Genomic DNA, 144,179 nt, shown 5'->3' with positions numbered 1-144,179 from the left:
AGTGATGTCGGCCAGTCACCAACAGCGGGGAAAAAAATCCAGGTGAACACTCTTAGCAACCGGTTCAAGCAGAAACCATCCTGAACAATTGTGATTTAAAGGGGTATCCCGCTCAAATTAAATTTTTACTATGTTGCTGCCCATGGGGAGAACATAACAAACAGGCCATTCTTATCTTCCTGTGCTTCCCTGGTGTCCTACTACATCATCTGATTGGCGACAGCCCGCTCAGCCAATCACTGACAGAGACAGGACAGCACTGTGGCCAGTGATTGGCTGAGTGGGCTGTCACTCGGACATATTAAAACTTTTATTTGAGCGGAATACCCCTTTAAAGAAAAATTGCGTAAATTTTGTTACGATTTCGGATAAAACGTGGAAAAACATTGTGCACAAATTTCTCCAGGAATGTTAAATTCACTGTAAAATAGACGGAAAGTCGCAGCAAAAACACATTAAAAGTCAACAAAAAATGCCATGTGTGAGCACAGCCACAAAGGCCCTTAAAGGGGCTGTCTGGTCTTTATTGATAGTTTAACATGCTGCTGCAGGGAACATAACATGTACCCCGCTCCCCCGCTGCTGAAAACTAGCTGCAGGCCGCCCAGTGTCTACTGCTGTCTTCTTAAAGGGGTACTCCAGTGAAAATGTTGTCTTTTTAATACAACTGGTGTCAGAGAGTTAGGGTCCTATTCCACGGGCCGAGGAGGGCCCGATCAACGATGTAAATGAGCGGCGATCTGCTAGATCGCCGCTCGTTTACTGGGCCTATTCCACGGCCCGATGATCGTTGAGCGAGGGCTGCAGGGACATAGTTACCGATGCCTTGCAGCCTTTGCAGCATCATACATTACCTGGCTGCAGGGCTTGTCCTCCGCTCCGTCTCCTCCCCGGGTCCCCAGCGCTCTATCTTCTGAATGGCCGGTCAGCTGACAGGCCACACTCAGCCAATCACAGGCCGCGGCGGTCCCGGCCTGTGATTGGCTGAGCGCTCCGTCAGCTGACCGGCCATTCAGAAGATAGAGCGCGCGGGACCCGGGGAGGAGACGGAGCGGAGGACAAGCCCTGCAGCCAGGTAATGTATGCTGCTGCTGTTTCTTCTCAAATCGTCGGTCGCCCGCCGCGCACCGCTATTCAACCGTAGCGATGTGCGGTGGGGGAACGATGATTTTAGGTCTGGCCCAAAATGAACGATCAGCCGATGACACGATCATCGGCTGATCGTTCTCTCTATTTCACCGAACGATAATCGGCCGAATCGGGCCAAATGGGGCCCATCTGGACAATTATCGTTACTGTGGAATAGGGCCCTTAGATAGATTTGTAAGATTAAGTAAGTAATTTGTAGATTACTTCTATTTAATAATCTCCAGTACTTATCAGCTGCTGTATGTCCTGCAGGAAGTGATGTATTCTTCCTAGTCTGACACAGTGCTCTCTGCTGCCACCTCTGTCCATGTCAGGAACTGTCCAGAGCAGAAGAGGTTTTCTATGGGGCTTTGCTGCTGCTCTGGACAGTTCCTGACATGGACAGAGGTGGCAGCAGAGAGTACTGTGTCATACTGGAAAGAAGAAATCATCACTTCCTGCAGGACATACAGCAGCCGATAAGTACTGGGAGACTTGAGATTTTTAAATAAAAATAAATTACAAATCTATATAACTTTCTGATACCAGTTGATTTGAAAAGAAAAAAAAAATCACTGAAGTCCCCTTTTAAATTTTCCACTGACATGGAAAAAGAATAGATCTTTCTATGCCATGAATGTTTTGTCTGCATGGCATCAGCAGAAGCTTTAAAGAGGACAGCGGCAAAAATAAGGTGGCAGCGGTGGGGGAGCGGCATGTGTACGGATATAACTTAGGTATGTTCCCCTCAAATCTAGTTAAAGGGCAACTCCAGCGGGAAAAAAAATTCTTTAGAACCAACTGGTGTCAGAAAGTGCCAGAGATTTGTAACTTACTGAATGCTGTATGTCATAGACATAGACATGTAGGACATACAGCAGCTGATAAGTACTGGAAGACTTTTTTTTAATAGAAGTAAATTACAAATCTCTGTCACCAGCTGATTTGAAAGAATTTTTTTTCCGCTGGAGTTGCCCTTTAAGTTATCAATAATGACCAGATAACTCCTTTAAGTGACGCCTCAGAATTGTAAATACTATATTGCAAAATCTTATGCACACAGCAGGGTTGTGTCTATGGGGCCCCTATCAAGGCAAACAGAACCTGTATGGAATCCAGCATTAGATTAGAGGCGTCCGTGAGTACAAAGATCTACGCTCCCTGATTTACGGCTGCGTACAATTTTCTGACCATCGGAAATGCTGGCAGGTAGACAAACACGTACGTGGTGTTACAGATAATATAAGCAACTCGTAGGTTTCTGACGGTTTGTATACATAAAATTACAGGCTTCAGGATAAACTAATGGGAACTTCCTTCAAGCTTCCTGAGTATTAGGAGACATTGCGGCCACGGAAACCGGCTGGAAGCAGCTGACTACCATGTAGCCATCTAGTAGTCTGGAATCTAGAATCTTCCAAGCCCAATGCTGGACGGCAGAGTTAGTGGAAGGAAGAGGAAGGCACTTGTTATAAGGCAGCTACTGATGGGAGGATTAGATGGTGTGTCTGTCTGCGGAGATCCTCTTTACATCTCCTTCTTCACATGGTTGTAGTTACGGTCACAAGGTGACTCTTTAGGATTTCCTCCTTTCGGCTCAAGTTTTTTTCTATCAGGCAGAATGAGAAGAATCAGTGCAGGGAGGATGTGTAAGCAGAAACCCAGGGACCTGCCGAGAGAGAGAGAGGATTCCTACACATGAGCTAAGCTGTAAGGTTAGAGTGTCATATTATAAGGCTAGTTTCATACGAGCGCATTTAAAGGCCTGATTCACATGTCCGGAAATTTATCCAGAATTCTTATACATATATACAGACATTAGGGTTCAATTGGGCAGGGACACCCTTCAGGATTCTTCCTGAAGGGTGTCCCTGTCAGAAAACACGTCCCATATTTGTCCGGAATTCCGGCACTGATGCCCCCATAGAACTCTATAGGGTCATCCAGAATTGTGGATAGATCCGGATGCGTATGTTCCGGTTTGTTAACCCCGATCGCTTGAAGAGCGCTCTGGAATTCAAGGGCGTTTATAAATAAATAATAATGCACTGCATGGCAGCCCTGGCCAGCACCAGACAAATGCCTTCGGGTCCTGACGCTGGCCCTTTAACTGTACACATTCCTAATCCGGAGCCCATATAGTTAAACGGATACTTAGGCGAAAATATTTTTCTTTCGAATCAACTAGTTTCATAAAGTTATATAGACATGTAATTAACTTCTATTTAAAAATCTCCAATCATCCAGTACTTATCAGCTGCTGTATGTTTTGCAGGAAGTGGTGTATTCTTTCCAGTCTGACACAGTGCTCTCTGCTGCCACCTCTGTCCAGTAGAAAATCCCCATAGAAAAACCTTTCCTGCTCTGGACAGTTCCTGACATGGACAGAAGTGGCAGCAGAGAGCACTGTGTCTGACTGGAAAGAATACACCACTTCCTGCAGGACATACAGTGGCTGATAAGTACTGGAAGACTGGAGATTTTTTAAATAGAAGTAAGTTACAAATCTTAATAATTAATAATCTTTATCCCCATTCTCTCTTACCTGTATAATTGTAGTGATGGCCCGAGTCCTAGTATTATGAAGGGTGCCACAGTGTAGCTCATTGCTATTTGGGTGCAGAACCAGGTGACCAAGCTGTAAACCAGTCTACTCCACAGCGTATGCTGGAACCACGGACGTACTGTCTGCCTAACCTGGATAAATAAAATGAAAAAGTAACACATTTATGCTTCTTCTCTGATGTACAGTAATATACAGTGTACTGTACTGGAGAATGTAAAAAATAGAAAAACCTCTCCTGCTCTAGACAGTTCCTGACATGGACAGAGGTGGCAGCAGAGAGAACCGTGTCAGACTGGAAAGAATACACCACTTCCTGCAGGGCATACAGCAGCTGATAAGTACTGGAGGGCTTAAGATTTTTAAATAGAAGTTATTTATTTACAAATTATCTATATAGCTTACTGGTACCACCATAATTAACTCACAGGAGTACCCCTTTAAATGTGGCGGCTGTATAAAAAAAATATAGCCTTACACCACACCCATACAGAGAAGCCTGCTTGCTTTCTCATAATCCAGGGATGGGGAACCTTCGGCCCTCCAGCTGTTTCAAAATTACGATTCCCATCATGCATGGACAGCCAAAGCTAAAGCATGATGGAAATTATAGTTTTGCAACAGCTAGAGGGCTGAAGGTTCCCTACCCCTGTCCTAAGACACCTGGCGTAAGACACTGGTCGTTCTGTGACCCAAACGGCCGGTGTCAGAGAAGATCATCCCGATGATCTTCACTTCTGATGAACTGGGATGCGGGCACATCTGTGCGCGGCCACATCCCAATTCGTCGCTGCACACAATGGAGCGTGCGGCCGGAGCCGCACCCTCCATTGTGTGCCCTGACAGGTTTTCTGACGTCATTTTTTTGCGGCGCCGGTAGCAATCCCAGCCATAAGATTCCATATAGGGCAGCACTATGTAAGTTCCGTAGTAATCACGGCCATTGTTGCAAATCGGCAACAACAGCCGTGATTACTACGGAACTTACAAAATTGTTACGAAACTTACGTAGTGTGAACATAGCCTTACCTTGCGAGCAGCGAGTGTAATTGGCACAGCAGTCAGAAAGGTGAAGTAATATCCAGGATGCACACCGTGCCAAGCTGCTGACAATAGGAAGGTGGAAAGCAGCGGATTAAATGGGCTTCGGTCATAACACACCCTGCAGAGAGAACAGAAAAAAGTTACACAACCTGTATAGTTTGGGGCTCAATGAGAAATCCTGGATGAGGTGTATACAGTAACAGCCATGACTTGATTGCATATGCAGGTGATGTAGTCCGACAAACCTTAGAGACTCGCTGGGGGTTGCTTTCTTTCCCCAGAGAATGCATTCCACAAGGAAACTTCTTAAAGGGGTTATCCGGTACAAGAAAATTATATTTAAAGGGGAACTCTATCTACAACATTCTGTTAAATCAACTGGTATCAGAAATATATATAAATTGTAAATTTACTTATATTTAAAAATTTCAAGTCTTCCAGTACTTATCAGCTGCTGTTTGTCCTGCAGGAAGTGCTGTATTCTCTCCAGTGCTATCTGCCGCTCTGTCTATGTCAGCAACTGTCTAAATTTCCATCGAAAACCTCTGCCGCTCTGAGCTCTATATATATTAGGGATACTAGTTCTCCATAAAGAGAGTCAGTGTCAAGTGTCGTTTTAAAGGAACTTTGTAATTGGGTTTATTAGCCGAAAAATGCATTTTTATCATGAAAAAGCAGTTTGAAGCTCTCCCTCCGGTCTTCATGATTTTCTATGGAGAGCGGAGGGATGGAGGGAGATGAGGCACCAAAACAGGACAACAAAGAGTTAATTTACATCACCGGGCTATTACCTCTGACAGTCAGCAGTGACCTCTCTGACCTCTGAATACCGGCTTTCACACAGGTCCTGCTGTGTGATCCTTTGTTCTCTGCTGCCGACTAATCTCCCTCCATAGGTTACACAGGGCACGACTGATGTAAAAGAGTCGAGATTTCCTGATAATGAGCAGTGCATAGGAGGGAGAGGGGGGGGCTGGGGAAAGACTTTTTGAATGCAGGTAATGCCATATTTGCCTAATAAACCCAATTACAACGTTTCTCAAAATCGCCTGGACTATTGATTTCTGCAAAAAAATTAAATAAAACAGTGACACTTCAAAGGCCATTTCTGCTCCACTGGGAATTCCGTGAAGAACGAACATGCAAATAGCTCTCACACCACTTAGGCAAAGTGGTGTCCCTTCAAGCCAGTGTTTCACTCACTCTAAGAGTCTTGGAACAGTGACTGTGGATATATGCCAAGCCTAAAATCTTACCTTTTGGAGAAATTTTTGGCTTGGCATATATCCCCAGTCAATGTTCTAAGACTCCTAGATGGAGTGAAACACTGACTTAAAGGTAGACCACTTTGCCTAAGTGGTGTGAGAGCTATTTGCATATTCTTCCCATATATATTTGTTGATTTTTAATAATGAAAAGGTAATAAATGCAAATTCAATAGTGGAATAAAGAAGCAGATTCATAGAACACAAGACTGTCCGGTCCTCGTGTCCTTATATCCATGTCATATAGGTCATGTGGTGATATGTGCAAAAAACGGCAGTAATTCTACACAAGAAAACCAGTACTTAACTCTTTCAACCACACGGCTGTCTGTATATTCCAGTTATCGATGTACATCTTGAAGCTGGTAGCTGTCTAAAAGAAACACAATGTTGAAAGAAGAACAAAGGAAAGGAAATGATTCATTATTACTACGCAACCATCCGAGTCAATAGAGTGCGGCCACACAGCGACTAAAAGGAAACGGCGTACAGTACACTGCACAGGCACAAGGGGAAACTCTACATCTGTTATATGTGTGTGGCTTATGTGTACATATCTATTTATGTGGCTTATGTGTATATGTATGTGTGTGTGTGGCTTATGTATATATATATTTCTTATCGTTAGATTTTCTTAGACCAGTTCATTTGAAAGAAAAACATTTTCACCGGAGTTCCCCTTTAATTTATACAGTTATCTGGATTTCTGGTGTATATTTTGCACTTACCTCAATCCTTAGTATATTCAGGTTGGATAGCAGGTCCCACCTCTCCTCTCCATCATCTGAGATTCCATTGTAGCCAAAGCCGGCAGCGTTATTGATTGCGTCAGCTGAACAATGAAACACAAAGAGTTAATGTGTATTGTGTGACTGCGATAACCATCTCTAGTGAAGTGAGATGGGTTATACTAGGACAGCACCTCCAGCCCAGAAATCACTAAAGTCCAGCAATAACTCTATATGACGTCTATGCACACAGCAATTCATTATTGGTATCATGCTGCAAGGACAAAAAACAGACAAAGACACGATTGTGCAAGCAAGTGTGACACAAGGTTTGATGGCTGCTACGTTAAAAAGGAGCACAATATCACTGACCAGGAATGGAAAAATTTCCCAAAAAACTTCTGTCCACACGTACCAGATGTGCAGCAAAAAAAATAAATCTGCAGCAAAGGTTCTGGTGATCAGTGGCGTAGCTACCATAGAGGCAGGGTAGGCAGTTGCTATGGGGCCCGTGCAGGAGGGGGGCCTGGGGGAGAAGGTAAAAGCGTGTGTCCTTCTGCTTAACCCTTTATGTACTGCAGTGTGTAAGTGACCCAGTGTTTACTTACATGCTGCAACACAAAAAATGTGCAGTGCTTTGTGTTGCTCCCACATCTGGAGCTGTCTGGAATTCTGAATGCCCTAACAGAGTTCTATAGGGCACCCACGCCAGCATTCCAGACAATTTTAGAACAGGTCCTATAATTTCTGAGCCTATTTACTGTATCTGGAGAAATCCTAAGGATGGTCCATGCCTAATAGAACCCTATGGGTCAGGAAATCTAAAGTGTGAACAGTTGGCACAAGTGTGAGAGCGGGACATACAGCAGCTCATAAGTATTGGAAGGCTCAAGATTTTTGAATAGAAATAAATTACGAATATATAGAACTTTCTGAAACCAGTTAATTTGAAAAACGTTTTTTTGCTGTAGTACCCCCTTTAACTGTAGAACTATTTTTGTAATACACCAAGAAGGGAAGCTGCACTTACACGTAACAAAAAGTTATTGTGTTCAGTAGTAAAAACCTCACAAAAGCCATATAGATGTGTGATCTGCCGAACAATCCTTCCTTTTGTCCGTGGCCAGTAGACATGTGATGTCGGCCATATGATGCACATTCCTAGTAATAGACGACTTGTAAGGTTATGGTGTGGAAAGCCTTGTCACAGCTCAGACGCATCCATCCAATCCTGATCAGTATTAGGCTATGTTCCCACTATGCAAAAATAAGGGCAAATAACGGCCATTGTTGATCAAGATCATTAATAATGGACGTTCTTTTGCAACAGTGGCCGTTATTTGCCCTTATTTTTGCATCGTTGGGAACGTCATTTCAAAGGAATTATTATATCAATCAAAACGATGAGTCCTCCGGCTGTATAAAGCTCATGGGAAGTCTATGGCTATGCTCCCACTGCGTGATATTATCAGGGAAGGCGGCCGTCTTGCAACATAGAGGGCCGCTAATAATGATCAGTAGTGATTATTACTAGCAGCCGTCTAATTAACGAGACGACCGCCTACCCCGATATTATGCAGTGGGAACATACCCTATATCAGTCACTGAAACCCATCCTCCATATACATTATGTTTGGGGCATACAGTATACATTTTTGTTGCCCATGTTTTTATGAGGGTAAGGCTATGTTCACACACAGTATTTTTGCTCAGTATTTTGCAACCAAAACCAGGAGTGGATTGAAAACACAGAAAGGCTATGTTCTCACACTGTTGAAATTGAGTGAATGGCCGTCATTTAATGGCAAATAATTGCAGTTATTTTAAAACAACGGACGTTATTTGCCATTGAATGACGGCCATCCACTAAATTTCAACAGTGTGTGAACAGATCCTTTCTGTGTTTAAAACAACGGCCGTTAGGTCACCCAATGTATAGATTAACGTCTGTTGTTGTGAATGAATGTTCAGGACATTTATTGGCGGCCGTTATTTAGCAAACAGCGTCTGTTATTTTAAATTGAACAAAAATATGAACAGTATTTTTTTTTCTAAATAATATTTAATTATTTTTGTGCCCCCGTTTATATATATTTATGTTTTTCTGTATGGGTTTGTGTCGATTTTTTTCAAAAGAGTTGGCGCGAGCCCAGAACTTCCCGGAATGCAGAGCGACGGGAAGTGATTTTGCAATATCCAGCGCAAGAGCAATGTATGTTATTATTAAGTGTCCCTGTCCCTTATTCTATTTATAAAGATACAGGCTACCTTTGCAGTGTGCATCTAATACTTTACCTAATCCTGTGTCCCGCTGCTGTTCCGTCAGGCGTCGCCATCTTGGTGACGTCACTTGCGTTCCAGTGGTGCGTTCCAGTGCTGAAAGGCAAGTGACGTAACCAAGATGGCGGCGCCCGATGGAACAGCAGCTGGACACAGGATTAGGTAAAGTATTAGATACAGTCTGAGGGAGATTTATCAAACATAGTGTAAAGTGAAACTGGCCCAGTTGCCCCTAGCAACCAATCAGATTCCACCTTTCATTTTATAAAGAGTCTGTGAGGAATGAAAGGTGGAATCTGATTGGTTGCTAGGGGCAACTGAGCCAGTTTCACTTTACACCATGTTTGATAAATCTCCCCCTATATCTTAATAAATAGACGTAGGGACAGGTGCACTTTTAGAATAGGGGCAGTTAGTATGACATGATAGGTTCTCTTTAAGTTGTTCACACTGATTTTTTTGGCCGTCCTTTCACCGTCTTTTCAAAAAAATTCAAAAAATAAAAATAGACGCATCCAAAAGGGTGTTGAAACTGGCCGTCATTTAACCTAAACTTAAATAATGTACCAACGGCCGTCAATGACGGCCGTCGAAGTATATTAATTAAATCGTTGTGTTAACATGGCCTAAAAGTGAAGAAAGCTCAATGGCTGATAAAAGCTCACCTAGAGTCCAAGCAAAATAATACTTTGGCCTTCTAGAAGCTCCAGTCAAGTAGAGTTCAAAAAACAGGTAGAGCACAGGGGTATTTGGATCACTGGAGATGGAGAATTGGTCCGACATCGTAATATGAGCAGCTAATAGGAAACAGCAAAGCCACAGCTTCTTGAATACGGCCACCTAAAAAAACAAAAGAGCAATAAACAGGGAATAATAATAATCATAATACGGCCACTGAAGGTAAAAAAAGAGCAATAAACGAATTCAGGACAGGTTCACACTATGTATAACACCGGTCATTAAAATTATTAAAATATTGTATTGTCCCCCAAAAGTTATACAAATCCCCAATATACACTTATTACGGGAAATGCTTATAAAGTGCTTTTGATGGTGATGTCACTTCCTGGATAACATGGTGATGTCACGACCTGACTCCCAGAGCTGTGCGGGCTGTGGCTGCTGGAGAGGATGATGGCAGGGGGACACAGGGCACCGGGGGGACACTGAGCATCCCTCTGCTATCATCCTCTCCAGATAGCTTAATAACACACGTTACAGAGTTATATAACTTTGTAACGCGTGTTAAGCTTAAAAAACAAATCGCCGGAGTACTACTTTAACCCTGCATGATGTACTGGTATGTTATGGTGCCACTAAGGGTGTATGGAGATGGGTCTGCTCCATACCTGGTGTCTCCCTGCTGCATTTTGCAGAAGCTGCCACTAATAGCCTATGTGGAGTCATCCATCCTGGCTATTAACTGGTAAAATGCTGCTGTAAAAAGTGACAGGGCCATTTAAAGACTGTAAATGGTAAATGTAAAATATACACACACTGATGGATCGACTCCCTGCAATATAATCCATTGTCATTGCAGCAGGAACGTTCCTTGTGGTGCACAGCTCTATGATATGCTGTCCATGGTGCTAAACACAGAGCTGAAGGCGCTAGGACCCGCATGAGAACTTTCTCTGTTGGTCCAATATGGCGTCTTTCAAGATGGCGGTCATATTCCATAGATAGCCTAAAAGACAGATCCTTGTTGGGTATCAGATGTATATCTGGATTACAGGAATGGCTATGCATCCGAAACATGGATGTCCTCTGCAGGGGCCGTGGCTATCCCTGGCCAAAGCACTCTGTAATGTCAGAAGGGTTAGTGAACTTGCCAGTAACTTAACCTTCCCGGCATTACAGAGTGCAGAAACAGCCGGCCAGGGACACTGTTTACATCAGCCGTCTTAAAAGGGAGGGGTGAGAAAAGCTAATATGAAGTTTTCTGTGTTTTCAGCAAAAAAGCAGCAGCTCAGAACTGGGGGGAGGAGACTGAAACGATAATAATAAATATTATATAAGGAGGGGGATGATTCAACATGTATTTTACCTTAGCGGAATACCCCTTTAAAAACTTCTGCAGAAGCATCTTTAGTCAATATAATGATGATAAGATATGTTTGGAAATGGCCGTAACATACAGGATATAAGGCAACAGAGTCACTACTACACTGCTGTAATACTCATGCTGGCATGACCTGACATTACTTACATTTGGGTTCCTCTTCTTCTCTTCTCCGCCTATAAATATCTGGTAGTCATTAAAAGAACATAAAGGACCAGCAAGAAGTCCTAGAAATCCCACAGTATAACTCAGATACGGGAGAATTCCGGGGAGAGACCTAAACAGAAGGGATGTACAGATCAGCAATGTGTTATAAAACACAAACGTATAAACATATCTGTAAAAAAAAGAAATATGACATCTATAATAAAGTATATGAGAGTATCATTCTGCTTCCAATGTAACAAAGATGGGGGTGCCGCCTTGGCTGTGGTGGATAAGATTCCTGTCTCGGCCATGGTGGATGGGGGTCCTGTCTCAGCTGTGGTGGATGGGGGTCCTGCCTCGGCCGTGGTGGATGGGGGTCCTGTCTCGGCTGTGGTGGCTGGGGGTCCTGTCTCGGCTGTGGTGGCTGGGGGTCCTGTCTCGGCCATGGTGGATGGGGGTACTGCCTCGGCTGTGGTGGATGGGGGTCCTGCTTCAGCCGTGGTGGATGGGGGTCCTGCCTCGGCCGTGGTGGATGGGGGTCAAGCTGTGGCTGTGGTGGATGGGGGCCCGTCTCAGCCGTGGTGGATGGGGGTCCTGCCTCAGCTGTGGTGGATGGGGGTCAAGCTGTGGCTGTGGTGGATGGGGGCCCCGCCTCAGCCGTGGTGGATGCGGGTCCTGCTTCAGCCATGGTGGATGGCGTCCCCGCCTCAGCCGTGGTGGATGGGGGTCCCGCCTCGGCTGTGGTGGATGGGGATCCCACCTCGGCTTTGGTGGATGGGGGTCCTGCCTCGGCCGTGGTGGATGAGGGTCCCGCCTCGGCTGTGGTGGATGGGGGTCCTGTCTCGGCTGTGGTGGATGGGGGTCAAGCTGTGGCTGTGGTGGATGGGGGCCCCGCCTCAGCCGTGGTGGATGCGGGTCCTGCTTCAGCCATGGTGGATGGGGGTCAAGCTGTGGCTGCGGTGGATGGGGTCCCCGCCTCAGCCGTGGTGGATGGGGATCCCACCTCGGCTTTGGTGGATGGGGGTCCTGCCTCGGCCGTGGTGGATGAGGGTCCTGTCTCGGCTGTGGTGGATTGGGGTCAAGCTGTGGCTGTGGTGGATGGGGGCCCCGCCTCGGCTGTGGTGGATGGGGGTCAAGCTGTGGCTGTGGTGGATGGGGGTCCCGTCTCGGCTGTGGTGGATGGGGGTCAAGCTGTGGCTGTGGTGGATGGAGGTCAAGCTGTGGCTGCGGTGGATGGGGTCCCCGCCTCAGCCGTGGTGGATGGGGGTCCTGCCTCGGCTGTGGTGGATGGGGATCCCACCTCGGCTTTGGTGGATGGGGGTCCTGCCTCGGCCGTGGTGGATGAGGGTCCCGCCTCGGCTGTGGTGGATGGGGGTCCTGTCTCGGCTGTGGTGGATGGGGGTCAAGCTGTGGCTGTGGTGGATGGGGGCCCCGCCTCGGCTGTGGTGGATGGGGGTCAAGCTGTGGCTGTGGTGGATGGGGGTCAAGCTGTGGCTGTGGTGGATGGGGGTCCCGTCTTGGCTGTGGTGGATGGGGGTCCCGCCTAAGCCGTGGTGGATGGGGTCCCACCTAGGCCGCTGACTAACTGAACTGGCCTGTAACGTCACAGCCCGGGTTCTCTCTCTAACTATGTAGCAGGTGGGGACTGGGGCTACAGTCAGGGCCGGCTTCAGGTTTTAAAAGGCTCTTGGGCGATAAAGGATGAGGGCCCCTCATCCATCCACTATGCAGCCATCATCCACACATTATGCACAATCGCTTGAGACACCACTAACATACACCAACACACATTATTGACACAGATACTGACTGACACTGACAGAATGATTGACACACAGCACTTAAAGCTCAGACTTCTCCCTCTTCCTCTCTATGGGGCTGCTCTCCACACAAAGGTTGAGGACCTTTGGGTCATGTGATCCGGTCCTTTACCCCTCTCTCTCTCTCTATTTGTGCATTACATTGACAGGTCCAGCTATTTTCTCTTGTGTCTTCTGATGTTCAGCCAGCTCACCCTTCACTACAGTGAGCCGGCTGAACATTAGAATTCTGGGCCCCTAGAAGCGCTGTGGGCCCTAGCACTTGCCCTGTGCTGACTCTGGCCCTGGCTACGGTATGCGGACATCAGCGCTGGAGCTGGGGGAGGTAAGTACACGTTCTTTCCTTCATCCTTCCCCCTGGCACTTTGGCAAAAGAGCCCCCTGCCCAGAATTTTTCTTTAACATCACATTCATTCATGGACTGATTCATGGATACCTCATCCATGGAAAACACGGATTCCATTAGTTACTTTTTTTTTTTTTTTTTACAGAACAGATTGCGGAAACATGAAGAAACAACGGAACGCATGAATAACCCAATAAAATGCAACGGGCTATAAAATTGTCTGTGATCATGGACAACTTCATGGGATGTGTGAATAAGGCCTTAAAGCGGAACTCCAGCAAAAAAATGTTTTCTCTTTCAAATCAACTGGTGCCAAAAAGTGCCAGAGATTTGTAACTATTAACAAAAAAAAAAAAATCTCAAATCTTCCAGTACTTATCAGCTGCTGCATGTTCTACATATCTATGTCTAGGACATACAGCAGCTGATAAGTACTGGAAGACTTGAATTTTTTTTTTTATAGAAGTAAATTACAAATTTCTGCCACTTTCTGACACCAAGATTTTTCGCTGGACAACCCCTTTAAGGGTTAACTCATCTTTACACTATAAAGACTATAAACACAAATTACCAACTTTTTATACTTTAGACGGTAGTTTAGATGCAGAACGGCAATGGTGACTGAGAACCCGTCCATTTGTGCTGTGTACGGAGCGGGAGTAATTGATTTGCCCCATGCTTCCCCTCATTTGTAGTGTTTATCTGTTGCATACATTCACATCACGCAGGATTATGAAGCTGCCGAGTGGAAGTGAAGAAACAAGCTATTGTGTGCTTGTCGTGGCCGCAGCAAGATGCCAGTTCCTCCCTGTCCTGTTCTTCCTGCCATTCTAACAACCCTGAAAGACGAGTTAGGCAGCTTGGCAGTAAGTATATACATACTAGAAGAAGGGCTGCAATTCAAGAGAAACTGGAAGCATATGAGAACTGCATGCACTGTATGATACACTCAGGCTATGTTCACACTGAGGAATAGGCAAGGCTGAATATCCGCATTTAAAGGGGTACTCCGGGCTGGGGTCATTTTTATTGTACAGCCGGGGAGGGGTGGATATAGAAGCCGCCGGTCACTTACCTCCCCGGTTCCAGTGCCGGGTCCCGGATTGCGCCACCCTGCTCACCCGTCCGGCTGTCGCTTCCTGGTCTAAGCTGCGGCTTGAGACGTGACGTGAGCCGAGGCGGGACTCCGCTACAACCGCTGAATGGCTGAGCTGCCTTGAGACGTCACGTCTCAAGCCGCAGCTCAGACCAGGAAGCGGCAGCCGGATGGGAGAACGGGGCGACGTGATCCAGGACCTGGCGCTGGAACCATATAATAAAAATGACCCCAGCCCGGAGTACTCCTTTAATTTCACATATATTCAACTTAAAATTCTTGATTCAAGTTTCCTTGGGCGGATCCGCATTCCGCCCCAGGAATTTACATGTTCATTTTTTTGGGCGGGTGCTCTAGGCCCCACCTCATTGACTCCTAGGGATGTTTGTTAACACAGAGCTGTACTTCTAATATGTGTCTAAGCAGCTTAATAACTCTGAGGCCCCGTGCCTCTATTTATAACACTCTACAGCAGGGATGGGGAACCTTCGGCCTTCCAGCTGTTGCAAAACTACAATTCACATCATGCCATGATGGGAATTGTAGTTTTGCAACAGCTGGAGGGCCTAAAGTTCCCCATCCCTGCTCTAGAATAATAATAATAATAATAATAATAATAATAAGTATATGTATTTAGCGCTAGGGCCACTATAGATTGGACTTTGGTGTGACTTTTATGTGTTATGGCGACTGTAGATACTGTAACAGTTGTCAACAAACAAAACCAGTAGCATATTCGTCACTCTACCCAATGGAGAATGATATCTACAAAGCTGTTACAACTATATTATCAGTTTTTTTGTTGACAACTGTTACAGTATCTACAGTCGCCATAACACTTTATTAGTCACATCATAGTCCAATCCATAGTGGTCATAGCGCTAAAAACATAATTATTATTATTATTATTACTCAAGACTTGTTTTTCACCAAAATACTGAACTGTATTGATGAACTGTACAAAACAGTCTTAGGGTATGTGCACACTGAGAAAAAGGCGAGGAATTAGGTGAGGAATTGAAGAGGAATTTTAGCTTGAAATTCCTCCCGTAAAATATGTACAGAGCAAAGTCCTATTGTGTTTAATGGGTTTTCTGCTCCGTTGTTCACAGTGCAGAATTTCAGAGCAGAATTTTCTGCTGTAGATCTGCTAGAGGAATCCTATAGAAGTCAATGGGGGGGGGGGGGGGCCTGAATTCTGCCTGAAAACTTTCTGCTTCAATTCCTCGAGAATTGCTCAATGTGCATATACCCTTAAGTAGAAAAAAGTTGTGTTCAAAACAGTACCAGCAGTTTGGGGATGGGTACCGGTACAGATTAGCTTTAAAGTGTCACTGTCATTTATTTATTTTTTATTTTTTTGCAGAAATCAATAGTACAGGCGATTTTAATAAACTTTGTATTCGGGGGGTTTATTAGCTGAAAAATGAATTTTTATCATGAAAAAGCAGTTTGTAGCTCTCCCCCCTGTCTTCATGGTTTTCTATTGAGAGGGGAGGGGTTGGAGGGAGATGAGGCACCAAAACAGGTCAACAAAGAGTTAATTTACAGCTACCTCACCAGGCTATCTCCTCTGAAGTCAGTACTGACCTCTCTAACCTCTGAATACCGTCTTTCATACAGCTCCCACTGTGTAATCCTTTGTTCTCTGCTCCCTGCTGGCGACTAATCCCCCTCCTCCCCTCTCCCCTCTCCATAGGTTACACAGAGCCCGACTGATGTGAAAGAGTCGAGATTTCCTGATATTGAGCAGTGAACGGGAGAGAGGGGGAGGGGGGGCTGGAGAAAGTCTTTTTGAATGCAGATAATGGTATATTTGCCTTATAAACCCAATTACAAAGTTTCTTAAAATCGCCTGGACTGTTGATTTCTGCAAAAAAAACAACAACACTTTAAGATATATATATTTTAATCGCTACAATTGACTCCCGCTACCAGTTCTTCATCCAGACAATGCCAATGCTTTCTAGCTTATGCGTTCTCACTATGGCTAAGGGGCCTTTTACATGTGCCAAAATGCTCTTTTGGCCGGTGTAAAAGTGTCAGCAATCGGTTGAGGAGCAGGAAAACGCCCAATCCTCGGCTGATCACATATGGCGTACCGCGCTAAAATATATGGCTATCGGCTGCAGATCTCCCTGCAGTGTGATGGATCATGCCCTCTGAAGGCGCCGCTAATCTCCAGGATTGGCGATCGCTTGATTCTGTAGACAGCCTCATATAGGAAACATCTAAAAGGACCTCAACTTATTCATTGTGGGAAGATCGTCAACATATCCCAAAATACAAATAAAGGGTGTAGGGACCATACGATAGAGCATACAAAGAACTGAGCCACCATCATGTTGAGACGATCCGCCATGTGGATGTCCCTGACTAATTCTATGTAAGAAAACCGAAGTGCGCACGTTTATACGCTTACCTGATAGCAAGGCGTCTCTGTGTGGAAGTCAAAGACTGATCAGTGCGGACAGTCCCTAGAAGCAAAGAAGGTAAAATCAAATGTGTACCAGGGGTATAAATAAAGACAAATGATTAGGATAGCAGCGATATGCTGCTGTCACTCCGCGAAATAGGAGCCACTGCCACCTTCTACAGGCTGCCTAGATGATCTAGTGATCACTCGGGCAGCCCCCGCCGCACCTCTTTGCAGCCCCCTCGGCTCTCACTCGCTTGCTGTTGACGCGTGTAATAGCACCGCCAGCGAGCAGGGAAGGAGGAGCAAACGAGCGCTGACAGTGTAATAGGGGCTTAAAGTGTCACTGAAGTTTAATTTTTATTTGCAGAAATCAATAGTACAGGTGATTTTAAAAAACTTTGTAATTGGGTTCACTAGCTGAGAAATGCATTTTTATCATGAAAAAGCAGTATGAAGCTCTCCCCCTGTCTTCATGGTTCTCCTATGGAGAGAGGAGGGGTGGAGGGAGATGAGGCACCAAAACAGGACAACAAAGTTAATTTACAGCTACATCACCGGGCTATCTCCTCTGAAGTCAGCATTGACCTCTCTGACCTCTGAATACCGGCTTTCACACAGCTCCCACTGTGTAATCCTTTGCTCTCTGCTGCTGACTGCACTGATCAGTACCCCCCCCCCCCCCCCCCAGTGCACCGAAATGCCTCACTAGCATATTAAATAAACTGCTAATACTCCAACAACGGGGCAGAGGATAAAGAGAACAAACTTACCTTCATCCTCAGTGCCCTATAGGGACATATCAGCAGGTTACATGCTTCTAACCTGTTGATAGGTCCCCTTTAAGGGAAAGCTCTGGACATTAACTGTTTTATGATCAGGCCGGGGCATAAGGGGCAGTGACCAATGCAAGGATTCTCTCTTTCTTTTCTATGATTTCATCATACACCATTCTCTCAGATTCTGCACTAAGCATAACACAGCTTAGGTTTTGTCTGGTGTCTCTTTAAAGGGGAACTCCAGCAAAAATCTTTTTCGTTCAAATCAACTGTTGTCAGAAAGTTATACAGATATGTAATTTACTTCTATGTAAATATCTAAACTCTCCCAGGACTTATCAGCTTCTGTATTCTTTCCAGTCTGACACAATGCTCTCTGCTGCCACCTCTGTCCATGTCAGGAACTGTCCACAGCAGCAGCAAATCTCCATAGAAAACCTCTCCTGCTCTGGACAGTTCCTGACATGGACAGAGGGGGCAGCAGAGAGCACTGCGTCAGACTGGAAAGAATACACCACTTCCTGCAGGACATACATCAGCTGATAAGTACTGGAAGACTTGAGATTTTTAAATAAAAGTAAAATACAAATCTATATAACTTTTTGACACCAGTTGATATAAAAAAAAACTTAAAAGTATAAAAATAATAGAAGCATACGAAGTTCATGATTATTACTCATAAACGGTGTCCATAAGCAGCAATAACATTAGTGCATCAGTTACTTGTGTTTTCACTTACCATCATGATATTCAAATGCAAACCGACTCAGTTTTTGGGTTAGTGTCATTAAAGCCCTGAAAGACAGAAATATACATGCTGGTCTTGTCATGCATAAGAGACTCTGTATACTGTAATACGTAAGGGATGGAGGCTTACACTGTAAAGTCCAGCTCATCTACTAAAGGGTTTGCATATCTTCTAATGTGAAAGTATGTGAGATAAACCATGGTTATCAGCAACGTGTACCTGGAGACGGAAACAAAAATCAACATTGTTATATAAACTCATATAGAGGTCACGGTATAATATTCAGTCAGAACAGAGCTCTCTGCAACTAACATTATGTGATATGTACATACTTACCAGTGTAGAATCAAACCCTTAAAGGGGTTGTCCAGCGAAAATCTTTTTCTTTCAAATCAACTGATATCAGAAAGTTATATAGATTTCTAATTTACTTCTATTAAAAAAATCTCAAGTCTTCCCATACTTATCAGCTGCTGTATGTCCTGCAGGAAGTGGTGTTTTATTTCCAGTCTAACACAGTGCTCTCTGCTGACATCTCTGGCCGAGACAGGAACTGTCCAGAGCAGGAGAAGTTTTCTATGGGGATTAATATAAAACCGAGACAGAGTTCCTGTCTCGCCCAGAGATGTCAGCAGAGAGCACTGTGTCAGGCTGAAAATAAAACAAGATTTACTGCAAGACATACAGCAGCTGATAAGTATGGGAATACTTGAGATTTTTTAATAAAAGGAAATTACAAATCTATATAACTTTCTGATATCAGGGTGGGTGGTGGGTGAAAACAATGACATCTACTTACCTCCCCGGCTCCAGCACTGCTGCCCGTATCAAGCTACTCCAGTCCCCGGTCTCCTCCTAGTCTGAGCCGGGACTTGAGACTTGACATATCAGGCCTGCTTAGCCATTCAGCAGCACAGACGCTGAATGGCTGAGCATGCCTGAGACGTCAGGCTGTGCCTCAAATGTCCGGAGACCAGAGTAGCTTGATACGGGCGGCATCGCTGGAGCAGGGGAGGTAAGTAGATGTCATTATTTTTATCCCCCCCTCCCAGGTGATTGTAAAGAAAAAAAAAAAGGGGGGGGGGTCCTGGCCGGCGTACCCCTTTAAGAACACTAGGCCTATACTAATGCTTTAAGTGAAATTAAACATATTTGAGGTGTACAAGCAAACTACAAAGTATTTATCAGCTGCTGTCTGTCCTGCAGGAAGTGGTGTAGTCTTTCCAGTCTGACACAGTGCTCCATGAGGATTTACTCCTACTCTGGACATTTCCTGACATGGACAGAGGTGGCAGCAGAGAGCACTGTGTCATACTGGAAAGAATACACCACTTCCTGCAGGACATACAGCAGCTGATAAGTACTGGAAGGCTTAGAAGTAAAATACAAATCTATATAATGTTCTGCTACCAGTTGATTTGAAATAAAAAATTTTTTTGCTGGAGTAATCATTAAAATAATAATAATAATGATAATTTATCATCATCTAAAAATACATTGATCTTTTAGAAGTTACGGTAAATACCCACAAACTCTTCTGTATTGTCTTTTTGTACTTACATTTGAATTTTTCTAGGATTAACCATAAGCAGCATGAGATAACAGAAGATAACTTCTCCTAGAAGACAAACTGTGAGCCTGTAAAGATAGGAGAAACAGCCTTAGAACTTCTGGTTTGGGCTTATTAAACAAGTTGGGAAAATGATGATTATAAACATTAACTCTGAAATAGTTTTTCTTCCAAATCAGCAGGTATAAGAAAATTATATAGATTTGCAATTTACTTTATTTCAAAAATCTTAATCCTTTTAGTACTTATTAGCTGCTGTATGTTCTGCAGGAAGTAATGTATTCTTTCCAGTCTGATAAAATGCTTTCTGCTGCCACCTGTGTCCATGTCAGGAACTGTCCAGAGCAGTAGCAAATCCCCATAAAAAAACCTGGACAGAGGAGGCAGCAGGGAGCACTGTGTCAGACTGGAAAGAATTCACCACTTCCTGCAGAACATATAGCAGCTGATAGGTACTGGAAGACTGGAGATTTTTAAATAGAAGTAAGTTACAAATCTTTATATCTTTTTTTACAAGTTCTGGTGGATTATGTCGCTTGTACCCGCTCACGGCTGCACGTGTCGCCGCCCGTGCCATAGACACCGTTCTTTGGCCGGGCCGATTCCACTGTCCGCCAAAAGAATTGAGATGTCAGTTCTTTCGGCGGAAGGCGGAATCTGCCCGGTCAAAGAATAGTGTCTATGGCATCGGTGGAGATAAGCGCCACCATGAGCGGGTACAAGCGACGCAATCAGCCGAAACTAGAAGGCCAGTGGCAGTCGTAGTGAGAAGGTAAGAGGCAGGGCAACACCGGGGAGTCTGCAGAGGCGAGTATGAGTTTATTTTTTTCTATATACAGCAAGGGCTGCACGAACATCAAGCCGTATAACAAATGTAATGCGGCCCTAAGGCTTCATTCACACGGATCAAAACAGGCGGAATTCCGCAGCAAAATTCTCTGCCCCGCAATGCCGCCAGCCTCCCTGTCATAATGACATGCTATAGGAGGCTCGCGCGCCTCCTCTCTCCGGGCTAAAGAATGGGCATGTCTATTCTTCAGCGTGGAGATAGGAGGCGCACAAGCGGAGAATTCCGCCTGTTTTGCTCCGTGAGAACGGAGCCTAAGGGTCTTCAAAGGACACTTCCTCAGAAGGACTATCCTAAGATCTGTGCAGAAGTTATCCCCTATAAGGGTGCTACTTGCTACATCCTACTATTGTGCTGCTCAGAGGACACAAGGAGAATTTACAATTTAGAATGAAAATCTGTTTTCCCTTAGTCCATCAGCAGCAGCACAAGACTCCTCCTCTATATTCTAGACAGTTTGAATAAAATAAAATACACAAGGGGACAGAGTATAGGGGTTCTGTTATTATGTATATTATTCGTCGCTATCATACTATTTACTAAGAGCAATGGATTTCCATTTACTTATCAGGTTTACAGGTAGGAAACTGATATCTCACCATCCAAAGCAATAGGTTGAAAGACAGATTCCAAGCAAGGTGGCAATGCCATGTCTGACTTTTGGTCCACAATGAGAAGGAGGCAGGCAGTACCGGAACAAGAACGCCAAAATAAGGGCAGAGATCTGCCCAGTGAGGAAAAGGCGCTATAAAAACAAAACAACAACAAAACAACAATAAGTTTCAGGCTGGTCTTAGCCGGAATGTATCACCATTTTTTTTTTCAATCCAGAGAAGAAATACATTATTATGAATATTTTTGGTAATGTTTTATCAAGAGTCAGTAATTATCATTTTGTATACTTAAAGGAGAGGTCCGGCAAAATCTTTTATTAAAGTATTGTATTGCCCCCCAAAAGTTATACAAATTACCAACATACACTTATTACGGGAAATGCACATAAAGTGTTTTTCCCTGCACTTACTACTGCAGCAAGGCTTCACTTCCTAGATAACATGGTGATGTCACTTCCTGGATAACATGGTGATGTCACTTCCTGGATAACATGGTGATGTCACTTCCTGGATAACATGGTGATGTCACGACCCGACTCCCAGAGCTGTGCGGGCTGTGGCTGCTGGAGAGGATGATGGCAGGGGGGAAGCTCAGTGTCCCTCCGGCGCCCTGTGTCCCCCTGCCATCATCCTCTCCAGCAGCCACAGCCCGCATAGCTCTGGGAGTCGGGTCGTGACATCACCAGGTTATCCAGGGAGTGACATCACCATGTTATCCAGGAAGTGACATTGCCATGTTATCCAGGAAGTGACATCGCCATGTTATCCAGGAAGTGACATCGCCATGTTATCCAGGAAGTGACATCACCATGTTATCCAGGAAGTGACATCACCATGTTATCCAGGAAGTGACATCACCATGTTTATCCAGGAAGTGAAGCCTTGATGCAGTAGTAAGTGCAGGGAAAAAGCACTTTATAAGCATTTCCCGTAATAAGTGTATATTGGGGATTTGTATAACTTTTGGGGGGCAATACAATACTTTAATAAAAATATTCTCCTTTAACCAGCAGGGGGAGCTAACCTGAGAATGTGGTGAAGGCAAGCAACTTGTAACTACTGCAAATCTGGCCTGGCTAGATTACAGTAATGGCAAAGTAGTTGACAGAAAGAAAATTAACTGTTTTTTAGAGAATTATATATTGATTTGTAATTTACTTCTTTTGTTGAAAATCTCCAGTCTTCCAATACTTATCAGCTGCTGTATGTCCTGCAGGAAGTGGTGCATTCTTTCCAGTCTGACACAGTTCCCAAGTGCAGGAATAACTGGGTAGGTTCAGCTTAAAACTCCAGTACGTACGCCCAGCTTGTGCAAAAGTTTATGACATTTCTATGCTAAAGCCTGGCGTACGAGTAAATTCCCCTCGTTGTGCTCAAAAAAAGTGAAAGCTGTGCTGTGATTGGTTGCAAGTGCAACAAAGACAGCTTTTATTTATTCCCCACTAGAGTTCTAGGGGGGAGAGGCTTCAGAGCTGTTATTTCAGAAGGAATACAAGTGTTTACTATAATACACATATATAGTATATACAAATACAAATATATATATATATATATATATATATATATATATGTGTGTGTGTGTGTGTGTGTGTGTGTGTGGGGGGGGTTACCAGATCATTCTGCTCACTTTACACCACATATGTATTTCATTACTTTAAATGCTGACGCTGCAATAATCCAACATCTTGAAGTGATAAAATTGGATACGGAGAATGGAATTCTATATTTATAAAGCTATGTTCACACTACGTATATTTGAGGCTGTATATTTGAGGCTGTATAGCAACCAAAACAAGGACTGGATTGAAAACACAGAAAGGCTATGTTCACATAATGTTGTAATTGAGTGGATGGCCGTCATTTAATGGCAAATATTTGCTGTTATTTTAAAACAACGGCTGTTATATTGAAATAATGGCAGTTATTTACCGTTATATGACGGCCATCCACTCAATTTCAACATTGTGTGAACAGAGCCTTTCTGTGTTTCCAATCCACTCCTGGTTTTGGCTGCTATGAGGACCTGACTTGCAGACCAAATACTGCCTGAAATGTACGTAGTGTGAACCCAGACTTAATATGTAAACATTTCGCTCACTGGTCATTATCGGGATTTACTGCTTAAAGCCACCAACATTACATGCCTCTTAAAGTGTCACTGTCGTTTACATTTTTTTTTGCAGAAATCAATAGTACAGGCGATTTTAAGAAACTTTGTAATTGGGTTTATAAGCCGAAAAATGCATTTTTATCATGAAAAAGCAGTTTGAAACTCTCCCTCCTGTCTTCATGGTTTTCTTATGGAGATGGGAGGGGTGGAGGGAGATGAGGACAACAAAGTTAATTTACAGCTACATCACCGGGCTATCTCCTTTGAAGTCAGCACTGACCTCTCTGACCTCCGAATACCGGCTTACACACAGCTCCCACTGTGTAATCCTTTGTTCTCTGCTCTCTGCTGGTGACTAATCTCCCCCTCCCCCCTCCATAGGTTACACAGGGCTCGACTGATGTAAAAGAGTCGAGATTTCCTGAAATTGAGCAGTGAAAGAGGGGGGGGGGGGGGGCTGGGGAAAGTTTTGGAACTGCAAAACTTGCAGACGTGTGAATGATGCCTTAAAGCGAATGTACTGTTAGGTACATTCACTTTAAGTCTAGGATATCCTTTTTTTGAACCGCGGGCCGGTTTTCACGCACGTTGCCGCTCTGGTACTGGGCACCGGAAACCCCCACCCTTCTGTGACGCGGCTCCATTTGAATCCCCGCGTCGGTGCCAATCAATTGATAACTACACTTAAAGGGAATGTACATTCGCTTTAAGGGCCTTTTACACAGGCTGATTATTGGTCAAAAGGGTTGCAAAAACGCAATAATTGACCCGTGTTAAAGGGACAGCGATAAGCTGAGGACAGGGAACACGGTTGATCTTCGGCTGATCCAATCTTAAGAGCAGGGTTTAAAATTCATCATTGCCGGCCACACATTGTTCTGTGTAAACAGGGTTCTGTGCAGCCGACAGTCATAGCAGGAAACTGATAGCACAAATATATATATATATATATATTGGGGTCTGGAATATGTATATATATTTGCTGTCAGTTTAAACATCACAAGCAGTGTATACTTACCATCCACGCTGCTTGTGATCCAGCACATCTCCTCCAGTCCAGCTGCATCTTCAGGCCCTGGGAGGAGGCGAGGCTGATTTGAGGCCTAAAGATACAGCTGGCAGCTGGACTGGAGGAGACGCGCTGGACCACAAGTAGTGTGGTGGGTAAGTATACCCTGACAGCACAGATATATAATTATCCCAGACCCCAATATATACATATGTGTTGAAAAAGTCACAGTACCAACACAGCAGAAACACTTTTTAGGAGAACGTATTCCATGCCAAGAGTAAACACTTGCACGTAAGTGGGAACAGATGAAGATCATGTGGGGTGCTCAGCTGATAAAACAAGAATCTCCAACTTCATAACGTATAAGCATAGAAATATTGCGGTACTTACCACGTTTGTTGCAAATCCACAGTTCCTTTATTAATAAAAACGAACCATAATAACAGCAGGTAAGACGCCAGTGAAAAAACAAGGTGTGTAGCTGGTGTAAGAGAGGCATGGTTTGGGAGCACAGATATCTGCCACTGAAGTGGTTAAACTGTGTCTGGTAAGCCCTGGGTGTGTCTCTGGTAACCAAGGGGTTAACCCAGACACAGGTAAAGCAGGATTGATAGCCTGGTTGTCTGTGTTGGCCATAGCTAACATAGACTGATTGTTAAAATACGTACTAGGACCTGCTTTTTCTGGAGTGAGTGAGGTTGGCAGTGGGACGCTCACTCCACCCGGGCTTCGGTCCTGGGCTTCCATAGCCCACAGCTGGGGGTCATCAGGGCCTTAAAAAGAAGCTCACTGCAGTGCTGAGTGTGGCCATACCTGGAGAACTGTCTGCTGGAATACTGAAGGTATTGCATGGGCCACACCATACTTTGTTATTTGTACCCGTGGGCTGGATAGCTGGTCCCACGTATAGTCAGGGATTGGTTATGTACTAGTAAGTGCTCAGCCGAGCCGGGTTTGTTTGTGTTTAAGCCTTTGTTAAGGTTTGCTTTGTGTTTTGTCGCTAAGTGTGAAATAAAAACACTTAAATTGGCTGTTATCCTGTCTGTGTCCCTGCTTACTGCACTGCTACCTAGGATCGACCAGAGCTATTCCCCACATATGGTGGCTCGGAGCGGGCATGGTGCAGTGAAGCATACACTTGTTGCATGTCCTGGCTTTCAACAGCGCTGAAGCAAAAAGCCACAACCATGGAGGAGCTGATTAAGCAGCTGGTTCAGTCCAACTTACAGCAGCAAGAAACTAACAGACTGCTAGCACAGCAGATGACAGCACTAGCGGCTGCACAACAAAAGCTGGGTGCAGCGATGCCGGAACATGACGCCAGGAGCGAAGTCCGGAAAGCCATGACAAAGATGACGTCCGAGGATGACGTAGAGGCATTCCTGATGGGCTTCGAAAGATTAGCCACCCGCGAAAGGCTGCCGCAGCAATACTGGGCTGAGGTGTTGGCACCTTTTCTCATCGCAGAGCCACAGCAGGCCTACTTTGACCTAAGCGAGCAGGAAGCCCGGGATTATGCCACAGTGAAAGCAGAGATCTTAGCCCGCTTAGGAGTTGATCTACACCTTCGGGCTCAAAGAGTCCATAGCTGGAGGTACCAAGAGGCATTACCACCCAGGGCCGAGATGCACCACCTCATCCACCTGGTCCGCAAGTGGCTTCAGCCGGAGACATCAACCCCGGCCCAGATGGTGGAGAAGGTTGTCTTGGACCGCTTTCTGAGGGCCTTGCCGGGGGAGATACAGCAGTGGGTGGGGCATGGGGACCCAACTGATGCTAATGCTCTGGTGGGGATGGTGGAGAGGTACTGGGCTACCCAAGCTCTGACAAAGTCCCCGGCCAACCCTAAGCCCCGAAGGCCCATGGTATCTGCCAGTTCCCGGGCCAGATCAAATCGCTATGTTCGGGAGATACCCCAGGGGAGGAGGAGGGGGGAGGCTCCCATCTGTTGGTCCTGCCAGGAGCCTGGCCATATTGCAGCCAATTGCCCCCACGTAACTGAGCCTATGGACTGCAGCTCTGCACGGAGGGTGTCCCTTTATGCAGCCCCGGTTTATACGGCTGCCATTCCAGGCTCTGTCGATGAGTGCCACCTATGCCAGGTGACGGTAGCAGGGCGCCAGGTCCTGGCCCTGCTGGACTCTGGAAGTCGGGTGACACAAATTAATGGGTCCCATATCGACCCTGGGTCTGTAACGGGCCACACAGTAGGGGTCCTGTGTATTCATGGAGATGTAAAGGTCTATCCCACCGTGACTGTTGCCATCCAGACCTCCTGTGGAGAGAGACAACATGAGGTAGGGGTTGTCATGAACTTGCCCCATGACCTTATTTTGGGACGGGACTTCCCCTTGTTCTGGACTCTGTGGCGGAGAAATCAAAGGTCGGGGAGCCCACCGCCTAGAGTACCCCCCAAACAGAAAGGACAAGACCTAGACCCTGAGCCCAATGACCCAGACTCTGGGGTACCTGCCGTAGGGGTGACCTGTGAAGAAAATAATGTTAATTCTGTATTTCCCCTAGAGGTAATGGCAGGTGAGTCTGAGAAGTCTGTGACCGGGCCACAGTTGTCGGATTTGGAGGTATCCCGTGACAACTTTGGCACCGCACAGCTCCAGGACCCCACACTGGTCCGGGCCAGGGAAAATGTTGTGGTAGTGAATGGGGTGCCACAGCACGCCAATGCTGATCAAATATTTCCCCACTTTATGGTTGACCAAGACCTACTATACCGAGTTGATAAGTTGCGGGGTGAGATCTGTGAGCAATTACTGGTTCCGCAGCCTTATCGCCAAACGGTTCTGATGTTGGCTCATAAACATGTGCTTGGTGGACACCTAGGGACCACAAAAACGCTGGATCGTATCTTGCAGCGATTCTATTGGCCAGGGGTATACGGTGAGGTTAAACGTTATTGTGAGTCGTGCCCCGAATGTCAATTGCATGCACCCATGGGACATTTTCGAAGTCCGCTGGTACCTCTACCCATCATCGAGGTCCCATTTGAAAGGATCGCCATGGACTTGATAGGTCCATTGGTTAGGTCTGCTCGGGGGCACCAGCATATACTGGTAGTAATGGACTATGCTACCCGTTATCCTGAGGCCATCCCACTGCGGCACATATCGGCAAAGCTGATAGCCAAGGAGCTATTTGCCATGTTTTGCCGAGTGGGACTACCCAAGGAAATCCTTACGGATCAGGGTACCCCTTTCATGTCCAAAGTCATCAAGGAACTGAGTAAAATCTTTAACATAAAACAGCTACGCACGTCTGTATACCATCCTCAGACAGACGGACTAGTAGAAAGGTTTAATAAAACCTTGAAGAGTATGCTGAAAAAGGTGGTGGACAAGGATGGGAGGGACTGGGATGTAATGTTACCCAATTTAATGTTTTCCATTCGGGAGGTACCACAGGCCTCTACTGGGTTTTCTCCCTTTGAGTTGATCTATGGCAGACATCCCAGAGGCCTGCTGGATATTGCAAAAGAGACTTGGGAGCAGGAACCCACCCCCCACAAAAGTATTATAGACCACATTGCTGGTATGCAAGACAGGATGGCGGCTATTATGCCCATTGTTAAGGAGCACATGGAGGCTGCTCAAAGGGCCCAAAGCCGGGTCTACAACAGGTCCGCCACAGTAAGGACCTTTAACCTGGGCGACCGGGTTTTGGTTCTAATTCCCACCGTGGAAAGCAAATTTTTTGCCAAGTGGCAGGGACCCTATGAGATAATCGAGAAGGTGGGGGAAGTTAACTACAGGGTACGTCAGCCTGGTAGGAGGAAGCCCAAGCAGGTGTACCATGTCAATTTGCTGAAAGCTTGGAAGGACAGGGAGAGTCTGCTTACAGAAAGGTCTCCAGCTAATCTCCCTTCTGTACTACCCCCTAAGGCTACAGTTAAGCCTGCGGTGGCCGGTGCAGAGGTGACAATTTCGGAAACCCTCACAAAAGGACAACGCCAAGAGGCTAGGGAATTTGTAGCCAGGAATACAGACGTGTTTTCGGAATTACCTGGGCACACGTCTGTAATCAAGCATGACTGTCACAGAGCCAGGGGTAAAAATTCGTCTAAGACCATACCGAGTCCCTGAGGCACGTCGGCAGGCCATTGCAGAGGAGGTACGGAACATGCTACAGTTAGGCGTCATAGAAGAGTCCAAAAGTGAGTGGGCCAGTCCCATTGTTCTGATTCCCAAACCAGATGGGACTCTTCGTTTTTGTAACGATTTCAGAAAGTTAAACGAAGTTTCCAAATTTGACTCCTATCCCATGCCACGTGTAGACGAGCTTACTGAAAGACTGGGAAGCACTCGGTATTTCACTACGCTCGATCTCACCAAGGGATACTGGCAAGTACCCCTGACGGAGAGCGCTAAAGAAAAGACAGCCTTCATCACCCCTGAGGGTCTTTTCCACTATGTCGTGTTACCGTTCGGACTTCACGGGGCTCCCGCGACGTTCCAACGCCTAATGGACATAGTGCTGAAGCCTCACAGGAGATACGCATCAGCATATCTGGATGATATTATCATCTTCAGCTATGGCTGGGAGAGTCACTTGGCCAAAGTACAGGCCGTAGTGGACTCTCTAAGGGCAGCTGGCCTCACTGCAAACCCCAAGAAGTGTGCTGTTGGGATGGAGGAGACACGCTACCTGGGGTATGTGATCGGACGAGGTGTAATTAAGCCCCAGGTCAACAAGGTTGATGCTATCCAGGGATGGCCTCAACCTGTGAGCACCAAACAGGTCAGGGCATTCTTGGGCATTGTTGGGTATTACAGGCGGTTTATACCCAACTTCGCCACAGTGTCCGCTCCCCTGACCGACATTTTGAAAGGAAAAGAGTCAGTCATGGTGCGGTGGAATGCAGAAGCAGAAAGCGCTTTTCAGGCCTTGAAGTTGGCGTTGTGTGGATCCCCTGTCCTCATTACGCCAAGCTTCAAGAAAGAATTTATTGTGCAGACGGATGCGTCAGAGGTAGGGCTGGGAGCTGTTCTGTCACAGGAGGTGAACGGAGAGGAGCATCCCGTTACCTAAGGCCTAGTGGGCCTTAGAGGCACTAAGATATTACTTGTTGGGGCGACGGTTCCGTCTGATAACTGACCACTCACCCCTCACTTGGATGAGTAGGTCCAAAGAGAGAAATGCAAGAGTCACAAGGTGGTTCTTGTCTCTGCAAAATTTTAGTTTTTCAGTGGAGCATCGAGCCGGGAGACTGCAAGGCAACGCGGATGCCTTGTCCCGGACCCATTGTTTGATGTCAGGAGTTTGCCCCAGTGGGTCTAAACTGAGGGGGAGGGAATGTAAGAGAGGCATGGTTTGGGAGCACAGATATCTGCCACTGAAGTGGTTAAACTGTGTCTGGTAAGCCCTGGGTGTGTCTCTGGTAACCAAGGGGTTAACCCAGACACAGGTAAAGCAGGATTGATAGCCTGGTTGTCTGTGTTGGCCATAGCTAACATAGACTGATTGTTAAAATACGTACTGGGACCTTCTTTTTCTGGAGTGAGTGAGGTTGGCAGTGGGATGCTCACTCCACCTGTGCTTCGGTCCTGGGCTTCCATAGCCCACAGCTGGGGGTCATCAGGGCCTTAAAAAGAAGCTCACTGCAGTGCTGAGTGTGGCCATACCTGGAGAACTGTCTGCTGGAATACTGAAGGTATTGCATGGGCCACACCATACTTTGTTATTAGTACCCGTGGGCTGGATAGCTGGTCCCACGTATAGTCAGGGATTGGTTATGTACTAGTAAGTGCTCAGCCGAGCAGGGTTTGTTTGTGTTTAAGCCTTTGTTAAAGGAGAAGTCCGGCCAAAATTAATTTTTGATATGTTGTTACTTATGAAAAGTTATACAAATTTCTAATGTACATTAATTATGGGAAATGCACATATACTGCTATTTCCCTTAATTTAGTAGATCAGGAAGTGTTAGAATTCTCTCTGAAGAAGTGACGTCACGACCCAGGGTGTAATTCCTATGGAGTGTCCAGCAGGGGGCGCTCTCTATATAGAAGTCTATGGGACTTTATTTATTGTTTCTATGTAATGTAATGTAATGTTATGTACAGTGTGCTTTATTGAATGAATACATCTATGGAATACTTTGGGGAGCAAGTGTCCCTGCTCCCCAAAGTATTGCATAAATGTATTAATTCAATACATTCAATACACAGTAAGCCCGCCGATCCGCCGCATTTCCGCCGATCCGCCGCACGCCGATCCGCCGCATTCCCGCCGATCCGGACCATATACATTGAACTACAGCTCCCATCATCTGCTTATAGTATGAATAGGTGATGGGAGCTGTAGCTGGGTAATGGATATGACATGCCGCCGGGCGCAGGGGGGAGCCGCTCAGTACACAGCAGCTCTCCCCCCTCCTCCTTCCGGGATAACTTCTGCCTATACCAATGCTGAGTCCCTGCCTGGCCGCCGCTCTCCGCTTTCCCCCCATACATATCGGCTCCCGATGCATCCTGGTGTCCGCGCTGATGCCGGGAGCCGGTATATGAGAGCGGAGAGCGGCGGCCAGGCAGGGACTCAGCAGTGCTATAGGCGGAAGTTATCCCGGAAGGAGGAGGAGGAGGGGGGAGAGCTGCAGGGGGGAGAGCTGCTGTGTACTGAGCAGCTCCCCCCTGCGCCCGGCGGCATGTCATATCCATTACCCAGCTACAGCTCCCATCACCTATTCATACTATAAGCAGATGATGGGAGCTGTAGTTCAATGTATATGGTCCGGATCGGCGGGAATGCGGCGGATCGGCGTGCGGCGGATCGGCGGAAATGCGGCGGATCGGCGGGCTTACTGTGATATCCGAATGTATTGAATTAATACATTTATGCAATACTTTGGGGAGCAGGGACACTTGCTCCCCAAAGTATTCCATAGATGTATTCATTCAATAAAGCACACTGTACATAACATTACATTACATAGAAACCCATAGAAACAATAAATAAAGTCCCATAGACTTCTATATAGAGAGCGCCCCCTGCTGGACACTCCATAGGAATTACACCCTGGGTCGTGACGTCACTTCTTCAGAGAGAATTCTAACACTTCCTGATCTACTAAATTAAGGGAAATAGCAGTATATGTGCATTTCCCATAATTAATGTACATTAGAAATTTGTATAACTTTTCATAAGTAACAACATATCAAAAATTAATTTTGGCCGGACTTCTCCTTTAAGGTTTGCTTTGTGTTTTGACGCTAAGTGTGAAATAAAAACACTTAAATTGGACGTTATCCTGTCTGTGTCCCTGCTTACTGCACTGCTACCTAGGATCGACCAGAGCTATTCCCCACACTGGTTACAGCTGTTTCACGCTATCTCCGCGCTTCTACAGACCTACAAGTCTGTAGAAGCGCTGAGATGGCGTGAAACAGCTGTAACCCGCAACACACTTTGCTTTTTCACTGGCGTCTTACCTGCTGTTATTATGGTTCGTATTTATCAATAAAGGAACTGTGGATTTGCAAAAAACGTGGTGAGTGGCGCAATATGTCTACGCTTATACAATATACATATGTGTGCTGTCAGTTTCCCATGCTGCACAATCGAAACAAGAATCGCTCGTTCCGCCCGGGCTCCTCGATTTGTTGTGCCAACTAGAGGCTAACGAGCACCGATCTCACTGATCATGGCGTGTAAAAGGACCCTTACTCTTATCTTAACAACTTTGTGCACACCTTCTGTAATAGTCTTGGGTACTTTCTCGGAGCTCTTATCACACACTACTTTCCACTCTTATGAGTGACCTCTGGGTTAAATTACATTGATAAGACATTTCTTCATGCGGCAGCATTTTTGTATCTCTTCTTAGGGTACTATTACATGGCCCGATGGACGCTTGATAATAACTGTAAACAAGAGCTGATCTGCTAGATCGGCGTTCGTTTACTGGGCCTATTACACGGCCCGATAATCGTTTAACAAGGGCTGCATGGACATCGTTACTGATGTCCTTGCATCCCTTGCTTTAAACGGCATACATTACCTATCCATGGTCCAGGGCTCCTCTTGCGGTCCACTTCTCCCCAGGTCCCGCACGCTGCAGCTTCAGGACGGCCTGTCTTAGCCGACAGGCCGCTCAGATAATCACTGTCCGTGGCGTTCTCGGAGAGTGATTGGCTGAGCAGCCTGTCAGCTAAGACAGGCCGCTCTGAAGCTGTAGCACGCTGAACCCGGGGACGAGCAGAGCGCAGGCGGAGCCCTGGACCATGGATAGGTAATGTATGCACTTTGCAAAACGTCACCGACCGCGCATTACTAAGTGTAATAGCAGTGCGCATCCGGTGCCCGACAATTATAGGTCCAAACCTGTATCAACAATCAGCCGATGATCGTTGTGTTTATTACACAAAACGATAATCGGCTGGATAGGGCCGATTTGGCCGATTATCGTTCCGTGTAACAGTACCCTTTGTAGTACTAATAGTAAACCTCAGTTATCTTTGCGTTAATTCACAGTGATAATGCGTTTCCTATTGCGGCAGCTACTCTCTATCAGGGACACAGGTCTCAGTCAGGTACGCTCTTGTGGTCCAAAAATATCAGACATTTCTCCAAACTACCAGAAACATGTAAAAAAAAAATATACATTCTCCTATCCATACGGCATCTGGTCTACATCTGGCCTATGTATACGCTATAACTGGAGGTAGCCAAGGAGGCCTAGTGATATATGGGCTGTTTTTTGTTTTAGTTTCATACAGTTTGAGAAAATGCAAAATTCCATAGAATTAGAATTTATACCTTTTAAAAAAAAAAAAAAAAAAAAAAAAAAGTGCGGGAAAACAATGGAGCCCGAGGTTGAGCCATGATGATAGCGCGGTGTATCCTAATAAAACAATGTCTATGTGTCAGATAAAAAGCCACAAAATGGAGTGATGATGCAGAATACTTGGTCACTTTATCACCGTCCGGAAACAGGCCGTCATATCACGTCCATCTGACAGAGAACACTGATCGTGCTGCGAGTTTAGAGGCAAAGCAGACACAGTCATCATTGCTGGCTTCTTACTGTTACTGTCACGTGACCTTAGTCGTGACCTTTCCAGACAGTGGGTTTATAATAATAAACAATGTATCCAATAGTTACAGCAACTGTTAGATACAGCGCCTAGAGTGTAAACATAGTATCTGCAAGTAATAGGAATGAATGGGGCTGCCCACAATCTCATCTGGTTTAAAGGGGTTGTTCACCCAAAACATATTTTCTTTGAGATCAACTGGTGCCAGAAAGGGCCAGAGATTTGTAATTTACTTCTATTTAAAAATCTTAACTCTTCCTGGACTTATCAGCTGCTGTATGTCCTGCGGGAAGGGGTGTATTCTTCCCAGTCTGACACAGTGCTCTCTGCTGCCACTTCTGTCCATGTCAGGAACTGTCCAGAGCAGCAGCAAATCCCCATAGAAAACCTCTCCTGCTCTGGACAGTTCCTGACATGGACAGAGGTGGCAGCAGAGAGCGGCCAGATATAAGCTGAGAGTCAATGTGAAAAAATAAAACGTAATGCCCACATGAGGTTTTTTTGCTATGCTGGTTTTCAGTGCATTTGCAGATTTGTGAAATTACAGCATGGCCTGCAGACTTCTATAAGGGGTCAAAATGGCAAAAAAACATGGGGAGGATTTATCAAACATGGTGTAAAGTGAAACTGGCTCAGGTGCCCCTAGCAACCAATCAGATTCCACCTTTCATTTTCCAAAGAGTTATAACAGCTTCTACTCTTAGGGTACGTTCACACTTACCGGATCCGCAGCGTATTTTCTGCTGCAGATCCGCTGCGGATCCGCAGCAGATTTCATTTAAATAACTGAACACAGCATCAAATCTGCACCATCAAATCTGCTGCGGATCTGCAGGTGTGAACGCACCCTCAGGGTCCTTTTACACGGAGCGATTTTTAACAACTAACGATGAATGATCGGAAACAAGATTGTTTATTGTTCACCATATTACACAGAACGATGGTCGTTATTGCGATCGTTACTATGATCGTTTATTCCTTCGGATCCCAGCAAAACAATCACCAATTTGCAATTACACTGAACGATTAGTGAACAAATGCGGAACCTGAGCGAACGAATGTGGAATTACAGCGAACGATTAACGATAATTTTAGGTTCAGATCTAAATCAACGATCAACGACACACATACGATTTTTCGATCGTTGCCTGCAATTACACAGAACGATTATCCTTTAAATTCGAACCGTGTCTTTGTATTCTTTCAACATACATATTAAACCCACAGCAAAAACGCAGTGTTAGGCCATGTTCCCACGTAGTAAGACACCGGCCGTTCCGTAAACCAGCCAGGTCACGGAACGGCCAGTGGAAGATCATCCAGGATGATCTTCACTGCCGCTGATTTCGCCCGCATCTGAATTCCCTGCTACACACAATGGAGTGTGCGGCCAGAGCCGCACGCTCCACTGTGTGCACTGACAGGTTCTCTGTGGCTGCTATTCAGTGAATAGTGGCTATAGAAAACTGACTCCCGGTCGGAGCGTATACTGTGTGTATACACTCTGGCCGGGACTCCCTCAGCTGCAGCACTACGTGAGTTCCGTAGTAATCACGGCCATTGTTGCAAATAGGCAGCAACGGCCACGATTACTACGGAACTTACATAGTGTGAACATAGCCTGAACCTGGCCTTACCTATAGCTGTATAGTCACACATGCAGAGAAGCTGCACAAGAGCAAAAGAGGGGGGATTTCAAGCAGAGCGCGTTCTGCAGGCTCCACTTGAAATTCCACCTCTTTAGCTCTGTGTGAACAGGCCCTACTATGGCGTACAACACCCGGCCTGGTTCATTTTAATGGTCACCTGCTGGTAGACAGTAATGTAACAGGACTCTATATAGTAGTGATGTCACGATACCAGAATTTTGAGTTCGATACCGATACTAACTTTTTTATTTCGATACTCAATACCAGTTCGATACTTAGTAAAGTATAAAAAAACAAAACAAAATACAGTGGTAGAAATATAATACCCCTGCACTATTACAGTGATACCAATTTTTGGACTATTTTTATTTTATTGTGTTAAAAATAAAGTTAGTGATATCTGTCTAAGACAGCTCTGCTACATCAGCTATCACTAAGACAGCTCTGCTACATCAGCTATCACTAAGACAGCTCTGCTACATCAGCTATCACTAAGACAGCTCTGCTACATCAGCTATCACTAAGACAGCTCTGCTACATCAGCTATCACTAAGACAGCTCTGCTGCATCAGCTATCACTAAGACAGCTCTGCTACATCAGCTATCACTAAGACAGCTCTGCTGCACCACCCATCACTAAGACAGCTCTGCTACATCAGCTATCACTAAGACAGCTCTACTACATCAGCTATCACTAAGACAGCTCTGCTACATCAGCTATCACTAAGACAGCTCTGGTACATCAGCTATCACTAAGACAGCTCTGCTACATCAGCTATCACTAAGACAGCTCTGCTGCATCAGCTATCACTAAGACAGCTCTGCTACATCAGCTATCACTAAGACAGCTCTGCTACATCAGCTATCACTAAGACAGCTCTGCTGCATCAGCTATCACTAAGACAGCTCTGCTGCATCAGCTATCACTAAGACAGCTCTGCTACATCAGCTATCACTAAGACAGCTCTGCTGCATCAGCTATCACTAAGACAGCTCTGCTACATCAGCTATCACTAAGACAGCTCTGCTGCATCAGCTATCACTAAGACAGCTCTGATACATCCGATATCACTAAGACAGCTCTGCGGCATCAGCTATCACGAAGACAGCTCTGCTGCATCAGCTATCACTAAGACAGCTCTGCTACATCCGATATCACTAAGACAGCTCTGCTACATCAGCTATCACTAAGACAGCTCTGCTAGATCAGCTATCACTAAGACAGCTCTGCTACATCAGCTATCACTAAGACAGCTCTGCTGCATCAGCTATCACTAAGACAGCTCTGCTACATCAGCTATCACTAAGACAGCTCTGCTGCATCAGCTATCACTAAGACAGCTCTGCTACATCAGCTATCACTAAGACAGCTCTGCTACATCAGCTATCACTAAGACAGCTCTGCTACATCAGCTATCACTAAGGCAGCTCTGCTGCATCAGCTATCACGAAGACAGCTATGCTGCATCAGCTATCACTAAGACAGCTCTGCTACATCCGATATCACTAAGACAGCTCTGCTACATCAGCTATCACTAAGACAGCTCTGCTGCACCACCCATCACTAAGACAGCTCTGCTACATCAGCTATCACTAAGACAGCTCTGCTACATCAGCTATCACTAAGACAGCTCTGCTGCACCACCCATCACTAAGACAGCTCTGCTGCACCACCCATCACTAAGACAGCTCTGCTGCACCACCCATCACTAAGACAGCATTGCTGCACCACCCATCACTAAGACAGCTCTGCTGCACCACCTATCACTAAGACAGCTCTGCTGCACCACCTATCACTAAGACAGCTCTGCTACATCAGCTATCACTAAGACAGCTCTGCTGCACCACCCATCACTAAGACAGCTCAGCTGCACCACCCATCACTAAGACAGCTCAGCTGCACCACCCATCACTGAGACAGCTCAGCTGCACCACCCATCACTGAGACAGCTCTGCTGCATCAGCTATCACTAAGACAGCTCTGCTACATCCGATATCACTAAGACAGCTCTGCTGCATCAGCTATCACTAAGACAGCTCTGCTGCATCAGCTATCACTAAGGCAGCTCTGCTACATCAGCTATCACTAAGATAGCTGATGGGACTGCACTGCGGGACAGGTGAGTATACTGCACTGCAGGACAGGTTAGTATTCTGCACTGCGGGCCAGGTGAGTATTCTGCTCTGCGGGCCAGGTGAGTATTCTGCACTGCAGGACAGGTGAGTATTCTGCACTGCGGGACAGGTGAGTATTCTGCACTGCGGGACAGGTGAGTATTCTGCACTGCGGGACAGGTGAGTATTCTGCACTGCGGGACAGGTGAGTATTCTGCTCTGCGGGACAGGTGAGTATTCTGCACTGCGGGACAGGTGAGTATTCTGCACTGCGGGACAGGTGAGTATTCTGCACTGCGGGACAGGTGAGTATTCTGCACTGCGGGACAGGTGAGTATTCTGCACTGCGGGACAGGTGAGTATTCTGCACTGCGGGACAGGTGAGTATTCTGCACTGCGGGACAGGTGAGTATTCTGCACTGCGGGACAGGTGAGTATTCTGCACTGCGGGACAGGTGAGTATTCTGCACTGCGGGACAGGTGAGTATTCTGCACTGCGGGACAGGTGAGTATTCTGCACTGCGGGACAGGTGAGTATTCTGCACTGCGGGACAGGTGAGTATTCTGCACTGCGGGACAGGTGAGTATTCTGCACTGCGGGACAGGTGAGTATTCTGCACTGCGGGACAGGTGAGTATTCTGCACTGCGGGACAGGTGAGTATTCTGCACTGCGGGACAGGTGAGTATTCTGCACTGCGGGACAGGTGAGTATTCTGCACTGCGGGACAGGTGAGTATTCTGCACTGCAGGACAGGTGAGTATTCTGCACTGACAGGCACCCAGCAGGATGCCCAATTATCATATTATTCTGGACAACCCCTATAAGTCTCTGTGGAAATCGGCCCAATTGGAGTCACATAGTAAATAAGTAGAGGCTGGATCCACTCCTGGCCCAGAAACTGAATGGAAACTGTATTGTGGAAGATTTCCAGAAAACGCAGCATGTGAACCTTGCCACAGACCGGTACCTCACAGACCCTTCTTGTGGCAGCAGTCACCGGATGGAGATGACGGAGAAGACAGAGCAATCCTTCCAATAGGATCCGAAACTGGGCCAGAAACTTCTCCCCCCTTTATTCGGCCGCATCCCTGTTCCCAGAGAACTAGTATAACCGCCCCGGTGAGTATGGCACCCCGAGCGGCCCCCGTGTAGTCAGGGAGCCCCCCTCCCGGGGCAGCAGTGACGTCACCGGAGCCTCCGCAGCCCCATCTCCCCGGCGGGCGCCTCCCTTCTATAACGTTCCATTAGTTTCCCTCTTCTCTATAACGTTCCATTAGTTTCCCTCTTCTCTATAACGTTCCATCACTCCCCGTATAACGTCCCATCCGCTGATAGTGACAGGTCCCGTGACCCGGCCGCCCCTCACACCCCACCGCCCGCGGCCTCTCACCCTCCACAGCCATTCATTCATCAGTGACAGCCGCACACGTCCCGTCAGCCCGTAGCCATCACTCCCGTGCACTCACACTCACTGTCACTCACACTCAGTCAGTCAGTCTCGCTGTTGTGGTGTCACTCACCTGCTCTATGGGAAGGTCCCGGAGCAGCTGCCTGACGAGCTGCAGGGGCGCCCCGCCGGAGCCCGCCGCCTCCCTCATACTCGCTCCCCTCAGATCCGGCGCTCGGCCTCTTCCTGACTGATGTGCAGCTCCACACCCGCTTCTTCACTGACTTCACTGACACTTTACCTAGTACGACAGCCGCCCACATACCACACCCGAAAGGCTTCCCGTGACTGACAGCCGAGGCTGCCAGGGCTGCACCTTGCGCTGTGAATGGAGGGAGTGCACCCCGGGGTAGTGAGCAAACAGGTGGGGCAACTACTGCAGTACAGGCTGTGGGGTAGGCAGGCACCGGGGGCACCAGGGATTACTGCCCCCACCCAGGAGATGACTACCCCCCTCCCCCATCCAGAATGACTACCCCTATCAAGGAGCTGACTACCCCCCACCACACCCCATCCAGAATGACTACCCTCCCAGGAGCTGACTACCCCTCACCCTGTATAGAATGACTACCCCTATCAAGGAGCTGACTACCCCTCACCCCATCCAGAATGACTACCCCCCACCAGGATTACTGCCCCAATCCAAATGCTGACTAACCATCCAGGATTACTGCCCCCACCCAGGAGCTGACTCCCCCCCCCCCATCAAGGAGCTGACTACCCCTCACCCCATCCAGAATGACTACCCTCCCAGGAGCTGACTACCCTCCACCACACCCCATCCAGAATGACTACCCCCCACCAGGATTACTGCCCCAATCCAAATGCTGACTAACCATCCAGGATTACTGCTACCCCCCCATCCCTTATCCAGGAGCTGACTACCCACCCCCCCAACCGCCCAGGAGCTGACTACCCACCCCATCCAGAATGACTACCCCTATCAAGGAGCTGACTACCCCTCACCCTGTCCAGAATGACTACCCTCCCAAGAGCTGACTACCCCCAACCACACCCCATCCAGAATGACTACCCCCCCCACCACACCCCATCCAGAATGACTACCCTCCCAGGAGCCAACTACCCCCCACCAGCATTACTGCCCCCATCCAAATGCTGACTAACCATCCAGGATTACTGCCTTATCCAGGAGCTGACTACCCCTTACCCCGTCCAGAATGACTATCCCCCACCCTATCCAGAATGACTACCCTTCCTACACGCCCAGGAGCTGACTACCCCCACCCCATCCAGAATGACTACCCTCCCATCAAGGAGCTGAGTACCCCCCACCCTATGCAGAATGACTACCCCCTATCCAGTAGCTGACTACCCCCATCTAGGAATACTGCCCCCATTCAAATGCTGACTACCCCCCCAATCCGGGATTACTACTTCCCCACATCCCTCATCCAGGAGCTGACTACCCCCCATCCATATATACTACCCCCCCCCATCCATGATTACCCTCCCCCTCCAGGAGCTGACTACCCCCACTCAAGAACTGACTACCCCTCCCCCTCCATCCATACAGAACTTTTAGGGTGCCTTCACATTTACCGAATCCGCAGTGTTTTTCACGCTGCAAATTATCAGCGAAATCTGTGGATCTGTGGATCCAGCGCCAGTTCATCCCTATGAGAATACATACTGGGATTGACATCCAGCTGCTAGTATGTAAGTTAACCCCCGGCGGCCAGAGCATATGTTGTCTCCCACCATGGGTGTTACTAGTCTGAACACCCCTTGCAAAAGCCTGTAACTCAAAGTGAAGTGGTAATGAAGTCATGTATAGGTTTTGCCACTAGATGTCAGTAGTATGTATATTCATGTATATGTATGTTGCACAGCTTTAGTGAACTAAGGGTTATTGTTTGTTTGTGATCTGCACACCAACGAGAGCTACTCTTCTCTTCCACCTATCTCTATTCTTCTTTCTTCTCACACCCTCTTCTCCAGCACTCACAGGAGCTGTTGCACACCCTGTAGGAAGTTGTCACATGGGGAGTGGAAGTGTACACCCACACTTAGTCAGTCTTAGTCAAGTTTCTGTAGAGAGAGGACGCAAGACAGGACGGTCCCTGCTGTAGTCAAGCTGGGCCCTGGCTCTGCCAGGTCCCCTGTCAAGGACACTTAGTCCAGTGTAGTCTAGTCTGGAGTGTAGTAGAGAACAGACGTATGGAAAACACAGAGACTGAATTCTTCAGCAACACTTCTACTTAAGATGCAGTGCTAAACACTAAAGAGAGGACAAGTCAGGGATCACCCCAACCCTTGCCGTGAACAACTGAAACACAGCGCAGGACAGTATCCTAGAAGCTAGAGGAACGGATCCGGATAGAGCAAAGCAGCCAAGAGCCTATGTACTCTGTGTCGCAATGCAGGTGAACCCAGGTAACTTTGGACACCTTGCTCATCTCAGGTAACAAGGTCTGGGGCTTGTATCACCCTAGTAGGACGGGTCACCCAACACTGTAGGGCAACAGGTGGTTACAACGATAAAGGTCGAAACACAGGCACAAGTATTTTTTTTTTAAGTATTCTCAAGTATCCTTCTACTCCTTTTAAAGTTCCGGCAGAGCAGAGTACTTCATTGGGTTGGGACTCTGAAGACAAACTCCTCTCCACTGCTCTGAATCCTCACGACCTATTCGTGACTACAATAGAATACACGTCACCACTAAAGAAGAGCGTACGTGAGCGAGCTCCAGTCTGATCATTCCGCAGTTGGATGCAGCGCCAGGGAGTCCTGGAAAACATGGATACAGCCTATGGCCGTTATTATTATGTGATTCCAGTAGTTTTTTTTGTGGAAGAACTGGGGAAAAAAACACAGGATATTTGTTTCTGGTGTTTTTACCCTCTATAGAAGTTTGAAGGAAAAACACAGTTTTTGTAGAAAAGCTCAGATTGCTGGGGGTGCCGTCAGTTCACCAAAGTGCAAACGCACTCATAGATGCCAAACTGCCCTGAAAAAACATTGTACCAAAAAACATCTTTAACCTCTTAAGGACATATGACGTACCCCTACGTCATATGTCCTCACTTGCACTTCAAAGCGGGGCCGCGCGGCGGCCCCGCTTTGAAGTGCCGCGATCCCGGGTGCCGCGAGTAGCCCGGGACCGCTGCTATTAGCGGGCACGGTCTGATCGCCGTGCCCGCTAATTAGCTAATCGGAGGCAGCTGTCAAAGTTGACAGCTGCCTCCGATTACCGGAGGCAACGTTTCCCTGGTGTCTAGTGGGGGAGATCGCTCCTCCGGGACCTTGTCCCGGAGGAGCGATCTCCGTTACTGATGCCGGCCGGGGACGCGTCCAAGATGGCGCCGTCCTCGGCTCGGCACTCGTTCGTTTTCGGCTGCAGCAGCCGAAAGCAAACGAGTGCCGATCTCATGGATCTCTGCAGCATATCTATGCTGCAGAGATCTCAATGAGAGATCACAGTGTATATACTAGAAGTCCCCCAGGGGGAATAACCCTAACCCCAGGGGGAATAACCCTAACCCCAGGGGGAATAACCCTAACCCCAGGGGGGCTTCTAGTATATGTGTAAAAAAAAAAAATAAAGTGTTGTTAATAGTAAAAAGCCCCCTCCCCTAATAAAAGTCTGAATCACCCCCCTTTTCCCAGGTTTTAAATAAAAGTAAACAAATAAATAAATAAACATGTTTGCTATCGCCGCGTGCGTAATCGCCCGAACTATTAATTAATCACATTCCTGATCTCGTACGGTAAACGGCGTCAGCGCAAAAAAATCCCAAAGTGCAAAATTGCGCATTTTTGGTCGCATCAAATCCAGAAAAAATGTAATATAAAGCGATCAAAAAGTCGTATATGCGCAATCAAGGTACCGATAGAAAGATCACATCATGGCGCAAAAAATGACACCTCGCACAGCCCCATAGACCAAAGGATAAAAGTGCTATAAGCCTGGGAATGGAGCGATTTTAAGGAACGTATATTGGTTAACAACGGTTTGAATTTTTTACAGGCCATCAGATACAATATAAGTTATACATGTTATATATCGTTTTAATCGTAACGACTTGAGGAACATGCATAACAAGTCAGTTTTACCCCAGGGCGAATGGCGTAAAAACACATTTCCCCCAAATAAAAGAAATGCGTTTTTTTTTTTTCAATTTCACCACACTTTGAATTTTTTTCTGGTTTCGCAGTGTACTTTATGCAAAAATTCAGCCTGTAATTGCAAAGTACAATTAGTGACGCAAAAAATAAGGGGTCATGTGGGTTTCTAGGTGGAAAAATGCAAGTGCTATGGCCTTTTAAACACAAGGAGGAAAAACCGAAAACGTAAAAACGAAAATGGGCCATGTCCTTAAAGGGTTAATATGCCTTCCCATTGAAAAAACGTCATCCAATACGGTGGATTTCAAGAGGGCGGCCATGTTTCAGACATATTCAAAAACATAGGCCCCTACACCCATTGAAACTTTTGACTCACCCTGTATATATTTGTGATGAGACCCCGAATGATGTTATAGCGGTGGGATGGACGGTCACTTGCTAGATGGAAGTGTGACACCACTTCTATGGTGGATGGCGGAAGATACAGTTGGACCTTAGGGTTTTGTAACGTCACGCCAGTGCCAGGTGAACACACAGGTGTGTTGGCACGCCTGCTTTGAGAGTGTAACACCGTTTTCCATTTGGTCGGTGTCCTGTTGGGTTGCTGCCGGGTCCCTTGGGATAGTGTAGTCACAGGTGGTCAGAGCGGTGTAATGACCCTCCTGAATAGTGGTAGGACCCACCACCCACAGAAAGGGGAAGTGTTCCAAGGTTGCGGTGTAAGTGCTTTGCAGGTGGTAACGAATAATCACAGACTCAGTTGATAATGTTGACTGAGCTTACTACTTGTAAATGTGCAGCAGGTAATACAACGGATATTGAAATACACTTGATACAGTTCCAATAAATACACAAACATAGAACCACCAGATCTGTGTGATAAGTGCTGAGTAGGATCTAGTGGAGTTGATAAGGTTGTACTGAGGTAGCCTAGTAGATAGGAGGGTGCTGTGAGAGTCTCAACCCAAGTAGTAATGTGATCTGCTGACATGTTGGAGTGTGTAGAAGAATAATTGTAGAAGAAACAACCTGTGCCCATGTATTGACCTTTTCCTATAGTCTTCACACCACCTTATGCCCCCTAGCTTTGGCTGAACCGTACTAATGGGTGACACAGGCCCCAGACCTTGTTACCTGGGATGAGCAGCTGCGAGATGGAGTTCATAGACTTTCCAGTAACTTAGCTCCACCTGGATCAGTTCCTAGCTCTTTGGCTCTTTTGCGGATACTGTCCTGCACTGTAAATACTCCTAGTCCACGGCGTGGGTTGAGATAATCTATTGGCTATTCCTCTCCTGAAGGGTTTAGCACTGCATTATGCAGGGTCTGGGTACTTCAAGAAAGAAGTGTGTAAGATGACTGTCCTGCATCCTACCCATGCGGGGTACTAACAAGTCCTACTGTGACTTGTAAGGGGGACCTGGCAGAGGGCCAGGGCCCAGCCAAAACCACTGTGGGGAGCTATCTGAGCTGCGTCCTTTCTCTACAGAATCTCGATTTAGGGTCCATTTACACAGAAAGATTATCTGACAGATTATCTGCCAAACATTTGAAGCCAAAGCCAGAAACAGACTATAAACAGAGATCAGGTCATAAAGGAAAGCCTGAGATTTCTCCCCTTTTCAAATCCATTCCTGGCTTTGACTTCAAATCTTTGGCAGATAATCTGTCAGATAATCTTTCTGTGTAAATGGACCCTGGTGCGTTTACACAGATTTATCTGATCAATTTTGGAAGCCAAAGCCAGGAATGGATTTGAAAAGAGGAGAAATCACAATCTTTCCTATATGGCCTGTTCTCTGTTTATAGTCTGTTCCTGGTTTTGGCTTCAAAAATCTGTCAGATAAATCTCTGTGTGTAAATGGACCCTAATGCTGGGTTTACACGAAACGATAATTGGCCCGATCGTACGATTAACGATGTCGGAGTACCGATTATTTTTTCCTAACGATCAGCGTTTAAAAATTGTTTTGCGATCGTTTTGCGATCGCCTGCCCGCAGCCTGGCCCGCCCGCAGCCCGGCCCCCCGCTCGCAGCCCGGCCCCACGGTCAACCGCAGCCCCCTGCGCTGCCCCGATCGCCACCCCCGCCGCTCTGATCGCCACCCCCGCCACCACTCCGATTGCCACCCCTGCCGCCGCCTCTCCGATTGACCCCCGCCCCCCCCGCTCTGATCGCCACCCCCGCTCCGATCGGGGCGGCGGGGGTGGCAATCGGAGCGGCGGCGGAGGTGGCGATCGGAGCGGCGGCAGGGGTGGCGATCGGGGCGGCGGGGGTGGCGATCGGACAACTGTTTACACGAAACGATCGGCGAATTTTTTGCGAAAGACGATTTAAGAACAAGATAAAAGATCAAAATGAACGATTTCTCACTCGTCGTTCGATCGTTTGCTGCGTTTACACGTACGATTATAGTTCCAATTCGATCGTTATCGTGCAAATTCGAACGATAATCGTTCCGTGTAAACCCAGCATTACCCTCCCGTTATTGACAACTCGTCTAGATTACCAGCCATCGCTCTGCATTAAAAGCATTGGTCGGACTGATAAATATGTGGTGTCCCACTAGGGGTGTTACTATTATCCACACCCTTCGTAAAAGTCTGTACTTTTTGTAGTCCTATTGCAGCTGAAGTGTTACTAAAGATGACCACTAAAGATGTTCTATTGCAGCTGAAGTGTTACTAAAGATGACCACTAGATGTCGCTGTATTGTATAACTGAAGTGTGGAAGCTGCACAGCTGAAGAGTCTCAAAGGGTTATTGTATTTGTGTATACCAGATCCTGTGAACCAGTAGGATATCTACTTTCTTCTATCCTATCACCTCTTCCCTTTCTGCTCTTCTATTGCACTCTTTCCACCCAACCACAGCGTGTCTCACACGCTGGTTAGGAAGTTAGTCCCTTGGGTGAGGGAGGAGTCTAATGCTGGGTTTACACGAAGCGATAATTCGCCCAATCGAACGATTAACGATTTTGAAGCAACAATTTGGTTTTTATAACGATCAGCGTTTAGATGGAGAAAAATCGTTAGAAGATTTGTAAGAAAAATCGTTATTTCGATCGTTTTTAAGATAGCTTAAGCCCATCTTTTACACAGGGTGAATCTTTGAAAGACTGTTTACACAAAGCGATCTGCGAATTTTTAGCAAACGATGAATGACGATTTGAGAACATGTTGAAAGATCAAAATGAACGATTTTTTAACTCATCGCTTGATCGTTGGCTGTGTTTACATGGCACAATTATCGCTCAATGCGATTGTTTTTGCGAAAATTCGCCCGATAATCGTTCCGTGTAAACGTAGCATAAGTGTGGGCATATCAGGAGAAGGAGGCAAGTTTGTGTGAACAGGTGATATAAACAGCAGGTTGTAAAGAATGAGCATGTTTATTGTTTTTATGGCTATGTTCCCACTTCAGGAAATAGAACAACGGCGTACAGGGAACTGGGCAACGATTCAAAAAAAAGAATGCAGCACCGACTTCCCCACGCCAGCGCCATTCTAACCATGTGCGAAACTTAAAGCGAATGTACTGATGGAACGTTCACCATAAGGGTACTATTACATGGAAAGATAATTGGCCCAATTATCGCTCCGTATAATAAAGACAACGATCAGCCGATGATCATTGTCATTGGCTGATAGTTGATATAGGTTAGAACCTATAATTGTCGGGCGCCGACTGCGCATTGCTACGTGTAATAGCGGTGCGTGGCTGGCGACTGACGATATACATTACCTATTCATGCTCCAGGGCTGCTCCTGCGGTCCGCTTCTCCCCGGGTCCCGCATGCTCTAGCTTCAGAGTGACCTGTCAGCTGACAGGTCGCTCCGCCAATCACAGGCCGGGACCGCCGCGGCCTGTGATTGGCCGAGCGGCCTGTCAGCTTACAGGCCGCTCTGAAGCTAGAGCATGCGGGACCCGGGGAGCCCTGGAACGTGGATAGGTAAAGTATATTGTTAAAGCAAGGGCTGCAAGGACATCGGTAACGATGTCCTTGCAGCCCTTGTTAAACGATTATCGGGCCGTGTAATAGGCCCAGTAAACGAGCGCCGATCTAGCAGATCGGCGCTCGTTTTCAGGTATTATCGGGCCCCCATCGGCCTGTGTAATACCACCCTAAGAATAGACAGCGGAACACTTTGTGTGAACATAGCCTTAGACTTTGTTCCTGCACCGTCTTTTTTTGGCCATTTGGGTCCAAATAACATCCGTTATGGAACAAATGACGGCTGTAAGTATGAAATGACGGCTATTACTTGGACTCAAACAGCCCAAAAAAATGTAACCTTATAGTATTTACCCATGTATGTGACATTCCTCGTTGTGGCTTACAAGTAGTGTTGAGCGAACTTGCAGAAATTTCGGATTTGGCAACGTTTGTAAAAAACCCAAACGCTCGATATTTCACTCTCGGCGTCTAGAGAAGTTAGATGCCGCCTTAGGTAGTCCTAAGGAACATAGATACAGCCATAGGAAGCTAGGGAAGGGGAAGTTCTGCAGTGGACTCTTTCTCTGCTCGGCATCATGTATCAATATGATGCCAGGAGCGAGGAAGGTGTTTGAATCTTTGTGGCAATGTAATGAAGCAGCCACGCAGCTTTGCCATTATAGTGCTGCAAAGACGCACTAATGGGTCACAATGAGCAATTTCTAAGAGAGCAATGACTAGTAAGAGAGAAGACTAGTTTCCGCCCACTCCTAGCCTGGCGTGATGTAAAGTTACTGCTGCAGCCGCAACTGGTAGCCTTGGTGCGCTGTACAGTAGATCTATACTGTGCTGCTGGGAACCATATTAGCACAATCATACTGATTGGCTATGTTCACACAACGTATATTTTCGAAAAAATTACAGCCGTTGTTGCCGATTGCAACAATGGCCATGATTAATACGAAAATATACATTACATTGCCGTCTATGGAATCCCGGCCGAAGCGCATACACATCGTATACGCTCCCGCCAGGATCTCTAGCGGCACCTCAAAAAACTGACATGACAGTTTTCTGCGGCTGTTATTCATTGAATAGCGGCCGCAGAGAACCTGTCAGTGCACACAAGAAGCGCGCGGGTCCGGCCGCACGCTCCATTGTGTCCAGTGGGGAGTTCTGATGCGGGCGCACACTGATGCGCCCGCATCAGAACTCAGCGGCAGTACTGCAGTACCGGCTGGGATAATCTTATCCGACACTGGCCATTCTGTGACCCGGCCGTGTCACGGAACGGCCGGTGTCATACAATGTGTGAACATAGCCTAAAGGGTTAAAATGGATTACTCAGAAAAGGGTGTGTAAGTAGGTGAAGGAAGGCATGATAAACTTATCTGTCATGATTTCGAAATTGGAGGGCAAATGATTAACCATTTAAGTGCCAGTAAGAGTAATTCTGTGGTGATTTGGCCTTCTACTGCCAAAGGACATTTGCCTGGTTGGCTGTGAGCAGGCCTGTATTTAGAGTTCATGCTGCCCTAGGCACTTTGCACGCAGAGGCGCCCCCCCCCCCCACGTTGCTGTACATGCATGGTATATACCCTGGCACTTGGGTGCCGCTCTGCTTGATGCCCGCTGTTCTCATCAAACAGACGTGATGGAGGAAGGAAGGAGGCCGGGGACGTCTTAGTTTGGGGACTGGTTCTGTCCAGTGTTGGACTGGGGTACCTGGGGCCCACCAATATACAACCAGTGAGACACGACATGCTGACCCGCTCCTTTCCTGAATTCATCTGTATCTGTGACAAATCTCAGATCCCCCTCCATTTATACAGCTCTCAGGGTATGCTGGGAGTTGTAGTCTCTGAGAGGACAACCCTTTAATAAATCACTGTGTGCAGAGTCTCCTGGTGGCTGCAATCTGTGGGTGACAACCATCAGCCCTGAAGGTCCAGCAAAACATCTGTCTACAGCGGCAGTTATCATAGGATTGTACTACTTTACTACAACTCCCAGCATATCCTGAGGGCTGCAGACTGTCAGTACATGCTGGGAGTTGTAGTGCCTGCAGCTGTTGTAGTTGGATCCTAGGTGCATCATACACTGGATGCTTTGTGGCACATAAGAATACATAGATCTGTGGGGGCTCAGTGCAGGGAAGTGACCCCAGAACAGCACTAATAGGGGATAGAACAAAAACATCTCCCCCTATATCTTATTAGTGATGTTCTGGGGTCACTTCCCTGCACTGAGCCCCCACAGATCTATGTATTCTGATATGCCACAAAGCATCCAGTGTATGATGCACCTAGGACCCAACTACAGCAGCTGCAGGCACTACAACTCCCAGCATATCCTGAGGGCTGCAGACTGTTCTGGGAGTTGTAGTGCCTGCAGCTGTTGTAGTTGGGTCCTGGAGGCGTTGTGGGAAATCAGAATACATAGATTTGTGGGGGCTCAGTGCAGGGACGTGACCCCAGAACAGCACTAATAGGGATAGGGGGAGATGTTTTTGTTCTATCCCCTATTAGTGATGTTCTGGGGTCACTTCCACACACTGAGCCCCCACAGATCTCTGTATTCTGATCTCCCACAAAGCCTCCAGTGTATAATGCACCTAGGACCCAACTACAACAGCTGCAGGCACTACAACTCCCAGCATTTACTGACAGTCTACAGCCCTCAGGATATGCTGGGAGTTGTAGTGCCTGCAGCTCTTGTAGTTGGGTCCTAGTTTAAAAGTTTGGGTTAGTGTACTGTAGTGACCGCAGGGCTGTGTCAGTACACTACCGCAAACAATACACTGACCCATTGAGACCCCAATGGTACACAGGCTCTGCACACTATAGAAGTGATTACAGTGCAGTTACTAATGACTCACAGGTGACGTCTTCTCGAATTGCTGTCGCTAACTTTTTGCTTTCTTCTCCATCTGGCGCAGCATCATGAAGACTTCTCTGACCATAACTCGTCTGCAGGCGGGCAGCTGGGGGTGACTGGGGCAGGAGGGCAGCTGGGGAAGGGAGGCAGCTGGGGGGAGACTGAGGAAGGGAGGCAGCTGGGGGTGACTGGGGAAGGGAGGCAGCTAGGGGTGACTGGGGAAGGGAGGCAGCTGGGGAAGGGAGGCAGCTGGGGGGAGACTGAGGAAGGGAGGCAGCTGGGGGTGACTGGGGAAGGGAGGCAGCTGGGGGTGACTGGGGAAGGGAGGCAGCTGGGGGTGACTGGGGAAGGGAGGCAGCTGGGGGGGGACTGAGGAAGGGAGGCAGCTGGGGGTGACTGGGGAAGGGAGGCAGCTGGGGGTGACAGGGAGAGCAGCTGGGGGAAAGGGAGAGCAGCTGGGGGGCAGGGGAGCAGCAGGGAGGGGCAGCTAGGGTGGCAGGGGAGAAGCTGGGGTTCAGGGGGAGAGGTTGGGGTTCAGGGGGAGCGGTAGGGAGGCAGTGGAGAAGCTGGGATTCAGGGGGAGAGGCTGGGGGCAGGGGGAGAGGCTGGGGGTGAGAGGGAGGGGCTGGGAGGCAGAGGAGCAGCTGAGAATGCAGGGGGGAGAGGCTGGGGGCAGGGGAGAGGCTGGGGGGGCAGGGGAGAGGCTGGGGGGGAAGGGGAAGAGACTGGGGGGGGAAGGGGAAGAGGCTGGGGGGGCAGGGGAGAGGCTGGGGGTCAGGGGAGAGGCTGGGGGGGCAGGGGAGAGGCTGAGAATGCAGGGGGGAGAGGCTGGGGACCGGGGGAGAGGCTGAGGGGTCAGGGGAGACGCTGGGGTCAGGGGAGATGCTGGGGGTTAGGGGAGAGGCTGAGGGTTAGGGGGAGAGGCTGGGGGGGCAGGGGAGAGGCTGGGGGTTAGGGGGAGAGGCTGAGAATGCAGGGGGGAGAGGCTGGGGACCGGGGGAGAGGCAGGGGGAGAGGCTGAGGGTTAGGTGGAGAGGCTGAGGGGTCAGGGGAGACGCTGGGGGGCAGGGGAGAGGCTGGGGGGGCAGGGGAGAGGCTGGGTGGGGGGCAGGGGAGAGGCTGGGGGCAGGGGGAGAGGCTGGGGGGCAGGGGAGACCCTGGGGGGCAGGGGAGAGGCTGGGGGTTAGGGGGAGAGGCAGGGGAGAGGCTGGGGGGCAGGGGAGAGGCTGGGGGGGGCAGGGGAGAGGCTGGGGGGGGCAGGGGAGAGGCTGGGGGGCAGGGGAGAGGCTAGGGGGGGGGGGCAGGGGAGAGGCTGGGGGGGGGCAGGGGAGAGGCTGGGGGGGGGCAGGGGAGAGGCTGGGGGGGGCAGGGGAGAGGCTGGGGGGGGGGCAGGGGAGAGGCGGGGGGGGGCAGGGGAGAGGCTGGGGGGGGGCAGGGGAGAGGCGGGGGGGGCAGGGGAGAGGAGGGGGGGGGCAGGGGAGAGGCTGGGGGGGGGCAGGGGGAGAGGCTGGGGGTAGGGGGAGAGGCTGCCCCCCAGCAGGGGAGCAGCTGAGGATGCAGGGGGGCCGGGGGCGGGCAGAGGGGAGAGGCTGGGGGTGACGGGGCGGGCGGCCGGGAGAAGGATGGGCAGGCTGGCTGGTTCCCTCCCCCCATGCAGCGCCGGGGTTCGGGGCAGGTGTTGAGCTTCCGGCACACACAGTGTGACAGAGGCCGGAAGCTCCCAGCTGCAGCCCCGCGTTCCCGGATCTTCTCTCCTGCTCGGCGATGACGTCACATCACGTGAGCGCCGCCGAGCAGGAGACAAGATCCGGGACCTCGGGGCTGCAGCTGGGAGCTTCCGGCCTCTGTCACACTGTGTGTGCCGGAAGCTCAACACCTGCCCCGGACCCCGGTGCTGCATGGGGGGAGGGAACCAGCCTGCCTGCCCATCCTTCTCCCGGCCGCTCCGTCACCCCCCCTCCCCCCCCTCCCGGCGTGGACTAGGCAGGGCGCCGCCCTAGGCACCGGACCACGGGTGCCTAGTGGCAAATACGGCCCTGGCTGTGAGTTTAGAAGACCCCACATTGCAAGATTAAAGGGAATCTGTCAGCTCCTGAGCCCTACCTAAGGTGGTGACAGTGTGCTGTAGCTGGCAGCCCCCAGTGAGCATGGTGCCTTTTTGGTAATTTTCCGTGCAGCGAATTATGTACAATCTTATGTCTCCTACTTACTGAAGAGTCACAGAGCTGTTGTTCGTGCCACACTCTGGCATGCATCCTCCTTCCTGTTCATGAATAATTAATGCTGCCCGGCCTCCTGCACGCTCAGCTGTCAGATTGCAGATCAGTCCTCTGTAAGTAGGTTATGTCTGAAAGAAACACTCAGGTATAATTATAGTGCTTTATGCTGCGTTTACACGGAAAGATTATCGTGTGAATTTCTATCAAATTCGAACGATAATCGCACGTGTAAACGCAGCGAACGATTAAACGACGAGCGAGAAATCGTTCATTTTGATCTTTGAACATGTTCTTAAATCGTCGTTCGCAAAAACGAGTGCAGATCTCATTGATTTTTGCTGTATAACTATACAGCAAAGATCTCAATGAGAGATCAAAGTGTATATACTAGAAGTCCCCCAGGGGGGAATAACCCTAACCCCAGGGGGAATAACCCTAACCCCAGGGAGAATAACCCTAACCCCAGGGGGGCTTCTAATATATGTGTAAAAAAAAAAAAGTATTGTTATTAGTAAAAAGCCCCCTCCCCTAATAAAAGTTTGAATCACCCCCCTTTTCCCATGTTTTAATTAAAAGTTAATAAATAAACATGTTTGCTATCGCCGCGTGCGTAATCGCCCGAACTATTAATTAATCACATTACTGATCTCGCACGGTAAACGGCGTAAGCGCAAAAAAATCTCAAAGTGCAAAATTGCGCATTTTTGGTCGCATCAAATCCAGAAAAAATGTAATAAAAAGCGATCAAAAAGTCGTATATGCGCAATCAAGGTACCGATAGAAAGTAAACATCATGGCGCAAAAAATGACACCTGACACAGCTCCATAGACCAAAGGATAAAAGCGCTATAAGCCTGGGAATGGAGCGATTTTAAGGAACATATATTTGGTAACAATGGTTTGAATTTTTTACAGGCCATCCGATACAATATAAGTTATACATGTTACATATCGTTGTAATCGTAAGATATATAACAAGTCAGTTTTACCCCAGGGCGAATGGCGTAAAAACAAATACCCCCAAATAAAAGAAATGCGTTTTCTTTTTTAATTTCACCACACTGAATTTTTTTCTGGTTTCGCAGTGTACTTTATGCAAAAATTCAGCCTGTCATTGCAAAGTACAATTAGTGACGCAAAAAATAAGGGCTCATGTGGGTTTCTAGGTAGAAAAATGCAAGTGCTATGGCCTTTTAAACACAAGGAGGAAAAAACGAAAACGCAAAAACGAAAATTGGCCCCATCGTTAATGGGTTAAAGGGACCCATGTCGCTCTTAAAGGGACGGCACCCAGGGTTAAAGTTTTTCTTAAAAGGAAGTCACTAGTAAAGGGGCACTCTTTTCAAGCACTATGTTTTTCCCTGGAAATGCAAATCTAGTTGAATCTCTTCACCCTAATGTGTTGGAGCTGTGGTCTAGGGGTAACTCACCTGTCTGGACACCTGCCAGCAGTTCATTCTTTGGTTCAAATCCCCTGATGGAAATTAGATGTCGTTTTCCCCCCTCATTATTGCATCATTTTTAAGGCTATGTTCACACACAGTATTTTTTAAGTATTTTGCAGCCAAAACCAGGAGTGGATTGAAAACACAGAAAGGCTATGTTCTCACACTGTTGAAATTAAGTGGATGGTCGTCATTTAATGGCAAATATTGGATGTTGTTTTAAAACAACTGAAAATATTTGTCAAAAAATGGCAGCAATCCACTCAATTTCAACAGTGTGTGAACATAGCCTTTCTGTGTTTTCAATCCACTTCTGGTTTTGGTTGTAAAATACTGAAAAAATACTGTATGTGAACATAGCCTTAAAAATAATACAATAATGAGAGAAAAAAAAGACATCTAATTTCCATCAGGGGACTGAAACCAGAGAACAAACTGCTGGCAGGTTTCCAGACAGGTGAGTTACCCCTAGACCACAGCTCCAACACATTCGGGAGAAGAGTGTTTCTTTCAGACATAAACTGCCTACAGAGGACTGATCTGCAATCTGACAGCTGAGTGAGCAGGAGGCCGGGCAGCATTGATTATTCATGAAGAGGGAGGAGGATGCATGCCAGAGTGTGGCACGAACAACTGCTCTGTGACTCTTTAGTACAGTAGGAGACATAAGATTGTACATAATCTGCTGCACGGAAAATTACCGAAAAGGCACCATGCTCACTGGGGGACTACAGCACACTGTTACCACCTTAGGTAGGGCCCGGGAGCTGACAGATTCCCTTTGAAGTGCAGGAAGGGATTCATCTTCCCTGATGAAACCATATGTGAAGTGATACTGCTTTTATAATGGATCAGATTTGATATAGGTCTAATCTCATTTGATATGCAAATTACAGTAGGTTGGCTTTAGATTTTTTAAGACTATATGATTTTTCTATCCGCCTAGTAACCAAGAAACGCACACGTTTTTTACGCACAAAACGGATGCTAACGTTTGACTTCCATCTGTTTTTCAGCAGAGAATAAAAAATGGATACGTATTTCTAAACACATTTTGGCATCCGTTTTTACGTTAAACGCACGCAAAAAATGCAGTGTGAACCTAGCCTGAGCAAATTCATTCCACCCAAAACATATGACGAATAAAACACTGATAAAATACCGATAGGTATTGTAATGAGGTTTCATCATTACAAGGAACTACATTTTAGGCTACTTATGTAGTTTGATTATTATTTTATATTAGTATTTGGGGATTACCTGCACAGGGGGAGGTATACAGTATGGGGACTACCTGCAGAGAGGGGGGATGTACACAGTATGGAGGAACAATTACAGAAAGAAGAAGGTGTAATACAGTATGGAGGCCTAACTACAGGGGAACTTACAGTATAGGAGCCTAACATCTGTGGGACATACAGCCTGGCGGCTAACTACCATATAGAGTGGGGATACTGTGTTTTTCCAAAGATAAGACCTACCCGGTATCTAGCAGTGTCAGCAGTTTGGAGCATGAATTACAGCTGACAGATTCCTTCAATTAGGGTATGTTCACACTAAGTAAATCAGGCAGAATTCTGTGGCGGAACCAGCCACCGCCGGAATATTTGCTCAAGTGGGAGTCTGACCTCAATCTCACATTATCTCCCCAACAAAGCAAGAAAATACTCACCTTGGCGCATAAATCTTCAGTATGCTCAACCTTTCAAGAGACTGGATATAAGATCTTGACCCGTTGGTACATAGTACTATCCAGGCTACATGTTATGTGGCCCGATGTGGACCCGGTGTGCTGGCGATGTGGAGCGGCAGAGGGGACACACCTCCACATATTCTGGTCCTGCTCAGTGCTCACCTCCTTTTGGGAAACAGTGCAGCAGACCATTAGACAAGTGACCAACACCAATAGGGCCCTTACTCCTGCTTTGTTTCTCCTGCAGCACTGTGGGCTCCCCCTTACCGCATATAAGAAGTCTCTTCTTCGCTTTTTGATAATGGCAGCACGGGCCTGTATCCCAGTGTATTGGAAGAAGACTGTTCCTCCGCCGATTTCCCTGTGGGTCTCAAAGGTGAACGACATTATGCGGATGGAGGACTTGACCTCTTCATTGCATAATACAAATGACAAATTTAGAAACACTTGGTTTGCCTGGCCGACCTTTCAGGATACCCCAGAGTATCGCTCCTTGTTGAGAACTGGGACAGGGGAATAGAAGATGGTTGACTGTTCACCTTCGGTCCCATGGGATTCTTGGCGTGGAGGACTAGTGGACCCTGGCTCAAACCTGACCCGTGGAGGTGGATCTCAGTGAGATTTACTGACACACTGCTTCCCCCCACCCCACCCTTCCCTTCCCTTTCTGCCCACTGGCCCTACCTTTTCCCTCTTCCCTCTCTTACGCCTTCACTTCTGATTTCTTCTTCTTTCTCTTTTTTCTGTCCTCTGGACATTTTCCTGATGTCGTTAGCGGCACCATTTGGTGCGGCTCTATTCTGTTATATGTAAAATCCTGATGACGGTGAGGGGGCCAGGGGACCCCGGAATCCCTTGCATGTAATTGAGGTGCAGCGTATAGAGGTTTCGTGGACGGAAGACTATCTGCTTTTCCCTGGTAATGCTATATTAACCATGTGTCCCGTGTTATTCCTGCACCTACACTTTCCGTTAATGTGAATTGTATATGAGAGGATTGGCGGGCGTGTTGCCGCGCCACCTCCCCGTTGTTCCTAAAATAAAGAATTAAAAAAAAAATAAAAATCTGTGGCGGTACTCTCCACAGCAGAATCCCGCCTGCTTCATTGTGCCATACCCTGTCCATGGTAGAGGGCGCGCACCTCCGCTGACACCGTTCAAGGGATGGACATACCCTAAAGCAGTAAAAATTAGACAAAGACAAGTAAAAAAAATTTGCACTTTTCGAATGTTTAGAACCCAATATAAGTACAGCTCACAAATACTAAAGCAAAATATTAACCAGAATAGTGGCACGAGAAAGTGGCTGCACAGCCACAGGCAACACAACCAAGGCCTTATTCACACGTCCCGCAAAGTTGTCCGTAATTGCCCATTGATTTCTATTGTGCTATTCACAATCAGATCCACAATCTGTTCCATGAAAAAATAGGACATGTCCTAGTGCGGATTGTGATTACCAATAGAAGTCTATTGGATCCGTGTTTTTTTGCTGACGTCATGAATGTGGACCTATGCAGGCATGGTCTGCATAACGGGGTCTACAGCACTGTATTTTGACCCAGGAAGTCTCCCTCAATTTCAAAATCATGGCATATCCACTTGGCGCTGGGGCTCACATCAAGGGACAGGACTGTGGAGGTAATCTCTTCATAGCTGTAACCCCTCTCTCCCCTGACAGAGAGTGCTGCATGTATGTGCCCACATCTGCCCTGATCATTCCTACATTCCTATGCACTTTCAGCTATACACACTGCTGCTATAATCTGCCTGCACTCACACTGCTGTATAGAGAAGTCTCTGTCACTGTCCTCCTGCACAGCTGTGATTCTCACTTCCTGATTGGTCTATGCTGAACACCCACCCCTCATCCCCATTGCTGTCATGTGACCACACAGACCTCTGACAGCAGCCCTGCTCCTCTATTCTTGCCTGTTGTACTACGCTACTACATTATGGGGATCTGCAGTTCCATCCTGTATCTACAAACTGCTGCTGTGTTATCAGTTTTATGCAGTAACTATACATTCTCGCTGCGGATGTGCCCAGTGAGCTTGTAGCCTAAGAGTGATTTGGATTACAAGCACAGTACCGGAACGAATTATGCTCGTAATCCAAGGCACCACTGTATTGGCAGCAACCACATAGTGACAGTGACAAAAGGTCACGAGCGTCCGATCGTTGTCTTGCAATGCCCACACCATGCTCCCGTCCCCCTCTCGTCTTCAGAAGTATCAGCCAAACGGGCAGACATAGGAAGTGGAGCGACAGAGGGCAGGAGAGGTAGGACCTGATTTTACATTGTCATTTCAAGCATTTTGAAAATGACTTTGGATTCCTGTTTCTAGGCTGCAGTCGCTGTGGAAGCTCAGGAGATAATAAGGCGTTTTACACACACTGCCATTTTATTAAACCATAAACGTTTGTTGAAAGAGCAATTAAACTTTGAATATAAGACGCCAAAGGCTACATCTAAAGCTTCTTCAATTACTTCAGTCTATTGGGGATTGTTCAAGGGTCACACAGGGCGTTTGCATATGGCGTGGCCTTCGTGGTATCTCACCACCGCAGCCAGATGTGCAGTGAGTGAGGAATTATGCCTAAATGGGAATTTAAAGGAGAAGTCTGGTGAAATTTTTTATTAAAGTATTGTATTGCCCCCCAAAAGTTATACAAATCACCAATATACACTTATTACGGGAAATGCACATAAAGTACTTTTTTCCCTGCACTTACTACTGCATCAAGGCTTCACTTCCTGGATAACATGGTGATGTCACTTCCTGGATAAAATGGTGATGTCACGACCCGACTCCCAGAGCTGTGCGGGCTGTGGCTGCTGGAGAGGATGATGGCAGAGGGATGCTCAGTGTCCCTCCAGTGCCCTGTGTCCCTCAGTGTCCCCCTGCCATCATCCTCTCCAGCAGCCACAGCCCGCACAGCTCTGGGAGTCGGGTCGTGACATCACCATTTTATCCAGGAAGTGACATCACCATGTTATCCAGGAAGTGAAGCCTTGATGCAGTAGTAAGTGCAGGGAAAAAGCACTTTATTAGCATTTCCCATAGTAAGAGTATATATGTGATTTGTATAACTTTTGGGGGGCAATACAATACTTTATTAAAATTTTTCAATAGACTTCCCCTTTAAAGAAAACAAGGATATAGAATGTAGCTCTCTCACACCTCTCACCTCACTCACCTTTCCAAGGTAGTTTTCTCTTCCTATCACACATTGTAGCCTTTCCTATCATTATAAACAGTCTGGGATAATTGTTTTATCATTCCCTTATTTGTATAAGAAATATTATGTTAAAATAAAGCTATCACCCCAAGACATGTAACCTAGTATTATAGTTTTATAGTGGTTGCAACATGCCTGAGGCAGCAGGTGCTGCAACCTCACTTTTTGTGGAATAGTTTGTAGTCATATGAGATGTTCTGCAGCAGCTTTGGGCAGGGAACTGGCAGGAGTGCTGGGGAAGTGGAGTAGGCCGGATGGGATAAACAGCTGAGTTAAAGTAGTGCATTCTGGGACTTGTAGTACTAAGCAACTGCTCAACCAGCAAATAAAACCACAAAAGACAGAATCCAAAAGAAATGAATTTTTGGTAGTTTCGAAACTGGGCCAGACAGGTAAGCAATGCTATATGCTCCTGTAGCATGTTTATATTTTTTATCTCATGTTGGAGTACCCCTTTAAGGCATCCATCAAGTTCAGTCTGTTATCTTGCATTGTTGATCCGGAGAAAGAAAAAACTAATTAAAGGGGAACTCTGGTGATCCCACCAAGAAATAAAATACATAAAAATCATATGGGTGCACGCACCAATCCCCTACTAATTAGTTGACACTTTTCCCCCTGCGGCTCCTAGCCCCAGATTCAAACGTTTATAAAGGATCCCAGTTTTACATCCTGGCAACCGGCCAGAAAACTACATCTCCCAGCATGCATTGCACCGCAGAACCAACTGCCAGGTACCCACCCCTGTCTTGTAGTATCTGCCCACCACTGGCTCCATCTGCCTCTGCTTTGCATGGTATCTATCGCTATCTATTCATCTACATAGATAGATAAGAGAGAGATGAAACAACAGGGTCTCCTTTCCCCTATAATACTCAGAAGAGGCTGCTGTTTCCTTCCCATTAGCCTGGTCATCACTGTGTGATGTCAGTGGTGGGCGAAGTTACAGCTTGCCTGGCAACAGAAGAGACAGGGATCATGTGACCTGTGTCTCAGAAGGGAGGGGGAGTACAGAGGAGCAGAGACAGAGTGGAGCAGGCAGTGAGGATAGTCAGCAGCCTCAGGGTGTAAGTCATGATGGGCTGCAGACAAATGGACCAACTATAACCTGTAATATTATTAGTCAGTTCACCATGACCACTTACTGTAGTAGAGAGTAACATAGTCTTACTGCTAGTGTTAGTGTAGAATATACCTGTGAGTGCAATACTGATTGCCATTAACCCCTAGGCGACCTGGGACGTACCGGTACGTCCTCTGCTATGAAGTGCGCATTAATCCCTGCTATGAAGTGTCATTAATCCCTTAAACGCTGTTTAAGTGTGACAGGGGCAGTCCCCTGTCACTTACCGATCGGGGCCACCGCAGTCACACTGTCCCGGTCACGTTATGTGACCGCCTGAGGTCTCTTTCCTACCTCCGTGCGGTAAAAAAGATAAAAAACTGAAAGTGCTAGAGCTCTTAGAAGGAGAGGAGGAAAAAACTAAAACACAAAAATAAAAATTTGCGAGGTCCATTGGTCATTTTGGGCTTGGACCTCAAAGGGTTAATGAGGATTTATGCTTCAATGAGAATTCATAACACTTTGCAGCTTTTTATGTCTCGAACAGTCCAGGACTATTAAGTTATATAGATTTGTAATTTGCTTGTATTTAAAAAAAAAAAAATCCAGTCTTCTTGTATTTATCAGCTGCTGTATATCCTGCAATAAGTGGTGTATTCTTTCCAGTCTGACACAGTGCTCTCTGCTGCCACCTCTGTCCATGTCAGGAACTGTCCAGAGCAGGAGAGGTCTTCTATGGGCATTTGCTGCTGCTCTGGACAATTCCTGACATGGACAGAAGTGGCAGCAGAAAAAACTGTGTCAGACTGGAAAGAATACACCACTTCGTGCAGGGCATACAGCAGCTGATAAGTACTGGAAGAGAAGAGATTTTATAATGGAAGTAAATTACAAATCTATATAACTTTCTGAAACCAGTTGATTTGAAAGAAAAATATTTTCGCCAGAGTACCCTTTTAATACTGCTCAGTCTGCCACTTAGGGTCACATTGCGCTTTTCCATCCGTTTCACTGTTTTGGAAAGTTTAATTTTTACGTAGAGAAAAACGTGGCCAACACCACATAGTATAAAACGGATCAGTTTTTTCTATTATGTAAGTCAATGAACTAGTAGTCAAAATGCTGAACAGATCAGAGTATTGTTTACATTGTTCTGTTCAGCCGTTCTCCTAATATGCAGGAGAATAGGATTCTTGCTACTCCCCTATCCCCGCCGTCTTGCTGCTGATTGACAGTTGGCTGCCTATACACTGCATGGATAGATAGCTGCCAATCAGCAGCTGGTGGGTGGAGTTTTCTGCTTCTCATGAATATCCAGGACTACTGGGCTCATGCACATAATGGAAATTACTACTTATTGTCCATGTTATTCAGGAGGAGATCTCTGGATCAGCTGCACAGGACAATGTAAGTGATACATGATTCTGTTCAGCTTCTCGGTCACTAGTTTATGCTACCCTTAGGACATCATAAACCTACTGACAGAGTGTAGACTTAGAGGGAGATTCCAAAAATATATATGTGTTTTTTAAATGAACACCAAAAGACGTCTCCTTATAGAAGTCAGCATTAGAATTACTTTAAACTGCTAGATGGGCGGTGGAATCAAATAGAACTGAAATAAGATGCAACAGGAGAAATGGTGGCGGTAATATAGATATGTGTTATCACTATATAGTCATTGTATGAAGGTCGGAATAACCTCATATGGCTGCAGTGTGCAGGTGGAGTTCAGAACTAGTAAAAGCAGTAACTGGTTAGACTGGCTCCAATTATGAGCTGACAAGGACACAGTAAAGATAAAGCCTCCAGGTAGGGAAAGGCGAAGAGAAATGTATCGGCTAAGAAAAGGGGCAAATGTGTAGGGTGCTGGGGAGGGAAGGTAAGTATTAGTTATAGCACCACTGAGCTCTTTGTGGTTATTTCCATTACTGCTTAGGGTGGGTTCACACGTATCAGATTGCAGCGGATTTCAGGCCCCTAGCTAATTCCCGGTGCTCTGATTTTGAATAGGATTACATACTCCTAGAGAATTTTTCATTCCGCTGTGAGTATGTGAAGCCCTGCGCCCCGCGCCCCTGTTTAATACATTACCAGTCTGCCGGCTTACTCAGCTCTTTCTGGTGGCTCCATACGAATAAATAGAACTGCAGGTCATGTGCCGGATCCAAAGCTCTATTGATAACACAGAAGCCGAGGTCCCGATATGGAGATTGTCGAGGTGTACGGAGGTCGGACCCCCCATGATCTCTTACTTTTCCCCCTTTTTGTTTTTTTTAACCTATGCCCTAAGAAAACAGCGCTCTATATCTGCGTCTCCTTTGGGGCGAGCCCCTGCGGTGACTTGCCACATGGTAGAATGTGATGCCACTCCGGTGATGGTTGGCCGAGATAAAGTGATGTTATGTTGTAACGCCAGTGCTAATTGGGCACACAGGTATGGTGGCACACCTGCTTTTAGTTTAAAGGGCCGTTTGTACTTTGTTCCCCTGTGGACAGTGTCCTGCCGGGTTGCTACGGGGTCCCTTCGGCTGTTATCACGGTGGGCCGGTATGGTGTAGTGACCCTCCCGGACTGTTGGTACTGCTACCCACAGAAAGGGGAAATGTCCCAAGGAGTGTGTATATACTGGGTTGGTGCGGGGCGAAGAATCACAGAGTCTCTTTACCATAAATAATCGTTAATTTGTTTACTCTAAAAGTACTTGTGTGCAGCAGAACTTACAGCTTTGCCCTGACAGGATACGTTACACTTGAGAATACACTTGATAATACAGGATCCAGATAGCGAGGAGTACAGTCGTGCTGACTGCATGCAGAGAGGTGTACAGAAGAATCAGAAGAGCAGAGAGGAGGATGTCGTGAGAGTCCCAACCCAAGTAGTACTGTGCTCTGCCGGGATGTTGAAGGATGAGGTAGAGAAATAAGAATACTTGAGAGAACACTTGTGCCAGTGCATTGACCTTGGTCGGAATGAACCATCTGTTGCCCTACCAGTGTTGGGGGACCCGTCCTCGAGGGTGACACAAGCCCCAGACCCTGTTACCTAGCATAAGCAGAATGCTGAGGATTTAATGCTGAATCCTACAGATTCGCTAAAATGTGTTGGATATCTTTTAAAAAGGCAAGTTTCTTGATTTTGCTGCATTTTACAGCATTTCTTTAAAAAATTCCAAAACATGCCCCCCAAAATAGAATATACACCCTACACAGACCCCCATAATGTAATACAGACCTCGTAGTGTAATACAAATGCATATAATGTAATGCAGATCTTAGACAGACTCCAATAATGTAATACAGAAGACATACTGACCCTTGTGATGTCATACAGACATTTATAATGTAATACAGACTCCATTATGTAATACAAATACAAAACCTCCCATAATGTAATGCAGACCTAAAGCAGACCCCAATGATGTAATACAGACCCTCACAATCCCAGATAGACCCCTATTATGTAATATTTGGACATCCATGTTATATTGCAGATGCCAAATGACCTGTATAATGTAATACGGACCCCAAATAGATCTCCATAATTTAATAGAGACCCTCATAATGTAATACAGGCTTGCAGACAGACCCCCATAATGTAATATAGTCCCCCATAATGTAATACATACCTCAGACAGGCTCCCCTTAATGTAATATAGCCACCACAATGTAATGCACACCCCAGACAGACCCCAATAATGTAAAACAAACCCCATAATGTGATACCCCCATATGGACGTCATATGGACCCTTATAATGTATTGCCGACCCCCATAATGTCACAGTGAACTCAATAAACAATTTCAAAAGGGGCCTTGATACATTTCTGGATTCTAAGAATATTACTAGATACTGGAGTAGGGTTGATCCAGAGATTTATTCCTATTGCCATTGTTACATTCAGGAAGGAATTTTCCCTCTAAAAGGTAAAATTAAGGTAATAGGCTGAAGTGGATGTTCGGCTATATATTTTTCAGCCTCACAAACTAACTTTGTAACTTGCTCCATTTAAACACAGCTCCTACCACCTTACTGGTATTTAATGAAAACTGTTCTACCCTTTGGTGTTATTGTAGGCACTGGGTCACCCTCCATTGTACACACTGGGCCACCCTCCATTGTAGGCACTTAGCCACCCTCCATTGTAGTAGGCACTGGACCACCCTCCATTGTAGTAGGCACTGGGCCACCCTTAATTGTAGTAGGCACTGGGACACCCTCCATAGTACTAGGCACTGGGCCACCCTCCATTGTAGTAGGCACTGGGCCACCCTCCATCGTAGTTGGCACTGGGCCACCCTCCATTGTAGGCACTGGGCCACTCTCCATTGTAGGCACTGGGCCACCCTTCATTGTAGTTGGCACTGTGCCACCCTCTATTGTAGTAGGCACTGGGCCACCCTTCATTGTAGGCACTGGGCCACCCTCCATTGTAGGTACTGGGCCACCCTCCATTGTAGGCACTAGGCCACCCTCCATTGTAGGCACTGGGCCACCCTCCATTGTAGTAGGCACTGGGCCACCCTCCATTGTAGTAGGCACTGGGCCACCCTTCATTGTAGGCACTGGGCCACCCTCCATTGTAGGCACTGGGCCACCCTCCATTGTAGGCACTGGGCCACCCTCCACTGTAGGCACTGGGCCACCCTCCATTGTAGGCACTGGGCCACCCTCCATTGTAGGCACTGGGCCACCCTCCATTGTAGTAGGAACTGGGCCACCCTCCATTGTAGTAGGCACTGGACCACCCTCCATTGTAGTAGGCACTGGGCCACCCTCCATCGTATTAGGCACTGGGCCACCTTTCATTGTAGTAGGCACTGGGCCACCCTCCATTGAAGTATGCACTGGGCCACCCTCCATTGTAGTAGGCACTGGGCCACCCTCCATTGTAGGCACTGGGCCACCCTCCATTGTAGTTGGCACTGGGCCACCCTCCATTGTAGGCACTGGGCTATCCTCTATTGTAGTAGGCACTGGGCCACCTTCCATTGTAGTAGGCACCGGATCACCCTCCATTGTAGTAGGCACTGGGCCACCCTACATTGTAGTAGGCACTGGGCCACCCTCCATTGTAGGCACTGGGCCACCCCCCATTGGAGGTACTGGGCCACCCTCCATTGTAGGCACTGGGCCACCCTCCATTGTAAGCACTGGGCTACCCTCCATTGTAGTAGGCACTGGGCTACCCTCCACTGTAGTAGGCACTGCACCACCTTCCATTGTAGGCACTGGGCCACCCTCCATTGTAGTAGGCACAGGGCCACCCTCCATTGTAGACACTGGGCCACCCTCCATCGTATTAGGCACTGGGCCACCTTCCATTGTAGTAGGCACCGGGTCACCCTCCATTGTAGTAGGCACTGGGCCACCCTCCATTGTAGTAGGCACTGGGCCACCCTCCATTGTAGGCACTGGGCCACCCTCCATTGGAGGTACTGGGTCACCCTCCATTGGAGGCACTGGGCCACCCTCCATTGTAAGCACTGGGCTACCCTCCATTGTAGTAGGCACTGGGCTACCCTCCACTGTAGTAGGCACTGGGCCACCCTCCATTGTAGGCACTGGGCCACCCTTCATTCTAGGCACTGGGCCACCCTCCATTGTAGTAGGCATTGGGCCACCCTCCATTGTAGTAGGCACTGGGCCATTCTCCATTGTAGGCACTGGGCCACCCCCCATTGTAGTAGGCACTGGGCCACCCACAATTGTAGGCACTGGGCCATCATTGCTTAGTGGTAAAGACAGTCCTGTACTCCAGTTCTAATAAAGGATATATAAAAGTACAAAAGAACAGTAGAGGGTGTTACCAGAAAGCTCGCTCGGTCAGTAATCAATTGTATAGATAAGGTAAAGCTTTATTATGAAAATTCCAGAATAAAGATTCACCTTATTCATACAACTGACTGCGCATGCTGACTGGTCACACCCGCTACTGTTCATTTATACTACTGAGTATCATGTACTAGGTTTGTGCAGTAAGCAGCACCTATATTTATTTTAACCCCTTGCCTCCGCAGCCTGTTTTGGGGTACTCCGACGCTGATAAAAAAAAAAATTAAGCATAAACATACGGACAAAAAGAGGAAGGAGCTGCTGCAGCTCACACCTATGGCTGACACTAATGCCTCTTGGCTACATTTAAAAACCAATGCCAAGATGTTGGTATATAATTTGATGAAACCATATTGCCTCATGTACCACGTGCAGGTCCCCAGTCCCTACACTAACTTCTCACAGTGTCAGTCAGCAACCGCTAACCCCGCAGAGCGAGCCCAAGCAGGGAAGGGAGGCCATAGAATGACCATGCAACCCCAATGTCACAGAACCAAACCCCAAGGGCCCCCCCAAAACCAATGTCTCTCGGCTACATTTAAAATCCAACGCCAGGATGATGGTATATAATTTGATCAAACCATATTGCCCCATGTACCACGTACAGGTCCTCTTTGCGGGGTTTGCATCCACTGACCGGCACAGTGTTGTTTGGTTAGGGACTCATGTGTATCAGAGACCCTTCACGTGGTACATGAGGCAATATGGTTTGATCAAATTATATACTAACTTCTGATATTGGTTTTTAATGTAGCTGAACAAGCTTTCGTGTCAACCATGGGTGTGATGTGCAGCCATTTCTTTTCTTTAGGCTTGTGCAATCATAAATATATTTTTTACATTTACCATCTCTCTGGAGTCTGTCTCCGTTTGAATTTCCCGCTGACTAACCTGAGTCATCTGACGAACGGAGGCTGGCTTAACAAAGCTTAGACCCGCCTCCCTCTTGATAATGTCACTGTCACAAAATGGCTGCCTCAGAGCAGCCTGGGGTCAACAGTCATTAGGTAAGAGTGAGTTTACTTCACTTTTATGGTGGGGGTTGAGCGGGGAAAAGATAGGGAGGCGAGGCAGATAGGTGATTGAAGTTATATAACTTTGTAATGTGTTTCAATTACTGGGAAAAAGTTTTTCGCTGAAGTACCTCTTTAATGCCCAGGGCCTATCTTTGCAGCGATTTTTTTCAAATTTTCAAGAAAATTTCAAATTCTGATTCTATTAGGAACCAGTTCAGTTCTGTAGTGGATTTGTGGGGCCTGTATGTTAGTTACCGCCATAAATCCCTCCACTGTTAAAACTGCACCCCTCAAAGTATAGAAAGTAACATTGTTTTGGCAGATTTTCAATTTTAATCAAATTTTTCCTCTAACACAGCAACTACAATCTGAGAAATGGAAGTCAATATTTATTCCGCTTATTCCAATGTTTCTAGAAATCCCTCATATGTGGCCGCAGTGCTTCACCTGACTTAACCACAGGCCTCAGACCTGGTGAATTTTCGGGCCTTTCTTTATTTCAGTTTTTTTTTAGCCATTATACCATGTCACAGAGGCCTTGCGGTGCCAAAATATTTTAGTAAGACAAGTTGACGTTTCCATCTGTACCATTCTGAGGAACAAGTCACACCCTGATTTTTTTTTTTTTTTTATGAGGTGGAACAAAAAAAAAAAACAACACAATTTAGCAGCTGTTTCTCATCATTTTTTTGGGACGCCATTTACTATATATTACATATGACATCGTTATATCGTTATATCGTATATATTATCGTTATTTGTCAGGTCGGTACGATTTACAGTGATATCCATGTTATAAAGCTTTTGTTATAGTTTATGGCATTTATACTATATATACTTTTTGTGTGTTGCATATTGTAAGAGCAGTAATATTTTTATTTTTTCGCCAATGGAGTTATGTGAGGTTTTTTTTTTTTTTTTGCGGCATAAGCTGACATTTTTAGCGGAACACCTTTTGGGTACATGTGACGTTTTAATAGCTTTTTTTCTATATTTTTTAGGGAGCAGAATTAACCAAAGAATGTCATTTTGGTAAGTTTTTTACAGCGATATAATTAATGTGACGGGTTAATAGACAGGGTTATTACAGATGCGGTGATATCAAATATATGTATCTCATTTTTAGAGGATCATTTATAAAGGGGGGATGTGTATATTTATTTGTTTATTTATATTTACTTATTTATTTAATTAATTAATGTATTTATTTATTTAACTTATTTATGTATTTATTTTTGTGTGTTTTTTTTTAACTTTTACAGGTGATTGATGCATATTACAAAGTTAGATAACGTTGTATTGTGTTTAAATTACTGGGAAAAAGCTTTTCACTGGAGACGTCCTTTAAAGCAGGGTTTCTCAACCTGCGGTACGCGCCGCAGGTTGAGGGGGTACGCGGGAAAGGGGGGAAAAATAAACCTCTTAATTTATTGCCGGGACACTGCTATCACCCAGCAGTGTCCCCGCACCTATCCCCACGGCCGCTCTGACCTTCCTCCTTCCAGCAGCAGCAGCAGCTTACCCGCGGTACCGGCATACTGTGTGTGTGGGTGATGCTGCTGGGGGAAGGAGAGAGGTCAGGGCCGTTCCTATGAGCCGGCGACCAGCGCTGCCAGTGACACCCCCGGACCCCGCTCAGACACGATAGTACCCTGACTTCCCTTCCCTCCCGGCCCGCACTCTGATGATAGCGGCAGCCCGCCCTCCCCCTGGCTCAGCATCGATTGATCCAGGGATGGAGAGCGCGGGTGCTATGTGCCCTCAGTGTCACGGGCTCAAGCACCGCAAAGCACCTCCATCGCTCTCTATCCCGGGACCCCATGCTGAGCCAGGGGGAGGGCGGGCTGCCGCTATCATCAGAGTGCGGGCCGGGAGGGAAGGGAAGTCAGGGTACTATCGCGTCTGAGCGGGGTCCGGGGGTGTCACTGGCAGCGCTCATAGGACCTCTCATAGGACCTCTCATAGGACCTCTCTCCTTCCCCCAGCAGCATCACCCACCCGCAGGTGCTATGGGGCAATTGCGCCTCCAACACAAAATTCAACCCCCTCTCTGTTCCTCCTCTCTGACCCCTTCTCCTCCTCTCTCCCCCTTCACCTCCTCTCTCCCCCCTCTCTCACCCCTCTCTCACCCCTTCTCCTCCTCTCTCCCACCATCACCTCCTCTCTCCCCCTTCACCTCCCTTCCCCCTCTCTCACCCCTTCTCCTCCTCTCTCCCATCACCTCCTCTCTCCCCCTTTACCTCCTCTTTCCCCCCTCTCTCACCCCTTCTCCTCCTTTCTCCTACCATCATCTCCTCTCACCCCTTCTCCTCCTCTCTCCCACCATCATCTCCTCTTTCCCCCTTTCACCTCCTCTTTCCCCCTCTCTTTCACCCCTTCTCCTCCTTTCTCCTACCATCATCTCCTCTCTCCCCCTCTCTCACCCCTTCTCCTCCTCTCTCCCACCATCACCTCTTCTCTCCACCTCTCTCACACCATCACCTCCTCTCTCCGCCTTTCACCTCCTCTCTTCCCCTTCACCTCCTCTCTCCTTCTCCTCCTCTCTATCCCGCCTACACCTCCTCTCCCCCCCTTCTCCTCCTCCTCTCTCCCCCCTTCAGCTCCTCTCTCCTCCCTTCACCTCCTCTCTTCCCCTTTACCTCCTCTCTCCCTCTTCTCCTCCTCTCTATCCCCCCTACACCTCCTCTCCCCCCCCCTTCTCCTCCTCCTCTCTCCCCCCTTCAGCTCCTCTCTCCTCCCTTCACCTCCACTCTCCTTCAGACCTCACTCTGCAGCACCTTGGCTCACTCTGATTCTCCTGGCTCATGGGTTGAAGAGAGAGTTTTAGGATTAGGTGAGCATAAAGTTTGTTTTGTTTGTTTTGGGGCATGGGGGGGGGGCATTATTATGTGACAGGGCAGGGGACATTTACTATGGGGCAGTAGGGAGGGCGGGCATTATTACTATGAGGGCAGGAGGCATTATTACTATAGGGGCACAACAAGGTATTATTACTATATGGAGGGCACAGGAGAGGGGCATAAATACTATGTGGGCACAGCAGGGAGGTATTATATTATTATATGGAGGGACAGCAGGGGACATTATTACTATATGGAGGGCACAGCAGGAGACATTATTACTATATTGGGGTACAGCAGGGGAACCTAGTATACAGGGGCAACCCACATATCTACTCACTTTACTACACATGACACCATGACTACTGTATAGGAGCCTATAGGTGGGAAAATGGAAGGAAGTTGCTGGAAATGTGCGAAGCCTAAGATGTTCGTCTGGCAGGTTCTGAAGAACTGTAGCTGCAAGAAATCATCATGGAGGCCTTGGCTGGGCGGAGAGGAAAAGTGACACCTCAGATCAAAAAAGATGTCACCTGTGAGTCACTGAATGATGTTTTTTTTTCTTTTTCTTTTTTTTTTTGTATTTCGTAGAACATTATTTGGTAGCAGTGCTCCGAGACAAAAATTTTTTCCAAGGGGTGACCCCTCACAGACCTCTCTCAGTGCAGCCTTAATAGATAGCAACATTAAATCAACCATCAAAACAACTGGCTACATGGGGAAGTATCTGGCTACATGGAGAAGAGGTTGCTGACTACATGGGGGGAGGTATCTGACTACATGGGGGGAGGTATCTGACTACATGGGGGGAGGTATCTGACTACATGGGGGGAGGTATCTGACTACATGGGGGGAGGTATCTGGCTACATGGGGGGAGGTATCTGACTACATGGAGGGAGGTATCTGACTACATGGGGGGAGGTATCTGACTACATGGAGGGAGGTATCTGACTACATGGAGGGAGGTATCTGACTACATGGGGGGATGTATCTGACTACATGGGGGGAGGTATCTGACTACATGGAGGGAGGTATCTGAATACATGGGGGGAGGTATCTGGCTACATGGGGAGGTATCTGACTACATGGGGGGAGGTATCTGACTACATAGGGGAGGTATCTGACTGACTACATGGGGGGAGGTATCTGACTACATAGGGGGAGGTATCTGACTACATGGGGGGAGGTATCTGACTACATGGGGAGGTATCTGACTACATGGAGAAGAGGTATCTGGCTACATGAGGAGGTATCTGACTACATGGGGGGAGGTATCTGACTCAATGGGGGAGGAATCTGGCTACATAGAAGGAGGTGTCTTGACAACATAGGGAGATATCTGGCTGCAAGGGGGAGGGTATCTTGCTACATGGAGGAAGGTATCTGGCTTTGCTGGGGTTGTTATTTGGCTGCAGGGGGACATATCCAGCTCCATGGGCCACATCTGGTTCCATGGGACATACCGGGCTGCAAGAGGGATACCTAGACAAAAGGGGCATATCTGGCTCCAGGGGCATATCATTACCTTTCCAAGCTTCTGCCTGCTTCCCTGGCTCCTGACTCACTGACTGCCCACCGCAGCCACTGATTGGCTAGGTGGGCTGTCAGTGACCTGCGACACTGAGAAGCAGATGGGAGCGTTGTCAGGTAAGTATGATCTGTAAGGCCAGGCAGCTAATAAGTTAAATAGGCACTGGCTATATTCTGGTAGCGATAACAGTACAGAGTATCGCAGCGGATTTTGCTGCAAAACATGAGCGTGAATCTACCCTAGGGCAAAGATTATAATCAATTGTATCTCTGGGGGTACTTGGCTGGAGCACCCTGTCACATGGGGGTACTTGGCTTGAAAAGGTTGAGAAACACTGCTTTAAAGCATACCTGTCGCAAATTATTATTATTTTTTTTTTTAAATCAGCAGGGGTTGTAATCGCATACAGTTTTGCAATATACTCGCTTTTTTAAGTTATTAATGTTTAAATAATAGAGATCCATTCAAACCCGAACTTTCGGCATTTGATTAGCGGTGGCTGCTGAAGTTGGATAAAGCCCTAAGGCTATGTGGAAAACATGGATATAGTCATTGGCTGTATCCATGTTTTCCAGACAACCTTAGAGCTTTATCCAAGTTCAGCAGCCACCGCTAATCAAATACCGAACGTTCGGGTTCGGATCGACTCGAGCATGCTCCAGGTTCGCTCATCTCTATTAAATAAGCATTATAAATACGGCCAAACCGTGCTCCGTGCTCCCTCTGTGCTGATATTTGGTCTTTTCTCTATTCAGAAAAGAGACCAAACCCAGGAAGTCCCGCCCTCTGCAGCTCATTTAAGGAAAGACGCCTGTCCATCATGCAGGTTGTATATCAGCTGAGGGCAATAACTTAGGATAATTATATTATGAACATTTACTAATTCTATTATCAGCTCTGCAGCTTACCAGGAGACAATGCTCTGTGTTGTGTAACAATTCAGTCAGTATAATATCACTGTGTGGTTACAGAGGTTTTGGTGCTGTGTGACAGGAGAGCTGACCATACAATGCGAGCACATCCAGGATTCTCTGCTACTGAATGTGGATACGCAGTAGCTTTACACATGCGTAGTGAAGGGAGACATCTAGTGGCCATATGTAAAACACTGATTTGAACATAGAAAACTTAAATGAAAATTAAGTATGCCTGATGAAGAGGAGGGTGGCCTCCTCAAAATGCATCGCTGAATGCAAATAAAGAACTTTTAGTTAGCAGAACGTGGAGTCAGTGCCTGGAAACATTGAGGAAACCCAGTGCTCCAGACATCAGACTCCTGATCGTCTGGACGGACTGCGCCAGGGTCCTGAGGGTGCCAAGAGTTGTATTCCACTGATCTGATGATCTGCAACATAACAAAATTAGAGGGAATACATAACCCTGACATTAGATTTATTCGCAGACATTTATCAAGCTAGGCCCATTCTAAATATAGATCTCTGTACATTCACCAAGATGTTAATAAACATTCTTTCAAATCAACTGGTGCCAGTAAGTGCCGGAGATTTATAATATATTTTTACTAAAAAAGCCTTCTAGTACTTGTCAGCTGCTGTAAGCCCTGCAGGAAGTAATGTATTCTTTCCAGTCTGACACAGTGCTCTCTGCTGCCACCCCTGTCCATGTCAGGAACTGCCCAAAGCAGTAGGAAATCCCCATAGACAACCTCCCCTGCTCTTCTAATTGGAAAAACTTCCTGCAGGACATACAGTAACTGATAAGTACTTGAGATTTTATAATAGAAGTAAATTTCAAACCTCTGTCTCTTTCTGGCACCAGGTGATTTTAAGATTTTTTTTTTAGTGAACTTCTCCTTTAACACAAGGTTATACACTTATGGTTTATTACAGCACTGCCACCACTAGATGGTGCTGTATCACTATAAACTCTCAGCTCAGGGGTAGTGTATGAAGCCTAAGCTTACACAGGCAACAACTGCTCTGAAAAAAGTCACCTTAAAATTTGTGTGACATCCACAGTGTGGATTTTGCTACTGCTTTTTATGTGATTTTTTTTCCAGTGCCTTTTTGTGCCTTTAAAAAAAAAAAAAGATCTTATAGGGAGAATGTAAGGGAGTATGTAAGTGACAGCCCCGTTAACCCGGCGCCGGCCGGAGCATACTGTACCTGCTCTACGATCCGCCTTGCTTCAGGGGCTCCCGGCGTCAGTAAGCCAGAGCGCCGAGCAGATACAGTATGCTCCGGCCGGTGGCGGGTCAACGAGACTGTCACTTACATACTCCACTGCGAGTATGTCTTCCCATAGAAACTAACAGCAAGGGATCCGCTGTAGTTCTGGCCTGTGTGTTAGGGGTTTTACCTAAAAACAATGCACGTCTTGTCAGAATTTTCCTACATCCCTGAACTCTTTATTGACTTTATCTTTCCTAGGCCTAAATGAAATATGACCTTCACTTCCTGGATAACATGGTAATGTTACTTCCTGGATAAAATGATGATGTCACTTCCTGGATAAAATGGTGATGTCACTTCCTGGATAAAATGGTGATGTCACTTCCTGGATAACATGGTGATGTCACAACCCGACTCCCAGAGCTGTGCGGGCTGTGGCTGCTGGAGAGGATGATGGCGGAGGGATGCTCAGTGTCCCTCCAGTGCCCTGTGTCCCTCAGTGCCCCCCTGCCATCATCCTCTCCAGCAGCCACAGCCGGGAGTCGGGAAGGGACATCACCATGTTATCCAGGAAGTGACATCACTATGTTATCCAGGAAATTACATCACCATCTTATCCAGGAAGTGACATCACCATGTTATCCAGGAAGTGACGTCACCATTTTATCCAGGAAGTGAAGCCTTGATGCAGTAGTAAGTGCAGGGAAAAATAACAGCCGTTTTAAAATAACAGTAATTATTTGCCCTAGGGCAGGGGTACTCAACAACTTTTAGTGAAGGTCCACTTACCGGGGTCTATTGTTAGGTGAAGGTCTTAGCTGAACATCAGTAGTAAACGTGTTTTGTTACTTTTCACAAACGTTGTTGAACTATTTACATACAGAATTGCTGCTTATTAGTGGGAAAAAGTGGCATTTTTGTTCTCTCTCACTGGCCCTTTGAAATTAGGTACAAAAGGGGTGACTGCTCCCAGTAGTATATAGCCCCCCTGTTGCTCCCCCAGTAGTATATAGACCCCTGTGCGCTCCCCAATAGTATATAGCCCCCTGTGCTCTCCCCAGTGATATTTTATCCCCCTGTGCTCCCCCACAGTAGTATATAGACCCCCCATGCTCTCCCCCTGTAGTATATAGCCCCCCTGTGTTCTTCGCCCAGTAGTAAATAGCTCCCCTGTGTTCTTCCCCAGTAGTATATAGCCCCCCTGTGCGCTCCCCAATAGAATATAGCCCCCCTGTGCTCTCCTCCAGTAGTATATAGCCCCCCTGTGCGCTCACCCAGTAGAATAAACAACCCCACTGTGTGCTCCCTTAATTATAAAGAGTCTCTGTGCTCTCCCCCTCCCATTTAGCATATAACATAAAAAAAAAACATTTATACTCGCCTGGACCAGGCGTCTCCTCTTCTCTTCCCCTCTTGTGGCCGCACTGCAGCGGTCACAAGAGGCCGCTCTCCCCTTGTCCTTGTGTCGGCACTCCAGTGATGTCACTCGAGCACTGGCACCAGAGGCGGAGTGCGGCCTCTTGTGACCACTGCGGCCAGTGAGGGGCGACTGACAGGAAGGGAGCCAATGGCTCCCTGTCTGTCAATGCTGCTGCACAGTAACTATGAGCGCTCGTTACGAGCGCAGCTCAGTATACAAAAATACTGAGCTGCAGCAGGGGTCCGGACAGCTGGCCTCCGCGGTCCGCGTTCGGACCTCGGTCCGCCAGTTGAGGACCCTTGCTCTAGGGTATGTTCTCACACAGTTTCATTGCGTTACAGTGACTCTGTACCCACAATCTGACCCCCCCCCCCAAACCGCTTGTACCTTCAGATAGCTGCTTTTAATCCAAGATCTGTCCTGGGGTCCGTGCGGCAGGTGATGCAGTTATTCTCCTAAAAAACAACTTTTAAACTTGCAGCTCGGTGTCAGATTGGCGTGGCCTAGATTGTGTATGCATTAGGCTTGCACCATCTCTCTGTCCCTCCTCCCCGCTCTCCTCATCATTAGTTTAGGCACCTGTGCAGTGTTCAGACAAGTGGTCAATCGGAGAAATCCTGCCGGGGGCATTCCTAATGGTGAAGAGGGACAGAGGGGCGGTGCAGGCCTAGGGCACAGACACTCTAGGCCATTCCAAGTTGACACAGGGCTGCAAGTTTACAAGTTTTCAGGACAATAACTGCACCACTTGCCGAACGGATCCCAGGACAGATCTTGGATTAGAAGGGTCAGATTATGGGTACAGAGTCACTTTAAAGTAGGGCTGGACGATTAATCAAATTAATTCGATTAATTCACCCAGAAAGTTAGAATGAATTAGATTTTCTGTGAAAATCGTAAATTCGATTTTCACAAAGAATCATTGCGAGCAGAGCGGTGCAGGGGCGAGCGACGCTATCTCCTTATGCTGCAGTCCCTGCGGCCTCCTCCACAGACCGGGGACGTGTACTTGTGGCCAGGAGGGTAGCGGGACACAGGTCAGCACGGCTCTGCTGTGTAAGGGGCGGGGACAGATCAGCCACGGCTCTGTCAACAGACTAGAGGCCGCCAGTGCCGCATCTCTCCTGACCGCCGGCCCTGCACCTTCAACTCTCTCCGGACCAGACACTTTACCGCACCTGCCTTATTCCCCCTCAGCTGCCCCAGTCTCCCTCAGTCCCCCTCAGCTGCCTCAGCTCCCCTAGTCTGAATGTGTGAACACAGCCTTGCATAGGGATGCCGTTGCTGCAGTCCTTTTTTTGAATCGCGGCCCGGTTCCTGCGCATGACGGTTTATTACCGAGCACTGGCTGAAGTGAAAAACTGGTGGCGGGCCCACCCCAAGTAGGAGGAAACCCTCTCCCCTCTGCGACGCTGCTCCATTAGAATCAATGGAGCCATGTCACAGAGGGGAGGACTGATCCTTACACTGGGGACAGGCTGGTCCACCACCAGTGCTTCACCCCGGCCGGTGTGCGGTGATCTAATATTGTCGTCATTCACATTAAGCCCTTTCATGAATTTAACCAGTTTTGTTGCCGAGCCCTGCCAGATTAAGAGTACTCCATTAATATACCTCAGACAACACTGCACATGTGGGACGGCCTCCACCCCCTCACATTGACACCCCCCCTCTCCCAGTAACCCAGGAAGAGTTTGGCATAAATAGGGGCACAGGCCGTCCCCATGGCAGTGCCACGCTGCTGCAGGAAAAAATGATCACGGAATACAAAAAAATTATGGGTCAATGCAAACCGGAACAATTCCAAAACCAAATTACACAAATCATGGTAATATCTGGAATGTCATAAGATATCATGCTATTTATTTATTTATTTTTTTATATTGGATCATGTAATTTGGGATTTATTGACAAAACGGTGTGTGCCGGGCAATTAGTGCAGGAACAGAGGGCAGTGTTGGAGCCAGGAATGGTGTAATAGGCAGCAGATGTGGACCCGCCGTACTACAGAGCTGGTTTGACTGTGGAGTCTAAATGCCCTCTAGGTCTTCACCCTTCTAGGTCAGACAGTATCGGTGCAAGGTGCCCCTGTATGGGGGTTGCTAACGGGTGCTTCCTACTGTGTGGGGTACTAGAAGACACTTTTGGAGACTACCTATTCTGCCAGGGAGTTTGTAGGGAGTTCTCATAGTGCCGGTAATGCTCTCCTGCCCTCAGCATACACAGCCATAGCCGCAATGTCAACTCTGCTCCTTCCTCCTTGGGCAAACACCAAAACATGCATCTATAAGTACATGTTATCTGACCTCTTCCTGATGATTATTATTGTTCTACATGATGCATTTATGTGCGTTTTCCACTGTTTTGGATACTGATGATTTTCTAGGTTATATGTGGCCTTTATACATATGTTGCACTATATATTTTTACTACATAATCATGAGTTACAGCTAATAGAGATGAGCAAACCTCCAGCACTCTTGGCATTGTCTGAACCCAAACGTTCAGCATTTGAATACCGGTGGAAGAAAAAGAAGGATACAGCCCTAAGGCTGCCTGGAAAACATGGATACAGCCATAGGCTAAGTTCCCATGGACGGATTCCGTGAGCTTTTCCATGGGTTTCTCAGTTCTTGCAGGCGACCGGAGCAGGGGAGAGAACAATGAAGCATTGCTTACTTCTCCCTGTGCCTGCAATGACCGGCTTTCGGACCCAACCAGAAGGCATTTTCCCCTGAGTGGTGACGTCACGACTCGGGGGAATATGCCCGTCCCAGCTGATGGAAAGGCTTCTTAGCCAATCAGTGACTGAAGCGGCCTCCCGCCCCAGCCAGTTCATCAGCCAAGTCGTGATGCGTGCCGCACTGGAGATCCCGGAGCCCGGCAGGGGTCCTGGAGTGGTGATCCAGGACTGAAGAGGTGCGGGAAGAGGTGAGTTAAAATTCTTTGTTACTTTGCCCTGTACGACTGCCTTAAAAAAAAAAAAAAAAAACAGGGAGGCCGGACTTCTCCTTTAAAAGATAAGCTATCATTGCATTTGGAACTCTATAAAAAAATACCTCGGACCGCTAAAAAATTCTTACAGAAACATAATCAGTACCTAATTCTATACCTAAGAATGACATTAAAGCTCGGATTAGCAGATACCGGATCCACATTATAATCTCCATACACCTGACTCACCACTTGATGGCAGACAAGACAAGATAATGTATTTCCCAGTGTAGAAGTGATGTGCATTGTAAGGGACACAATGATCTCTGCGTACAGAGCCAGCCCCAGGGGCTTGCAAACTATGGAACTGCATAAGACACCTCACTGAAAAAAAAAGAGGTGCCGCATCAGCACACCAGCTGGAGAGAGAAGACTAATAGACATAGCAATGGACTGACTCGCTCTGGCAGCCGTATCAATGCTATGTATATATGTGCACACTGTGTGTATGTAGCAAGTGATGTGTGGGCAAAAAGAGGCTTGTGCAAAATCTGCAACTCTTCTGATGGGCGGGGGAGTAGGTGTGTGTGTGTGTGTGTGTGTGTGTGTGTGGTGGGGGTATGGCAAGGCAGGGAGGAAGAGTGGCTTTATCTATGACTGCCGCACAGGTACACCCGTCATTCTAACTTACCCCCTGTATGTGTGTAATACACTGTCTGGTGTAATATGTACTGTAGTGTATGCTTTGTGTCATGTATACAGTGTATATAGTCAGGCCTGTATTTGGAGCTTATGCTGTTCTAGGCACTTTGAGCGCCAAAGTCCCCCATCACACCTTTTGTGGGTGGGGTTTGTGGGGGTGTGGCTTGTCACTGGTGATTTTTTTTTTAGCATTTTCCCTATATTGTCCTCATTGTACGAACCTTACAATTAGCCCTCCAGCATATTACACATCCCAGTATGAGGTCCCCAGTATGTTACAGAACCCAGTATCAGGCCCCCAGCTTATTACACACCCCAGTATCAGCCCCCCCAGTATGTTACAGACCCCAGTATCAGGCCCCCAGCTTATTACACACTCCAGTATCAGGCCCCCAGCATATTACACACCCCAGTTTCAGACCCCCAGCATATTATAGACCCCATTATCAGGCCCCAGCATATTACACACCCCAGTATCAGACCCCCAGCATATTACACACCCCAGTATCAGACCCCCAGCATATTATAGACCCCAGTATCAGGCCCCAGCATATTACACACCCCAGTATCAGGCCCCAGCATAATACAGATCCCCTGCTATCAGGCCCCCAGCATATTACACACCCCAGTATCAGCCCTCCAGCATCATACTGAGTACAAGATGCTGGGAAAGCTGGGGGACCTCTATCAGACTGAGTACAAGATGCTGGGAAAGCTGGGTGACCTCCATCATACTGAGTAGAAGATGCTGGAAAGCTTAGTGACCTCCATCATACTGACTACAATACAAAATGCTGGAAAGCTGGATGACCTCCATCATACTGACTACAATACAAGATGCTGGAAAGCATGATACAGTTCCCTCACTCTGGGTTGCTCTGAAAATATTCTTATTCTAAAAGGGACAGCATTCATGCCCCCCAGGGATCTCTCCATCAGCAACCCCGCTCTTTTGTTTGAATCGAGCTGCAGGTTGGCACATGACCCACAGGTCCACTCATTCTCTATGGACCCGCTGTAGAGAGCCGAGTCCTGCACTTGGCTCTTTCCGGTGGATTCATAGAGATTTAATGGAGCTGCAGGCCATGTGCCACCCGCGGCTCGATTTATAACAAAAGAGTGGAGATGCCGATGGAGAGATCCCTTTGGGGCATGGTAGTTGGACCCCCTGTGATCTCATACTTGCACCTCTCTTCTCGCCTTACTGGGCTAGATAAAGGCGGAGAGAGAGACTCTGCCGCCCTGGGGCACTGATGCTCTAGGCTCCTCCTTTTTGACACACCCCGCTGCACCGATAATCTGTTAATATCACTGTTAATATCACTGTTAATATCACAGAAACAGGGCTGAGGATGAATGAAAGAAACTTCATCCATAGCAACCTCATCCTCAGCGCCCCATGTCCCATAGGGAAAATCAGCAGGTTGGATTCCTCTAACCGGCTTAGTTTCCCTTTAACCCCTTAAAGACGCTGCAGGTTTTGGTCTTTGTTGTTTTTTTTTCTCCCTCATCTTCTAACCACCATAACTCCTTTATTTTTCCATCTACACAGTCATTTGGCCTTGTTTTTGGACCATTAATACTTTGTAATGGCACTTTTAATTTTAGCATAAAATGTATGATAAAATAAAAAAAAATAGCGTGGTGATAAAATTTTGGCGGTTTCATTTTTATGCCGTGCACTTTGTAGTAAAACAGACATTTTTTCTAATGGTCAGTTTGGTAATATTTTACCGGGGAAGCTGCAGAGTAGATCTATATTGCGCAGCTGGTTGCTATATCAGCACGGTCGTACTGATTGGTTCCCTTTAAATCTTTCCGCTCCTCTCTAGTGTTTATACAACCTAAAAAAATTTTGGAAAAATCTATGTGAAGGAGGCCCTGGGGGTCATTCGCACGTGCTGTTTTGATGCAGTTTTTGAAGTCGAGACAAGAAGCTGAATGAAAAAAAAGTAGAATCCTACATATTTTCCTTCTACTTGGCTTAAAAAAAAAAAAGTATCAAAACAGCAAGTGTGAAAGCAGCCTTAGGCCTCCTCCACACAGAAGTTATTCATGTTTTTGCTTGTAAAAAAAATACCATGAATTTCAAGCTTTTTTTATTCTGGTTTATTCAAGTATGTATTTCTGGCATATTTGTTACGTTACAAAAAAAAAAAAAAAAATCTGCCATTTTTTCATGAAGAAGCTTATGGGAAAAATGCCAGAATGGACCCCTTTGCAGTGCAGCTCATACAGTGGAAGTAAAAGAGCAGGAACTACTGACACCTGCTGTAATTGCATCCTTTGCATTATAAGGCTTTGTTCACATGCAGTATTTTTGCTCAGTATTTTTCAACCAAAACCAGGAGTGGATTAAAAACACAGAAAGGCTATGGTCACACACTGTTGAAAGTGAGTGGATGGCCGCCATTTAATGACAAATAATTACCATTATTTTAAAATGATGGTCATTTTTTTAAAATAACGAACGTTATTTGCCATTAGGGCCAGTTCACACTGAACAAATTCGGCAAAATTCAGCGGCAGAGAGCGCCTCAGCTTCCTCCCCTCTCTCGACATGCTCACGGAGAGCGGCGGGAGTGGGGGCGCATGTGTGGTATGCCCCCGAGGTGTTGGGTCGGTGGAGCGGCCGGTCACTTGCTAGATGTTGAGGTGTGATGCTAGATCTATGGTGGTTGCCTGAAATACAGCCGGGCCCAGTGATGGTGGGATGAGCGGAATGCTAACCGCGCTGCAAGATAGAGCTCCTAGGCTCTTAGCAACTTTGCTCTATCTGGATCAGTTCCTAGCTTACTGCTGTCTGTGGATACCGTCCTGCACTGTGACTCTCCTAGTCCACGGCATGGGTTGAGGTTGTCTCTGACTTGTCCTCTCCTGTAAGGGCTTAACACTGCATAGTGTTGTGTAGAGTAAGCTGAGGAGAAACTGTGAGCTGTGTCTTGTCTTGCTTCCTACCTAACAGGGACCTGACCAAGACTGAACTACTGAGAGTAGGGGACCTGGCAGAGGGCCAGGGCCCAGAGAGGACCACTGTAGAGAGCTTTCTAGCTTGCGTCCTTCCTCTAAAATATCCAACACAAAAGACACGCACTGTGATTTCCTTCCTCAGCATATCTAAGGTGCGCTGTGAGTGAGAAGAAGTAAAGAGAGAGATAATAGGATAGAAGAAGAAAAGATTTCCATAGGTTCACAAATCCATGTGACACACAAATAAACAATAACCCTTTACATACATCAGCCGTGCAGCCAGGGCCGGCTCCAGGTTTTTGTGGGCCCTTGGGTGACAGAGGCTCAGCGGGCCCCTTTGTGGAGCAAATCATGTGGCGACACTAAAACAGCAGGTATAGTTAGACCCCCTCAGTGCCCCATATAGTAAATAGACGTTCTCTGGCATACTTGAGAAAGGCTCTAAGTAGTAGTTAAAATGCTGCGCTTTTGGACTTTTAGATATCCAGTGACTTACAGGTGATGTCTTCCCTGATCAGAGTTGTTCAGTTTTCTTTTTCTTTCCATCCGGCCCAAGCCACGACTCTTCCTTCCAGAATCTGTCAGAGAAACATTTTAGGTTCTTTGGTCCAGCACATTGGTGCCCCCATATACAATAGTCCCCCCTCCCTTTGTAATATGCCCATATACAATAGTCCCCCCTCCCTTTTAATATGCCCATATACAATAGTCCCCCCTAACTTTTAATATGCCCATATACAATAGCCCCCCATATTTTTAATATGCCCATATACAAAAGTCCCCCCTCCCTTTTAATATGCCCATATACAATAGTCCCCCCTCCCTTTGTAATATGCCCATATATAATAGTCCCCCCTCCCTTTTAATATGCCCATATATAATAGTCCCCCCTCCCTTTGTAATATGCCCATATATAATGGTCCCCCCTCCCTTTGTAATATGCCCATATATAATGGTCCCCCCTCCCTTTTAATATGCCCATATATAATGGTCCCCCCTCCCTTTGTAATATGCCCATATACAATAGTCCCCCCTCCCTTTTAATATGCCCATATACAATAGTCCCCCCTCCCTTTGTAATATGCCCATAAACAATAGTCCCCCCTCCCTTTTAATATGCCCATATACAATAGTCCCCCCTCCCTTTGTAATATGCCCATATACAATAGTCCCCCCTCCCTTTGTAATATGCCCATAAACAATAGTCCCCCCTCCCTTTTTATATGCCCATATACAATAGTCCCCCCTCCCCTTGTAATATGCCCATATACAATAGTCCCCCCTCCCTTTTAATATGCCCATATGCAATAGTCCCCCCTCCCTTTGTAATATGCCCATATACAATAGTCCCCCCTCCCTTTGTAATATGCCCATATACAATAGTCCCCCCTCCCTTTTAATATGCCCATATACAATAATCCCCCCTCCCTTTGTAATATGCCCATATACAATAGTCCCCCGTCCCTTTTAATATGCCCATATACAATAGTCCCCCCTCCCTTTGTAATATGCCCATGTATACCCCCCCCCTTTGTAATATCATAATACAGAATAGCCCCCCCCCCCCCCTTGTAACATCCCCATAAAGATTCGGCATACGCTTTGTAATATCCCCATATAGAATATGCAGCCCCCGTGGGAAACAAAAGAAAAAACATATTCACCTGTCTCTGCCACATCGATCCCCAGCAGCACCGTCTTCTTCTTTTTTTCTGTTCCCGGCGGCGTCTTCTGCTCTGCCTTCCTGGATCCTCTGCGGCGCGTCCAGGAAGTGCCGTCAGCCGTCAGGGGAGTGCTGCAGATGTGCCTGCGTGTGGCACGTCTGCTACACAGAGGGGGATCTTTAGGGGCAGAGCGGGCCAGGCAGAGCAGCTGAGTGAGTAGCGCGGCGGCCAGCCGCGCTGTTCGCAACAGCTGCAGAGGGCCGCCGGTGTGAAACCGTCGGCCCAACAATCTGGGGATGCATCCCTTCACCGGGCCGCAGGGATGCGGGCGGCATTGCTCCGGTGGCTAGTCATTTTGGTGGGCAAGTGCCAGGGGGCCCCCTGAGGGCCCGTGGGCCCCGGCACTTGCCCGAGTAAGCCGGGTGCTGACGCCGGCCCTGCGTGCAGCATCTGTGTACATACATCTATAACAGCGACATCTAATGGCGAAACTTTATCACTACTCATCACCACTTATATAAAATAAGTAAAGGCTTTTACGAAGGGTGTAACTAACAGCAACACCCATGGTGGGATACCACACGCGCACCCTCCCATACAGACACTGCAGGACACTGAGGCCAGTGGGATTCCGCAGTGGAGAGTTACACTGATTTTACTCAGTGTGAATTGGCCCTTGAATGGCAGCCATCCACTTTCTGTGTTTTCAGTCCACTTCTGGTTTTGGTTGAGTAAAATACTGAGTAAAATACTGTGTAGGAACATAGCCTAAAAGTTAGGCTACCTTCATACTGGCTTAAAATCTTTGAAAAAAAACCAGCCAAAAAAATGCCATGGAGGTTTTTTTTTTTTTTTTGTGCAAAAAACGTCAGCGGCCAGGTGTAAGCTGGAAGTCAATGGAAGTTTATGATCTGCCTTACACACATAGCGTTTTTCTGACCTTTCTGACGTTTTTTGACCCTCACAGTTTTTCCAAAATGCAGCATGCTGAGGCTGTGGCGTTTTTTTGGCAAACTGTGGCATTTTTTCTCCCATAGACTTTAGTGGGATTGTTCTCATTGTCTCAAAAATGTCATTGCTGTGCAAATGGCTTTTTATTTTTTTTTCAGCTTTTTTTTGTCACCTTTTGTGCTTCAACAGCTAGGTCATGTGATGAAAGAGAAAAAAAGTTCAGCACACAAAAACGCCTAAACCTCAAAAAAGATAATTTACACATAAGTACTGGTAGTATCGTCTATCTGTAATATAAAAACAAAACTCGCCCAGTCAACCAGCGCCTTCCCTTCCTCCTGGCTCGGCAAGTGCTGGAGGCTAGGGGTAGACAGCAGCCCTTTGTGGCTCTGGGCATAATGCTGCCTTCAGCCAAAATAATAATTAGCAGGGTGGAGAGCCAATGGCTCTTCGCTCTGTCAATCAGAGTGCTGTATTTTACTTATGGAACAGTCATTTTTTAACTGTCTCACACCATAACAAAGGGAGGTGCTCCAAAGGGTATGCCAGCCACCGACCTCCGGGGTGCATGTCCACCTGTCCGCTGTCAACTGGGTCAACCCTGCCTGCACCTTGGATTCTTCTTAACAGTCAGGACAGTTTACCAAGTCAATTGATCCTCAGTGGGACAAAGGGCCTAAGCAGAAGTATCCCACTGGTTCCTGCTCGACCTCCTTGGGTAATCTTGAGGGGTTAGCTTCGTCCAGTAGTTCAAGCCTGGGATTCCTACTACTAAACCTGACAGTCTTTTGGCTAGTTTAGTAAAAGGCGGTCTTCTATTCCGTCCTTCTCTTCTAACCATGAGTATGAGGATTTCTTCAGCAACACTAAAGTCCCTCTCTACACTATCCTGGCAGATTACTGTACTAACTAGGCAAGGTTCCCTAACTATCTTCAGTCAAGCTATACTTATCTACTTCTTACTTCTATAAGTCACTATCTCAAGCACAACCTACACCTGCATCTGCACCCAGCAAGCCTTTTACTCTATCACCTTGTATTGCATTGAAGTTCCTCAGTAAAGCTGTTCATTAAGTGCTAGACTCCTTGTGGTCCCCTTTACAAAGCCCAGTGCCAGTGTGTCCGGGGGTGGGTAATGCCACCCCTGGCCACCATAACAAGTGCCCCAGAGAAACCACCAGAGCCCACCTGCTATATACCACCTAAGCACCCTGGGCCACAGCAAGTACATGGTCTGTGATTGCTCATGGGATTTGTAGTATGTATGGCTTGACGGGAGTTGTAGTTTATTGTTCCTTGATCGCTTAACTTCGTTCTTCTGTTTTTTTATTTGCTTTCTCACTTAGGCTATCTTTTTTTTTTCTTTTGATGACAACGCTATCTTAATACCTTGGTACTGAGGTATGGAAATATATCTTTTTGACTTTCTTTTCTCCATGTTGTTGACAAATGCTAATTATATATTTGTTTTTCATTAGTTTTCCTTATGTTTCTATTACTTTTTATTGTATTCGGATTCTTCGTCCGTTTTGATAACTCTTCAAATAGGTAAACTATTGTGTTGTGTTGATCAAAGGAGAAGTCCGGCTGTTTTTTAAATCTGTCAGCCGGCAGGGGCAGAATTTGATCAGGAGTATAAACTTACCTCTCCCCGTGCCCCGGTGAGTCTCGGGACCTCCACCAGAAGGCATTTTTCTCCGAGTTGGATGATGTCAATCAGTGACTGGAGAAGCCAGTTCATCTGTTAGGAGCCTACTAAAAAAATACACTCCTCCTACAGTCACTTGCCCTCCCCCCCTCCCAGTTGTAGTCCAGGGTGAGTTGGAATACGAGATAGAAAGAATTTTATACTCAAGAAGAATCTGCAGGACCATTCAGTATCTGGTACACTGGAAGGGGTATGGCCCAGAGGAGCGCACTTGGGTGACTGCACGGGATCTCCATGCCCCTGACCTGATAAAAAAATTTCATTTGGAACATCCAGCTAAACCTGGTGGTACTGGTAAGGGTCCAGAGGCCCCTCCTCAAGGGGAGGGGGGTTGTGTTAGGAGTCCTCCTTTGGGCTCCTAGAAACGCAGAAGGCATCCTTGGTAATGTGCAAGGCCGGTTGTTAGGGGCGCGCCAATGGCGTCCCTAGCACCCAGCCTGCTATGATGGCACTGCGGCGCTTTTGATTTGTGTTGCCGTAGCCGGGGTTTCACCGCCCCCGGTCGATCGACACTAGGTGTGTTGGATTTGGTTCATTGTAATTGATAGCTGACACTGCCAGTCAGCGGTCAGTACTGGGAGGCTAAGGGCCCTATTCCACCGGACGATTATCGTTCAGATTATCGTTAAATTGTTCGAATCTAAACGATAATCGTTCGGTTGAAATGCAGTTAACGATTAACGACCGAACGAGAAATCGTTCATCGCTTTATAAGACCTGGAACTATTTTTATCGTTGCTCGTTCGCAAAACGTTTGCAAATCGTTCACATTGAATAAGACGTCGTTCAATCGTTCGCAGTAGTTACGAACGCAATAGCGAAGAAAAAAAACGATCACAAATACGATCGTAAGTAACGATTATCGTTTCATGGAAATGAGTGAACGTTTTCAGGTCTTTCGCAATAGCGGTCGTTTGAGATAGTTAATCGTTAACAATTATAGGAATGATAATCGTCCGGTGGAATAGGGCCCTAAGTGCTATAAATTCCTAGCCAGCCTGCTATGCTTTGCCTGTGAAAGTTCCTGGCTTGTCTGGTGATACTTGAGCTAGCGTTCCCTGCATTTTATATTCTGGTTACCTGACCTCTGGTTTTGACTATTTGACTATCCCCTTGGACACGACTTGGTACTTCATTGCTCGTCTGGTTTTGACTTGGTTTTCTGACTTTTCCTTATTGTGTGTATTGTCTTGTATTGTTCTGTGTATCCACTTTAGTATGATCAGGGACTGCCTCTAAGTTGTCCGTTTGCTGCTAGAGCATCTGAGGCAAGTAGGTAGGGACAGAGGGGCAGGTGCCAGCTTTGGGCTCACCTGTCCTTGTGTCTCCCTGTCCCAATCCTAACATCATTACTCGGATCATGACGTGTCAGCTCTGGAGATACCGTCGGGGGCCCTGCGGCCGTTCCCACCACTCACCGCGGGCACAGAGAAAGCTAAGTTAGTACTTGTAATTAATTTCCCTCCTGCCGGCTGCTGCATTTTATAATCCGCCGGACTTCTTCTTTAACCATACTCTTTAAGATCCCTATGTATTGATGTATCTCCTCTGTGTTAGGAGAAATCCCTTCTCTGTGTCTTGCCCTGCTTACCTTCTTTGTTATCTTGAAAACTTTAATAAAAATTTACTGAGTAAAATATTTACCTAAATTTTAACTAATAAAATATACTTAATACTACCGTAACTAAAAGGTGACCAGTAAAATAACAAATCCTTGAAGATCTGGCGGCTGTGATATACGTGCCGGCAGCTGGGAGGCCTCTCAGGTAAGCAGACAGCACAGGTCACACACTTGAAGGATGCATTTACAGAAGTGCGAGAACATGCTCAGACTCTGCTCCTTACACCGACTGGTCATGTGACTGGGCTAGGCCTGGGGAGAGGAGGGAAGGAGGAGGAGGAGGGGGGAGAAGTAAGGAGAAACAGAAAGGAGACCCCCCTTCTCCTGTGAAGTCACTCTGTAAGACATTCCTATTGATGGGTGCGCAGCTAATCCGCACCTAGGGAGGCAACATCATCTGGATTAGACACAAAAGCCTTCTACATAAGAGAAAGTGATTCTAGGCTCAGAATGAAACTTCAGGGAGTCTCTAGCTGAGATCAGGGACACAGAACATCTGCAAGGAATGTGGAGAGTCACCGCACAGGGTGCACAGTGTCCTGGGGCTGTGTGAGCTCTGTGCGGATCCTGAGGGGACTGTGCCCAATGCTGAGTATCTCTGTTCCCTGAAGAAGCTGGCCACCATGCCGGATAACACGCCGATGACACTTTTCAAGGAGGTCTGTGCAGAACATCTCCAGGGTCCATTACCTAATATCCTGGGTAGAGTCCAGAGGTGCAGACAGGGAGTGAGCGCCCTGGAGGAGGTGGGTGCGATGCCAGTATATCCTCTATATAGTTATATACGTGCGCGCGTTCACCTTTTATTTGCTCCGTATTCTTCATACAGTGCTTTGTTTCTTGCATGTCTTTGTTTTGGTTGCGGTGTCCCCTTTGGTGTCATTATGTCACACCTTGGAGGTGAGGAGGGTGTGTTCGGCTCTAAAGTCATTAAAAAAAAAATAAAAGGGGGGGTTTATTTCCGCATGCCAGTGGCTATCAAATAGTTCCCTTGCTCCCATCCCCCTCCCCTCATATAACTCCTTACATACCTCTGCTTTGCTTATTACAGTCTTACAAGGCATCACATAGTAACACACAGTGTCCCTGGGATATGTCAATCCAGAGAAGTCGCAAACTTTTGCACTTACTTGATGGACTCTTGTCTTTTTTTTTATACTTTATTAACTATGTGTGTTACTATGTTACCCTCTCGGTCCCATAATCGTTGGACTTCATTTAATGTAGCGACATTGACACAACCGTACTGTGAACTATGGCAGAGAGACTCCTGGCTAGGGAGGGAGCGAGTTAGATCCATAAATACAGGTAGTTACATTCAGCCATGAGATTTTACAGTCCGGCATGTTCAGGAGTCTACTTACCTGTATAAGAGACCTGGTCTGAGAAACTCTGCATATAGCGACTTGTGCCATTTATTAGGCATTGACACCTGTGTGACATATCCTGCATTTTTAGTCGAGTTTCCCCCAATAAGGCCCTGTTCACACTACAAAATCAGCCCCTCAATTCTGTGTGGAATCCCCCCCCCCTCAATTCTTTGAGCGGAGAGGCATGCCAGCCCTCCCATTCAAACTGATGGAAGACAGGAGTCAGCGCAGGGGGATTCTGCATAGAATCTCGGCGCCGATTCCATAGTGTGAACAGGGCTTATAGTTGAATAAGTGTTTTTTTTTTTTTTTGGAATGGCAGATTGTAGGATCCTTATGAGGGCCATGGTGTTAATAAATACATATCTTTGCATTGTTATGATTTTGCAATTTCATTTTTCTGTCGCCTAAGAATTGTAGACTTTTCCCTATAGGTTAAAGGGGTACTCCAGCGTGGGGTCACTTTTTCGCTGGGACCGGGGAGGAGGTGGCTGAGGGAAAAGACGTTCACTCAGCTCCCTGGCTCCAGCGGCGGGTCCCGCATCGTGGCGCTCCGGTGCCTGGCCACTTCCTGGTGTCTGACGCGGGCCCGAGACGTGACTTCTCAGGTCCGCTCAGCCATTCAGTGACAGAGGCGGGATCTGAGCGGACTTGAAACGGATCCCGCCCCCTTCACTGAGTGGCTGAGCGGACCTGAGACATCACGTCTCGGGCCCGCGTCAGACACCCGAAAGCAGCCGGGAACCGGGCGCCGGAGCAAAAAATGCACAGGAGCGCTGAGTAAGATGTGTGTTAAAAAATACAGCACATGTGCCACTTACAAGACTGTACACAAGCTGCTTGTGTTCCCCTTATATGCCTCCAATATGCTCAAGAATTAAAGTGACCTGGAATCACCGTCATCCACACGCTTCTCCCACAGAGATGGTCCCTAGGAGTCTATTTACTCTATGGTGATCCCAAGATGAATGTTCATTCTTTATCAATCCAGATCCAGATATCATAAATAAGAACCAGCTAGGTTCGAAACGTGTCGGTAATTTTAAAGATTTGCAACAATAAATGTATGAATTTTAAAGAGAGCTGAAGGAATGTGGTTATTTCTTCTGAAAAAAAAAAAAATCAGTTTTGTGGACAATATGAATGCCGAAAGGTTATAATCCGTAGAAAAAAAAGCGGCTCCCATTGACTTCTATTTGGGAATCCGCAAAAAAAAATATGGGTCAGTACTAGAACATGTCCTTTTTGTTTTTGCGGATCAGATTGCATACTCGTAATCTACTGATAGTGTTAACAGAACTATAGAAATCAATGGTCAATAACTCAAGTAGGTAGTTGCGGACATAATACGGAACGTGTGAATAAGACCTTAGGCTGCAACAGGAGCTTCCAGCGAGTCAGATCCCACCCATTCCCATATAACCCTAAAAAGAAGAGGTGCACAAGTTGTATGGCAATGTTAGCGTGATAAGCCATAAAGCTCTAGCCATAAAGCTTTAGCACTTTTGTGTCTTTTCAATACCTCACAATTACCTTCCGTACTGATGATATTTTTTCACGTTTGATCTTTTACTGACAGAGCTTAGAGACAGACCTCCAGGTTCTGGGCAGGATCCGGAAGAGTGTGAGATCCATCTGTACTTCAGGTCTCTGTAAGTATAATGGAAGCAGTTTTTGTGGGAGTGCAGATCATTGTTTTTATTACACCTTGTTCTTCTGCCAAAATTCTTACAAAATGATTCCCAGTATCCACGACATGACTGGGGCAGAAGTAAGACGACTGTTGGCCTCCTTCTCCTGCTTAAACACGCAAGCTTGGATTAGCCAAGAATACTGGCTGACTACCATAGTGTAATACGAAGCCGGCAGACCCATTGCAGGTCGTATGATATAGGGCAGGGGTACTCAACAATTTTTAGTGAAGGTCCACTTACTGGGGTCTATTGTCAGGTGAAGGTCCGAGCTGAACATCAGTAGTAAATGTGTTTTGTTAACTTTTCACAAAGGTTGTTGAACTATTTACATACAGAATTGATGCCCCTGTGTGCTCTCCTCCAGTAGTATATAGCCCCCCCGTGCGCTCTCCCCCAGTTGTATATAGCCCCTCTGTGCGCTCTCCCCCAGTAGTATATAGCCCTCCTGTGCGCTCTCCCCCAGTAGTATATAGCCCACCTATGCTCTCTCCCCCTGTAGTATATAGCCACCTGTGCTCTCCCCCAGTAGTATACAGCCCCCCGTGCGCTCTTCCCATGTAGTATACAGCCCCCCTGTGTGCTCTCCCCCAGTAGTATATAGCCCCCCTATGCGCTCTTCCCCCGTAGTATATAGCGCCTTGTGCGCTCTCCCCCTGTAGTATATAGTCCCGCTGTGTGCGCTCCCCCTGTAGTATATAGCCCCCCTGTGCACTCTCCCCCTGTAGTATATAGCCCCCCTGTGCTCTCTCCCCCTGTAGTATATAGCCCCCCTGTGCTCTCTCCCCCTGTAGTATATAGCCCCCCTGTGCGCTCTCCCCCTGTAGTATATAGCTCCCCTGTGCGCTCTCCCCCAGTAGTATATAGTCCCCCTGTGCGCTCTCCCCCTGTAATATATAGCCCCGCTGTGCGCACTCCCCCTTTAGTATATAGCCCCGCTGTGTGCTCTCCCCTTGTAGTATTTAGCCCCCCTCTGCTCTCTCCCCCTGTAGTATATAGGCCCCCGTGCGCTCTCCCCCTGTAGTATATAGTCCCGCTGTGTGCGCTCCCCCTGTAGTATATAGCCCCCCTGTGCACTCTCCCCCTGTAGTATATAGCCCCCCTGTGCTCTCTCCCCCTGTAGTATATAGCCCCCCTGTGCTCTCTCCCCCTGTAGTATATAGCCCCCCTGTGCGCTCTCCCCCTGTAGTATATAGCTCCCCTGTGCGCTCTCCCCCAGTAGTATATAGTCCCCCTGTGCGCTCTCCCCCTGTAATATATAGCCCCGCTGTGTGCTCTCCCCCTGTAGTATATAGTTCCCCTGTGCACTCTCCCCCTGTAGTGTATAGCCCCCCTGTGCGCTCTCCCCCTGTAGTATATAGCCCCCCTGTGCACTCTCTCCCTGTAGTATATATCCCCGCTGTGTGCTCTCCCCCTGTAGTATATAGCCCCCCTGTGCACTCTCCTCCTGTAGTATATAGCCCCCCTGTGCAATCTCCTCCTGTAGTATATAGCCCCCCTGTGCACTCTCCCCCAGTAGTATATAGCCCTGCTGTGTGCTCTCCCCCTGTAGTATATAGCCCCCCTGTGCACTCTCCCCCTGTAGTATATAGCCCCCCTGTGCGCTCTCCCCCTGTAGTATATAGCCCCCCTGTGCGCTCTCCCCCTGTAGTATATAACCCCCCTGTGCGCACTCCCCCTTTAGTATATAGCCCAGCTGTGTGCTCTCCCCTTGTAGTATTTAGCCCCCCTCTGCTCTCTCCCCCTGTAGTATATAGGCCCCCGTGCGCTCTCCCCCTCCCATATAACATAAAAAAAAAAAAACACTTATACTCACCTGGGGATGGCTCTCTCTCTGTTAGTGTTGCTGCACGGTAACTCTGAGCGCTCCTAATTACTGTGCAGAGCGCAGCTAGCAGCAGGGGTCCGGGCAGCTGGTTCGCCAGTTGAGGAACCCTGATTTTGGTGGTTAAGTTGACATTTGTATAATGTGTACGTGTAGCAGCCTGGAGCGAGGGGATCTCAGGGAGGATGGAGGTTATGATGAATAAATGAAGATATATCCTGTCACAGGCCGAGTGGTAATAACCCTCTTCCTGAGGTAAATACTGCCACAGAGGTTTTAGAGAGGGACTGCACCTAGGTGTTTGGTGATGATGCTACTTGTAGTTGCCCCTGGGGCTATTACTGCTGCCTGAGGTGCAACAGTGACTTTTACTTGCATAAGAAGTATATAACTTAAACAGTTTCTTTATGCTTAAAGTGACACTGTCACCCCCTATTTGCATTTTGACTGCTCTCCACAGGTGTAAAGGGTAAATGTTACAGCTTTCATTACTTATTTTGCTTGTTCTGGTAAAAAGTTGCTTTTATCACCTGTGGATTGGTATATGTGGACGGGGCCTCGCTCCCTATGTGCCAAATCGCCCCGCCTCCATCCTTGACGTCATCACCGCATAGGCCCACGCCCCTCAGCGCCCATTGGTGTGAGACAATCTAGGGGGGTGGGGCCTAGAGCTTTAGGCTGGCCCTTCCAATGGCTGCTGAGGGGGCAGGGCCTATGCGGAAATGATGTCACGGATGGGGTGGGGATGTGGATGTGGATCAATGTGGCACATATCCCAATCCAGCCCACATATACCAATCCACAGGTGATAAAAACAACTTTTTACCAGAACAAGCACCATGAGGTATAATATAAAATAAGTAATGAAAGCTGGAACATTTACCCTTTACACCTGTGGAGAGCAGTCAAAATGCAAATAGGGGGGGACAGTGTCACTTTAATATCTTTCCATATAGCGGACTGCCAGAGATGGGTCACTGATGTTACAATGGAGATATGGTGGTATATGTAGAGTCACTCTTTGTGAAATAGATAGATATTGAACCACAACCCAGGAAAATGAGAGTCCTTTAAGGGTATCTGGGCCAGGCCGCAAGCCACAACGTCTTGGCTCCCAGAATATACTAAGGGTATGTGGAGGAGTTTCCCCTCAGAAGTTTCCCATCCCTACATTAGAACCCCAGGCATGAATAGGAGTCATCAAAATTTGATGGTTAGATAGTGGTGGCATATTCTAGAATTGAACAGTCCAAGGCAAGGGAGACCCCTGCCCCCTTCTTCTTTGCCTTCATCTCACATCATCTTTCTCCTCCACCTCCAGCTTTTGTGGAAGCTCAGGAGAGCTTTGTGGAAGCTTTGCAGTCTTTGGGTTCCAACCAGCTCTCATCCAACAACCACGAACTTACCACCGGCTTCCTGAACTTGTCCGTCCTCTCTAGGGAGCTGGGTGCGCTCTTTGGTAACATGGTGAGTGTACTATAACCGCACAGCTCTTATTATGAATCTCGGCCATTAGCTCCCCACCCCTGGATGTAACTGCGGCCCTGACAGCACATTTCCCTCTTCATATGGCTCCAATTAAAAGGAAACACCCAGAGAACTTGTGGGAGGATGCGGACAAACGCCGGAGTGTGAGCCGGTTAAAAAGGCAAAGTGCTGCAAACGTAAAAGCAAAGGAAAAAAAGTAAAAAAAAGTCATAAATCAAGGAAGACTCTGGAAGGCAGAGTGATATACACTTACACTTTAAGTAAAAAAAAAAATTCTTTTAAATATCCCGCCCTATCCTACTGATTCTTCAATGTAACCCCCCCCCTCGTGTTCTCTTTTTTTTTTGGTTGCTGAGGGAAGCCACAGCTGTTGGCTGGATATGTCATACTTTTCTAAGGCCCCTTTGCACATTCTGCTGATGTCAGCAGATTTGCAATTTTAAGCACAAAGCTCAAGATGTGGAACAGTATAGACAATTGTTTTCTATGCAGCAGTGCAGAAAGAAAAGTAAGCGTGCGCCTTCCTTTAACCCTTTGTTGCATTTTTGGTAGATACACAACCTCAACAGCATCCTCTCTTTTCCTTTGGACTCGTTGCTACGCGGAGACATAAAAGATGGACGGATAGTGAGTTGGCATCTTTTTTTCCTGTTGAATTGTAAGGTGCTGTTTTTTATGTTTTTTTTTTTTTTTGGCTGCCTAACCGCTTTTTATATATCACTTCAGGAGCTGAGAAAACAGGCGGACAGAAGCTGGAAGGAATGCGAGATAAGAATGTAAGATTACTGCTTATAGGGGGATTACTATGTGGTTGGGACAGGCAGGAAAAGACCCATTTTTTTGTAAGAAAGGGATTTCTGTCTGTCTGATATTATAATGTAATATATCTATGTAACGTCCGTGCCCATGCAAGCTTTAGTGCCAGCCTCTATCCGTGGTTTGCAGTGTTGGACTAGCCCACTAGAGCATGCAGCCCTCCAGCTGTTGCGAAACCACAACTCCCATCATGCCTGGATAGCTAAAGCTTTGGATTTGGCTGTCCAGGCATGATGGGAAATGTAGTTTTGCAACAGCTGGAGATCCGCAGTTTGGAGACCCATGCACTAGAGGATCCTCTGGTGGGCCCCCGGCTTTAGAACCTGCACAAATACTGACTGACCTGCTGTTTCTCACTGGTTCTTCATTGGTGAATCCCCAGGATCATTTCCTATGGTGGGCCCCAGATACCCCAGTCAGACACCGTGTGCAGTGGAGGATGTGCTGTTGACTCCACACCAGTGGCAGATTATAATGGGGGCGGTTTGAATCACATTAGAATCCGCCACTGACTCTCTTGTACTGTCCCCGCATCAGAGAGGTCCCCGTGCGCCTGTGGCTGTGACTTCCAGCGCACGGGGAGCTCTCTGATGCGCGCGCTGCCGGGATAGGACAGGACACCCCCGGCAGCCGCGCATCAGCTGGGGACAGACCAGGAGGCGAGAGGCTCGACGGGAGAACGGATGGCAGGTGAGTTGTGTTTTTTTTTTTTTTGTGTTTTTTTTTGTGTTATCTGGACCATCTATAAGGGGGGAAGAGGGGGACCATCTCCTATAGACTTAGCACCCTCCTCTCCTGACATCCTCTGTGCTGCTGTGACCCTGCAACCTCCCCTATAAGATCAGCACCCTCCTCTCCTGACATCCTCTGTGCTGCTGTGACCTCTCCTATAAGATCAGCACCCTCCTCTCCTGACATCCCCTGTGCTGCTGCAACCTCCCCTATAAGATCAGCACCCTCCTCTCCTGACATCCTCTGTGCTGCTGTGACCCTGCAACCTCCCCTATAAGATCAGCACCCTCCTCTCCTGACATCCTCTGTGCTGCTGTGACCTCTCCTATAAGATCAGCACCCTCCTCTCCTGACATCCCCTGTGCTGCTGTGACCTCCCCTATAAGATCAGCACCCTCCTCTCCTGACATCCTTTGTGCTGCTGTGACCTCCCCTATAAGATCAGCCCCCTACTCTCCTGACATCCTCTGTGCAGCAAGGGACCAAACATTATGTTTATTGGGGCCAGCAGGGAGGGGAGGCAGGCAGTTTTATTGGGGACAGCATGGGGGAGGGGGGCAGTAGTGGATTATAATGTGGGCGGATTGACCGGGGGGGGCAGGTTGGGTGGACAGCCCGGGGCCCAGGGTACATTTAATCCGCCACTGCTCCACACCCGTCTGTTAGCTGACCTTGTTCTGGGCTGCAGACGGTTAACATAGGTGTAATTCACTGATCCCCTCACCATTGTCTTTCTTTCCCACCAAGTCTTTTTAGATTTGGCTAGTGTTCACTTTTTGCTATTTTGATCCTCTGATCTCTGACTTTGCTCTGTCTTGCCGAATTGGTTCTGACAGGGACAGTTCTGGGGTGCCTAGCTCTAGGACTCACTTTTTCTCTTCCCTGTCCATGTCAGGAACTGCTGTCCATGTCAGGAACTGTCCAGAGTAGTAGCAAATCCCTATAGAAAACCTCTTCTGCTCTGGACAGTTCCTGACATGGACAGAGGTGGCAGCAGAGAGCATTGTTTCAGACTGGAAAGAATACACACCTTCCTGCAGTACATACAGCAGCTGATAAGTACTGAAAGACTTGAGATTTTTTTATTAAAATAAATTACAAATCTCTGGCACTTTCTGACACCAGTGGATTTGAAAGAAAAAAAAAATATGTGAAAAACCCCTTTAAGGTCATATTTAGCTTTTATATTACTGGGTGTGAACCTAGCCTTAGTATGCTCTGTGTTCCCCATAGGACAAAGAAAGCTCGCTCAGGAGGTTCCCGAATAGAGTCTGACTGTACAGAGGACGCCGACAGGGAGAAAAAGCTCTTCCAGCTTCACTTATGTGAGGTACTAATAAGACAAGTCATTCTATCTGGGAATCTTGCAGACAAGCTCTATGACCTTGTTCTTCTTCTTTTATCATTTCTTCACAGTACCTTCTCAAATTAGGGGAGCTGCAAGTTAAACAAGGCCCCGACGTCTTGGAGTGTCTCATCAAAGCTTTCCATGCCCAACGCAAGTATGTATCTATACATTTCATTGCTGTAGGTGACTATATATATAGTCTATATAGTCTAATATGCAAGAAACAGTGCAGAGACACCATCACGTGTCTCGACGTCAGTGAGCTAGCCAGACCTTCCTCCTGGAAGGAACACCCAAGCCAAGGAATGTCTCCAGTCAAGGAAACCACCCAAGCAAGGTATCCATCCACAGACAGCTGTTTCAGGGTATTTGCCCCTCATCAGTGTGGAGTAGGTTTCTGGCTAGTGGTAGTAATGCTAGTAAGTGCATGCAAAAGGACTCTGGTTGACCTCAGGGAGATCAACCAAAACATTGCAGAGACACCATCACGTGTCTCAACTTCAGTGTATTCTAGGACATTGCCCCCTGAGCAATGTCCTTACTAGGCATTGCTCCTACTAGCCAGAATCCTACTCCACACTGATGAGGGGCAAATACCCCGAAACAGCTGTCTGTGGATGGATACCTTGCTTGGGTGGTTTCCTTGACTGGTGAACACCCTAGGCCAGTCAGCGTCCTTTTGTATATATATCTAACACATTATTATTATTGTTAAGTTTTTATTTGTATTGTTATTTTCATTGGAAAACAGGTCAAATTGTCCCTGTCCTTTGAGGAAACTTTTGAAATGTTACAGAGACATACTGAGAGCTTTGACAGGTCAGGGACTAGGGGTTCAGACCCCTGCTGATTGCTAGAGAAAAGCGGAAGAAGCGCTCAGCTAAGTGCTTATCTCTCTTGCTTACTGCTCTTCTTGCCTTGTTGCAGGAGACAGATTATATAGTAAGTCTATGGAGCCTGTCTCTTGTAGTGAGAGGGGGAGAGCAATGGGCTGCGGAGAAAAATGCTTAGCTAAGCACCATCTCCTGGCTTGTTATAAGGATGAATGGTGGTATAAACCCTTAAAGGGGTTGTTCACCAAAAAAATGTTTTCTTTCATATCAACTGGGGCCACAAAGTGCCAAAGTAGCCTGGCACTGGTGTCCTGTGCAGAATACAATGGGAATGTGGATGCTGCATGACAACGGGGACTAACGGGCTCTAACCATCAAGAGCAGAAAAACCTTCCATCCTTGTAGTTTAACCCCTTAGATGCTGCGGTCAAACTGTGATTGTGGCATTTAAGTGGTTTCTGGACTTTAGTTATCCTGTCAGCATCGGGGTGACGCAATGGCTGGGATGCAGATTATTTTCTATGGCAGCAGGGGGTCTTATGATGGCCCCTAAGTATGCCATGGATTTGTGCCTATCTGTCTCTGTCTCTGGCAAAGCCAGTTAGGTCACCTATCAATGTTATTTTGACGGGGTTTTACACTGGAATCAGAAATGACCATTGGAAAATTGCATTTCAAAGTATCATTGTGGGACTAAGAAAGTAAAAATTTAAAATTGGGAAAATATTATTTTATTACATTAACTATAAAGATCCCCTTCCCCCCAAAATACTACACAATTTCCCCTTAAAAAATAATTTTTATATAACATAAATAATAAAAAATACGCGTATCTGGTATCGCTGCAACCGTAAAAACATGGATGCTAATATTATTTCATTATTTACCCTACACGGTGAACGCTATAAAATAAAAAATAAAAAAACGACACCGGACTTCCGAAAAAAAACAAACAATAAAAAGTCCTATGTACCTAAAGATGGCGCCAATGGATATTTTAAAAATTGGAATCACCCCTCCAAAAAATAAAAAATCCCTTTTCTATTTTAGATTTTAAATACACGTCCCAAGTTAATCCACTCGGGGTTTAAACCAAAACTGGCACTGGCATGTGCAGTGGTTTGCAATAAATTAGAATATCAACAAAAACTTCAGTTCAAAAAGTTGCCTCATATATTCTATAGAATCATTACATACAGAGTGAACTTTTTCTAGCGTTTATTTCTGTTACAGTTGATGATTATGGATTACAGCCAAGAAAAACCCAAAAGTCAGTATTTCAGAAAATTAGAATAATTAACTTAAAACACCTGCAGTGGCTTCCTATGTGTTATAAAAGGTCCCTTAGTCTGGTTCAGTATGCAACACAATCATGGGAAGACTGCTGACTTGACAGATGTCCAGAAGGCAGTCATTCACACACTTCACAAGGAGGGTAAGCCACAAAAGTTCATTGCTAAAGAAGCTGGCTGTTCTCAGAGTGCTGGATCAAACCATATTAATAGAAAGTTGAGTGGAAGGAAAAAATGTGGTAGAAAAAGGTGCACAAGCAACCGGGAGAACCGCAGTCTTAACAGGATTGTAAAGAAAATGATATTCAAAAATTTGGGAGAGATTCACAAAGAGTGGATTGCTGCTGGAGTCAGTGCTTCAAAAGCCACCACATCCAGACGTCTGCAAGACATGGGCTACAAGTCTTGCATGCCATGTGTCACTCCTGACCAAGAAACAACGCCAGAAGGGTCTTATCTGGGCCAAGGAGAGAAGAACTGGACTGGTGATCAGTGGTCTAAGGGTGGTATTACACGGGCCGAGCAGGGCCCGATAATACCTGTAAATGAGCAGCGATCTGCTAGATCGTTGCTCGTTTACTGGACCTATTACACGGCCCGATAATCGTTTGACATAAGCTGCAAGGACATCGTTACCAATGTCCTTGCAGCCCTTGCTAAACTGGCATACATTACCCATCCACGTTCCAGGGCTGCTCCTGCGTCCGCTTCTCCCGGGGGTCCCGCGCGCTCTCTAGCGTTACAGCAGCCTGTCAGCTGGTAGGCCGCTCAGCCAATCACAGGCCGGGACCGCCACGGCCTGTGATTGGCTGAGCGGCCTATCAGCTGACAGGCCTCTGTGACGCTAGAGCGCGCGCGGGACGCAGGGAGAAGCGGACGGCAGGAGCAGCCCTGGAACGTGGATGGGTAATGTATATCGTTAGTCGCCGGCCACGCACCGCTATTACACGCAGCGGTGCGCGGTCGTCGCCCGACTAAAATAGGGTCTAACCTATATCAACGATCAGCCGATGATCGTTGTCATCGGCTGATCGTTGCATTTATTACACGGAGCGATAATCGGCCGAATTGGCCCGATTCGGCCGATTATCGTTCCGTGTAATACCACCCTAAAGGGCTGATTTTAGATAAAAGTAAATTTTGCATTTCATTTGGAAATCTCGGTCCCAGAGTCTAGAGGAAGAGTGGAGAGGCACAATCCAAGCTGCTTGAGGTCTAGTGTGAAGTATCCGCAATCAGTGATGGTTTGGGGAGCCATGTCATCCGCTGGTGTAGGGTCACTGGGTTTCATCAACACCAAAGTCAACGCTGCCGTCTACCAGGACATTCTAGAGCCCTTCATGCTTCCCTGTACTGAAAAGATTTTTGGAGATGGAATTTTCATCTTCCAGCAGGATTTGGCACCTGTCCACACGGCCAAAAGTACCAATCCCTGGTTTACTAACCACAGCATCACTGGGCTTGATTGGCCAGCAAACTCGCCAGACCTTAATTAGAGAATTTATGGGGTATTGTCAAAAGGCAGATGAAAGACACCAGACCCAACAATGCAGATGAGCTGAAGGCCGCTATCAAAGTAACCTGGGCTTCAATAACACCTCTGCAGCGCCATCAGCTAATCACCTCCACGCCACATTGCTGCATTGTACCGTCTTTAAAGCAAAAGGTGCCCCGACCAAGTATTGAGGGCATTTACTGTGCAGACTTTTCATTTGTAGTCCATAATCGTTAACTTTAACAGCTTGAAAAAGTTCACTCTGTATGTAATGACTCTATAGAATATACAGTATGAGGTCACTTTTTGAATTCAATTACTGAAAAAAAAAGATATATATTTCTTGTTCATATTCTAATTTATTGCAAACCACTGTATATACATATATCCGTTCTTCTAGTTTTCAGATACCTACTTAGTGGGAAACCAATAGGTCTGTTTCACTTTGCTGTGTGATCTGGAATTTTCCGGAAAAATAATCTTTATTGATCTTATCTTCGGCTGTGCTGGATTTCAATGTGAGCCGGCTGTCCATCATTCTGCAGGAGGCTTTTACAAGTGTAAATCATCCTCCATTTCCCAAGTTGTGGAATTATTGAAATCACAAGATCGATAGACATGTTAATGATATGCAAATAAAAAAGAATGTAAAAAAGATCTTTTCAACATCTCAATTCACTCAGTATCCAGTATGGGCTCCAGAAATACCAGCACTTACGCATTAAGCTGTCAATGAGATGGTTATATGAGGAATGTTCTTCCACCCTTAGTGCACTCAGGCTAGCATAATCATCAAGATCCACTGCTGGCAGCTCCCTTTGTGTGCTGGCCAATTATTTCTTATATGTTCTTAAAGGGGAACTCCAGAGATTTACCTCTATTTAAAAATCTCCAGTCTTCCAGTACTTATCAGCTGCTGTATGTCCTGCAGGAAGTGGTATATTCTCTCCAGTCTGACACAGTGCTCTCTGCTGCCACCTCTGTCCATGTCAGGAACTAGACTGGAAGACTGGAGATGTGTAAATAGAAGTTATTTAGAAATCTATTTTACTTTTAGCACCAGTTGATTTGAGAATATTTTACTTCTCTGGAATACCCCTATAAGGCTATGTTCACACATCGTAAGAGACCATCCGTGATCCGGCTGGAATGCCAGATGATCTTTAGCCCCGCAGAGTTCTGATGCGGGCTCATCCGTGCGCGCCCGCATCAGAACTCCCCACAGCACACTATGAAGCGTGCAACCGCAGCCTGCTCGCTCTAAATAATGTAATAAATAAATAATTAATCTATCTATCTATCTATCTATCTATCTATCTATCTATCTATCTATCTATATCAATAAATGTTATAGTATAGTATATGGTTCAAACCAGTAAGAAAAAAATCAAGGTGATACGGTCTCTTTGAATACTACCTACATTCCCTTCTGTTTATCTGTCTAGTATATATATATATATATATATATATATATATATATACACACACACACACACATATATATGTGTGTTGTTTGTAATAACTGTTGTGTAAAGGAAACATAAATATTTGTGCTTTAGTTTTTTCCAGGATGGATTGAACGCTACACAAAGCCTCCTGCCCTTCATTGAGAAGCTGTCCTCCTCCCTGCCGGCTGTGAGCATTGCTTTTATGTGACGTTACACTTTCTCCATTTCTGCCAATAATGAATAATGTAGTGAATTTTTTTTTCCATTTGTTCTTTAGATTCATCAGTCTCAGGACGACGATCTTAAACAACTGTCAGAAGTCCGAGATAACCTGCAGAAACAACTGCAAATAGAAAATAAAGAGGTGAGAAGATCTTAACACCCCATATCTTACAAGGTGAATGCGAGGGCGGGACAACCAAAAAACAAAAACAAAAATAGTTGGGTATAGATGCGGGGGAAATAGTAAACTGTTTATATCGGTTTTGGTGACATGTCCAAAGTGTTCAGACCCCCCTTGATCATTGGGAAGGGCTTTTCTTGCAGGAGACAGACTCTATAGATGTTTATAAAGACCATCTTCTGAAGCAGGGAGAGAAGTACTTAGCTTAGAGCTTCTTCCCACTGATTCTAGAATTTGGAGTTCGGAATACCCAGACCCTGAACAATCACAACTTTTGACATGTCCAGTAACACTTAGAATAAAAAGGAATATCAGATCCCTTACAAACAAATGAGCACCTAAACAAAATATATAGAGAACAAAGAAACAACTATGGGAGGGTTGGGGGCTCCCATAAACATTATCAAGATGGCTAATCCCACTGAAACTGGTGGGTCTTGTTAACATTCATCTGCCTTAAAGGGGTACTCTGGAGAGAAAAAAAATTGTTTAAAGCGACTCTGTACCCACAATCTGTCCCCCCCAAACCACTTGTACCTTCAGATAGCTGCTTTTAATCCAAGCTCTGTCATGGGGTCCGTTTGGTAGGTGATGCAGTTATAGTGATAAAAACAACTTTTAATCCGGCAGCGCTGTGTCTAACGGCCGGGGCTTACATTTGTATATGCATTAGGCTGCCACCACCTCTCTGTCCTTTCTCCCCACCCTCCTCATCATTAGGAATGCTCCAGGCAGATTGCTTCCTATTCCCCACCTGTGTGTATATTGAACATGGGCTGGATCGTTAATACACCTGTGCAAAGCTTAAACAGCAGTAAATGTTCCTGGAGCATTCCTAATAATAAGAAGGGTGGGGAGGAAGGACGGAGAGGTGGTGCCAGCCTAATGCATATACAAATGTAAGCCCCGGCTGTTAGACACAGCGCTGCCGGATTAAAAGTTGTTTTTATGACAATAACTGCATCCCCTGCCGAACGGACCCCAGGACAGATCTTGGATTAAAAGCAGCTATCCGAAGGTACAATTGGTTTGGGGGGGGTCAGATTGTGGGTACAGAGTTGCTTTAAAATCAAGTGGTGTCAAAAAGTGGTGTATTCTTTCTTGTCTGACACAGTGCTCTCTGCTGCCACCTCTGTCCATGTCAGGAACTGTCCAGAGCAGCAGCAAATCCCTATAGAAAACCTCTCCTGCTCTGGACAGTTCCTGACATGGACAGAAGTGGCAGCAGAGAGCACTGTGTCAGACTGGGAAGAATACATCACTTCCTGCAGGATATACAGCAGCTGAGGAGTTCTGCAAGATTTGAGTTGTTTTTTAAATAGAAGTAATTTACAAAACTATATAACTGTGATTTTACCTTTGTCGTGTCAGGATTCACCAAAGAAGGAAGCCGGATATAGTTTACACCAACATCAAGGGGATAAGCAGCATGGAACAGAAAAATCGGGATTCCTGTATAAAAAGAGTGAAGGGTGGGAATCATTCCTCCTATATTCCTTCCTTCTATGACCTCATTCTACTTACTGATCCTCTATGGCTGCCCTGGAGATTCTTATTTCTTCTCTATCCTCTCACTATTAATACTCACATTTCAGACGTTGCCTGGTTTCACACTGCCTTAAAATCTTGGAAAAACACAAAAATTTGGCAAAAACGCCAGCGGCCAGATGTTAGCCGGAAGTCAATAGAAGTTTATGATCGGCCATACACACATGGCATTTTTTGGAGGGCGACCTTTTTCTCTCCTCTTTGGTGTTTTTGAGGTTCTTTCGCCAAAACACAGCATGCTGAGAGTGTGGCTTTCTTTTGTGGTCCAGCGGCTAGATCATGTGATGTTAGAGGAAAGAAAAAGTTCAGCGCTCAAAAACGGCTAAACCACAAATTCACCATCATTCACACATAAAGTAAAAAATGCCAGAAAAAATGCAAACGCATGAAAAAAAAAACCGCATTGGCAGTTTTTCTAGGTTTTTTTTGGAGACCTTTAAAACGCCACACAAATAGGATGTGTGAGAGCACGCTTTTGCATGTTTTTTTTTTGCAAACTGAACCACAGCTGCATTATATGAATATATATGTATGTATTCTTTGTCTCACGTTATACCAGTCTTCTCTAAGAATAGGAAAATGTCTTGTTGCATGAAAAAAAAGGGAAAAAAAAAAGTACCTGGCCTTCGCTCTAACCGTAGCAGCTGATGACAGAGGTGTAATACAAACCAGGATGCAAACCATATGTTACTCATAGTACAGCTGGGAACAATACATTCTCATTCACACAAGGTGTTAGTGCACAGTGCTTTATTAAAGTCATTATGCCGCCCTCTGAAATAGCTAAGGAGATAATTTACTGGTTACTGGTATATGAACGATCGTAATATCGAACGAACGATGTGTACATGCGCCAAAAGATTTGTGAACGATTAGCGATGATTTTATGGTCGGCTTAACGACATATAGACAAATTTTCGTTAGTCATTTGATTGTTACCTGCATACACACAGAAATATTATCACCCGAATTTAAACGATATAACGATTTTTCGCATGGTAATCTTTCCATGTAATAGGGCCCTTAGGGCTGCATCCAACCTCTTCAGCCACCCGATTCACTTATCTCTAGTAAGGAACTAATGACAATGATACTCACTTGATAAAGCAAGAGAAACACTTGTCTTACAGTCATGATCCCTGCTAAAATCCTGCCCTGCCTGCGCCACATTGTATTAAGGAAGAGACCACTCCCCAAGCTTTTATTGTGCTGGCAAATGGTGAGATTCTGAAACCTGTGACCTACATTGTCACTGTGGTGTCCCACCACGGGCGTTTCTAGTCTTTAAACACTTTCCAAAAGTCTGTACTTTAAAGTAAAAGTGGTAATGAAGTAGTACCTAAGTTTTGCCACTTAATGTCGCTAGTATGTATATTGTGTACCTAAATATTGCACAGCTGGATGTAACTAAAGGGTTTTTGTTTTAGGATCTGTGCACCAATAGGAGTTCTTTCTGTTTTCTACCTATCTCTACCCTTCTCTTTCTCTTGCACTCTCTTCACACCCACTCACAGCACACCTTACAAAGGCTGTAGAAGGAAGTCACATGGGGAGAGGAAGTGTAGCCACACCTTAGTGAGTCTTACTCTGGATGTTGTACAGGAAGGACGCAAGTCAGAAAGGTCCCTGTAGAAGCCAAGGAGGGCCCTGGATTATGCCAGGTCCCCTGTGGACAGTAGTTGGTTGGTCTCTGTAGTGAACGGACGCACATGAGACACCTTAGCACTCGTTTCTTGAAAGCAGCACTTCTACACACTATGCAGTGCTGAATGCACACTAAGAGAGGACAAGTCATGGATCACCCCGACCCACGCAGAGAACCAGTCTAAAAGTGCAGGACAGTATCCAACAGAAGAAAGGAACTTATCTGGATAGAGCAAAGTTGCTAGAAGCCTACGTACTCTATCTCGCAACGCGAGGGTGTCATCAGAGAACTCTGACTACTCTGTTCAACCCAGGTAACAAGGTCTGGGGCTTGTGTCACGCTCTAGGACGGGTTGCCCAACAGTGGTGGTGCAAAAACCAAAGAGTTAAAACACGGGCACAAGTATTTTCTCTACTCTCAAGTACCCTACTTATTATCCTTCTAAAGTTACAGCAGAGCACATTTCTACCCTGGGTTGGGACTCTCTCGACATCCTTCTCTCTCCTTCTCTGAACCTCTTCTACCTCTCAGCACACAACTCAGTCAGCACAACTAGACCTCTCTCTAAACTCCAAGCACAGATCGGGTTGCTAAAGATTCAAGGATATTATCAAGTCAAAATCCTACTGTCTATCACTGTATTAAGCCTTCCTGTAGTAAAGAAGAAGTTTATTTATTCTAATTGGGCTCAGTGGTTATTCACTAAACACCTACACAGCCATTGCATCCTCCTCGGGTCATCTCACCTTTCTGTGGGTGGTGGTACCAATAGTCCAGGTGGCTCCCAAGGGTCCCCCAAACAGCCCGGCAGGTTACGGAACACAGGGGAAAGGGTATAGCCAGCCTATCTAAAAGTAAAGCAGGTGTGCTACTATACCTGTGTGCCCAACCGGCACTGGCGTCATGACAACCTAACATCTGGCTGAGCTATATTCCGACCAATCACCATAGAAGTGGCATCACACGTTACCATCTAGCAAGTGACCGGTCAAGCGTACACCACAGTCACTGCATGTGCTCCAGAAAAATTAGAGCTTTGAGAGCGGTCTCCTCCTGTATAAATATAAGCCACGCCTCCTTGACTCCTTATGCTGCATAAATTTGCGTTTTCCTGCTAAATAAAGACAAAGGTTCAGGATATAAGGTATCATCTACATTGTTGCTTTACCAAATGCTGATGTAAATTAAAAACTGATCATTTCTCTATAAATTATATTATGTCATCATTTACTTATTTAACCTTTCTGTTGTTTAGTATCAGAAAAGTGTGGCAGAAAAGGAAATGCGGCGTGAAATATGGTTATCTGACTATATCTCACAGTACGGTAAGTTCTAAGCGTAATAAGTATATAAGGAAGTAATAATAATAAGTAGAATATGTATATAAGCATGAACGGTCCTGCCTCCACCGGTAGTGACAGCCTACTCAGCCAATCACTGGCCACAGTGCTGTCCCATCTCAGTCAGTGATTGGCTGAGCAGGCTGTCACTGCCGGATGAGTTTATCTCAGAAGTGCAGGGAGGATCGTTTAGCCGGGAACTGAAGATGATGCAGGAGGCCACTGGGGGAGCGTGGGGAGGCTACAACAGACTGTGTATTATGCTCAGTACTTGGGCAGCAACCTATTAAAAGTTAATTCTGAGCATAATACCCCTTTAACCTAAAAAATAACTAGATTTGCATTTCCAGGGAAATACATAGTGCTTGAAAAGAGCGCCCCTTTAACACTGATTCCATTTAAGAGAATCTTTAACCCTTGATACCCTCCCTTTAAGAGCGACTTTGGTACCGTCCCTTTAAGAGCGACTTGGGTACCGTCCCTTTAAGAGCGACTTGGGTACCGTCCCTTTAAGAGCGACTTGGGTGCTGTCCCTTTAAGAGCGACTTGGGTACCGTCCCTTTAAGAGTGACTTGGGTACCGTCCCTTTAAGAGCGACTTGCTACACGGCTGCCTCTGCTCTGCTACGTAGTGCAAGTGTCGGCTCTGCTACACGGCTGCCTCAGCTCTGCTACGTAGTGCGGGTGACGGCTCTGCTACACGGCTGCCTCAGCTCTGCTACGTAGTGCGGGTGTCGGCTCTGCTACACGGCTGCCTCAGCTCTGCTATTTTACTGACTGAACTCTGCTACTTATAATGGGAAAGATCATTTTTCAAGCACTATAATTATTGGCTAGCCTAAAAGATTTTCTGCAGATTCTCAAAAGTAGAATCTTTTGAGAGGGTGCATCTTGCCTAAAGGGGTTCATACTAAAATGAGTTTGCCAGTATGGAGGGAGAGGTCAGGCGGCACTGTGAATATGGGGACTGACTCTACTCTCATTGAACTGAGCGGCAGCGACTGCCCTTCCTACTCAGAAGTCGATATTCCTTACCAGGGTCATTATGGACCATTGCCACCACTAGGAGGCGACACTAAGCCAAAAAGTCATGTAACCCATAAATCCTGCAGGTACAGTGATCTGCATAATAACGTTATTTGCTTGGACTGTTGATTCCTATTGATCCTCGACTTTGAGTGTTTAGCTTAGAACTTTCAGTTTACTAACAGTGTCTGGAACATATGGTGTAACCTCCAGCTCCCAAGCAGCCGTATGTGGGAATCTAATGAGTACGGCCTTGTCTGTGGATTGTGTCGAATTTACGACAGCTGTGTTTAAAGTTCAAAGATATTTATTCAAAGTGATTTCATATAGAGAGGCTTAAGACTCAGCGGATGAACAGGAGGACTTCCCCCAGCAGTCTCCTCCATCATCACAGTGTCGGGACTGTTTATAATATCCCATACAGTATTGAAGATTAGAAACATCGCTACAAAATACTTAAAGTGAATGTACTGTCATGACTATGGATTTTTTTCCATAGTGCTTTATAGGTGCTGGCGTCGGGATCCAGGTGCTGCTCCCCTTTCTTTAAAATGCTACCTGGTTCCCGCACTCTGTGCCGTTTTCTTGTTGTGCACCAGCGCGGCTCTGTGCACTGATGGCGGGCCCGGTGCCCACAGTGTGACAATATCCCCTTCCCTTGGTGACGCGGCCCTGCTTAATTCTAATGGAGGCGCAGGACAGAGGGGAGGGGCCACTTTATAGCAAAATAGGTCAGTATACAGTATTAGTAGGTGTACTCACTGTATATACTGACAACAGCTCCCTGTGTACCTCATAAAGCAAAAGTTGGACTCCTGTCCTCCAGCCTGTGCTGTCTTGCTCTTTGGTGAGTCTGTCCATAAGATGGCCGACATGGAGGAGCATGTGACCATGCCCCACCCCCAGTGTCCACCACTAAGACTGTATATACCTGTGGAGGACACTGGGGGCGGAGCATTGTCCTCCATGTCGGCCATCTTATGGACAGACTCACCACAGAGCAGGACAGCACAGCCTGAAAGAGTGGAGTCCGATTTTAGCTCTATAGTATATACAGTGAGTACACTTAGTAATACTGTACATTGAACTATTTTACTATAAAGTGGCCAACCCCTTTAAATAATTGCCTTGCACTTTCTCTATGGTGAACTCTTTGTGCCCTTTTTATGTGTTGCGTCTTCAGTGTCCTCTTCTGCTTCTTTCTTGCAGATTAATCGACCTCCAGCTAAAATTAAATTGCTGACATGTCAGGTGCGGCCGAATGTGGAAGACAAAAGAAGCTTCTACTTAATCACACGTGAGTTATGGAGCTGGGATTCTCGGCATGCACTGACATGTGCGCGGCGGCGTGCGCTGAAGTTTATACACAGGATAGGAAGGGAGCAGGAAGAGAGGTGATGTTCTGTCTCTATCATGGTGCATTCACGCGTACAGGATCTGCAGCAGATTTGATGGTGCAGATTTGAAGTTGCAGATTCAAGGCAAATCCAATCTGGACCATCAAATCTGCTGCAGATCCTGTACGTGTGAACGCACCCTTAATGTCCACTTAGAATCGCAGGTGTCTGGAATTTTGAAAATGATGGAACTTTACAGTTTACTTGCTTGGTGCAAATCTGCTTGACGTTTGCCTAGAAAAAAATCCTTGCGATGGCTTATATTACGAAGGGTCAAAGTGCATTTTATTGTAAGCCCCAATCTCTAACACCTAGTAGACAGTAAGATGATTCCCCATTGGTCGTAGATTGTGCTTGTCAGTATATAGTAGACAGAGAATATTTGGCAGAATGGTTATACTCTCTCACACTGTGTGCGGAGCTCCTAACAGACGCTGTCTTTGTGGCTTGTAAACCATGTGCTTTAGTGGAAAATCTTAGCACATTAATGCTTCTCTGTATCTCAAGGAGACTTTGTACTATAATTCAGCATCTTCACACATGGTAAATGCCCTAACATTATGCATTGCTTCACGTAGTTTCCACTTCATCTCTTACAGATAACAGAACCTATCATTTTCAGGCTGAGGATGAGGCGGAGGCGTTTGTGTGAGTAGTGAAAATAAATTCTCAGATTTAATGTATACCCTTTGTTAGAGTATTATGGAATATGCTTTACATGGGTTATCCAATTATTACAAGTGGTGGCATATTGGTAGGATATACCATCATTTGCTGCCTGGTGGTCCGACTGCTAGAATCCTTGCTGATACTCAGGATACAGGCTGTCACACATCTGTCACACATCTAACTGCATTGACCAAGATAGGCAATAACTTCAGTCCTGGCTCCTTAATCATCTAGATTTTACGATCATTAGGAACCATGGCATCTAGGTAGTAATACAGAGAGAGGGGGGGGGGTGTTTCCTTTGCGACCTTGCTTGTTCTCCGTGTAGCAGTAGCAGGTCCCTGGACGGTTGACGTTAGAGATGAGCAAACTTTTTAAAAATTCAGTTTGGCAGGTTCACCGAACTTTATAGCAAAGTTCGGACTATCCGAACCGAACCTTAACGAAAAACAGCAACATTGTAAGGAAAAAAAATGCTGTGATAAATAAATATACACAAAAGAAGCTGGCGGGGAAAAAAAGTAATCAGCATCCACAGGAATCACATCTATGCAAAGCTAGCATACAGCAAACTAACTGCATGCAACTGCTTGATTCTCTAAAATAATATAATTTATATTATTGTAGGGGATTAAGCAGTTGCATGCAGTTAGTTTTATGAAGACTAGCTTTGCATAGACTTAATCCCCTTGTGAGCCGATTGCTTTCTCCCCCGCCAGTTTCTTTTTTGTATATTTACTTATCACAGCATGTTTTTGTTCCAATTTTGCTGTTTTTTTTTTCCAACCGCAACATTCAATTGAAAACATGCTGTCATAAGTAAATATACACAAATAAAGCTGTGAGTGAACACTGGAGACCCTATGGACCCTTTTTTTTATTTGTTATGTGTATTAAATTGTGCAGCTGCCATCTTTACAAACTGGTTATGAGCATTGCAAAAAATTGTAACTAACTGAACTTTGTGTAAAATTTGTACAAATCTCCTCAGTTTGGTTATCTCCAGTTGCCATGACAGTTGGAGGCCTACAAAAAAAGCTTCTGAATGGCCTAATATATTGGCTATAACTGAAAAGCAATACTTTTTTGGTGTACTGAGAATACCAACTTATTATATAGACAGTCCCCACCCTTGAACTTGATAAACATTTGTCTTTTTTTCAACTGTACCAGCCATGTAATTACGAAACAATGAAAAGTTTGCATTGTTAAGTATTCTAAAACGAGTAAAAAAGATTCAAGTTTAATACAGTAAAATAGGATTCATGATAAATAAAGAATACATCTATTAAAAAAGGCCTATATAATTAAAATGGTCTTTATATAACAAAGTCGACACAATGTTTAACGAGGACCTATGGCCAACCCAAAGAGATGATATGTTACTATTATTAAATTAAGACTTAGTTACGTTTATAATTTGCCAGACGATTTAACGAATGGTGAGACGGTCATGAACTTAAATTTAATAATGGGAGTAAATATCATAGTCAGGGTATGTGACTTTTTACATTGAGGGGTGTAAATTAGGCATACACACCCTGTATAATCACACCCATCACCTTTTATTCACTGAATAAAGTTGTGTATACAGAGATGGCTGCCAGTCACAGATTAGGACCGCCTATTGGACTTTATATGAATTTAGATTTATATGATTATATTTAGATTTATATAAATAAAATACAAGTTATGTTGAATATTCTTCCATAACACTAGACATCAACATACTCAGCATCTCTTGCTTTATACCATGATGCAAGATTGACTGCCTGTTTAATGTGATGGGTTCTTAATATATGTAGTGTCATTATCTAATGGTGGGAAAGGAGCTCACAAACTGGAACAAACAGAAGCATCGTGAACCCACTAGGGCTGATTTACTAACGTGTTTCCGTCAGAAAATTGTCAGGTTTTTGTCCATTTTCCCCGTCGGTTTGGTGTTTTGGCATATTTACACAGTTTTTCCAAAATACGACAAACCGGTGATTTTTGTCCAAAAACTCGCCAAAACCGTCAGATTTACTAAGCAAACACTCAGCTTAAAGGAGAAGTCCGGCAAAAATTTTTATTAAAGTATTGTATTGCCTCCCAAAAGTAATACAAATCCCCAATATACACTTATTATGGGAAATGCACATAAAGTGCTTTTTTCCCTGCACTTACTACTGCATCAAGGCTTCACTTCCTGGATAACATGGTGATGTCACTTCCTGGATAACATGGTGATGTCCCTTCCTGGATAACATGGTGATGTCACTTCCTGGATAACATGGTGATGTCACTTCCTGGATAAAATGGGGATGTCACTTCCTGGATAAAAATGGTAATGTCACTTCCTGAATAACTTGATGATGTCACTTCCTGGATAACATAGTGATGTCACGTCCTGACTCCCAGAGCTGTGCGGGCTGTGGCTGCTGGAGAGGATGATGGCAGAGGGATGCTCAGTGCCCTCCAGTGGCCTGTGACCCTCAGTGTCCCCCTGCTATCATCCTCTCCAGCAGCCACAGCCCGCACAGCTCTGCGATTCGGGTGGTGACATCACTATGTTATCCAGGAAGTGACATCACCATTTTATCCCGGAAGTGACATCACCATGTTATCCAGGAAGTGACACCACCATGTTATCCAGGAAGTGACATCACCATTTTATCCCGGAAGTGACATCACCATCTTATCCAGGAAGGGATACAGTAGTAAGTGCAAGGAAAAAAGCACTTTATGTGCATTGCTCGTAATAAGTTTATATTGGGGATTTGTATAACTTTTGGGGGGCAATACAATACTTTAATAAAATAGTGTTTTTTTTAGTTTTTAGTTTACCTCTTCTTGAACAGGCCCATTTTCACATGCCCATAAACTGTGCTGGGCTGTCAAGACTTGAGGCTAGGTTCACACACAGTAAAATAAAAACTGCAATTTTAATAGAAATTAAATAATGTGTGAGCAGAAAAAAACAGCTGTATTTTGCAAAAGCAGGTGGTAAATAATGAGCATGTTCATTATCCGTATGGTCAGACTCAATTAGAGCCATTATTCTTTACGGTGTTCCGCACTGCCGGCCTATATCCCATTGACTTTAATGGAAGGCTTTATTATAGTTAACATATATATTTTACCTTAGCCTTATGGTCTATGGACAATTGGCAAGTGGTTACAATAAATGATGCTGTCATACAGCAACCAAGATTTCTCATTTTTCTTTCACTTCTCATAAAGATGGATATCGGTGCTGCAGAACAGTAAAGACGAGTCCTTGAACGCAGCCTTCACTGGGTCCAATGACAACTCCAACCAACTGGCAAAGCAGATAATAAATGAGATCCGGTCCTTGCCTGGGAACCAAGTGTGCTGTGACTGTGGATCTCCAGGTCGTCTATCTCATTCTCCTTCCATTCTTTCTTCTTATGTTTGTATTTGCTTCTTCTTTCTCCTTTTTTATTCTTAACTTCTTTCACAGAACCCTCCTGGGTATCCACAAATTTAGGAATCCTCATCTGCATTGAATGTTCTGGGATTCATCGGGATTTAGGCGTACGCTACTCTCGAGTCCAGTCTTTAACTCTTGACTTACTGAGCACTTCCGAACTCTTGGTAGGTATCACATTCTATCGATCGCTCAGTTGCCGTATCGCATGTTCTGTTATTATATCTCAATGTTTCTTTAGATTGCAGTTTCAATAGGAAATACCAAATTCAATGACGTCTTTGAAGTTGTTCTTCCAGCACCGAGTCCTAAGCCCAAACCCAGCAGTGATATGTAAGTGGAGTAAGACTTTCGTGCACAACAGTTTTTGAAGAAAAAAAATAGAGAAAACTGATAGTAATAATAATAAGAACAAGCTGCTACTGTAAATGGATGACTGTATTTATTGTACATGCACATTGGGGACTGGACACAACTAGAGATGACTGAACGGAACTTCCCGAACCGACATTTATTCTAAACTTTGTAAAAGTTTGGTTAGGCACTGAACTAAACTTTTTGAAAAGTTTGGAACAAGTTCGTAAACATGGTGGACGCACATCTGAAAAATACCAAAACATTTTTCTCACCTATCCGAGCTTCCCCAATGCCCTTCATGACCATTGTTTCCATCCACCTCCAGACCATTCAGCCAATCACTGACTGAGACGGGTCAGCACCACAGCCAGTGATTGGCTGAATGGGATTTTGGCAGCTGCAGGGACTGGAGAAGGATGTTGGGGGGAGTACGGACTTGTAAGTATACAGTAGATGAGCAATTTTATTTTAACTGCACTGAAACAGCTGAGTGCCTGCAATCGTTTAGCTATCTATTTAACGTTACGTTAAAGTTCAGTGAACCTGCCGAACTGAACATTTGATCGGCCGTGTAATACAATGATCAACATTTCTTTAGGCCCTAACCTAAAACCACTGGTCGCCGACCGCACATCGCTACGTGTAATAGCGATATGCGACTCACATTTCAACAAACAGTTTACATCACCTGTCCACATTCCTGATCTTCTCCTTGCTCTGCTTCCTCTATGTTCACGCATGCTGCAGCTTTAGAGCGGCGTTTCCGAGCTGACAGGCTGCTCAGCCAATCACTGGTTGCATCAGTCCTGGCCAGTGATTGGCTCTGCGGTCTGTCAGCTCAGACAGGCCGCTCTGAAGCTGCAGCGTGCAGGCCCGGTGAGGAAGCAGAGCAAGGAGAAGATCGGGAATGTGGACAGGTGATGTAAACTGTTTGAGCAAAGGCGGCACAGACATCGCTAACGACATCGCAACCACCAAGTAGGCCTATGGCTGTATCCATGTTTTTCACGACATCCAACTTCTCCAGCTGCGGGGAATCAAACGCTGAACATTCGGGTTCGGAGAACATTGCCAAAGTGGAACAATTTGATATGTCTGATCAACACTATTTATAGGCAAAATTTGCACCATGTCCTAATCAATGTATCAGCCAAATCAGGTTCCAAACTACTAAGGGCCCTATTACACAGAGCGATATTTGGCCGAATCAGGTAATGTTCCAACTTTCAGCTCTTCGTGAGCTTGGAAACCCCTTTTTGACACTTTGCACTGGAGAATAAAATAATTTTCTATACTCTGAAAGCACAGACGAATATATATAAAGGTAGACTATCTAACAGTGTCAGCAGTTTGGAACCTGAATTACAGCTGACGGATTGCTATTAAAGCCATAATTAGATTTTTGAGTAATAGTAATGTCTAATAAAAGATATATATCCCAATGAAGCTCCAAATGCTGACAGCGCTGTCCCTCTTGAATGTGTATACACAGAATATTTCTGTAAGGTTTCATGTGTCTTAATAGGGCGTCCAGGAAAGATTATATCACTGCAAAATATGTCGAACACAACTTTGTGGACAGAGAAAGAAGCAACGCTGTGCATGGTATCAGAGAGGCTATTCAGCGGCATGACTTGATGGGCTTACTGCAGGGCATGGCGAGCGGGGCAGATCTGAGTAAACCTCTGCATCCTGTGGACAATCAGGTATTTAGCAGACTTGTAGGAATACTAGAGACTTCTGCAATTATCATGTTATAATTATTTGTCTCCCCTATTCTGAAAGGATTATGTGGAGTATCCTCTTCACCTTGCAGTCTATATGAGTGAGAGAAATTCCCTTCCAATTGTAGATTTCCTCATCCAAAATGGGTATGTAACATACTGAGGCTCTGCACTGAAGTCTAGAATTTTACTAAGATATATATATATATATATATATATATATATATATATATATACAGTATATATATATATATATATACACACTACTATCACAAAAAAATATATATTCACCCAGAAGGAAACATGCTACTATCACAAAACACGGGCCCTACCTAAGGTGCTGACTACAAGTGCGTTGTAGTTGTCAGTCCCCTAGTGAGCATGGTACCTTTTGGTAATGTGTCCGTGCAGTGGATTATGCACAATCCTACTGTAATTAAGAGTGAGGCCGCATTCACACGTTCTGCACGGAACACAGATGTGGAATGCATGTAATGGACTCCCCCCCCCCCCCCTCCATGTCTGTGTTCTGTGCAGAACAGTGTGAATGTGTGAATGCGGCCTCAAAGTGTTGTTTGTGCCACACTCTGGCACGTCTCACCACTCCTTCCTCCTCCCTCTCCTTAAAGAATAATCAATGCTTTCCGGCCTCCTGCTCTCTCAGCTGTCAGTCAGTGTCTCTGATTGCAGATCAGTCCTCTGTAGACATTTATGTCAGAAACAAACACTGAACAGACATAGTTGAATCTCTGACCCAAATATGTTGGATCTGTGGTCTAGGGATAAGTCACCTGTCTAGAGACCTGCCAGCAGTTCATTTTTTGGTTCAAATTCCTTGATGGAAATGAAATAGAGGTCTTTATTTTTTTCTCCTTATTGGATCTTTTTTAGGGTTATGTTTTTGGTCAGTATTTTGCAACCAAAATCAGGAGTGGGTTGAAAACACAGAAAGGCTAAGTTCACACACTGTTGAAATGGATGGCCGTCATTTATGGCAAATAACGTCTATTATTTCAAAACATCGGGCTTTTTAAATTAACACCAATTATTTGACATTAAATGGTGTCCATCCACTCAATTTCAACAGGGATTTGAACCAAAGAATGAACTGCTGCCAGGTCTTTTGACAGATGAGCTACCCCTAGACCACAGCTACAACACATTTGGGCTGAGAGATTCAACTATATCTGAATGTTTCTTTCAGACATAAATTGCCTACAGAGGACTGATCTGCAATCAGGGACACTTGTTAAAAGCTGAGCAAGCAGGAGGCCGGGCAGCATTGATTATTAATGAAGAGAAGGGAGGAGTGGCGAGGCGGCCAGAGTGCGGCACAAACAACACTTTGACACTTTATTACAGTAGGAAATTGTGCATCATCCACTGCATGGACAAATTACCAAAAGGCACCATGCTCACTAGGGGGCTGCCAGGTACAGAACACTGTCAGCACCTTAGGTAGGGTCCGGGAGCTGACAGATTCCCTTTAACATGTATGCAGTGTAGAGGAGATAAGCAAATGATTACAAATTCAAAAGAAAAGATTGTTTTATTAAGAAGTTATGGCATGAAAAAGGCTAGAAATCAGTAAGTAGTAAAGCCACCTCTGGCATCTATACAATCAGGTCACCTATCACCCCCTGCGGAAGATCAGACCATAATCTTTGCAACTGGGCACTTAATTCACCAGTATTCCAGGACTGCTGCAGTTGCCTTCCATGCATGTCCCAGATGTGCGCTATTGGCGAGAGGTCTGAAGGTACGTCATATCCTTGAAGACATTGTTGGGAGAGTCGCACAGTATGTGGAGGACCGCTGTCTTTCTGATAAATGGCACCTGGGCGACTTGATAGCATAGGCAGTACAACCACGTAACTGCGAGCCGTCATAGTGTCTTGAAGGACGACTAGAGGTGATCATGTGTCCCAACAAATCGCTCCCCACACTGTCACACCTTGTGTAATTGCTGTATGCCGCCCTACAACAAATGCCGAATCGGACCGCTGGCCTGGCCACCTCGACGCGTGACTAAATCGGGATTCATTGCTGAAGATCACACGCCTCCAGTCAGTCACACTCAGTTTGCCCGAGCTAGGCAAAAATCCAATCGATACTGCCTATCATTTGTGGTCAGTGGTAGGCGTCTTTATAGACGTCGGTTCTTTATACCAGCATCGGCCATTCATCTCCAAATGGTTTTCCTTGATACGACCACACAGTGTCGGACTGGGGTATCTGGGGCCCACCAGAGGAAATGATCCTGGGGGCCCACCAATGAAGAACCAGTGAGAAATGACATGTCAGTCAGTGTTAGGGCAGGTTCTAAAGCTGAGGGCCCACCGGAGGATCCTCCGGTCCTCTAGTGGGTCAGTCCGAAACTGCCACCGGATGCCTGGAAGTTGGTAATCGAATTGACCAACGTTGGTGTGGACGTGGCCGTGCTCCTCGTGCTCATTTGTGTTCCTGGGACATCCTGACCATCCACGACGGTAGACTCTCCCTTCTGTGATCCATTGTTGCCAACACTGAGCAACTACCATTTCACTTTAACCGAGGTTGACCAACCTGCTTCTCTGCTTCCTACTATACGGCCCCTCTCAAGGTCCAACATCTGTTAGTACGGCCACCGATTACGTCTCAGAGGCATCAATAGTCACAATACTACCCATCCAAGTCGACAGATTTGTTTGAATAGCCCTACGGCGTGAGCACTCATTCTTTTAAACTTCCCCAGCTGCGCATCTCATATGCACATAACGCGCTTACCCTTGTCTCATTGGCGTTGAAATTTTAATCATTTGCATATTTCTTTCGAGGAGTTTCGTGATTGTGCCTCGATTTCTTCTGGGTGCATATATTTTTTTCTGAATATATATATATATACAGTATATATATATATATCTATCAGGTTTCTCTATTTGACTGGATGACTGGCTCTGCTTTCACAGGGGAGCCCTGGATAAGGTTACAGCAGATGGACAAACAGCTCTGCATTATGCGGTCAAATATAATAAAGCAGATTGCATCCGGCTTCTCCTGAGAGCGAAGGCATCTGTGAATACTGGTAAGCACATGTCTCTTCTGTATTCCAGTGTCCAGGAACATTCCCTTACACTGTCTATTAAACTTATTCTCGCAATATTCTAGGGTAAATAATAGCAGTTATACCCCTTCTTGGGGTAGAATTGTGTGTACAACAGCAGAACGCAATATTACAATACCTCATTTAAAAAAAATATATATATATTTCAAATCAACAAGTGCCAGAATTTTAGAATTTACTTCTAGTAAAAAATCTCCATTCTTCCAGTACTTGTCAGCTGATGCACACCCTGCAGGCATTTTTGCCTGTAAAACCCCTTGACTACACGGTTTACTACAGCCTTATGAACAAAGGTACATTATTTTTGGGAAGTCCACAGTCGCTTGCAGTAAAAAGAGATATTAAAGGGGTACTCCAGCAAAAACTTTTTTCTTTCAAGTTAACTAGTGTCAGTAAGTTATATAGATTTGTAATTTACCTTTGTTTAAAAATCTTTAGTCTTACTGTACATATCAGCTGCTGTATGTCCTGCGGGAAGTGGTATATTTCCAGTCTGACACAGGTGATCGAATTGGGAGGGTTAACTTTTGCCTGGCTGTAATACAGAACAGTGCAATACATGTTCAATGACAATCACCCATCCTGGATAATACAGACATAGGGCACTATTCCACCGGACGATTATCGTTCAGATTATCGTTAAATCGTTTGAATCTAAACGATAATCGTTTGGTTGAATAGCAGTTAACGACTAACGAGCGAACGAGAAATCTATGATCGTTTAATAAGACCTGGACCTATTTTTATCGTTGCTCGTTCGCAAATTGTTCGCATTGAATAAGAAGTCGTTCGGTCGTTCGCAGTAGTGACAAACGCAATAGCGACGACAAGACGACCACAAGAACGATCATAAGTAGCGATTATCTTTCCATGTTAATGGGTGAACGATTTCAGGTCTTTCGTAATAGCGGTCGTTTGGATCGTTTATCGTTAACGATTATGCGAACGATAATCGTCCGGTGGAATAGGGCCCTAAGATGAATCTAATTCCACACTACAACCTATTTACTTCAGTAGCAAGTAGATTGGGTACCAGGACACTGCAATTGTATTACACTAAACTATTGGGATTATGTGCTTTTCTGGACTGCTTCACCATATGCCAGGTCTGTGTACTTTTACCTGTGACTACTGAGCTTTATTGCTGGTTTATTGCCTTTGTAAATCATTGTAGTCCAGAGTATACCTGGGTGCATTGTTAAGACTGTAAGTAAATACAGATGGCCGATTTACTCAGCTCTTTTTATATTTGGTACATGTTAGTGTCACAATGTGTGTATTACCTTTATAAGAAGATATACCGTATAGTGAATAGTCATACGGAATATCAGTTCTGATAACTACATTGTGCCATTTCTTTGCTTTATCTCCTGAAATAGTATGAATACAGTAGACCAGTGTTTCTCAACCTTTTCAAGCCAAGTACCCCCATGTGACAGGGTGCTCCAGCCAAGTACCCCCAGAGATACAATCGATTATAATCTTTGCCCTAGGGTAGATTCACGGGCATGTTTTGCAGCAAAATCCGCTGCGATACTCTGTACTGTTATCGCTACCAGAATATAGCCAGTGCCTATTTAACTTATTAGCTGCCTGGCCTTACAGATCATACCTGACAACGCTCCCATCTGCTTCTCAGTGTCGCAGGTCACTGACAGCCCACCTAGCCAATCGGTGGCTGCGGTGGGCAGTCAGTGAGTCAGGAGCCAGGGAAGCAGGCAGAAGCTTGGACAGGTAATGATATGCCCCTGGAGCCAGATATGCCCCTTTTGGCTAGGTATCCCTCTTGCAGCCCGGTATGTCCCATGGAACCAGATGTGTCCCATGGAGCTGGATATGTCCCCCTGCAGCCAAATAACAACCCCAGCAAAGCCAGATACCTTCCTCCATGTAGCAAGATACCCTCCCCCTTGCAGCCAGGTACCTCCCTATGTAGTCAGATACCTCCTCCATGTAGTCAGATACCTCCCCCATGTAGTCAGATACCTCCCCCCATGTAGTCAGATACCTCCCCCCATGTAGTCAGATACCTCCCCCCATGTAGTCAGATACCTCCCCCCATGTAGTCAGATACCTCCCCCCATGTAGCCAGATTCCTCCCCCCATGTAGCCAGATACCTCCCCCATGTAACCAGATACCTCCCCCATGTAGTCAGATACCTCCCCCCATGTAGTCAGATACCTCCCCCCATGTAGTCAGATACCTCCCCCCATGTAGTCAGATACCTCCCCCATGTAGTCAGATACCTCCCCCATGTATTCAGATACCTCCCCCCATGTAGTCAGATACCTCCCTCCATGTAGTCAGATACCTCCCCCCATGTAATCAGATACCTCCCCCCATGTAGCCAGATTCCTCCCCCCATGTAGCCAGATACCTCCCCCATGTAACCAGATACCTCCCCCATGTAGCCAGATACCTCCCCCATGTAACCAGATACCTCCCCCATGTAGCCAGATACCTCCCCCATGTAGTCAGATACCTCCCCCCATGTAGTCAGATACCTCCCCCCATGTAGTCAGATACCTCCCCCATGTAGTCAGATACCTCCCCCCATGTAGTCAGATACCTCCCCCCATGTAGTCAGATACCTCCCCCCATGTAGTCAGATACCTCCCCCCATGTAGTCAGATACCTCCCCCCATGTAGTCAGATACCTCCCCCCATGTAGTCAGATACCTCCCCCCATGTAGTCAGATACCTCCCCCCATGTAGTCAGATACCTCCCCCCATGTAGTCAGATACCTCCCCCCATGTAGTCAGATACCTCCCTTCATGTAGTCAGATACCTCCCCCCATGTAGTCAGATACCTCCCCCCATGTAGTCAGATACCTCCCCCCATGTAGTCAGATACCTCTTCTCCATGTAGTCAGATACCTCCTCATGTAGTCAGATACCTCCCCCATGTAGTCAGATACCTCTTTTCCATGTAGTCAGATACCTCCTCATGTAGTCAGATACCTCCCCCCATGTAGTCAGATACCTCTTCTCCATGTAGTCAGATACCTCCTCATGTAGCCAGATACCTCTTCTCCATGTAGTCAGATACCTCCTCATGTAGCCAGATACCTCCCCCCATGTAGTCAGATACCTCCCTCCATGTAGTCAGATACCTCCCTCCATGTAGTCAGATACCTCCCCCCATGTAGTCAGATACCTCCCCCCATGTAGTCAGATACCTCCCCCCATGTAGCCAGATTCCTCCCCCCATGTAGCCAGATACCTCCCCCATGTAACCAGATACCACCCCCATGTAGCCAGATACCTCCCCCATGTAGTCAGATACCTCCCCCCATGTAGTCAGATACCTCCCCCCATGTAGTCAGATACCTCCCCCCATGTAGTCAGATACCTCCCCCATGTAGTCAGATACCTCCCCCCATGTAGTCAGATACCTCCCTCCATGTAGTCAGATACCTCCCCCCATGTAGTCAGATACCTCCCCCCATGTAGTCAGATACCTCTTCTCCATGTAGTCAGATACCTCCTCATGTAGTCAGATACCTCCCCCATGTAGTCAGATACCTCTTTTCCATGTAGTCAGATACCTCCTCATGTAGTCAGATACCTCCCCCCATGTAGTCAGATACCTCTTCTCCATGTAGTCAGATACCTCCTCATGTAGCCAGATACCTCTTCTCCATGTAGTCAGATACCTCCTCATGTAGCCAGATACCTCCCCCCATATAGTCAGATACCTCCCTCCATGTAGTCAGATACCTCCCTCCATGTAGTCAGATACCTCCCCCCATGTAGTCAGATACCTCCCCCCATGTAGTCAGATACCTCCCCCCATGTAGCCAGATTCCTCCCCCCATGTAGCCAGATACCTCCCCCATGTAACCAGATACCTCCCCCATGTAGCCAGATACCTCCCCCATGTAGTCAGATACCTCCCCCCATGTAGTCAGATACCTCCCCCCATGTAGTCAGATACCTCCCCCCATGTAGTCAGATACCTCCCCCATGTAGTCAGATACCTCCCCCATGTAGTCAGATACCTCCCCCCATGTAGTCAGATACCTCCCTCCATGTAGTCAGATACCTCCCCCCATGTAGTCAGATACCTCCCCCCATGTAGTCAGATACCTCCCCCCATGTAGTCAGATACCTCTTCTTCATGTAGTCAGATACCTCCCCATGTAGCCAGATACCTCCCCCCATGTAGTCAGATACCTCCCCCCATGTAGTCAGATACCTCTTCTCCATGTAGTCAGATACCTCCTCATGTAGCCAGATACCTCCCCCCATGTAGTCAGATACCTCCCCCCATGTAGTCAGATACCTCCCTCCATGTAGTCAGATACCTCCCTCCATGTAGTCAGATACCTCCCCCATGTAGTCAGATACCTCCCCCCATGTAGTCAGATACCTCCCCCCATGTAGTCAGATACCTCCCCCCATGTAGTCAGATACCTCCTCATGTAGTCAGATACCTCCCCCCATGTAGTCAGATACCTCCCCCCATGTAGCCAGATACCCTCCCATGTAGTCAGATACCTCCCCCCATGTAGTCAGATACCTCCCCCCATGTAGTCAGATACCTCCCCCCGTGTAGTCAGATACCTCCCCCCATGTAGTCAGTCAGATACCTCCCCCCATGTAGTCAGCAACCTCTTCTCCATGTAGCCATATACCTCCCCATGTAGCCAGTTATTTTGATGGTTGATTTAATGTTGCTATCTATTAAGGCTGCACTGAGAGAGGTCTGTGAGGGGTCACCCCTTGGAAAAAATTTTTTGTCTCGGAGCACTGCTACCAAATAATGTTCTACGAAATACAAAAAAAAAAACATCATTCAGTGACTCACAGGTGACATCTTTTTTGATCTGAGGTGTCACTTTTCCTCTCCGCCCAGCCAAGGCCTCCATGATGATTTCTTGCAGCTACAGTTCTTCAGAACCTGACAGACAAACATCTTAGGCTTCGCACATTTCCAGCAACTTCCTTCCATTTTCCCACCTATAGGCTCCTATACAGTAGTCATGGTGTCATGTGTAGTAAAGTGAGTAGATATGTGGGTTGCCCCTGTATACTAGGTTCCCCTGCTGTACCCCAATATAGTAATAATGTCTCCTGCTGTGCCCTCCATATAGTAATAATGTCCCCTGCTGTCCCTCCATATAATAATATAATACCTCCCTGCTGTGCCCACATAGTATTTATGCCCCTCTCCTGTGCCCTCCATATAGTAATAATGCCTTGTTGTGCCCCTATAGTAATAATGCCTCCTTCCCTGTCACATAATAATGCCCCCCCCCCATGCCCCAAAACAAACAAAACAAACTTTATGCTCACCTAATCCTAAAACTCTTTTTTCTTCAACCCCTGAGCCAGGAGAATCAGAGTAAGTCATGTAGTCAGATACCTCCCCCATGTAGTCAGATACCTCCCCCCATGTAGTCAGATACCTCCCCATGTAGTCAGATACCTCCCCCATGTAGTCAGATACCTCCCCCATGTAGTCAGATACCTCCCCCATGTAGTCAGATACCTCCCCCATGTAGTCAGATACCTCCCCCATGTAGTCAGATACCTCCCCCATGTAGTCAGATACCTCCCCCATGTAGTCAGATACCTCCCTCCATGTAGTCAGATACCCTCCCATGTAGTCAGATACCTCCCAGTGTCACTGGCAGCGCTGGTCGCCGGCTCATAGGAACGGCCCTGACCTCTCTCCTTCCCCCAGCAGCATCACCCACACACACAGTATGCCGGTTCCGCGGGTGAGCTGCTGCTGCTGCTGGAAGGTCAGAGCGGCCGTGGGGATAGGTGCGGGGACACTGCTGGGTGATAGCAGTGTCCCGGCAATAAATCAAAAAGTTTATTTTTCCCCCCTTTCCCGAGTACCCCCTCAACCTGCGGCCCGTACCCCCTGGGGTACCCGTACCGCAGGTTGAGAAACCCTGCAGTAGACAACAGGTCACCTCTGATAGAGTCAGGCTGGGTAAGGATTGCTGACAAAGGTCATATTTACATGATAGTTCTGCAACGTTCACAATTGTTAACCCTTTGAGGACCAGGCCCAAAATGACCCAGTGGACCGCGCAAATTTTGATCTTTGCGCTTTTGTTTTCCCTCCTCCCCTTCTAAGAGCTCTAGCACTTTCAGTTTTCTATCTACAAGGCCATGTGGGGTCTTGATGTTTGTTACAGGAATAGTTGTACTTTGTAATGGCGTCTTTCATTCTACCATAACATGTATGATGGAATTCCAAATATATTATTTATTAAGATATAAATAGGTGAAATCATAAAAAAGAATGCAATATGGTAACGTTTGGGGGGTTCCTGTGTCTACGTAATGCACTATATGGTAAAAGTGACATGATACCATTACTCTATAGGTCAGTACGAACACAACCATATGCAGGTTACACAGATTCTCTAATGTTATATATTTTTTTTAATGAAATCCTTTTTTTTGGGCATTTAGTTATTAATAAAATGGGTCTATTGTGACGCTTATAACAGTTTTATTTTTTCATTTACGGGGCTGTATGGGGTGTCATTTTTTCCGCCATGATCTCTAGTTTTTCTTAATACCATATTTGTGAAGATCGGACGTTTTGATCACTTTTAATAAATTTTTTAAATATATAATGTAACATAAAATCGGTAATCCTGGCGCTTTTTTCCCTCTTTTCGTTTACGCAGTTCACCGTTCATCTATTAAATTTTAATAGATCAGACAATTGCGCACGCTGCGGTATATTATATGTTTATTTATTTATTTTTATATGTTTTATTTATATAATAGGAAAGGAGGGTGATTTAAACTTTTATTGGGGGAGGGGTTTTGGGGTAGTGTATTAGTGATTTTAACTTTTTTTTTTTTTTGGGGGGGGACTCCTAAATACATTAGTTTGATTTTTACACTGATTATTATTATTTTTAGCATTGATCAGTGTGATAGGCGATCTGCTCATTGAGCCTGCCTGTAGGTAACTCCCCCTGTCACCTACACTTAAACGCTGTGGCCGCGCCGCAATCACATCGTTTAAGGATTTAATGACACGCTGCAGCGCAATCGCTGCAGCCTGTCATTAACGGTAAGGTGCCAGAGCGAACTTCATAGCAGGAGAAGCACCCTGGACGTACAGTGATGCCCAGGGTCGTCTAGTGACAGACTTCCATGGCGTAACTGTACGTCCAGGGTCATCTAGGGGTTAAAAAGTACACCTGCCACTTTTTTTCTTTCAGATCAACTAGTGTCAAAAAGTTGTTTAAAAATCTCCAGTCTTCCTGTACTTATCAGCTGCTGTATGCCCTGCATGAAGTGGTATATTCTTTCCAGCCTGACACTGTGCTCTCTGCCGCCACCTCTGTCTATGTCAGGAACTGTCCAGAGCAGGAGCAAATCCTCATCCTCAGAAAATCTCTCCTACTCTGGACAGTTCCTGACATGGACAGAGGTGGCAGCAGAGAGCACTGTGTCAGACTGGAAGGAATACACTACTTCCTGTAGCACATGCAGAAGCTGATAAGTACTGGAAGACTAGTAATTTTAAAATAGGTGTAAATCACAAATCTATAGAACATTCTGACACTAGTTAATTTGAAAAAAAAAAAAAAAAAAGTTTAGCTGCAGTACCCCTTTAATATCTCTCTTTACTGGACGTGACTGTGGACATTCCAAAAATAATGTACCTTGGTACATACGGCTATAGTAAACCATGATTCATAGGCAATAATGCTTCATGGTTTATCCTTAGGATAGGCCATCAATTACTGATGAGCAGGGGCGGTCTTGGCATTTCTGGGGCCCCAAGCGAAGTTATGTCTGGGCCCCCCCCCCTCGACCAGCATTCCAAAACAATAGAACGCTGTGTGTTGCCCCCAGTAGTTTATACCCCTTGTGCGCTACCGCCAGTAATATATACTCCTTGTGTGCTTCCCCAATAGTATATACCCCTTGTGTCCTGCCCCCAGTAGTATATACCCCTTGTTTGCTTCCCCCAGTAGTATATAGACCCTGTTTGTTCCCCGAGTTATATATAGCCCCCCGTGTGCTCCCCCAGAAGTATATAGACCTTCTGTGTGCTGCCCCCAGTTGTATATACCTCCTGTGTGCTCCCCCACTAGTATATAGGCCCCCTGTGTGCTCCCTCAGGGGTATTTAGCCCCCCTGTGTGCTTCCCCACTTGGATAAAGACCCCTGTGTGCTCCTCCAGTAGTATATAAACCCCCTGTGTGGTTCCCCCAGTAGTATATAGACCCCCTGTGTGCCCCACCAGTATTATATAGACCCCTTGTGTGCTGCCCCAGTAGTATACAGACCCCTGTGTGCTCCCCCAGTTATATATAGACCACCTGTGTGCCTCACAAGTAGTATTTAGACCCCTGTGTGCTCCCCCACTTGGATATAGACCTCCTGTGTGCTCCCCAAGTTGTATATAGACCCCATTCTGCTGCCCCAAGTAGTATATAGATCCCCTGTGTGCTGCCCCCAGTAGTATATAGACCCCTCTGTAAAGCCCCAGTAGTCTATAGCCCCCCTGTGTGTCCCCTATTATATAGCCCCCCTATGTGCTCCCCCCATTTATATAGACCCCCGATGTGCGCTCCCCCAGTTAAACAGACCCCTGTGTGCTCCCCCTCCCATATAGTATATAACACAATAAAACAAACACTTATACTCACCTGGGTCCAGGCGTCTCCTCTTCTCTTCACTCTTGTGGCCGCAGGAAGGGTTTTCCCTGCGATCACAAGAGGCCACACTCCCCTTATCCTGGCGCCGATGCTCCAGTGATGTCACTGGAGAGCCGGCACAACAAGGACAGAGCGGCCACTTGTGACCGCAGGGAAAACCCTTCCTGCGGCCACAAGAGTGACTGACAGGAAGGGGGCCAATGTCTCCCGCCCTGTCAGTGCTGCTGCATGTAACTATGAGCACTCATTACGAGTGCTCGTAGTTACAGTTCAGATGGCAGCAGCGAGCGGGGCAGCGGCCCTGTCCAGCGGTCTTGAGCACAAGAGCGGGGCGTGGGGGCCCCCCTGGATGTTGGGGGCCCCAAGCGATCGCTTGGTGTGCTTGGTGCCAAAGACCGCCACTGCTGATGAGTAGGGTTCTAACACCCGGATTATCAGCTGATCAGTCGGGGTGCCACACCATGCCGATCAGTGATTGGAAAGCCTATCAATATTTTTTGCCTAGAAAACCCCTTTAATAGACAGTAATGTGTAAATATGGGGCCAGTTACTTTACCAATCTTGGGCGCAGGAAGGGAAGATATCATGATCTTTAGGCTGTGTTATTAATCCTGTCCCTGAGCTCTATAGGTGGTCCTTTCCTCCTCACGGCTGGGTTTTTACCCTGATATATTGTCAGCTGTGAGACCTTATATAGACGGGATTGCATCCAAACAACTGAATTTACCCCAGGTGACTCCAATCAAGGTGTAGAAAGTATTTTGTTTTTGTTTTTTTCATTTTAGTGCAAGACTAGAAAAGACAACTTTCTCAATGTATTAATGGAAAGATTGTAGGGTTTTCTGGGTTTTGTGAAAAGAAGACGAGGGTCAGGGCAGGAACAATCCAGGTCAGCATGAAGAGAGGCAGGTGGTACAGACAGGAGTCGGGCAGGACACGCAATCCAAACAAAAGGTACAGTTCAGGATACAGTGCCTCGGTCCTTCTTTTGAACCGTGGCCCGGTTCCCATGTACGGCGCGTTCTATTCACGGGTTTTGATTCTAACTGGGACGCCTCCAGTGCTTCACCCCCGGCCCGGTATCCGTCAATAGAATGAGAGTCAGTCTTGTTCCTGATCCTTAATCATAACTAAGAATCATTGAGTAATTGTAGCCACAATTAAGGGTAATGATATAAAGCGCGTCCAGCTGAGTTATCCCTGTGTTATAGGCTTTTAATTTTGGATACAATAAAGAAGGATATTTTAGCTGCTAAATCATGCCGTATTGGATGAATCTTTTTTTGCAAAATCAGTTATTATGCAGGTAAATTGCCCCGACATGGCATTAGCTGATACAAGTAATACAAAAATAGAAAGACTCAAAACTTCAACATAAACCAAGGTCAAGAGCCGAGACCGAAACCACAAACCTCCATAGTTATAAACATATTAATACAAGCAATGGGGCAGTTTCCGCATTATGCTTGAGCAATGGAACCTCTCAAGCCATGAGATGCAAGTTGTTGAGCTAGAAACTGGAAAAATGGAGTCGTGAGGGGTAATTGGCCCAAATTTTATGAGACTTTTTTGGGTACTTCCTGCGTAAATAAACAATTTTCTCATATGGTATTTCGGCATTTATTTGACTCTTCCGCATTGCAATAGTTGGGTGGCCTAGGGTCTATCCAACACACGGCTAGAGCTTTCCTTTCCTACAGGGAAAACGGGGTGGGAAGCAGATAGCTGGTACTCAGTGTAGTGGCAGCTCTGCGTTACTGCAGCTTCAGCCCCTATTGAAGGGAGTTCATTTTTATTCCTGGGCAACCTCCTCCACCATATCACGTAAATCTTATCTGCCACAGAACCGTTTTTGCACCTACAAATAAATGTATGCAATGTCTACATCAGGGATGGGGAACCTTCGGCCCTCCAGCTGTTGCAACACTACAATTCCCATCATACCTGGACAGCCAAAGCTAAAGCTTCGGTTGCCCGGGCATGATGAGAATTGTAGTTTTGCAACAGCTGGAGGGCCGAAGGTTCCCCATCCCTCATCTAGATGTTATATATTCAAGATTTTCATTAACTCTTTGTTGTTACAGTAAAAGTCATAAATATTGGATACTGAGATATGTTAGTGCTCTCCAAGAATTACAATGTACGGGACTGCATTTCAGGTTTTTGGGCCAAAGTGTCTGGAACTGTCAAGGAGGCTGGAAGCCAAAAAAGACTATGTAAAAGAAGAGTCTGGCAACTAGCCCAAGACTCGCGGTACAAAACCTTTAGTGTGGAGCTATAACCAGTCGGATACGCTAATACTGATGGGCTTATTGACAATAGAGAAGAGGTGGTTGGAGGACACTTGACTAGTGTTTTAGTGTTCTATCTGGGAATACAGATATGAAGTGGTAATTATTACCATACAGACGCACTTACTAAGTCACTTAACTCCGATGCTCTTGTACCTTGGCAGTCAACCATGCTGGACTGACTCCTTTGATGCTGGCTCAGAGTCTGAAACACTTAGAATGTGAAGAGCTGGTAAGTTGTCGCAAGAGGGAATTTGAAAAAAAAAACTAAAATTTGTGTCCAGAGTAAGCTTGATATTACAATATGTTTTAATTGGTCGCAGCTGGAAAGAGCAGGAGATGGAAGCTTCAATACCGATTTGGATTTTGACTGGTTCCACATAGAGGAGGAAGTAAGCTACAGTGATGAGGAAGATGGAGAAAAGGTAAGTACCATCTTCTTAACCATGTGATATATATATATATATATATATATATATATATATATATATATATATATATATGTTAATATTTCTCAGTTCTGCTACTAACAATATTTTTTTTCTTAAACGTAAATTATGTAACTTAAATTCAAGGTTCCAGATTTTTCAAGGAATCGAATATAATTATTTTTTTTTTAATTAGATAATTTTTATTGAACATTTTTCAATTTTACAGCAAAACAACCCCTCCCCCTCCCTCCCTCACCAATACCCACCCATAACCCAACCACCAGAATATAAGTTTTTTACCTTCTCTCTTTCTTCTTTGATAGGGGGTTGAGTAGTTGATTAGAAAAGGGGGAGGGGTATAATTTTTCTAGTGTTTGCATTGTCTTCTCTGTTGTTGTGCTCTGTCATTGGAGCAGAACAAAAAATTTACCCTGATCACACCTGATCTCAGTCCTGAGACCCACTGTTATCGCTAGTTACATTTGGGCGAAGTGTGTGGCGCTGCTCTTCTCTTCTAGTCTGGCTGCAAGATCTTTCTTATTAAAGGATTAAAGTCCCGCGGATTATAAAATCTGGCAGAAGTAAAGACTTACCTCTTCCCGTGTCCGCGGTGAGTGGCAGCATTGGCCACGGGACCCCCGCAGGAAGGCATTTTAAATGTCATGACTCACGACTCGGGAGAAAGTCCAGTCCCAGCTGATGGACTGGCCGCTCAGGCAGTTAGTGACTGAAGCGGCGTCCTGACCCATCACTGACTGGCTGAGCGTCCAGTCCATCAGATGGGTCGTGACGTGTCATCATCCCCGGAAACCCGAAGCCCGGTAGGGGTCCCCATTGCCAGTCCCGCCACTCACCGTGGGCACAGGGAGAGATAACTAACTACTTGTAATCAATTTTCCCCCTGCCAGATTTTATAATCCACCAGACTTCTCCTTTAACTCCATAGATTATACTGAAGCCAATGAGTAGGGTCAGGTAGCTGGATGAAGAGCCGAGCGTGCTGGCGTTCATACGCTTATAACTAGCGATCACAGAGGGTCTCAGGACTGGGACCAGGTCTAAACTTTGGAATGCTTCAATAAAAATAAAATTTTTTGCATTTATTATAACCTTTTCAGACTACTATAAAGGAGTTCAGTTGGCGGTTTCAATTGCAGATGAAGTTTTCTTTATTCCAACATGGCAGTTACATGCAACGTTTCAACCCAAAAAGGGTTTTTACCAAGCAATGAAACGTCGTTTGTAACAGCGGATATTGGAATATAGAAGTAATTTGCAAATCTGTATAAATTTCTGGTACCAAATGATGTGAAAAAAAATATTTTCTTTGCCAGAGTTACCCTTTAACCCCTTAGCGACCCATGACGTATCTGATACGTCATGGTGCCGCGGGGGGTGTTCAGAGCGGGGTCCCGCCGGGACCCCGCTCTGAACGGCGCTGATCCCGGCTGACACGTACAGCCGGGCAGTGCCTCTGTTAGCCGGCGTGGCAACCTGACAGCTGCATTGAAGTGCTTTATGCACACTATCCATGGTGTCTAGTGGGTCGGATCTCCCCCCCGCGATCGCATCTCCCCCCCGCGAACGAGATCCGTTCTTCTGCCCGTGCCGGGCCTCAGCGTCGGAATGACGCTGATCCCGGCTCGGCAATAGATTGCTATGGCCTGCAGCAGGCCATAGCAATCTATGACCGATCTGATGGATCTTTGCTGTGTATATACACAGCATTGATCTCTATGAGAGATCAGTGCTATGTATATACAAGCCCCCCAGGGGGGCTTCTAGTCCATGTAAAAAAAAAAGTAAAAAAGTGTTTTTATTAATAAAAAATCCCCTCCCCTAATAAAAGTCCAAATCACCCCCCTTTCCCATTTTATAAATATAAATTAATAAATAAACAAATAAATAAACATATTTAGTATCGCCGCACACGTAATCGCCCGAACTACTAATTAATCACATTCCTGATCTCGTACGGTAAACGGCGTCTGCGCAAAAAAATTCCAAAGTGCAAAATTGCGCATTTTTGGTCGCATCAAATCCAGAAAAAAATTAATAAAAAGTGATCAAAAAGTCGTATATGCGCAATCAAGGTACCGATAGAAAGAACGCATCATGGCGCAAAAAATGACACCTCACACAGCCCCATAGACCAAAGGATAAAAGCGCTATAAGCCTGGGAATGGAGCGATTTTAAGGAACGTATATTTGTTAACAACGGTTTGAATTTTTTACAAGCCATCAGATACAATATAAGTTATACATGTTATATATCGTTGTAATCGTAACGACTTGAGGAACATGCATAACAAGTCAGTTTTACCATGGGACGAACGGCGTAAATGCAAAACTCCCCGAAATCAAAACAAATTAGTTTTTTTTTCAATTTGACAGCGCAAATGATTTTTTTCCGGTTTCGCAGCATATGTTATGGAAAAATAATGCCTGTCATGACAAAGTACAATTGGTTTCGCAAAAAATAAGCGCTCGTATACGTCTCTAGGTGAAAAAATGCAAGCGCTGTTGACTTTTAAACTTAAAATGGAATAAGCAAAAGCGCAAAAACGAAAATTGGCTTTGACCTTAAGGGGTTAAAGAGGTTTTCTGGGTAGAAATGAAGATTGTTGTTCATATTGGCCATCAATAGCCGATGGATGAGGTGCTAACACATGACACCCCTGACATTTAGCAGGAGAGCCTCTATGCCTGCACAACACAGTTAATAGACCTGGTAGTACTGGGCTCAGTTCACTCCATAGAGTCCGAGCCTACTTATTGCAGCGCAGTTGAATCTCTAGTTATTTAAAGGGGCTATCCAACGAAAATCTTTTTCTTTCAAATCAACTGGTTTTAGAAAGTTATATAGATTTGTAATTTACTTCTATTTTAAAATCTCCAGTCTAGTACTTATTAGCTGCTATATGTCATACAGGAAGTGGTGTATTCTTCCCAGTCTGACACAGTGCTCTCTGCTGCCAACTCTATCCATATCTATGGGGATTTACTACTGCTCTGGACACTTCCTGACATGGATAGAGGTGGCATTAGAGAGCTCTGTGTCAGACTGGAAAGAATACACCACTTCCTGCAGGACATACAGCAGCTGATAAGTATGGGAAAACTTGAGATTTTTTCCTGAGATTTCCTGAGATTTTTTGATCTGTATAAATTTCTAAAATTAGTAAAAGAAAAAGTTTTCGCTGAAGAACCCCTTTAAGTTTGTTAAAATATTTGAGCAGCATTAGCTAAGGAGTCTAAGTAGTCATCCCTTACAATGTCGGCAGGATGACTCCCCGCCTTCTTTTGTATAGGGTCGGGCTTGTTTGCCTCTATCATGCTTGAATTCTGGTGAATCTTTTTATTTGTTTCCTGTACGGTCCAGTTGTCATGGATACCAGGGGATAATAGCTTCTCTCCACCAAGAGACCTTTGAAGGATCTATCTGAAAAACAAGTTGAAACACATGCAGATGCAGGAATGAGGAAACATAATTAACATCCTTTCTGTCAATAATACAATAGACTATGGAACTGTATGAATTACGCAATAGAAAACTCTCGTTTTTCATGTGCCAAAGGTGCCTAAGTGCTGAAAAAGAAAAAATCCCTGTAAATCATGAGAAAAAATTATTAATTGAAACAAAAACTCTGATTTATTATAATGTTAGTGTGAGTTTTTTGGTGTATTTGTGCCAAAAATTTAGGGGGAGATTTATCAAACATGGTGTAAAGTGAGACAGGCTCAGTCGCCCCTAGCAACCAATCAGATTCCACCTTTCATTCCTCACAGACTCTTTGGAAAATGAAAGGTGGAATCTGATTGGTTGCTAGGGGCAACTGGGCCAGTTTCACTTTACACCATGTTTGATAAATCTCCCCCTTAGGCTAAGTTCACACTGCGTTTTCAGCATCCGTTTAACGCATCCGTTTTTTGCAAAAAACGCATGAAAAACGGATTGCAAAAAACGGATTCATTTGTGTGCATCCGTTTTTCCATTGACTTCCATTATAAAAAGAAACGGATCCGGTTTTTTTTTGCGGACCAAAACGGACCAAAAAACGTTGCTGACCCTATTTTTCTGGACGTTAAAAAAAACGGATCCGTTAAACGGATGCTGAAAACGCAGTGTGAACCTAGCCTTATTGCAAGTTTTTTTAGTTTTTCTTAAACAAATTTTTTGTTTATTTGCACCAAAAAGGAGGGCAGAATGCAGTGAGCGCTACATGAAACCTGGAAAACCAACAAGTGGCCATGTTTATGTCAAAGTGTATGTCTACACCTAATTTATAGAACGGACAGGTATAAGGGTGCTGTCAGACTAGATGTTAAAAAAAAAACAAAACACAAAAAATAAAAATAAAAAAGGCAATATTGGCTTTTGGTTCGTACAGTTTTGCTGAATCTCAGCATGCTGGGCGTTTAGCTGGTTTCACACATGGCAGAAGTGGATTCAAATGGAATAGAAAAGGGAGGACTTGTAATTCTCTTTCCTGTTGGAGCCACTTCTGGTTTTGGCACAAAAACCTGCATTTTTAAATTTTTTTTAAAAGAAATAGTGTTTTTTTTTTTACTTCCAGAAAAAAACACAATTTTGGGTTTGTTTTCCCCCCCAATTTTTCTAAAGAAATCTTTGAACATGATGAAAAAAATCACATGACTTTTAATGTAAAAAAAAAGAGGATAAATCTTCAAGAATAAAAACGCTAATACTAATTTATACAAAGAAGAGAAGATGCCAGAAGAACCACCACAGCCCATCTGTAACTTTTAGCTGCATTGCCAGCAATTTTTCTAATGAGTGGAAAACTCGCTTCGGAGCACCGTTAGGAGCACAGCTGCATCATCCGGCTTCCCCTTCCATTTATTATCATTATTAGAAGTGGGCCGATGTCGCGGCAGTGGTAGTGGCAGAAATTACTCCAACTAACAGCACGGGACTGGCGCTGAGGAGGAAGGTAAGACACATACCTTCCCCCTTAGTGTCCCGGGCCTATAAGGGTCTATCAGCAGGTTAGATTTGTCTACCCTGCGGATAGTTCCCCTTTAAAGCGACTCTGCACCCACAATCTGACTCCCCCAAACCGCTTGTACCTTCGGATAGCTGTCCTGGGGTCCATTCGGCAGTTGATGCAGTTATTGTCCTAATAAACAACTTTCAAACTGGCAGCCCCGTGCCCAACGGCCGGGGCTTAGATTGTGTAAGCATTAGGCTGGGACACCCTCTCTGTGTCTCCTCCCCGCCCTCCTCATCATTAGGAATGCTCTAGGCAGATTGTCTCCTATTCCCCACCTGTGGCAGCCCGGCACATGGGCTGGATCGTTAAGGCACCTGTGCAATGTTCAGCATGTGGAAAATGTTCCAGTGGCATTCCTAATGATGAAGAGGGTGGGGAGGAGGGACGGTGGGGTGGTGCAAGGTTAGAGCACAGATATTCGAAGCCATGCCAGTAGGGCACGGGGCAGCAAGTTTAAAAGTTGTTTTTTAGGACAATAACTGGATCACCTACCGAACGGACCCCAGGACAGATCTTGGATTAAAAGCAGCTATCCGAAGGTACAAGTGGTTTGGGGGGTCAGATTGTGGGTACAGAGTCGCTTTAACTCCTAGTGCCTTCAATGTGCTGGCTTTTACAAAAAGAGAATAGTCATGGTGACATCTTGTGGTGAAAAAGTAATACTGCATCTGTGTTAGGGAAACATAGGAAAACCCAATACAATATACCTCATTGCAAACGGACATGAACAGAGACCTAGCAGTGGCACATGGGCTCCTGGACACTGCACCATGGTCAAAGGAAACACTGTTGTTTATGTTTACTATTAGGTTCATTGATGTTTTTGTACGGTTTGTTCCTTTATTATCTGTCATGGGTAGATAGGGATAGTGCGGCCCTGCTCTCACCCACGGCCCCTGTATCTATCGAATTGGATGATCCTTTCTAAATTCAGCTGAATATGAGGTGTTTCTATTCTGTACATTTTATTACTATTTAATAAGGATTGTTATTCAGCATTAGATTCTGTGAAGTCGGACAGAATGGGAACTTTCTACTGTGTTTATATGTTGAGAAGTATGTAGAGAAGTTGAAGAGATTTTTGGAATGGATTTATGAGATACTCACCTTCTCCCTCTTCTGTTCTCCTGTAGCTGAGCCCATTATCCCAGAATTCTGTGCTGCCTTCACCAGTCAGATCTTACCAGAGACAAACCTCGATGGGAGTGGACATCAGCAACAGAACTTATGAGACCTTTCTTATTCCTGCCAAACCACCCCCTCCCCATAGGTCCCGGAGTGAGGAGACGCCACCACCACTACCTGCCAAAACCCATAGCCGCAGTAAGTTCCTTTCTTATTATATGGAGTAGATACTGGACTGTGTAATGATACAGAAACAGCAGAGTTCAATGTGCTGCACTGGTTTCATAATTCCCATCCACCATCTACCCATCTCTACCTTAAAGGGGTACTCTGATGATTTTTTTTTCTTTCAAATCAACTGGAGTCAGAAAGTTGGTAGTTATCTATCCATGGTGTGAATAGGCAGTTAACTGTCAATCATCAGCTGGAGGGTGGGAGGAGGGGTGTGGCAAGAATCCTAATCTCCTGCATATTAGGAGAACGGCTGAACAGAAAGATGTAAGTAATACACCGATCAATTGAGCATTTCTGTCACTAGTTTATGCTTCCCCTTATTTAAGGTGATATAAACCTAGTAACAGATTCCCTTTAAATACTTACAATGTTATTAGTACATAATAACATCATCTGTCCTTCAAACATCAGCCACCAGCGCTGAACCCCAAAATATTAACTGCAGTCAGCGAAACCCAAACATCAGCCACAAACCTGTGTAGGACAGAGGGCAAATCATTAACCGGAACATATCAATAATATCAATACATCATGTATCGTATCAGGATTTCTGGTAAGAACAAGTCCTGGGCTTACACCATGGAAGCTCCCTCCATATGGGTACAGACCTTTCTACAAGATGTCTGTAAGGGCCCTATTTCACCGAATCTGCAAATTATCGTTCTGTGTAATAACGACAACGATCAGCTGATGACGGTGATTGGCTAATCATATCTTTAAGTCCTGACCTAGATAAATAGATGGTTCATATATACCTCTCCACGCTTCCTAATTTTCTCTTCGCTTCTCCTCGCTCCCCACAACTTCAGAGCTGCTCAGCCGAGGCCAGTGATTTTAGTTTCAGTAGTTTCAGCTATTTTCAGTAAATAAGCGCCAATCTAGCAGATATGATCGCGCTGTGTAATACAGCCCTAACGCTCTGGTTTTATACACGGTTTGAATTATTAATCTTAATACAACCTATTATGGTATTAAAGGGTTACGCCAGTGAAAAGTTATGCCTTTGAAATCAACTGGTGTCAGAAAGTTATATAGATTTGTATTTTACTTCTATTTAAAAATCTCTAGTCTTCCAGTACTTATCAGCTGCTGTATGTCCTGCAGGAAGTGCTGTATTCTCTGCAGTCTGACACAGTGCTCTCTGCTGCCACCTCTGTCCATGTCAGGAACTGTCCAGAGCAGGAGAGGTTTTCTATGGGGATTTGCTGCTGCTCTGGACAGTTCCTGACATGGACAGAGTTGGCAGCAGAGAGCACTGTGTCAGACTGGAAAGAATACACAACTTCCTGCAGGACATACAGCAGCTGGTAAGTACTGGAAGACATTATATATTATAATAGAAGTAATTTACAAATCTATATAACTTTGTAACACCAGTTGATTCGATTTTGTTTTTTGCCGAACAGTTGTTAGTCTTGTTTGCTTGTATTACCTCATGTAAAAGAATAGAATGGCCATTTCTAATCCTTAAGAGGGCGATACTCAAACAATGAGACAATATACAAGGAAACCTACAGAATGACATGGCGTTTTCTCGTTTAGATGATACTATGTCCTATACTATGTTCTATTGAATCAGTGGATCAGTGAAGCTTTCTTCAAACTTTCTGGATTACCTGTATTGTGTATAAGGTCATCCACTAGTAAAGGACTTTCAAAGATGGAGACTATGTCTGACATACAAAATGGAGGGTAGAATATACTTCCAATGGCCATAATTTTGTCCTAGTATTACAGGGGATTGGTGCCCTGGGGGCAGGACTAGGATAGGGAATAATCTGCTAATATAAAATTTACTTCTATTTAAAAATCTCCAGTCTTCCAGTACTTATCAGCTGCTGTATGTCCTGCAGGAAGTGGTGTATTCTTTCCAGTCTGACACAGCGCTCTCTGCTGCCATCTCTGTCCATGTCAGGAACTGTCCAGAGCAGCAGCAAATCCCTATAGAAAACCTCTCCTGCTATGGACAGTGATGGCAGCAGAGAGCGCTGTGTCAGACTGGAAAGAATACACCACTTCCTGCAGGACATACAGCAGCTGATAAGTACTGGAAAATTGGAGATTTTCAAATAGAAGTAAATTTCAAATCTATGTAACTTTCACCAGTTTATTTGAAAGAATTTTTTTTTTTACCTGAACCCTTTAAGGTAAGAAACGTACCTTTATCCTCAGAGCCCTGTGCCTTTCCTTTTCCTTTAACCATACAGACAGTACATATTTATGTATCATTTATAAAGTAAAATATCCCATCATGTCATTTTCTGTCTTATAAAGAAGGTCATGAGTTTGCTTTTCACGCCCGTGTGACCTGGGAGCGGCCTCTCAGCGTGTCCTCCTGCCCTCCTGCCGGGGAGGATTGGGAGAGGGTCTCAGAAGTGGGGTTGCAGCGTCGCTCCTCTGAGCCTCCGCGGTATACAGCCGACCATCCACACAGCAGGTAGGGCCGCAGCTGGTAACTCACACCAGTAGTAGATGGATTTATTATTTTCTTCTTATTATTTGACAAGTTTTTGTTCTTAGTTCAAGCATGGATGGAGTAAAGTCTTACAGAAGGGTGAAATGTTCTCAGAATTTGGAAAGTTCAGCACAAGCAAGACCCCCATTACTATAGAAGTCATCTGCCCCCTGGTACCCTGGATATGTCACAGGTATAACCAGTAAGAGTTTCATATGGCAGGGGTAGGGAACCTTGGCTCGCCAGCTGTTGCAAAAGTACAACTCCCATCAGGCCTGGACAGCCAACGCTTTAGCTTGGACTAGAGCGTGCAGAATATACAGTACGGCCACTGTGCCTTCAGACGGCCACTTGTCAATCATTATGGAGGCAGCAGGGCCGTGGCCTGAAGGGACAGCAGGGGTTGGAAAAATAAACTCCCTCAGGGTAGCCCATAATGCCTTGCAAACAGTTCTCCCAGCCAGTCAGCGCGCAGTATAGGGGGGAGGTTAGAACCACTATAAAAATATATGTAAATAGGGGGACATTTATCAGGGCAGGGCTTATCCAAGGCAAGTGCCGGGGCCCCAATGCCTCCAGGGGCCCAGAGAGGGAGGGGGCCCGGTGCTCTGATGTTCAACCCGCTCACTGTTGTGCAGAGTGAGGGCCTGAACATCAGAAGACAGAGAGGGAGCAAGACCTGTGAGCATCCTGCAGAGAGAAAGGGATGGAGGACCTGATCACATGATCGGAAGGTCCTCAACTTCATTATAGTGTGGAGATCAGCTGGGCAAAGAGGAAGAAGACTGAGCTGTTAGGGTACTATTACACGTATCGATAATCGGCCAAATCGGCCCGATTCGGCCGATTATCGCTCCGTGTAATAAATACAACGATCAGCTGATGACAACGATCATTGGCTGATCGTTGATATAGGCTTGAACCTACAATTGTCGGGTGCCGACCGCGCATTGCTACATGTAATAGCATTGCTCGGCCGGCGACTGGCGATTTACATTACCTATCCAGGCTGCAGGGCTCCTCTTAGGGTCTTTTCCCCGGGTCCCGCACGCTCCAGCTTCAAAGCGGCCTGTCTTAGCTGACAGACCGCTCAGCCAATCACTGGCCTGAACCGCCGCAGCCAGTGATTGGCTGAGCGGTCTGTCAGCTCAGACAGGCCGCTCTGAAGCTGGAGCGCACGGATCCAGGGAGAAGACCGCAAGAGGAGCCCTGCAGCCTGGACAGGTAATGTATGAAGTAAAAGCAAGGGCTGCAAGGACATCGGTAACGATGTCCCTGCAGCCCTTGTTAAACGATAATCAGGCCGTGTAATAGGCCCAGAAAACAAGCGCCAATCTAGAAGATCGGCGCTCGTTTACAGTTATTATTAGGCCCCCATCGGCCCGTGTAATAATACCCTAAGTCAGTCAGTAAGTGTGTGTGTCAGTTGGTAAGTGTGTTTGTCAGTCGGTAAGTGTGTGTCAGTCAGTGTCATTAATGTGTATGTCAGTCAGTCAGTGTCAGTAATGTGTGGTTGTGTATGTTTGTGGTGTCTTAAGTGATTATGCACTTCTGGCAGTTCATTGAATCCATTACTCCAGTCGTTACACTTTGCCCTTCAGTACTATCCATCCGCTCAGCTTCTCTTGCTCTGATGATGATGATGATAGATCCTGTGGTGACAGGTTCCCTTTATTGAAGGATAGAAAGAGAAGCCTCCAATGGGCTTCTTTTCCTGTAGTCCTGTGTGTATCATGCATTTTATGATTATTATTGTTTTATGTGTTCACTTGCAGTTCCTTAGGATCGACTTCCCCATAGAAAACTCCATTCTCCAGTGGTGAAGACCAATGCAATTCCAGGGGAGAAGGATTATTATTGTTCATTATTTATATGCTGCAAATGGATAAAGAACGGATCTGTACAGTAGACTGGCAATCTGACTGATGACAGCATGCTGGCTGGTTTGATCACTTATTATTGTTACGTTTCTCCCGATGGTGGATTTGAGGTACAAGCAGATGTCATGTATATACATTACGGACTCGTTACGGATGTCATATATACATTACGGACTCGTTACGGATGTCATGTATATACATTACGGACTCATTACGGATGTCATGTATACATTACGGACTCGTTACAGATGTCATATATACATTATGGACTCGTTACGGATGTCATATATACATTATGGACTCGTTACGGATGTCATGTATGTACATTACGGACTCACATGGAGATAAATCTTGGATCCTAAACATGTTGGTAATGGACTTGGAAATGAATTGGTGACGCGGTTGTTCTCCAGCTGTCCCTCATTGGATTGACCATTGGGTTTTTCATCAGAGTAGTATGGTACATCATAATTAAAGGGACACTATACAGAAAAACTGTTTGTTTTTTTTATTGAATTCTATCAAGTTTAAGTAATCTGTCCTTTTTATAAATTTTTGTTATGGACACTGCTGCAGGTTTACAGTGCTATCATCTATCCTACCAAAAAGTCTTCTGTAAAACATATTTATTAAAATGTTTTAAGGCTTATGATAAAAATCTATCATGCTAAAAAAAACATAAAATGTCACGCCATGCAAGTGTCCATGTGTTCTATATTTGCAAGACAAAAAAAAATGTAGAGGTATTCTTTTTTTTCCCTTTCAGATCAACTACTACCAGAAAGATTTGTAATTTACTTCTATTTAAAAACCTCTAGTCTTCCAGTACTTATCAGCTGCTGTATGTCCTGCAGGAAGGGGTGTATTCTTTCCAGTCTGACACAGTGCTCTCTGCTGCCACCTCTGTCCGTGTCAGGAACTGTCCAGAGCAGTAGTAGTCCCCATAGAAAACGTTTCCTGCTCTGGACAGTACGCACAAGTGCTCTGCTGGCTATGCTGGTTTTGAGATATTCATTGTAATATGCAAAACTGTAATAAAGCTGATGAAGACATTGCACATCCTACTACACTGTGTACACACTGCAGAATTGGAGCTGTTTTGCTTTAATTTTAATATTTTATAGAAAAGAAATGAAATCCAATTTTCTTCTTTTAGTTGGCGAGATGTCTCTGTAACATAATGTGCCAGAATGAAAAGAGAAAAGCAAGTGAGCATTGCTGAGATGGAGTAGGTGTAGCGTAATATGTTTTACTGTAGATATTCTTGCCAATGAGTTTATGTGTTGGAGTTTGTCATTTACTTGCTTATCTGGGTATGTTTTCTCTGTGCCACCATCTCTGCATGTCAGACAGAGCCCTTCATGTTTCCTCCCGATCCCTGTGTGATAAAGAACTTCTTCTGTTAGTATTTTATTTTCTAGATTATCCTATTTAAAGGGGTATTCTAAGTTACAACACTAACCCATTATCCACCACCATCCCATTCATTGTCTGGAGAGCCAAGAACAGTGTCCAGTTATCTCCAGCAGCTCTTTAGACAAATAATGGAATAGACTTCCCTAGTCCATGTGGTCTGTTATTTTACCTTTAAGGTCCCATGCACACATCAGTGAACGTTTTACGGTTAGGAAATACTGCTATGGAAGTCTTTCAGGAGGAATCAGTAAAAACCCATACTCACCTGCTGCCTGGCTGCAGCAGTGCTTCTCTCTGGCTTCTTTCTTTCCCTTCCTGCACTGCGAGCACACGAGTGACGTCATTTGTGCGCCCCAACGCTGGGGGGAGAGGGCAGCCTCCTGTTGCCAGAGGCTTAATACTGCCTCCGGGCAGAAGATGGCTGACATGGAGGGGAGTCAGTGGCTCATTCAAACACTGCGCCACATTAAAGAAACCTGTCAACCGCGGCCGGTTTTCCTGATAAGAAATCCAGATAGATTATCCTGACGTGCGCATGAGGCCTAAGGGCCCTATTAAACCGAGCGAAAATTAGCTGAATCAAGCCGATTTGGCCGATTATAACTCTGTAATGGAGACAATGCTCAGCTGATCATGTCTTTAGGCGCGGACCTAAAATCATCAGCCGCTGACAGCTATTGATTAAAGTGACTGTACCACCAGCCCCAGGCTGAAGCACTTGGAGGCGGGCCGACCCACCCTTAGTGGGAGGAAACCCTAGCCCCTCTATGATAGGGTTCCATTGATTCTAATGGAGTCACGTCATGGAGGGGCTGGAATTTCTTCCCACTAAGGGTGGGTCGGCCCGCCTCCAGTGCTTCAGCCTGGGCCTGGTGGTACAGTCACTTTAAACACACTGTTATACATTACCTCTCCACGCTCCCGTCTTCTCTGCCTGCTTCCTGGCGGCTGCAGCTTCAAAAAGGGCTCTGAGCTATCAGGCCGATCAGCCAATCACTGGCCGCCGGGAAGCGAACATCGGTAACGATGTCCCTGCAGCCCTTGTTCAACGATTATCGGGCCGTGTAATAGGTCCAGTAAACGAGCGATGATCTAGCAGATCGCTGCTCGTTTATCGGTATTATCGGGCCCCTATCGGCCTGTGTAATACCACCCTAAATGAGCACCAATCTAGTAGATCGGCGCTCGTTTATATTATTGATCGGGCGTCTACTAGGACCCTAAGTCTTAAGGGAGTACTCACATTTTTATTTATTTTTAATAATTCTCTGGAGAACAAAACAGACATGGTAGCACATCCATATACTTATCACTGATTACTCTGATTCTCATCACTATATATTACTAACTTCAGGAGTTAGTCACATGTTTATCAAAGTGCATAAGCCCCCACACCACTAGAGATGATCGAACAGCGCAAAATCTTAGGTTCTATAGAGCTCGAACCTTGTCGGACCTTCCGCATTTGATTCCTCATGCCTTCCCAGTCCGTGGGGAAGGAGGAGACAGCCTGAGTACTGCCTAGAATTCTGGGAAACAGCTTATTACCTAGGCTGAATCCCAGAATTCTCTGCGGTACCCGGGCAGTTTCCTCCTCCCCCACTGATCGGGAAGGCATCAGGAATCAAAAGCAGAAGGTCCGACAAGGTTCAAGTTCTATAGAACCTAAGATTTTCCGCTGTTCGATCATCTCTACACACCACGTCAAGGTTCCTAATGTGTGGGTAGCTCACTAAAAAATGGCGCAGCTCCATGTGGCGACCACCACCGCCACAACAACAGTGCTAGTGGGGAGCAACCCAATGGGAGCAGCCCCAATGCTGCTGGACAGTATAGATGATCGAACAGGGCCGAGGTTCAGGTTCGTACAAACCCGAACCATCGGCATTAGACTCCCGCTGCCTTCCCGTTCTGTGGGGAAGGTGGAGACAGCCCGAGTACTGCCAGGAAAACAGGGATATAGCCTAGGTAAAATGCTGTATCCCTATTTTCCAGTACTTGGGCAGTCTCCACCTTCCCCACGGAACGGGAAGGCAGCGGGAGTCAAATGCCGATGGTCCGGGTTCGTTATGAACCTGAACCTCTGCCCTGTTCGATCATCTCTACTGGACATAGCTCCCCAGGGCTCTGGGCCACCCCACCCCCAGACAGCGCCTGTATGGTAGTGCCCCATGCAGCCAATTGTGATGTGGCCCAGAGTCCAGGGGGGGCTATGTCTGGCAGCATTTGGGCTGCTGGGCGACTAGGTTGCTCCCCCACCAGTGCTGTTGTTCTGGCGGTGGTGGTCGCCACGTTGGGCTGGGCCACTTTTTAGTTAGGTACCCACACATCAGGAACCTTGTCGTGGTGTGTGGGCTTAAATCATCAAAATGTGACTAACTCCTGAAGTTAGTAGTATATACTGTTGAGAAGCAGAGTGAACAGTGATAAGTATATGGATGTGCGACCAGGTCCAGAGAATTATTTATTTATATTTAATGGATGATATTTGGTGACCTAAATATATTCGGATTGGTTGAGCTTATAAATTATTCACTGGCATTCATTTAAAGCATTTCCCACCCAACTATAGTTCTATTTTGGAAGCAGATGAATAGCAGGATACGAGCTTTGGCACCAAAGTTTCTGCTTTTGACATTTTATTACAGAAATAAATCTTTCTTTCTCTACTACTATGCAGCGTGCTTCATCTCTTTGTTATCCTGCTATATTGTCACATCTCTGTATTTAAAGGGATTTCCAGGCATTTTATGCTGTTGGCCTATCCTCAGGATGCAGTAACCTGGTGTCGCCACTACACAATGGACTGAGCTATTTACTACTTACTCCAAAAAATAATTATTGTGTGAAGTAAACTACAATACACACACACACACACCTGACCCCCATCCCTTCCCATAAACTACCCTACCTGACTCTTCCCCACACACACTACCCCACCTGACCCCCATCCCTCCCCATACACTACCCTACCTGACCC

The 144,179-nt window shown here is 46.0% G+C and overlaps 2 protein-coding genes across 2 annotated transcripts; one reads left to right on the top strand and one right to left on the bottom strand.

Annotated features, from left to right (window-relative positions):
• Positions 1-1,813: 1,813 nt before the first annotated feature.
• Positions 1,814-38,985, bottom strand: LOC138793898 (lysophospholipid acyltransferase 2-like). Its single transcript, XM_069972627.1, has 13 exons — positions 38,906-38,985; positions 21,439-21,584; positions 19,983-20,060; positions 18,552-18,641; positions 18,414-18,469; positions 16,902-16,956; positions 11,218-11,347; positions 9,674-9,848; positions 6,729-6,832; positions 6,309-6,373; positions 4,721-4,853; positions 3,674-3,825; positions 1,814-2,797 (listed from the first exon to the last, which is right to left on the bottom strand). The coding sequence occupies exons 1-13, from the start codon at positions 38,981-38,983 to the stop codon at positions 2,656-2,658; spliced, it is 1,404 nt and encodes a 467-aa protein (XP_069828728.1). The 5' UTR covers positions 38,984-38,985; the 3' UTR covers positions 1,814-2,655.
• A 47,990-nt stretch (positions 38,986-86,975) lies between these two features.
• On the top strand, positions 86,976-141,866 carry LOC138793210 (arf-GAP with SH3 domain, ANK repeat and PH domain-containing protein 3-like). The gene is made up of 25 exons (XM_069971619.1): positions 86,976-87,466; positions 89,670-89,742; positions 92,928-93,073; positions 93,647-93,721; positions 93,821-93,870; positions 95,876-95,972; positions 96,059-96,144; positions 101,170-101,245; positions 101,336-101,422; positions 102,833-102,933; positions 105,910-105,979; positions 108,229-108,316; positions 109,016-109,064; positions 112,308-112,459; positions 112,549-112,682; positions 112,757-112,848; positions 114,398-114,578; positions 114,658-114,743; positions 117,545-117,660; positions 128,808-128,875; positions 128,967-129,068; positions 135,223-135,412; positions 137,723-137,885; positions 137,969-138,096; positions 139,679-141,866. The coding sequence occupies exons 1-24, from the start codon at positions 87,344-87,346 to the stop codon at positions 138,057-138,059; spliced, it is 2,496 nt and encodes an 831-aa protein (XP_069827720.1). The 5' UTR covers positions 86,976-87,343; the 3' UTR covers positions 138,060-138,096; positions 139,679-141,866.
• The last annotated feature ends 2,313 nt before the right edge of the window (positions 141,867-144,179 follow it).

Source organism: Dendropsophus ebraccatus, chromosome 5, assembly GCF_027789765.1.
Source record: "Dendropsophus ebraccatus isolate aDenEbr1 chromosome 5, aDenEbr1.pat, whole genome shotgun sequence".
NCBI classification, from domain to species: Eukaryota; Metazoa; Chordata; class Amphibia; order Anura; family Hylidae; genus Dendropsophus; species Dendropsophus ebraccatus.
The sequence above is the reverse complement of the archived record's forward strand: the minus strand, read 5'-3'. Positions and strand labels throughout refer to the sequence as shown.

Excerpts from the sequence above, each read along its gene's own strand:
- LOC138793898 (XM_069972627.1), bottom strand. The coding sequence starts at position 38,983 with ATGAGGGAGGCGGCGGGCTCCGGCGGGGCGCCCCTGCAGCTCGTCAGG. Across the intron at positions 11,348-16,901 it reads CAGAGACGCCTTGCTATCAG|GTCTCTCCCCGGAATTCTCC; the intron begins GTAAGCGTATAA and ends CCTTCTGTTTAG. Across the intron at positions 9,849-11,217 it reads AGAAGAAGAGGAACCCAAAT|GTGGCCGTATTCAAGAAGCT; the intron begins GTAAGTAATGTC and ends TTGTTTTTTTAG.
- LOC138793210 (XM_069971619.1), top strand. The coding sequence starts at position 87,344 with ATGCCGGATAACACGCCGATGACACTTTTCAAGGAGGTCTGTGCAGAA. Across the intron at positions 101,246-101,335 it reads TGTCCTCCTCCCTGCCGGCT|ATTCATCAGTCTCAGGACGA; the intron begins GTGAGCATTGCT and ends TTTGTTCTTTAG. Across the intron at positions 112,849-114,397 it reads CCCAAACCCAGCAGTGATAT|GGCGTCCAGGAAAGATTATA; the intron begins GTAAGTGGAGTA and ends GTGTCTTAATAG.